At 34.7% G+C, this 144,179-nt stretch overlaps 1 long non-coding RNA gene and 1 pseudogene across 3 annotated transcripts; both read right to left on the reverse strand.

Annotated features, from left to right (window-relative positions):
- Positions 1-5,281: 5,281 nt before the first annotated feature.
- LOC102122946 (ubiquitin-ribosomal protein eS31 fusion protein-like) lies at positions 5,282-5,822 on the reverse strand (annotated as a pseudogene).
- A 40,198-nt stretch (positions 5,823-46,020) lies between these two features.
- On the reverse strand, positions 46,021-105,607 carry LOC102123312 (uncharacterized). 3 transcript variants are annotated; one of them, XR_284734.5, is made up of 4 exons: positions 105,504-105,607; positions 93,589-93,660; positions 64,547-64,663; positions 46,021-46,640 (listed from the first exon to the last, which is right to left on the reverse strand). It is a non-coding gene; the product is annotated as an uncharacterized lncRNA (long non-coding RNA). The 3 variants fall into 3 exon arrangements; XR_284735.4 differs by lacking the exon at positions 46,021-46,640 and adding an exon at positions 56,665-62,307; XR_012423978.1 differs by lacking the exon at positions 93,589-93,660.
- Positions 105,608-144,179: the final 38,572 nt, after the last annotated feature.

Raw genomic sequence — 144,179 nt, forward strand, 5'->3', positions numbered from 1 at the left:
ATTCTTCTGCCTCAGCCTCCCAAGTAGCTGGGATTGCAGACATGTGCCAGCACACCTAGCTAATTTTGTATTTTTAGTAGACACAGGGTTTCTCCATGTTGGTCAGGCTGGTCTGGAACTCCTGACCTCAGGTGATCTGCCCGCCTCGGCCTCCCAAAGTGCTGGGATTACAGGCGTGAGCCACAGTGCCTAGCGAAAAAAAATATTTAATATCTTAATCTTCATTAGTATAATTGTCAGCATTAAAAAAATAGTATATTTTTAGTCTTGCTGTTAAAAAGAATGATTATATACTTTTTATTTACTTGTACCAGTCCTGATTGCCTGAGTAAATTATCTAATGTTTATATATAGTTTAGATTTTTAAACAATATTTTAATATTTTAATAGCGTGCACTTTTTTCTTTAAAATAATTTTTAAAGAATTATTACATTCTTTAAACACGTACAATAATTAAAATAATTTTTTTAATTAGTTAAAAAAATAATTTAATTATTTAATTATTTTAAAAACACCTAAATAATTAAAACACGTACAATAATAATTTTATTATTTTACCAGGCTTGTTGAGAGTCACTATTTGCATTTTATTTTGCTCTTTTTAAGTTCTAATTTATATGTGTACTTATAATAATCAATTTTATCTATCCTTATTAAATAGAGTAAAAAAGTTGATATTCAATGGTGATGAAAGATGACTTAGTTAATGATACACTTTCATAAACGTGACTATTTTTCTGAAAGCTGTGCTTTATTCCTTCATAGAAGTAGTTGTGGCAACATATCTATAGTACTTTATTTTCTTTAACAGGCTCAAAAATATTGCCCACTTTAAAATTAAAATCTCTTTCCATCGTGCATCAGATTTTTGCTCATTCTTCTAGTTAAAGGGATCTGCTTATAGGGTTTGAATTTGTTCTTCTTTATTCTATTGCATCTACAATTTTAAATGCAATTATTTAAAAATTGTACTCACTGTTTTTGCTCAAATATTGAAATGCAATTTACTTTTGATATTGATATCACACCTTCACATTTCTAGAAACAATTAATTCCAATGTCTTATGAAGATCTCATATATATATATCATATATATATATGTCATCTGTAGGTAATAATAATGAAACAAATTAATAAAATAGAACTATAAAATTCTTGTTTTCATTTTTTCTTGTAAGAGGCCTGGAAGTCATCATTCCCATCCTTACAATAAGAAAAGAGATGAACCAACTGAAAATTAACAACTCTTCTTAGATCCATCAGTATGTGAGGTCAACAGCAAATTGCTTCTCCTTATGATGGAAAGATGGGTGACCCAAAGAATCACAACTTGCTGGAGCAGAAGCCTAGGAGCAATATTCTCCTCTGAAACTAGTACCAGAGTAGAAAAGCTTAACATGTAGTTCATGCATTTCTAGAGGCTCCGTATGAACAAGCTTGACAGTTAAGACTCCCGAGAGGCACAGTCTTGGAGAGAGGGCATACTTTCATGAGTTTTATCTCCAGTAGCCCCATAAAGATTTTATGGTGTCATTCAGAGGAAAATCCTCTAGTGCTCCTTACTGAGTTGGGGGGAAATAAACTGACTACCAGGGAAGCAATTTTACCTGAACCTAATTTACCTTGGGTTTTAGCAGAAGTTAATTAACCTGGTGAAAGAGAAATACTCAACCCTAGCCACCTTCAGCGTTCACATGGGGGAAGGGAAGTATCAAATTCCAATATTCTTCTGCTTTTCTATCTGGCTTCGAAGAGGGAGGAGGGAGTAGAAACAGAGAAGCAATTATGAAGGTCAAAACCCAGGGGCACAGACTCACCAAAAGACTGAAGCATAATCACAGAAATATAGAACACTTCCTCTTTCCCAGAATCTTACCACAACATAAATTGGGCTCCTGTATCATAACAGGAATATCATAATAGGAGAATACAACTGTCAGAAATGTATTTCTCAGACCTTACTTAAGAATAAATCTCTAGGGAAACCCAAGGCCAATAGGGGAGACAAAAACAGGAAAAATGAAGCTTCAGACACTTAAAGTTATAGCAAACAATAAACATAGACTAACTCCTTGTTAAATAACCATAAAATGTCATAGTAAAGTTCTATTTACTGTCATTCCTCTTACTCAGTGTATTATGTCCAGCTTTCAACAAAAATTGACAAGACATACAAACAAGCAAATAAATAAAAACCTCAACATAGTTTGAAGAGACTTAAGCATAAGAACCAGACTCAGATATGGGAGAGGTTGTGGAATCACATTAGGAGTTATAATAGCTGTAATTAATATGCTAAATGTGCTAAAATAAAAATTGGACAACTAAAAGAACAGTCAGGTTACATAAACACAGAGACAAAAATTCTAAGAAAGAATCAAAAGGAAATGCTAGAAACCAAAAACACTAGAATGGAAATTTAAAAATTCCTTTGATGTGCTCATCTGTGGACTTGACATGACTGAGGAATGAATCAGTGAACTTAGAGAAATATCAGTAGAAACTTCCAAAAGTAAAATGCGAACAGGAAAAAAAGTGAAAAAGACACATCAGGATATCCAAGAACAGAGGACAGTTACAAAATGTGTAACATACACATAATGGAAATACTAGAATTTGAAGAAAGAAAGGAAGAATCAGAGATATATTTGAAATACTAAAGACTGAGATTTTCCAAAATTAATGACAAAACAAAATCAAGCAAACAAAAACACAGATCCAGAAATCTCAGAGAGTACTAAGCATGATAAATGTCATGTTATTCCAGGCATACGAGGCTGGTTTAACATTGGAAAATCGATTAATATAATCTGTTTCATCAATTTAAAAAATCACATGAACATTTCAATAAATGAAGAAAAATCATTTCATAAAAATAATATTCACTTACGATAAAAGCTCTTAGCAAACCAGAAATAGAGAGGAACTTCCTCAAATTAGAAAAATCTACACAAAAACATAGAGATAACGTATTTATGATGAAAAACTATTTTCCTCTAAGATCAAGAACAGAGCAAGGATATCATGTTCTTGCCACCGATTTTCAAAATCACACTATCTAAAGCAAAAAGACAAGGAAATAAAAAGTATACAAATTGGGAAAGAATAAATAGTTGTTGTACATAGGTGACAGGATTGTTTATGTATAAAATCCAAAAGAATCTTCAACAACAACAGAAACCTCTTGGGACTGATAAACAATTATAGCAAGTTTTCAAAATATAAATATTATTAAAAAATCAATTCTTTTTCCATATAGCAGCAATAGACAATTGGAATTTGAAATTAAAAAGCAGAATACCATTTACATTAGGACCCTCACAATGAAATACTTAGGTATAAATCTACTAAAATATGTTATCATATCTATATGAGGATAACTATAAAACTCTGAAGAAAGAAATCAAATAGGATCTAAATAAAAAATGAGGAGATAACCTGTCTTGAAGGATAGAAGACTGAATATTGTTAAAATGTCTGTTTTTCCTAACTTGACATATATAAATTCCTTGCCATCTCAACCAAAATCCCAGTAAGTTATATGGTAGATATCAGCAAACTGATTTTGAAGTTCACAATAAAAGTCAAAAACTAGTAAAAATGTCTTTGAAGGAGAAAAACAAAATCAGAGGACTCATACTGCTCAATTGTGATACTTACCATAAAGTTACAGTAATTGATACTGTCATATTGATGAAAGGATAGACAAACAGAACAGAAAACTTGTAAAACAACCCCACACAAACATAGTCAGATACTCTAACAAAGAGCAATGGCAATTCAACTGTCAAAGGATAGACTTTTTAACAGAAGGTGCTAAAATAACCAGACATCCACATATTAAAAAAAAAAAAAAATCTAGATAAACATCATATGTTTTTTGCAAAAAGAACATAAAATTAATAATAGAACTAAATGTTAAATTTAAAACTGTAAAACACCTGGAAGATATTAGAGCATAGGAGAAGATCTAGATAACCTTGGTTTTGGTAAAAACCTTTTTAGATGCAAAGCAAAAAGCATGATCCATAATAAATATTGATGTTTGACTTTATTAAAATTAAAAACTTCTGCCCTGCAAAAGACACTGTTAAGAGAATGACAGACAAGCCACTGACCAGGAGAAAATAGAAAATATTGTAAAATGCATATCTGGTAAAAGACCGAAATGAAAAATACATAGAAAACTCTTAAAACTCAACAGTAAAAAACAGAAGCAAACCAATTAAGAAATGGTTAAAAAATGAGATGCTTCATCAAAAACATACAATGGCAAATAAGCATATGAAAATATGTTTATCTGCGTATGTCATTAGTGAATTAAAAATTAAAACAGCAGTAACAGAGCACTACACACCAATTAGAATGGCCAAAATCCAAAACATTGACACCAAACACTGAAGAGGATGGAGCAATAAGAACTCATATTAATTACTGGTGGGAATGCAAAACGGTGCTGCAACTTTGGAAGAAGGTTTGGCAGTTTTTTACAAAACTAAACATACTTGTACCAGCAGACTCATTCCTTCTTATTTATCCAAATGTATTGAAAATATGTCCAAACAAAAACATACACAATTGTATATAGCAGCTTTATTCATAATGACTAAAACTTGGAAGCAACCAAGATATCTCTAATTATGTAAATGGATAAATAAACTGTGGTGTAATCATACAATGGAATATTATTTAGAGCTGGAAAAATATGAGTTAGGATGTGGAAAAATCTTAAAAACCTACTGATAAGTGAAAGAAGCCAATCTGAAAAGGCTCTATATATGGTTTAAAATACGACATTCCAAAAAAGGCAAAACCATGGAGACAGTACCCAGGACTTACAGTGGAGTGGTGATGAGAGGAAAAAAGCGGATGAAAAAAGAGATGAAGAATTATTCTGTGTGATGCTGTAATGGTGAATACATACCATTACATATCTGTCAAAACCCATAGAACGTGCAAAACCAAGAGTGAGCCCTAATGAGCACTATGAACTTTGGTGGATAATGTGTTAATGTTGGTTCACTGGTTATAACAAATGTACCATAATGATATGACATGTTGGTGTCGGGGAAGACTGCATGTTGTGGATGTTTGGTGAGAGTATAGGGGAGGATTTGGGAACTCTATATACTTTCTTTTCTGTTTTGCTGTGAACCTAAAACTGCTCTAAAGAATAAAGTCTATCAGTTAAAAAATACAATTATATCATGTTTTATATTAACCTTCACTCATTAGCAATTGTGTGGAATTGTAGTTTTTCTTTTCTTTTTTTTTTTTGTTTTTGTTAGTTCATGTATTTTATTAACTCATACAGTTACTTGTCTTCTGGCTTGTTGAAGCAATAATTCAGACAAAATTTGCCACAATAATGTCTGTCAAAGTGGCTTGCCATAAACACCCCAGCACCACATTCATCAGACGGGCACTCTCGATGAAGGCGACTAATTTTGCCATTTTCATCCACCTTATAATATTTCAGGACAGCCAGCTTAACCTTCTTTCTCTTGCGCTTATTCTTCTTGGGAGTGGTGTAAGACTTCTTCCTTTTCTTAGCACCACCACGAAGTCTCAACACGAGATGAAGAGTAGACTCCTTTTGAATATTGTAGTCAGACAAAGTACGTCCATCTTCCAGTTGCTTGCCAGCAAAGATCAGTCTTTGCTGATCAGGAGGAATTCCTTCCTTATCCTGGATCTCGGCCTTTACATTTTATATCGTATCTGAGGGTTCAACCTCGAGGGTGATGGTCTTCCCCATAAGGGTTTTCATGAAAATCTGCATTTTGGTGGCGGCTCCACCGCAGATGGCGGATCGAAAAGCGAATTGCAGCTTTTCTTCAAAGAAAATTGGTATTTTAAAATTTTGCAATTGCTTTTTCAATTGACCTCCAGAAAATATATATAAACCAATGTAGAAAACAGTTAATTGGCTTTCTGAAGTCTTAGTCACATTGAATATTATCATTATTGTTTGATTCTTGCAAAGTAGATAGGTGAAAACACTGTTGTTTTATTTTAATATATTGTTTGAGTCTTGCTCTGTTGCCCAGGCTGTAGTGCAGTGGAGCTATCTCGGCTCACTGTAAACTCCGCCTCCCAGGTTTAAGCAATTCTCCTGTCTCAGCCTCCCGAGTAGCTGGGATTATCAGTGCCCACCACCATGCCTGGCTAATTTTTGTATTTTTAGTACAGACGGGATTTCACCATGTTGCCCAGGCTGGTCTCGAACTTCTGACCTCAGGTGTTCCACCTGCCTCGGCCTCCCAAAGTCTTGGGATTACAGGCGTGAGCTATCGGGCCTGGCCTATTTTAATATTTTTATTAAAACTTTATTTTTCTATTTCCTCTTTCATTTGTTTTTTTGAGGAATATTGTTCATTCATTTTCTACTCCACTATTATAAGTTAATTTTTTTCATAAAATTGTTTGAACTCCTTGTGCATGTAGAATGTTAACATTTTTGTTTTTGTGGAGTGGTTTTCATAATGTTTTATTTATTTTGCAAAATTCATAAATATTTTGACTGATGATTTTGTCCACAACTTTTATCCATATGCAATTGATCCATGTGTATGTTCATGTATTCAAAACTGTTTCTTCAGTGACTACTGTATTATAGGTACTGGAAATATGTAAGTAAAAAAGGAAAGGTGCAAAATAATCCACGTCATGGATTTTAGCTTTTAAATTAGGGAGGCAAATATTATGTGACACAAATAAAATATATGGTATTTTGAAATGCTATCTAATAAAGGGTTGGGGGAATCAGCACACATGGTGTAGACTAGAATTCACAGACTAAGGGTTAGCAGTGAAATAAAAAATAGATTTCTAAAGACTCTTGTGCTACAGAAAGGTGTGCAGGGGCCAGGCTTGCAATTATACAGTTTGGATTGTTTCCAAAAGAGTGCTCTTCATTACTGTTCCGCATTTTGTAAGGACTCTAGGAGACAGGTAGAATCCAAACATACGGCTTCTGGATTTTATAATCATTAAGATGCTTTGCCAGAGAGGTCAAACAACTTTTGGCTGAAATAATCAGATGCCCACGGGAGTTGCATATCTGTACTGATAACCTAGAGAACTTCATGGAATTGAGGCTAGAAGTAAAGGAGTGGGAGTGGTATGAGGGGACTATGGTCCCTTTAGTGTCTGCCATATGTTGTTAGGCAACCAGAGAGCACTGCTGCAGCCATTCAGTGGAAAGTAGGAAAAGGAGATAGAAGATATCTGAAGGCTGCAAAAGGTTGCTATTTTGAAAAGGGTGCTCAGGGAAGCTTCATTTAAATGTTAAAGTTTAAGTAAAAATTTAAAGTAGGTGAAGGAATAAGTCATGTGGTTATTTGGTAAAGATAATTCCCAGATGATAGAACAGCACGTATTAATACAAGGGCCTCAGTCTTATAAAATTTAAGGACTTTGGTATTTAATCAGAATATGCAGAAAAGCTGTAGGGGGATATGATATAGAAGTAATATTCTGAATTACATTTTTAAAAGAGAATTCTAGCTGTCTGGTTAATGAGGATTGTCTGTTGGGGAATAAAAGAGCAAGATCACTTGGAATATTACTTTCATAACAATGGTGTGTTATTCTTGATCTTGTGGGAAGCAAGCAGGTTTCAAGACAGGATTCCATGTACAAGAAGGGAATGTCTGTGAGGGAAAATGGAGACGGGACTAGAGGAGGCTGGGAGAGCCAAAAGACCTAGGTTAAGGTCTGACTATCCTGAAAAAGGAAGGAAGGGAGGAAGGAAGGAAGGAAGGAAGGAAGGAAGGAAGGAAGGAAGGAAGGAAGGAAGGAAGGAAGGAAGGGAGGGAGGGAGGGAGGGAGGGAGGGAGGGAGGGAGGGAGGGAGGGAGGGAGGGAGGGAGGGAAAGGAAGGAAGGGAGGGAGGGAGGGATAGTTGGTCTTCGATTTCGGTACATATCTAAGAAAGTTTGGCAAGGCTGACAGGGAATTCTAGAGTCAAGAACATCTTGCTAGGTGGATCCCACATCTCTGAGAAAGGCATGTGACTTAGATCTTTGTCGTGCTGTCATCGGTGGGGAGCAGCCCATGGAAAGTTTGGCTTTAGCACAAAGCAGCTTTGGATTTCAAAGTGCTGAAGATAGATGTATTAATCCAGCAAGCCTCTTGAAGCAGGAATTCTTTCTTTTAATTTTAATGAGTATATAATTGTTGTATATAATTATGGTATATATGTGATATTTTAATACAGTTATAAAATGTGTAATGAAGAACATTATGTTAAGTGAAATAAGCCAGGCACAGAAGGATATATTTAGCATGTTCTCACTCATATATGAAGTAAGAATTTGAAGCGGCATATTTTTCTAACCACAACATCAGATAAGCAATAATAGCTTAGACAAGAGTACTACCAGTAGGGGTGGTAAGGAAGAAGTAGCAATATGTTTGGAAGATAGAGTAAATAATATCTGATGAAGGATGGTTATATGATGGGAGAGAAGAAAAAAGATCTATAAGAATTTGTTTAAAACTAGCTAAATTGGACTGTAGAAAATGATTGCTGTAATTCCGATATTTCCATTGAGATCAATTTATTACCTTTCTTTTTCATGTATTGTTTTTCATAACTCCCTAGAACTTTGTAATTTTTATCCCATGCAAAATGGTTTTGGGAGGCCCTCTCACTCATACAAAACATGCTGTCTTTTTCTCAAATCTCAAGTTTGCTTGTTTGCAATATGCATATCCCAAAGCAAGTAAGATTTTTTTTTCATTTAAAATCTATGAAGTTCTCTAGCTGAAGGTTTTTGTTTGTTTGCTTGTTTTAACCAGTAGCTGCTAAGTTTCTCTAAATTTTTATCTGCTAGAGGCAAAGGTTGTACTCTAATTATCTTTGTACCTTTGGAGCCTAGGAAAGACCTTGAAGAGGCAACTAAATAAATGTTTCAGACTTGTATTAAATTTAGGATATTTTTCAGGGCTTACAAAAGTAGAATAGGAAGTTAAAAAATAAATTTCTGCAAATAATTTGTATAATTAAAAATTATATTTATAAAAATAAATTTAAATATTTGTTATAGAATCCATACATGTCATTATTACATATACTAGACAGACACACCTATGCACACACATCTGAAGTGCAATCTTGCTAACCCATTGGAATGTTGAGGGTATTTTATTTTCTCTGAAAGTTGTAGGTGAAACACTATCAAAATAACTTTTTCTTCTGAGTCTTTTTTCTGGTAAAAATTTAAGTACTTTTTGTTTGTTTGTTTGTTTGTTTTTGAGATGCAAGTGTCACCCTGTCACTCAGACTGGCATGTACTGGTAGAATTTCAGCTCACTGCAACCTCTGCCTCCCAGTTCAAGCAATTCTCGTGTCTCAGCCTCCTGAGTAGATGGGACTACAGGTGCACGCCAACATGCCTTGCTAATTTTTGTATTTTTAGTAAAGATGGGGTTTCACTATATTGATCAGGCTGGTTTCGAACTCCTGACCTCAGGTGATCCACATGCCTCAACCTCCCAAAGTGCTCGATTACAGGTGTGAGCCACCGCACCCAGCCTTAAGTACTTCTAATTTTAGTACTTAAGTACTTATTTCTCCTGGCAGTGCAATTCATTACCTAGTAAGTTTTTGTCATTACCTTAGGCTGTCAGAATTCAGTAGCTTATATATATATACACATATATATATACACACACACACATATACACACACATATATATATATATATATATTTTACCTACAAATAATTTGAGTAACAAAGTAATCTCTATTTTCAACAATCCATTAGTTAATGTATGAAAATTGTCATAGCCCAAATCTATTACTTTGATCTCATGATCTTACTGTTATTATAGACTAAATGTTTGTGTCTCCTCAAAATTCGTATGTTGAAGCCCTAACCCCCAGTATGATGGTATTTTGAAGTGGGGCTTTTGGGAAGTAAGTAGATGAGGTCATGCAGTCGCTAGATGAGGTCATGCAGTGGATGCTTCAGGATGAGATTAATGTTCTTATGAGAAGAGCAGTAGAGACCCAGGTTTCTCATTTCTGTCCACCATGTGAGTCCACAGCAAGGAGATGAACATCTGCAAGCCAGGAAAACATTTCTTATCAGGAACAAAATCTACCAGCACCTTGATCTTGGATTTCTGTCTGTGGAACTGTAAGAAATGAATATGGGTTGTTTAGCCCCCTCAGTCTATGGATTTTTATTATGCAGCCTGAGCTTACTATAACATTGTGATTTAAGGAGAAATGTGCCCTTCTTCCCGGATTCCTCTCCATATTATTTCTTATCAACAGCATCAAATAGTAAGTGTGATTGCTGATAAAGCAATCATTACTTTTAATGACAAAAACACAATTACTTTTGTACCAAACTAATAATAAATTAAAAAGGAATGTACACCTGTGTGTATTTAAATTAGATTCAAATAACATAATAGAGATAAATGCATGCAAGCAACATGTGCTTTAATCACTTTGATTTGTGTGCAGTAATTTACACATAGATTTTCTTTACACCTACTCTTGCCTAAAACTTTCAAAATATTCATATGAAAATCTATTGTGTTTGTTTAAACACTACCATATGACAACTAATGGCAGATCACCTGCTGATTTACTATTTAGTGTAAGCTATTTATATATTCTCTAATTTATGTAAATAAACTATATATATGCATAAACATTCAAAGTTAAAAACTAATAAAAATGTATAACTATGTACCAGTTACTATGCAACAGGGCAGTAGTTCTCACTAGAGAAAATTTTATTCTTGAAAAGACATTTGGCAATATCTAGAGACATTTTTGGTTGTCAAAGCTGGGGGTTGCTACTGGCATGTAATGGGTTGAGGACAGGAATGTTTCTAAGCATCCTACAATGCACAGGACAGCCCTATAGCAAAAAGTTATACCATTCAAAATGTAAATGGTGCCAAGGCTAAGGCACTCTTCTAGAGGTACAACGATAAGCATTATAGAATTGCTATTTGCTCACATGAAGTGTGTAATTTACAAAATAATATTAGTAATATTAACTTATTAACTAGTAAATATTAACTTACACAATATTCATTCACAATATTGAAAAGTAGTCTTATGTTAAAATAATAGTGAAAATTTATATTGTGATGGGTTTGGAATGGCCCAGTAAATAATATCCCATTTCTTCATTTGAATTTAGGAACTATTAAAATATTAATGAGAAAACATCATTAGTTTTTCTACTGGCAAATATTAGATTGGAGGATGTTACCTAAACATGCAACAACAAAATCTATTTAGCTTATCTTCTTGTATTTCTTCTAGTCCACTCTGTGAATATTGCCATTTGTATAAACCCTTTCCCAGTCTCTACAGAAAAAAATTGAAAACAGCAGGATGATTAAAATTATAATTTTTAGAATATTTTCATGCTATTTGTTATCAATATGACTTGAAGAGAGTTAATTTCCCTTTCTGTGAGGTTTAGCTTTTTTAAATGATAAAAATATCACCTATGTCATATAGGTGTGCAAGGATTAAAAGTAATAACATTACAAAGAGTTTAGAATTAAAACTCAAAATATGTCAGGCACCAAATACCTGTTGGTCACCATCATTTATAGTATCACTTGAAACTAAGAAGAATTTCAAAATCAAATAAGAATTAATTTTCTTTTTATTGCTTCCATTCTTGAGAAAGAAAAACAAATTCTTTAAGTAAGGATATATATTTAAGGAAAGAATACTAATAAACACTTGGAAGGCAGTATACCATCTTCTTTATTTCAAACTTTATATTAGAAACGTAACTTATCAGAAAGAAATATAAGATGTGTATTGTATGTCAAGATTAATAATTACAATTTTCCAAATAATTAGTTAGTTATCCTTTTATACTGAGGTTTTATGAAATAAGCAAAGCTAAAATCCAACTGAAGACTAGAAAATTGGGTGGATGGAGAAAATTCAGTGACTTAGCATGTTACCAATATTTTAATTGCAGTAAGGTAAATTATAATTGTATTTGTTCATTTGATCACATAGACAGAGCACATTTAATACAGATAATTTTACTCACTATTCTGTGAAAGTGGAAAAAAAATTATCATGCTATTTTTTTTTACTGGAGAGAGAATAAGATCCTAAAGAGAACAAATTAGTAGAGAAGATGCAATTGATAAGGCAGACATTCCTAACTGCATCATTCATTTCACTCAGAAAAGAAGTAACAAGTGTTTATTTCATTTACTTTCATTGAAACTCACTTGCTTTTTTAAAATAATTATCTGGGGATTCAGGGAAGTATTTTAATTTTCACATGCCTAAAGTATATGTATCCATAGTTCTTTATCTTAGTTGGTGTTATTGTTTTGTAAACTCGAAAGAAGAATCAATACGATTTGACTTTTAGGCAATTTTTTAAAAACACAAAATCTAGTTTCAGCGATATATATTGTTGTACAAAGTTTGAAACGTATGAGAACAAATGTGAACAAAATATTTTCAGGAAATCTTTAGCTACATTATTACAATACCTTCTGCTACATGCATGTAAGTAGGAATGAATCTTCGAAATAGTAAAACATTTTAAAAGATTAAAAATTAAGACTTGAATTTTAAGATAATAGCTTTAATATTTTTAAATATAGCATAGACATTTGTGAACTCAACTTGATGTTTAATTTTATTTTAAATTGCCTGAAATGTACTCATAAACTGAAGTGAGATAAGAACACAAGACAAAAACCACTACTCTTGGAGTCCAACTGTACTTTATTCTGCTCTTTTGACAAGAGAGGTTTATTAAACTTTTTAGTTATTTGGCATCTAATTTTTCTTATTGGCAAAGAGTAACTGTCAATAAATTAATATGTAAATATGCTTTTCAAGTGTTTTTGATATGAAATATAGTAGTCATATATTTATGAATTATAAAGCCACAGCTGAACTCAATTGTGATAAAACAATATTTCAGTGTTCCACAAATCTCCACTTTGTGGAATAGAGAAATCTTACCCAAATGAGAAGGTACCCAGAAAACAATTCTGGTACTTTGACAAAGCATGGTTCTTTAACACCCCCAAAAGATCACACCAGCTCACCAGCAATGGATCCAAATCAAGACAAAATCTCTGAATTGCCAGAAAAAGAATTCAGAAGATCAATTATTGAGCCAATCAAGGAGTCACCAGAGAAAGGTGAAGTCCAACTTAAAGAAACAGAAAATATGATACAGGATATGAAATGAAAAATCTTCAGTGAAGCAGCCTAAATAAATTAAAAAAAAAAAAAAATCATGGCGGGGCGCTATAGCTCAGGCCTGTAATCCCAGCACTTTGGGAGGCCGAGGCAGGTGGATCACCCTGAGGTCAGGAGTTCGAGACCAACCTGGCCAACATGGTGAAATCCCATCTCTACTAAAAATACAAAAATTAGCCAGCCATGATGGTGTGCGCCTGTAATTCCAGCTACTTGGGAGGCTGAGGCAGCAGAATCGCTTGAACCCTGGAGTCGGAGTTTGCAGTGAGCGGAGATCGCACCACTGCACTCCAGCCTAGGCAACAGAGCAAGACTCCTTCTCAAAAAAAAAAAAAAAAAAGAAAGAAAAAAAAAAGAAAAAAAAACCCCACAACTTCTGGAAATAAAGGACACAGAGAAATGCAAAATGCACTAGAATATCTCATCAATAGAATTAAACAAGCAGAAAAAGGAACTTCAGAGCTTGAAGACAAGGGTTTTGAATTAACCCAATGCATCAAAGACAAAAAACAATAAAAAAATGAACAAAGCCTTCAAGAAGTTCAGAACTCTGTTAAACATCCGAACCTAGGATACTTGATGTTCCCGAGGAAGAAGAGAAATCTACATGTTTGGAAAACATATATGAGGTAATAATTGAGTAAAACTCCCCCAGCCTTCCTAGAGATATAGACACCCAAACACAAGAAGCTCAAAGAGCAGTTGGGAAATTCATAGCAAAAAGATAATTGCCTAAGCACATAGTCATCACGTTATCTAAAGTTAAGACAAAGGAAAGAAATCTTAAGCGCTGTGAGAGAAAACCATCAGGTAACCTATAAAGGAAAACCAGATCAACAGCAGATTTCTCAGCAGAAACCCGACAAGCTACAAGGGATTGGAGTCCTATTTTTAGCCTCCTTAAACAGAACAATTATTAGCCAAAAATTTTGTATCCAATGAAACTAAGCTTCATAAATAAAGGAAAGATACAGTCTTCCAGAAAAACAAATGCTGAGAGATTTCACCATTACCAAGCCAGCACTACAAGAAATGCTAAAAGGAGCTCTAAATCTTGAAACAAATCCTTCAAATACATCAAAATAGATCTTCCTTAAAGCATAAATCTCACAGACCTATGTAACAATAACACAATGAAAAAAATCATAAAATCAAGGTATTCAGACAACAAATAGCACAATGAATAGAATAGTATCTCGTATCTCATTACTAATGTTCAATGTAAATAACTTAAATGCTCCACTTAAAAGATACAGAATGACAGAATGGATAAGAATTCAACAACCAAGTCTGTGCTCGCTTCAGAAGACTCACCTAACATATAAGAACTCACATAAACTTAAGATAAAGGGGTGGAAAAAAATATTCCTTGCAAATGGACACCAAAGTGAGAAGGAATAGATAAATCTTAATTTGCACAGGGATATTTAATTACTGTACATTAAGTCACATTTTTCTTTCTACCATTATTTACATATTTTTCTAAATATATTTTTGGATTTTATTTTATTTATTTTTGAGACACGGTCTCATTCTCTCACCTAAGCTGTAGTGCTGTGGCCCAACCATAGCTCACTGCAGCCTCCAACTCTCAGGCTCAAATGATCCTCTCACCACAGCCTCCACAGTAGCTGGGACCACAGGCTCACCACCACAAAAAGATGATGAATCAAGAGCAAATAAAAATGTCTTTGGCTTCCAAAAATCTCCTGAAAAAGGAGAGAGTTTTTATCAAGCTCCAAAAGCCACTCAGGTAAAGCCGGCACTTTTGTCAAGGAAGGAGCAGAGGAAAAGGACTAAGGCTTAAGTGACTGGAATCATTTCTACATGATTCTTGGTGGCAGAAATGAGGCATAGTGCATCCCAGACAACTGTAAGTGAAACCTCATGCCTTGAAATAGCCAAATAAACATTACTTGGCCATCCTTGTATGCATCCATAGGATTAATGGTATGAGTTTACTGGTGCAGAGAATCATCGCAAGACTTTACCTGAATAAGAAAATTTTCACTGGTGTCTTTGTCACCCCTGAGGGTCTAAAAACTGCTGTGAATACTAGAACCTTGTGTGACCTATGGATTTCCAAGTCTGAAGCCTGTCCAGGAACCCATGTTGAAAGATGGACAAGCCATGATCAATAATAAACCACCTCTCTAACAGACAACAGAGTAATTGAGGAGCACCTGGGGAGGTTTGGTGTCATTTGTTTGGAAGACCTCATTCATGAAAGTGCCTTCCTGGAGAACTATTTCCAAAGATCTCATGATTCTCATGCCCTTTCCACATCTCCATGGCTCATCATAGCTACCAAGAATAGAGGGGGGCTTCCTCAAGAGATGGGCTCACCTGGCTATTAGGGCAAATGCATTAATCAGCTCATCCACTAGCTGAACTAGAACCAGTATATTGGAATGCACAGCACATTAGTGCATGTGTTTTTGTTTTTAAGTGTTATCAAGTATTCTCAGAGAAGGTTATTTCCAGCTCTATCTTTAAAAACTGGAAGGGAAGTGTTAAAGAAAATAGAGTTGTCTATGATATTTATGGCATGGACTTCTCATCACAGTCTGGATTCAAGGAAAAATTCCAGTGTTTTCTTTGTGGGCTAGTGTCTCCTCTGAAATCAGCACCTGCCATGGAGGCAGGAGTGCTGATTTGCACATCTTCTATCCTGAGGTTTAATGTTAGTGAATGCATAACTCAAGCATTTGTGTAAGACTCCCTAAGACTCCTGCAACAGTGGACCGAGTGCAGGGGCATAATTGAATATGGGGGTTCCTAAAGCTTTGCTTTGAAAAGACTTGAAATACAATTAGGAAAAATGGCAAAAAAATAAATCAAGTGCTCGTTTGTCTCTGATGTGATTTTTTTTTTTTCTTTTTCTTTTCTTTTCTTTTTTTTTTTTTTTTTTGAGATGGAGTCTCACTTTATTTGCCCAGGCTGAAGTGCACTGGCATGATCTTGGTTCACTGCAACCTTTGCCTCCTGAGTTCAAGCGATTCTCCTGCCTCAGTCTCCCGAGTAGCTGGGATTACAGGCACCTGGCACCACATCCAGCTATTTTTTTGTATTTTTTAGTAGAGACACGATTTTGTCTTGATGGCCAAGCTGGTCTTGAACTCCTGACTTCAGATGAGCCACTTGCCTTGGCCTTCCAAAGTGCTAGGATTCAGGCATGAGCCACCACGTCTGGCCCTCTGCTGTGATTCTGTTTTGTAAATTTTCACTGATGTCTTTGAGAGCTCTCACACTAGGCTGGCTCTAAATGTATCTATCTGATGGCTTTTGTATCCTAGCCTGCATCTGACTTAGTCTTTTTCTGCAAAAGATCAGGATTTGAGAATGAAGGCCTCCTTCACCAGGAAAACATTTATATACTCAAAATTTTGTTTGCAGTTTTCGGGTGTTTAAACCCTTTTTCTCAGGGATCTATGTACCTATGTGAGAAGTCTTGCTATTGAATTAGAATTGGTCACCCAGGCCCTGATCTTGCTAGTCTGGGGTTCCATGTCTTGTGGAAGGTCAAAGCTTACCGAGAGATAGCCTTTTCCTTTTATGAGGACAGATTTTGTTTTCCTGTGAACCACCTATAATCCTGGGAAATGCCAACCATTTCTCCCCCTGGGCTTCAGGATATAATTTCCTAGTTTCTGATTAATTCTCTCCTAAAAAACCAGATCAGGAAGGAACAAACCAGTTTCTTCATTTGGCATGGATGAAATTAGCACTGCTTTGGCTACCTAGGCTGGCAGTTTAATTAACCTTTCCCTTTCATATTCTACTCTCCAGAATGATTGCCCTTTGTCTTACTGATAATTATATAGCAGATAGTAGACCAGGAACTGGGCTTCTCAGGATTTTAATCCTGCTAAAAGTGGGTCTGGTACTGCTAGTGTTTTTCATCAGCGTCTGCTCCTAAGTGAGCCTTTCCACTACTTCCTTTACTTAGTTACCTTTGCTTGCCACCCAAGCAATTGGCAAGGATGTGCCAGGCCGAGGTTAAACATGCTTGACCATTGTATTCTCTGGTCCTTTCCAATCAGTTTTGCTGGAATTGTGGCTAATGGGGCCCTCAAACAGCTGTGAAACGGAATTAGCAGTATAACAGTGCCTTAAAATGTGCCAGCTTCTAAGATAATTAATTAGGTTGGTTGGCTTCAGAGTAAATTTGCCAGGAATAGATGCTATAGATGTTACTATTACACTGTAAAACATTGTGAAATCAGATTACTTTAAAATGATGTATTACAAAATCATGGAAAAAAGCAATCATGAGTATGGAAGCCCAAGGCTTATGATCCAGCTCTGTGTTATACCAAATATGGGTAAAGTGTTTTTATTTTTTGTCTGTAGAATGGAAGCTAATATCTTCTAGCCTGCCTTCCTCACACAGTCCTTAAAAGGATTAAGCAAAACAAGTTTGTAGTTTACAGTTCTATATAAATAGAATATGCAATTATAAGAATAAATAAGTATATTTCCCTGCTAAAGAAAAAGTCATGTAGCTACAAGACATTATAACATAGCACTTAGACCCCAAGGAGATATGTACAATTTTATATATAAAGATAATTTTCAGAAAGCTATTTATTAGATAAGAAAATAGATGATAGAAAAGTAACTTTGGTTTTTATATGGATACACCAAAAATGACCGCTTATTTGACTTACCTTATTATATCAAAAATCCATCTCCACATCAGACTTATTCTCCTACGTACCTGACCCTTTGGTATAATAAAAAGTAGTTGATAATTCAGATTTTGATTTTTGGACTAATGCAGACACTAACAGTTTTGTCAAATAAGGAAATTATTTGAGTTGTATTGAGCAGGTGATATGTCAGCAGAGAGACTGCACCTGAATATATAGATATTTCTGTTCCCAAAGGATTCTTATCTAAAATGCAAATAATACAGTCTCTGTAATTAAAATATTTTCCTGATTTATTATGTAATGCACTAATGTAATAATTACAAAGTAGACAATTTAATTTCTAAATCTTAGTGAAAATATTTTTACATCTCATTTCGATCATATTCACAAAGACATTACCATTTAAAAATAGACGTTTTCCCTTAGGCTACAGGTTTGTACTTTTATCTTCAATCCCAGCTCACTTTTACAGTAAATGAACTTACTCAGATTATTTTATTTAAAGGAGTATTATCTTTTTTGTCAATACTTCTTTAATTCTCAAAAAGTATTAATTCAATTTATAAGCATTGAGTGTTTTGGCTCACACTTTTGCTCAATAAATCAAAATATCAGAGTTAACCTTTTTCTTTCTTGCCTGTTTTTGATATAGAAGCTGGAAAAGCAAAATCCTTTCAGATCACTTTCAAACTAGGGATGTCTAGATGACTGACAACTGGCCAGTATGATATCAACAGAATCTTTAGGGAGGCGTCTTGAGAAAGATATGCTTACATAAAGGACAAATGCTAAAAAAAAAAAACAAAAAACAAAAAACCTTGGTGGCATACTTTCATTCTTGTTTCTGCCTTAAATAAAAATGAGATATTTGACTTTGCAGTGACAATCTTACATTTATTAGGGATAAAGTGTAGGCATAAAAAGCGACTAGAAAAGAGAAACAGAAACAGAATGAGTTTTGGTTCCTTAGGACACTACTAAGTAAGTGGACTGAAATCAGAAAATGCCTCCTTAGACTGTTAGGTGAGAAAAATAACACCTTGATGATTTCAGCCTCTATAGCTCAATTTTCTGTTACGTTCTGCTAAACACATTATTTACTGAAACAGTACCTCCTATATAACATATCCAATAAACTTCAATAAATAATCTCCACTTATTATTTTTATTAAAAATCTCTCACCATTAAAGGCACTAAATCTTCTACAGCATGTTAGGGGCCTTTTTTTGTGTATTTATGGAGCTTCTAGACCATTCTCCCTTCCTTCTACTTAGAACACCCTGGTCTTAAATTCATCTTCAACCATTACACCCACTATTTTTACTTCCTTAGACATTCTTCCAACCTTTACCTGAATATTTTGTCTCCTGTATCACTGTCACACCCTCTAACGTTACTGCTTTGGTTTTCTCTCCCAGGTACAAAATATAAAGTTTTTCTATGGATAATCTAACGAGACAAGCTTAAGTCTTGGGACTATGAGGCACATGAAAAAGAAAGGTTTATGTAAGGATCTCAAAATCGAGAAGTATCTCAAAGTCTGAATATCAAAAAGTCAGAAACATAGTCCCAGATTTACACTTCTTGCAGAATTACAGCAGTCCATTTCAACCGCCTGGAGAGAAATTTATTTTTTTTTTTCCTAGAAAATGAAGTGTTTTCAAGGAAAGGATCTGCATTTTTATAAGTAGGTCCCACAAATAAAAATGTATGTTTGCCATTTCATTCATTCAAAAGTGAAGGCAGCTAAGCTCAGAGGTCCAACTATAGCCATAGACATTCTAATAAACAGCAATATAGTCCCTTTCTCTTAAGTGTAAAATGACAACCAGAGACTACCAGCCCTATGGAGAAAATTTGCAATGTAGATGAAATAGCATAATTTTTAAAAAATGTGCAGAAGGGAAAAAACATGCTCCCTTAGCCCTGGAATAAACAATGATCTCTCCAAGTGAGCTTTGTGGGATACTTCAGGAAAGAGATTCTCTAAGTTATGAATGATTTCAATGTTATATTTCAGAGGACTACATAACTCACATATTCTCTAGGAAGTTCTGATTCATAAACTATTGTGTGTAGCTTACTATAGGTAATTATTTTTACCATGAACATTATACTAAGGACACTTAAGAGGCAAGGTCTACAGCAAATAAGTATCACTTGACTGCTGTTTGGATAGATATCAAAAAGACAAAAGATAACCAGCATTGATGAGGATGTGAAAAGTGCACTCTTTTACACTGCTCATGGAAATGTAAGTTAGCCCAGCCATTATGGAAAAAAAATATGGAGACTTTTCCAAAAAATTAAAAATAGAAATACCATGTGATCCTGCAGTCTCACTTCTGGGTATATATATCCAAAGGGAATGAATACCCAAAGATATCTGCACTCCCATGCTTATTGCAGCATATTCACAGTAGCTAAGCTATGGAATGAAATTGGGTCCATCTATAGATGAATAAATAAAGAAAATGAATAAATATAAATAATATATGTAGATATTATTCACTCTTTCAAAAGAAGAAACTCATTTAGATAAAGATATTAGACCAAGTCATCTGTCCCCTTTCCCATAGAGGTTTCCACCTGGTAAAGTGAACCTATGGATGGTAGAACAGCTTCTTTATATCCTCTCTCACCTTCAAATCAGTAGAATGAATTATATTAAAAAGACTGACACTTACATGTACTGTTAAGTATTTGGAGGAAATTGGAACTCACATACGATTGTTAGTGGGTGGTTATAAAATATCTTTGAAAAGCCATTGATAGTTACTTGTAAAGTCAATTACACATCTACATGATAATAAGGTATTTGCACTCATAGAAATATAAATGAATTTTAAAAGAAGGATAAGTGAACATACACTTTCACAAAACACTTGTGCATAGGTGTGTATAGCAGCTTTACCCAAATAGTCAAATAATAAAAACCACAATATACAACAGAATGAATAAACAAATTATGGCATATTTATGTTACAATACTACACAACAATGAAAAAAGGGAAGTATTGATACATACAACAACATGGACAAATCTCAAAATATGATGTTGAATTAAGAATCCAGAAGCAAAGATAATATGTTTTATAGTTTCCTCTATATTAAATGCTGGTATAGGTAAAATTAATCTTAATCATAGAAATAAGATCAGTCATTGCCTTGGGCAGAGGTAGTTGTAGATATTGACATGGTAGAATTGATCAAAAGAAAGCACTTTGAGATAGTTAAAATAACATAATTTTTGTGTAGTTATGCGTTATATACAGTTTTCAAAACTCATGTATAAACACTTAAGAATTATTTATATTATTTTATGTTTATTTTTATTATTTATTATAGATTTTTATTGATGTATATATTTTACTATACATACACATATTTTATGATTATTGTACATAAATTAAAATATAGATAAGAAAGAAACTCAAAGTTTCTTAAAATATCTACAAAAATGTAGCAAAAATACATTTTTATGGAAGAATAGGTAAAAAGGGGCACAAACAAAAGAAAAAGAATGAGACTGAAATCATATTTCTAACAGCTTTCCTGAATGCTAAAAAAAAGATTTCTTTATAATTCTGAAGAAATTATTTTTAATCTAGAATTATGTATCTAGTTACATTTTCGAGCAAGTATGAGAGCAGTATTAAGACATTCAGACATTAAAGGACTCAAAAAGTTACAGTCCTTTGCACCCTTTTTCCAAAAAGAATTGGAAGTTGGGTTTCCTTGAAGAAGGATTCTGAAAAGAAAAATCACTTTCAAGACACAAGGAATTCAACATTGTCTCCTCATTCACTGAATCCAGACCCACCAGCCTTCTTTTTTTTTTTTTTTTTTTTTTTTTTGAGACGGAGTCTCGCGCTGTCGCCCGGGCTGGAGTGCAGTGGCCGGATCTCAGCTCACTGCAAGCTCCGCCTCCCGGGTTCACGCCATTCTCCTGCCTCAGCCTCCCGAGCAGATGGGGCTACAGGCGCCCGCCACCTCGCCCAGCTAGTTTTTTGTATTTTTTAGTAGAGACGGGGTTTCACGGTGTTAGCCAGGATGGTCTCGATCTCCTGACCTCGCGATCCGCCCGTCTCAGCCTCCCAAAGTGCTGGGATTACAGGCTTGAGCTACCGCGCCCGGCCCCACCAGCCTTCTTATGCTGTCTTGTAAGACATTTGTTAGGCATACTCTACCTCAGAATGCTCACACTTCTTGATTATCCTTCAGGAAATTATTATCTCCTAGATATCTGCATGGCTTGCCTCCACAACTCATCCAGGTTTTAGATAATTATCACCTAATGCTAGAGGCGTTTATTGACCATTTTCTATTATGTAGCCACTCTACCTCTCCTCATTTACTCTCTAACCTCTTACCTTGTAGTTGGTCTTCATAGGATTCGTCTCCATCTGTTTTATGCTGTTCTCATGCTGCTAACAAAAACATACTGAGACTGGGTAATTTATAAAGAATAAAAGGTGTAATGGATTCACAGTTCCACATGGCTGGTGAAGCCTCATAATCATGGCAGAAGATGAAGGAAGAACAAAGGGATGTCTTAAATGGTGACAGGCAATAGAGCTTGTACAGGGGAACTCCCATTTATAAAACCATCAGGTCTCATGAGACATATTCACTACCAGGAAAACAGTATGGGGGAAACCACCCCATGATTCAATTATCTCCACCTAGCTCTGCCCTTGACACATGGGGATTATTATAATTCAAGGTATGATTTGGGTGGGGACACAGCTAAATCAGATCATTTCAGCCCTGGCACCTCCCGAATTTCATGTCCTAACATTTCAAAAGCAATCATGCCTTCCCAACAGTCCTCCAAAGTCTAAACTCATTTCATCATTAACTCAAAAGTCCACAGTCCACTGTCTCATCTGAGACAAAGCAAGTCCCTTCTGCCTATGAGCCTGTAAAATCAAAGCAAGTTAGTTACTTCCTAAATACAATGGAGGTACAGGCAGTGAATAAATATACATGTTTCAAATGGGAGAAACTGGCCAAAATGAAGTGGCTTCAGGCCCCATGAAACTCCGAAATCCAACAGCGCAGTCAAATCTTAAAGCTCTAAAATTATCTTCTTTGACCCTGTGTCTCACATCCAGGTCATGCTGATGCAAGAAGTGATTCCCATAGTCTTGGACAGCTCCACCCCAGTGGCTTTGCAGGGTGTAGCACCCCTCCTGGCTGCTGTCATGGACTGGCACTGAGTGTCTGCAGCCTTTCCAGATGCACGGTGCAAACTGTCCATGTATCTAACATTCTGGGATCTGGAGGACAGTGGCCCTCTTCTCACAGCTCCACTAGGCAGTGTTCCAGTGGGGACTCTGTGTAGGGGCTGCCAACCCATGTTTTCCTTCCTCACTGTCCTAGCAGGGGCTCTCCATGAGGCCTCTGCCCCTGCAGCAAACGTCTGCCCGGACATCCAGGCATTTCCATGCATCCTCTGAAATCTAGGGAGAGGTTCTCGATCATCAGTTCTTGACTTCTGTGCATCTGCAAGCTCAATACCACTTGGTATCCATATCTTTGTGATACATAAAACTGGGTGCTTTTAACAGCACCCAAGTCACATCTTCAATGCTTTGCTCCTTAGAAATTTCTTCCACCAGATTCCCTAAATCATCTCTCTAAGGTTCAAAGTTCCACAAGTCTTTAGGGCAAGGGCAAAATGCCACCAGTCCCTTTGCTAAAATACAAGAGGAGGCACCTTTATTCTAGTTCCCAACAAGTTTTTCATCTCCATTGAGATTATCTCAACCTGGACTTTACTGTCCGTATCACTATCAAAGCATTTTGTTCAAAGCCATCCAACAAATCTCTAAGAAATTCTACACTTTCCCACATCTTCCTGTCTTTTTCTGAGCCCTCCAAACTGTTCCAATCCCTGCCTGTTACCCAGTTCCAAAGTCACTTCCACATTTTTGGGTATCTTTACAACAGTGACTCACTACCTGGTACCAACTTACTGTGTTATTCTGTTCTCACAGTCCTAATAAAGACATACCTAAGACTGGGTAATTTCTAAAGAAAGAAAGGTTTAATGGACTTACAGTTCCACGTGGCTTGGGAGGCCTTGCAATTAAGGCAGAAGACGAAGGAAGGCATAGGAACTTCTTACATACTGGTGGGCAAGAGATCTTGTGCAGGGGAACTCTCATTTATAAAACCATCAGATCTTGTGATACTTATTCACTACCAGGAGAACAGTATGGGGGAAACTGGCCCCCTGATTCAGTTATCTCCACCTGGCCCCACCCTTGACATATGATGATTGTTACAATTCAAGATGAGATTTGAATGGGGGACACAGCTGAACCATACCACCTTCTGATTTAAAATGTAAAATATTAATACATATTTAAATTGTGTTGCATCAAATATGTGTATATTACATATATCATATAAACATGCATTTACAAATAATCGATAAAATTTAATATAAAGATTGTTTGCTTACCATCTACTTATTCACAGGAATGCAAGCTCTATGTTAACAGGAATTTTATCAATTTTTTCAGTTTTCTCAGTAATTAGAACATTACCTGACATATAGAATAATATGTATTTGTTAAGTGAATAGTTAGCTTTTATGTCAATCATATTTTTAAATACCCTACTAGTTATCTACTTTTATTCTCCTTGTCCTTGTGTGAGTAAATCTTATTAATTTTACTATTATTTGTAAAGAATCTTGAGAAGAGGAAGAGAGAGAGACATGTTTAATCTTTAAACTCTTTCAGGAGTCACTTTAAAACACTCTTCTGTGGTCAGACAAAATTTCCCAAAGGAAATGCTAAGCTATGACCTGATTAATACACAGATAGCAACTCGTTAAAAAAAAAAAAAAAAAAAGCAGTGAAAAAGTGTGAGTAATACAACATTGTCCATGCTGCTAGAATTTGATAGTGAGATTATTATTTTTCAAAGTGCTATCCCAATGTATTTAAAATCTGATCTGAGAAATGAAACTAGCCAGACTGCTGGGAAGATGTCCAGTTTTTGGTGTGCTAAGCACTGATGGTCATTTATTCACACTTTCATTTTAGTTGACTAAGAATATTGATTTAATTTAAACTGGATGAACTTGTATGTGTTATACTTCAGTGTACTTCACTGAGCTATAAAGTCAACAGTCCACTACAATGGTATAAATGCTATTTACTTTAAATAAGCCAAAGAAAAATAATTATTTTATGTCTCCAGTTTTTCCCAAGATAAAGTGACCTGAATTATATTACACTCTCATGTCTGATGCTTGCCTTTTGTTTTAAGGCCATTTGTGATTATTGTATTTGTTTTACAGTTCCCAAGTAACTAAAGTTATATGATTACATCAATAAATTATATCAATTTTTGTAGGAATCACAGATAACCATGACATTTTTATGTCACCCACTTTTATATATGATTTTGGAATATATTTTGCTTCACATCTTGAGAAGCAATCGCTCTGATACATATCTTTTACCACTTCAGTTATTAGTTAATAAGCATTTATTATTGCCAAGCCACCTAACCTCTCCACTATTTACTTTCCTCTTTTGTAAATTAAGAGTGATGATCTCATAAAGTGATTTTAAATTGTACTCATGGGCACTCTTCAGGTTCAACATTATCTTCAGGAAAACTATTTTCTTAGGGTGCCAGAGGGATTAAGGGGAGAAAATGATAAGGTAAGATTTTAAAGCCCTTCAGTTTCCCTTTATGTCATTATGGAGTGCCTGAAAAATACGTCTCCAAACACAGTTTCCCATTTGTGTTTATCTATTGGATTTGCACAGAAGAGTTATTTATTTTGATGTTTTACCTGCAAAGATAACTTTAGTTATCTTAACTTTAACTTTAATTTGGAGACCTTCAAACTGGCAAAAATTATTGATCCTTTATTGCTTCTGATGTTCATAAACACAAAATGCCACCTACTCGTTGTTTTATTGTGGTGGAAATATTTAATAGCGTGTCTACACTTTTAACAAAATCTTAAGTGTACAGTACAGTCTTTATAACTACACTTGGCCCTTGAACAACATGGTTTGAACTGCGTAGGTCCACGGATACACAGATTTTTCTTCCACCTCTGAGATAGCAAGGCCAACCCCTATACTTCCTCCTCCTCCTCAGCCTACTCAAAGTGAAGATAATGAAGATGAAATCTTAATGATGATCCACTTTTCCTTAATTAATAGTAAATACATTTTTTTCTTCCTCATGATTTTTTAAATGCAATTTTCTTTTCTCTAGCTTAGTTTATTGTAAGAATGTAGTATGTAATACATACACAAAATATGTATATGTTTACATTATCAGTAAGGCTTCCAGTCAAAGTAGGCTATCAGTAGTTAATCTTTGGGGAAGTCAAAAGTTATTTGTGGATTTTTGGCTGTGAGAAGAGATTAGCAACCCTAACTCCCATTTTATTCAAGAACCAACTGTACAGGAAAGATACTACAAAAAAGATTTCTAAAACATGTCTAATTTGCACAACTAAAATGTTTTACTTATTGAACAACTCCATATTCTCTCTTACGCCTTTTCGCTCTGCTTCTCCAGTCCCTGGTAACCACCATTCTGCTTTTTGCTTCTATGAATTTAGCTAATTTAGATACCTCATGTAAGTGAAATCATACAGCATTTATCTTTCACTTAGGATAAGAACCACATGTTTCATCCATGTTGTTGCATATTGTAGGACTTCTTTTTTTGTTAAAAATGAATAATACTTTATTTTATGTATATACCTTATTTTCTTTATCCATTTATTCATTGATAGACACTTAGGTTGATTCCATATTGTGGCTATTGTGAGTGATGCTGCAAAGAATATTGCGATGCAGGTATCTCTTTGACATACCGATTTCATTTCCTTTGAATGTATACCCAGAAGTGTAAGCTGCCAGATCATCAGTATTTCTATTTTTAACTTTTTGAGAAACATCTATGCTATTTTCAATAATGGCTTCATGAGTTTATATACCCCTATACAGCATACAAGGGTTCCCATTTTTCTGCATCCTCACCAACACATATCTTATGTTCTTTTGATAATGGCTTTTGATAAAAGTCATTCCAACAGGTTTGAGATGCTATCTCATTGTGGATTTAATTTGCATTTCTCTGCTAATTAGTGTCATTGAGCTTTCTTTTTCATATACTTGTTGGCCGTTTGTATGTCTTCTTTTGAGGAATGTACATTTAATTACTATGCCCATTTTTTGATTGGGTTAATTGGCTTTCTTATTATTGAGGTTTTTAACTTCCTGATATATTTTGAATATTAACTTCTTATAATATATATTACTCTGTTCTCACACTCTTATGAAGAAATAGGCATTGAGTGTCTGCATCCTTTCCAGATGCACGGTGCAAACTGTCCGTGAATCTAACATTCTGGGGTCTGGATGAATGAATCTAGGTAATTTATAAAGAAAAGAGGTGTGATTGGTATATGATTCCCCAGGCTATACAAAAAGCATGCTGCTGGCATCTGCTCAGCTTCTTGGGAAATCTCAGGAAACACTATCATGGTGAAAGGTGAATGGGAAGTAGCCACATATTACATGGCTGGAGCAGGAAGAAGAGAGGGGGAAGGAGGTGCCACACATTTTTAAACAACCAGATCTCATGAGAACTCACTACCACAATACAGTACCAAAAGGGAACTCCGCTCCCACCAATCACCTCCCACCCGGACCCACCTCCAACACTGGGGGTTACAACTCAACATGAGATTTGGGTGGGGACAAAGATTCAAATTATATAATTCTGCCCTGATCCCTCCCAAATCTCATGTCCTCCTCACATTGCAAAATACAATCATGGCATCTCAACAGTTCCCCGAAGTCTTAATTCATTTCCACATCAACTCAAAAGTCCAAAGTCTCATCTGAGATAAGGTCAAATCCCTTTTGCCTATGAGTTTCTTAAAAAAAAAAAAAAAAAAAAAAATTAGTTATTTTTCTAAATACAATGGGACTACAGACATTGGGTAGATACTCCTATTCCAAAAGGGAGAAATTGGCCAAAAAAAGGGGGCTACAGGCCCTACGCAAGTCCAAAACCTAGCAGGGCAGTTATTAATTCTTAAAGCTCCAAAATAATCTCCTTTGACTCCATGTTTCACATGCAGGGTACACTGATGCAAGGATTGGACTCCCAAGGTTTTGAGCAACTCTTCCCCTGTGGCTTTGCAGGGTTCAGATCCCACAGCTGCTCTCATGGGCTAGTGTTGAGTGCTTGTGGCTTTTTCAGGTGCAGGGTGAAAGCTGCTGGTAGATCTACCACCCCAGGGTCTGGAGAATGGCAGCCCTCTTCTCACAGCTCCACTAGGCAATGCCCCAGTAGGGATTCTGTGTAGGGGCCCCAACCACACTCTTCCCTTCCACACTGCCCTAGTAGTGGTTCTCCATAAGGGCTCCACCCCTGAAGCAGGTTTCTTCCTGGAAATCCAGGCTTTCCCATACATCCTATGAGATCTAGGCAGAGGCTCCCAAGCCTCAACGCTTGCATTCAGTGCACTTGCAGGCTTAACATCACATGAAAACCACCAAAGCTTATGGATTGGCACTTCTGAAGCAGTGGCCCAAGCTATCCCTGAGCCCTTTTGAGCCACAGCTGGAGCTGGGGTGGCTGAAATGCAAGAAGCAGTGACCTGAGGCTGCTCATGGCAGCAGGGCCCAGGGCCTGGTCCATGAAACCTTTTAATCCTTCTAGACATCTATCTGGACCTATGATGGGAGGAGCTGCGACAAAGGTCTCTGAAATGCCTTCAAGGTCTTTTCTCCATTTTCTGGGCTATAGGCATTTGCCTTTTTGTTTTTTAGTTATGCAAATTTCTGCAGCCTGCTTGAATTCCTCCTGTGAAAATGGGCTTTTCTTTTCTACCACATGACCAGATTTTTGCAAATTTTCCAAACTTCTATGCTCCGATTTTCTTTGAAAAAATACGTTTCAGTTTCAGATCATTTCTTTGTTCATGCATATACACTTAGACTGTCAGAAACAGTCAGGTGACTTCTTGAATACTTTTCTGCTTAGAAATTTATTCTACCAGATATCCTAAATCATATATCTCCAGTTCAAAGTTCCACAGATTCCTAGGGCAGGGGCACCGTCAACCAAGCTATTTGCAAACATGTAACAAAAGTGACCTTTGCTCCAGTTTCCAATAAGTTCCTTATCTCCGTATGAGACCTCATCAGCCTGTTCATCTCTGTTCATATCACTCTCAGTATTTTGGTTACAACCATTCAGTGAGGAAGTTTCAAACTTTCCCTCATTTTCCTGTCTTATTCTTAGTTCTCCACAGCCTTCCAACCTGTTCATTACTCAGTTACAGAGTCACTTTCACATTTTCAGTTATCTTTCTAGAAATGTGCCACTCTTCAGTACCAATTTTATGTATTAGTCCATTGTTACACTGCTATAAAGAAATACCTGAGGCCAGGCATGGTGGCTCACACCTGTAATCCCAGCACTTTGGGAAAATAGGCAGGGAAATAATTTGAGGTCAGGAGTTCAAGAACAGCCTGGCCAACATGGTGAAACCCCATCTTTACTAAAAATACAAAAATCAACTTGGCATGGTAGTGCACACCTGTAATCCCAGCTACTCAGGAGGCTGAGGTGTGAGAATCACTTGAACCTGGGAGACGGAGGTTGCAGTGAGCTGAGATTGTGCTACTGCACTCCAGCCTGGGTGACAAAGCTAGATTCCATCTCAAAAAAAAAAAAAAAAAAAAAAAAACCTGAGACTCAGTAATTTATACAGATAAAAAATGTTTCTTTGGCTCAGGATTCTGAAGACTGTACAGGAAGCATGATGCTGGCATCCGCTCAGCTTCTGGGGAGGTCTCAGGAAGCTTACAATCCTTGTGGAAGGCAAAGGGGAGTCAGACATGTCTTATATGGCATGAGCAGGAGGAAGGAGGGGGAAGGTGCCACACACTTCTAAACAACCAGATCTCATGAGAACTCACCATTGTAGCACAGTACCAAGGGAAAATCTACCCCCATGATCCAATCCCCTCCCACTAGGCCCCACCTCCAACATTGGGAAATACAATTCATTATGAGATTTGGATGGGGACATAGATCCAAAACGTATCATCACATATATGCCTTGCAAATATGTTCTCCTATTCTGAAGGTTATCTTTTCATTCTGTTGATTGTTTTCTTTACTGAGGAGAAAGTTTTTAGTTTTGTGCAATTCTATTTGTCTATTTAGGCTTTTTTGTATGTGCTTTTGCAGTTATAGCAAAAAAAAAAAAAAAAGGTCAAGACCAATGTCAAGAACTTTTTTCCTATGATTTTTTTCTAGTAGTTTTACAATTTCAGGTCTTACATTTAAGTGTTTACTTCATTTTGAGTTTACTTTCTATGGGTTGTGATAAGGGTCTAATTTCATTTGACATGTGAATATACACTTTTTCCAACATCAATTATTGATGAGATTATCCTTTCTCCATTGTGTTCTTGGAAACTTTTTCAAAATCATTTTATCTTGGACATTTAAATTTATTCTTGAGCTCTTAATTTTCTTCCACTAGTCTTTGTGTGTGTGTATTGGTGCCATGCTGTTTTGATTACCATAGCTTTGTGGTAAATTTTGAGGTAAGGTAGTTTAAGGCCTTCAGCTTTGTTCTGTTTTCTTAAAATTGATTTGGGTGTTAGTGTTTTTTTTGTGGCTCTGAACAAATATTTGAATTTTTAATTATTTCTGTGAAAAAATGCTATTACAGTTTTGATCAGAATTTTATTTAACTTGTTGGCCACTTTAAGTAGTATAGATATTTTAACATTATGATTTTTCTCATCCATTAACATAGGATATTTTTTATGTCTTCCATTATTTTTGCCAAAGTTTTACAGTTTTCAGAGTACAAGACTTTCACCATCTTGGTTAAATTTATTCATATTTTATATTTTGACACTATTACAAATGAGATTGCTTTTATAATTTCTTTTACAGTAGTTTATTGTTGATGTATAGAAATGCTACTTATTTGTATATGTTGATTTTATCTCCTGTAACATAAATGAACTTATGTCTTAATTTGAACAGTTATTTGGTGGTGTCTTTTGGTTTCTCTATATGCAAAATCATGCCATCTATAAATACAGAGCATTTTATTTCTTCCTTTCTGATTTAGATGCTTTATTTTCTTGCCTAGTTGCTCTAGCTAGGACTTTCACTAGTAAGCTATACAGAAATGTGGAGAGTAAGCATCCTTTACCTGTTCCTTATCTTAGAAGAAAAGCTTTCAATGCTTTGCAATAGTGTATGATGTTTGCTGTGGGCTACTAGTGTATATTTATTGTGTTGAGGTAAATCCTTCTATACCTACTTTGATGAGAAATTTTTATAATGAAATGATATTGAGTTTCATCAAATGCTTTTCATGCATCTGTGGAGATGATTTTTATCTTTTAGTCTGTTGATGTGATGAATTACATTATTGATTAGTCTAAGTTAAACCATACTTGCATCCCAGAGATACATCCTAGTTGCTCTTAATGAGTGACACTTTCAATGTACTGTTGAATTCAGTTTGCTAATATTTGGTTAAGGATTTTTACATCTATGTTCATCAGGAATAGTGGTTCATAATCTTATTTTTTATAGTGTCTTTTCCTGGATAATACAGGCTTTACAAAATAAGTTTTAAAGTATTTTTAAAGCATTTTATCCCTTTTAAGTTTTGGGAAAGTTTGAAAAAAATTGGTATGAGTTCTTCTTTAAATGTTTGATTGGATCTACCAGTGAAGCCATCAATTTACGCTGTTCTTTGATGGAAGCCTCTTTATTACTGAATTAATTTATTACTCATTATTGGTCTGTTCAGATTTTATATTACTTCATGATCCAGTATTGGTAAGTTTTGTTTCTAGGAATGTTTTTATTTCTTCTATGTTATCACATTTGTTGGCATATAATTGATCATTGTAGTTTTTTGTGATCCCTTGTGATATCAGTTACAATCTCTCCTCCTTTATTTTTTACATTAATTATTTTAAACATTTTTATTTTTTCTTATTTTAGCTTAAGATTTTTCTATTTTTAGCTTTTAAAAAAACAATTCTTCATTTCAATGATCTTTTCAATTTTTTTATAGTCTCTATTTCATTTATTTCTGTCTTGACATTTATTATTTCCTTTCTTCTGCAAGCTTTGGGCTTAGTTTGTTCTTCCTTCTCTAGTTCCTTTTTCAATTTAGTTATTGGATTTTTCAACTCTATGGTTCCTCTGTGTATTCTTTTCGGGAATTTGTATATTATTCATACATTGTTTTCTTGTGCTTGATCTACTGCTAGATCTTATCCATTCTAACTATATTTTTGTACTTACTAACCATGCCCACACCCCTTCACTACCACTCCCAGTCTCTAGTAACCATCATTCTGCTCTCCATCTCAATGAGTTTACTTGTTTTAAGTTTTAGCTTTCTAAATGTGTGAAAAGGTAAACAGTTTGTCTTTCTGTGCCTGGCTTATTTCATAATGCCTTTCAATTCCATCCATGTTGTTGCAAGTGACAGGATTTCATTCTTTTTATGGCTTAATCATACTCCATTTTATATATATGTACCATGATTACTTTATCTATTTGTCTGTTGATGGACACTTAAGTTGCTTCCAAATCTTGGCTATTGTGAATAGTACTACAAAAAAACATGAGAGTGCAGATATCTCTTCAATGTACTGATTTCACATCTTTGGGGAACGTACCTTGGAATGGAATCACTGGATCGTACAGTACCTCTATTTTGAGTATTTTGAAGAACCTCCATACTGTTTTCCATAGTGGTGTACTGAATCACGTTCCTACCAGGAGTGTAGAAGTTCTCCCTTTTCTCCACATCCTCACCAGCATTGTTATGACCATACTTTTAGATATAAGCCATCTTTACTGGAGTAGGATAATGACTTATTGTAGTTTTGATTTTCATTTATCTGATGATCAGTGATGTTGAGCACGTTTTCATATACCTGTTTGTCATTTTTATGCTAAAATAGTTGCAGGGTTGGAGAGAATTGAATCCAAATTTGAAATAATGCTACCATGGATAAAATGCTATCATATAGCATTGCATGCTACAGAGAAACCTTTCATGAAAGAAAGAGTTGATTGATGTGGCAAACTTTATTTTTGTCTTATTTTAAGGAACTTCCACAATCACTCCATTCATCAGCGATCACCACTCTAATCAGTCAGCAGCCATGAACACTGAGGCAAGACCGTTTACCAGCAAAAAGTGTATGACTTGTTGAAGTCTCAAACAGCTATTTGCATTTTTAGCTATAAAGCATTTTTAAATTAAGATATGTGCATTGGTTTTTCAGATATAATGCTACTGCACATTTAATGGATTATAGTATAGTGTAAACATAACTTTTTATGCACTGGGAAACCAAATAATTCATGTGACTGACTGTTATTGCATGATTGCTTTATTGCATTTATCCAGAACTGAACCCACAATACTTCAGAAGTATGCCTGTGTATATAATCGTGCAAAATCTTCTATTGTTTTATTTGTTCCATTTTACAATTTTGTTTTGCCTCTTTTTAAAAACACTGCTAGCACAACTGTGGTTTATGACCATGTGTTTGATTCTAAATTTATTTTATTTACATAAATTTAAACTACAGTATTAGGCAAATTATGCCTCACATTTTCCCTATATAGTATTAATATTCTTATAATTGATGCCATCTTTATTTGTGCATTGCATAATAAATTCTCCCACACTTTTAATTAAGGCAATTTATACTGTTTTATCTATGTTTAGATTAATTAATGTTATTAAATTTGGTTTTTAAATCTTGTATCATTTATATTTAGTCAAAATTATGACAACATAACTGTGCAATTTTTTAGTCTTTATTTGTATATATTACATTCATTTTTTCACTGCTTATCCCCCAACTGCTTCAGTGAGGTTGATTCATGCAGTTTTAATATAGCTAGAATCTCTCGTCATGTTTTGAATTCTTTCCTGTGACCCCCCTAACTCCTAAAGGAGTTTTAAAATGTGCATTCATTAGGGTTAACGCTGTGTCGTAAAGTTCTATAGGTTTTGAAAAATGAATAATGCTATATATCCACATTTTAGTATCATGGAGAATCATTTTCACCACTCTAAAATCCTCTGTGCTCAATCTGTCATTACATACATATCCCTTGTGTTTCACACATTATTCCAAAGCTCTAGCAACTACTGATACGGTAGCTAATTCTATATCCGGAGTGTCAAAAAATTATAATCACACTGCATGTAGCCATCTCAGACTAGCATTTTTCACTGGGCTATATGCATTTAAATTTTCTCCATGTCTTTTCATGATGTGATAGCTCATTTCTTTTTATCACTATGTAATATTCCATCACATGGATTTGCTGCACTGTGTTAATACATTTACATATGTATAAAACTCTTGGTTGTTTGGGAAATTGTGACTTTAGCAGCTATAAACATTTATGTGCAGGTTTTTATGGAGATATAACTTTTTAACTAACTTGATTAAACACCAAGGAACTACTACTGTGCAGTATTATTTTTATTTGCAATTGCCCCATTATAAATGATATTGAGCATTTTTTTCATATTTTCCTTTTTTGGTGAGGTATCTTTACCGATTTTTGTCAATTTTTTTACTTGAGTTTTTTTTTTTTTCTTTTTGCTTTCTTATTGAATTGGAAAAGTTCTTTGTATATTTCCCATATAATTTCTTAATTCGATATATTTTACAAATATTCTCTCCCAGTCTGTGGCTTGTTTTGTAACTCTCTTAACAGTATCTTTCAGAAAGTATATTTTAATTTAGTGACATGAAACTTATCAATGTTTTTATTTCATGGGTTGTACTTTTGTTATTGTAGTAAAAACTCATATGTAAGCTTTCAACTTTCCAAATAGAAATTTACATTATTGTGTTTATTCCTTAATGTCTTGATTTATTAACTCTTATTCAAAAATCTTATTTTTTAAAAGAGCTTAAATGTTTTTGTTTTTCAATCTTATGTAAGTCAATGTTATTGATATAGACTGGAGAAAGGGAAATGCTGGGTAGAAGAAGGTGGTTCCCAGGCAAAGGCCCCACCCTCAAGCCTGGATACCTGCAGCCCTAAATGAAAACAGGCATTCCTGTTTTCATGCCCATAAAGTTGCCTTTTGACCTGCCACGTCCCCTATTCTGTACCCATATAAACCCCAAATCCCAGACTCCGGAGCAGACCAGCAGACAAGGAAACAAGACAAGCAAATGAATGGGCAGAACGACGTGGCAAAGAAAGAGAGAAGAGGAGGAACAGATTGATCACTGAGAGGATTTTGGCTGCAGGACAGCCCAACTTCAGGGGAAGATCATCTTCTCCCTATCTCTCCCTTTCTGGCTCCCCATCCGTCCTGCTAAAAGCCATACCACCACTCAATAAAACCTTGCATTCATTCTTCAACCCCTGTGAGACCTGATTCTTCTGGGACGCAGGGCAATAGCTCAGGATACAGAAAGATGTCACACTGGCCCTCTGCCCTTGGGAAATCACAGAGGGTCCATTGAGCTGATTAACACTCAAAACTGTCTGCGGACAGCAAGGCTTATAGAGCATTGTAACATTGGGGGTTGCAGGCACCCAGACCTACACACTATCAACGACTGGAGTCCAAAGCACTTGCCCCAGCCACTGCAACTGCCCGTCTATGTGCTCCCCCTCCTACAAGGGGTGTGAGCAGCAGCTTTGACCAGATAGGTGACACACCCCTGTTGCACTTCCTGTAAGGGGAATCAGGAAATTCTCCCATTTTATCATTGTTGACTGAATTATGTTCCCCTCAAAATTCATACATTTAAGCTCTAAGCCTTATTACCTTAGAATATAAATTCTAAGGAGACAGGGCCTTTAAAAGATAATTATGTTAAAATGAGGCCATTAGGATGGGCTGTGATCAAATCTGACTGGTGTCCTGACTAGAAGGTTAGAACGTGCAAAGAAAGACACCAGCGATGCTCATGCACAGAGAAGAGACCACGAGTGAGGAAAGAGTAAGACAGTGGTCATCTGCAAGCCAAGGAGAGGTGGCTCACGAGAAACCCAGCTTACCAACACCTTGATCTCTGGATTCTAGGTTCCAAAATTATGACAAAATAAATTTTGGTTGTTTAAGACACCCAATCTGTGGTAAAATACAAAACGATTTTGTTTGAAAATCTTATATGAATATTATTTTAATAAAAATATGCCTGAATTTTTACCTCTTTCTTTTTCACCAGTTTTCTTTTAGATCCACAATTCCAGTTTTTGATACTCCCGTGCTCTAAAATAAGTCTTTACTTTTTTGTTTTTGTTTTCATTAGGAAGAATCCTACATATGTATTTCTTTTTGACTAGATATCTGAGAATGCTTTTTTATTAGTTTTATTCAACAGCTTTATCTCACTGTGGACAGTCATCTCTCAGTATCCATATCCATAAGGGATTGTTTTCAGGAACTCTTGCTGATACCAAAATCTGTAGATGCTGAAATCCCTGATATAAAATGGGGTATAATTTCCATAAAATGTATGCACATCCTTTAAATCATAATTTAAATCTTCTCTAGATTACTTATAATACCTAATACAATGTAAATGCTATGATAATATTTGTTATTCTGTATTTTTTAGAAAATAATGACAAGAGGGAAAGTCTGTACATGTTCAGTACAAGCACAAATGTGTTTCCAAATATTTTTGATCCATAGTTGGTGAAATCCACAGACACGAAACTCAAGGGTACCAATGGTTAACTTCATCATGTTTCATTGTCAAAACATTTCTCAAAAAAAATATAATTATAGAAGAGAATTCCTTTTTTTCTTTTGTAGCTTTGTAGACTCCAACCAAATCAACACCATACCAGGAGACTTAATGTGTGGATTGTCTATTTGTTCATCCTTGTTTGTTTGACAGCAATGAAGCAATATTTTCTTGCTGAGAACACAGACTAAATATATTATAAAAATTGGTATCACCTCTTGATTTAAATCTATTTGCAGAAATATCTTAATGTTCTCTGAATATCAGTTTTTCCCATGATATCCAGGATATGTACATAGGTTTTCTGATTTTATCAGTGTGCTTATTCTTTAAACTAATTAATTGTTTTATTACCATCCATTAGTTAATAGTCCAGGAGGAATTCTTACCCAAAACCTTCGAACAAGAGCTATAGATCTACTTTCCATAGAGAAAAAACTAACTTATTAAGCAGGCTGTCTGGAGGATAAGACAACCACTGAAGCAGGCAATTTGTTTCTTTCTGTCTCTCTAATTCTGAATGGAATGGGAGTCCTATTGAATGAACCCTTCAACTTTACTTGATTTTCAGATTTGTGTCCTACTACATTTCTTGTGCAGATTTTATATAACCATACTTTCAAAAACAAAAGAATTCCAATTCATCTGTTTTCAATTAGTTTCTACCTGCCCTTGCTCTGTGTGTGTGTGTGTGTGTGTGTGCGCGCGTGTGTGTGTGTGTGTGAATTTGATCATGCATTAACATATGCATGTCGGGACCGGTATTTTCAGGAAGAGTAGGAATAGTCTATGGATTCCATTGTATCTAACCTTACACTAGAACATTGTTCAAATTTTCATCTGTTTTTCTCATCACTACATTTTTGAACGCTGCAGATAGAGTACACATATGGTGAAGAGAACCAAGAAGTTGCAAAATAGGTAAAAATAATTATTGAAATCAGATATAGTAAGTGAATGAGAGTCAGGGAAAAAGGAAAAATATATAATTTGATTAGATTGGGTTATCCACTGAACATTCCTTACAGGGTTTTCTAGGCTAAAATTTCTGTAGACTAACAAAAAATGGCTGATACATAACTGGCAACTATAAAAAAAGTATATTGTATAAAAGAACATGAAATAATATGTTCACTAAAGATGTTTTATAAAAATAATAAATTGCTTTTGAAAACAGTTTTATTAATTAATTAATTTATTAATTAATTAATTTATTTATTTATTTGAGATGGAGTCTTGCTCTGTCACCCAGGCTGAGTGCAATGGCCTGATCTCAGCTTACTGCAACCTTGGCCTCCCAAATTCAAGTGATTCTCCTGCATCAGCCTCCCAAGTAGCTGGGACTACAGGCGTGTGCACCACTCCTGGCTCATTTTGGTAGTTTTAGTAGAGACAGGATTTCACCATGATCCTAAACTCCTGACCTCATGATCCACCCAACTCGGCCTCCCAAACGACTGGGATTACAGGCATGAGCCACTGCACCTGGACTGTTTTATGAACTTTTATGCAGTACAAACACAGAGTTTTCTTAAAAGAAGACAAGGTTAGACATTGCTAGTTTCACTTTTTTTTTGTATGTAAATGAATAATTCTTTTACCTTTAATTTCTTATTCTGATTCTGTTTGATTTATGTAGAATCTCCATAACATTTTAATAAACTCTTTTGTTAACTTCATCAATAGTCACTCAAAAACAGTCATTCACCTTCTATCTAAATGTACCCAGTGGAAAGAGGAAAACAATTTTGTTGACACTAGCTTTTGATTTAAAACTCTAAGAATAACAACTTGAATTTAGTAGACCTTCAATTTCAAAGTGACAATGTACAGCCAGCTGTCTCCCAAAAGGTTTAATCCTTCTCCCTCTCTCTTTCTCATCTGCAATAAATAAATAATCGAAATCCTTCAGATACTACATGTGAAAACTTCAGTTTCTGGAAAAATCAAGGTTTTTCCCTGGATGTTTCTAACAAATACATTTGGCTACAATTGGATATAAAGTTTCTTTCTAGAGACAGTCCTTGGGGGTAGACAGTGTGTGTGTGTGTGTTGATAGGATTGAAATTTAAATCAGATTACTCATTCCACTAGCATCCTGAATAAGTAAAAGCAAGTCAAAGGGCTGTGTTTTAATATTTTGAAAGTGTATAAAAGAGTTCAAAAGTGAGTAGGTTGGGGTTTCAAATTTTTTAAATATTTTGCCTATTTTCAAACCTAGCAACAGCAAGAGGAGATAGGAATAAGTTATATAATGGTGTATAGAATTGTCATAAAGAATCCTAAAGAGGAAATGACAACTATGTGATGACACAGACTTTAAATTATTCTTAATATTCTTTCTGGTCACCAGTTCAACCCAGTTTTTCTATCAGTACTGCCCCTGGGGCTAAATAATTTGGAGGATATCCTATAATTCTGCCATTTCTCAGCCACCATCATTAGAGTTGTTTAGAATATACACTAGAACTCTGACTGAATGCGTCATCTCTTTCTCTTTCATAAATATCACTAAAGTTGAACAGATTCCTGACCTAGAGATAAACAAACAAATAAAAACAATATGAACACCAATGAACTCAACCAACAATGAAAACAGTAACAATAACAAAACAAAGCTGCAAGTTGGAGGTCAGGGAAGGAATGATGGAAAAAACTCAGACAACATTTTTTTAATAGTCATTTGCTTGATTTCTGGAAAAATATGAAGAATAAAATATATTAGCAAGTGTTGACATATAATCTCAACTGTGTAGTAACATAAAAGAAGGAAAAATTGCCAGTTCAACCCAACAAATCTCCTGGACTCAACCTCCTTCTGTAACTTTTACAAATCCTATTAAAGGGCAAAAAGGCTTAATGGTAAAAACATTACTATAAATTCAGAAACATCTTTCTGATGAAAGTAACTTAATATTCGTTATAGACAAAATCAGGAAATATAAGATACCAAAGGGTATGAGGTGGGAATGACAATAAAATGTAGTACTACCCTACAGAGATAAGCACTGCTAATATTTAATTTTATATCCTTCCAGTGTCTCTAATTCTATTCAGATTCTATTTACTAATTGAGTGCTGAACATGTGCCATAGACAATTATACATTCTCTGCATGTATAAACTCATTAATTCTGTTCAAGAAACTTTTGAAATAAATACTACAATTTTTCTCATTTTCATAAATAAAGAAACTAAGACAAAATATTTAGAGAATAGCAGAACTTTTTAGACAGCTGTGGTACACATCAAATATTAAAAGGAGAGATAAAGTTTTAAAATAAAACACTAATATAAGAATAAAAAAATAGAAAACAACCTAGTCTAGATTATGTGGCAGTTCTGACTCATGCTCCCGTTTAATCAAACATAGTATATGGCCCCTAAGTTTAATTCAACCACAAATTTTTCTATCATCCTACCACCTACTTCTCCACCATCACCTGTTCCTCCTCCTCCTCCTCCTCCTCCTCCTCCTCCTCCTCCTCCTCCTCCTTCTTCCTCTTCTTCTTCTTCTTCTTCCTCTTCTTTTTCTTTTTTAATTTGTAGAGTTTTCACCATGTAGCACAGGCTGGTCTGAAACTCCTGGGCTCAAGGGATCTGTACACTTTAGCCTCCCAAAGTGCTGGGATTACAGGCGTGAGCCACCATGCCCGGCCAGTATTCTACTTTTCATCAGTACTATTCTCCATGGAATTCCTTAGCACCATGAGTGCTGTGATTTTTCCTTGTATTTGGTCTTTCTTTGTCTCTCTTGCCCTGCCCTCCTCATGCATTCTTCAGCAACTTCTTCCACCAACATGCACATGTGTAACTGCAGAAACATGCATATGCACACATTCATTCCCTTATAAATTTACACCTTCACCTGAGGTCTCTATTCATCATTGCTGGCTATATTTTGCACACCAAAGGAGGTAACTCTTCTCTCACTCTCTCTCTCTCTCTGTGTGTAAAATAAATTATATACATACATGTATCGTATAATTCTTGGTCATTATTTTCATGTAATTGCTTCCAAATCTATTTTGTGATCTTCTTCAGTGCAAAGATATAATTTTGGTGCATCAGTGATACTCCATTTATAATTTATAAATAAACAGCTTTTTTGCTCATTTGCTTTTTTTTCTCAATTGAGTAAATACAGGCCAACAATTACGAATTATCAATAGTTCAGGAATTATATCAATGTTCTCTTCAAAAGAGAAATGTTAAGGAAAACATAACAAATGAAAGTTTCATTAATTAGTAATTATTGGGAGGTTCATACTTTTTGGTCAGATGTCTAGGCTATGAAAAAGCCTTTGTATGTAATTCCTAATCTTTTTCTTTTCTTTTTTTTTTTTTTTTGAGACAGAGTCTCACTCTGTTAACCACACTGGAGTACAGTGGCACAATCTCAGCTCACTGCAACCTCAGCCTCCTGGGTTCAAGTGATTCTCTTACCTCAGTCTCCTGAGTAGCTGGGATTACAGGTGCCCCCCACTATGCCTGAATGATTTTTGTATTTTTGGATTTGGCCATGTTGGCCAGGCTAGTCTCCCACTCCTGACCTCAATTGATCCGCCCGTCTCAGCCTCCCAGTGTGCTCGGATTACAGGTGTGAGCCACTGCACTCAGCTGGCCGTATTCAATTTTTATAATACTGGTCAATTTCCTATTATTTTTATTATAATATTCATACTGCTATTATTAGTCATTTAATGGATTTTTACCGTGTTATTAGTATATACGTGTGTGTAAATGCATATAATCCCTTTCAAACTAGTGTACTCAAACTGATTGTAAAGGCAAATTTTCTCTTTTTTTAAACTTCCAATCTGTTGTGAAGCTAGCGAGAATTTTTCAATCAAATTGTAAGTCCTTTGAAGTCACTCAGATACTTGGATTTATTAATATGTTATTAATATAAAACAAGTAATGCCTACCATAGGCCAATGGATGTCATGTGCAACCAAGAAAATAAAGAATAATACAGTAGATACCACTTCATGTGATTCAGATAAGGCTTAAAGTCTTTTTAAAACCAGACTGGTTTACAGAACTAATAAATTTTGGGTTTAAACTACAGTGACTGTTTCCTTTTTATACAAAATAATAATGAATTTAAATTTACATCATCTCTGTTTATTTTCATTTCCCAAGTTGGCTGGTGTCAGAATGCATTTTCTTTTTAATAACAGCTTAAATTAAGTAAATCTTTATTGTTTTTTACAGAAAAGTCATATTGCTAATAATAATGTTTTGATATTATGGAAAAATATTTGAGGTTGTAAAAAGTTAATATGTCAGTGCTTCAAGTGTAGAAAAATACATTTGCAACTTACATAAGAGGTATAAAAATAATCTTGTAAAGCAAAGATGTTATTTTTGAATTGTTCCTAAGAAACATTTGCTTAGTTCATTTATTAAAATGATCCCTCAAGTTATTAATGATATTTAATATGAATAAATGAGATTTTATGTCATTATATTTGCTTAGAGTATCATGAAGTTGTTTTTTTTTTTAAATCTACAGTAGTGGAAATGTAGTGAGCACTTTGTTATTGTTAGATTTTGTTTTGAATCTGGTAGTAAATCAGTAATTGAATTGTGCAGAGTTTTCTTTAATAGTTTACTTTAACAGTCTTTAAAAGTAAATGAAACATTGGAAAAACATTAAGAGATTCTACTACATTTTAAAATACGAATTATGTATATATATACATATAAAATTTATATACAAATATAATATATATATTTAAATACGAAATATGTATATATAATCCTTTTAGAAAAAAATTATGTTGAGTAGCCTTAAGATGTTTAAGAAATTGAAGGGGCAGTTAACTATAATAGACTTATTTAAATAAACGCAATTTTTAATTTGGTACTATTTTTTAAAATACAGAATTACAAATAAACTGAAATTGATGGTAGTAAAATTGAAAATTTAACCTAAAACTCAAACCTCTTGCCAGTGTCCCTTGAAAAGGGACAATTACAGTGGTGTTTCTTGCAAGATTTTGCTTTGCTTTTTTTTTTTTTTTTTAACTCTAAAAGCTAGAAAACAATCTAAATATCAATGATAGTTTTCAAAGAAAAGAGTATCATGTAGGGATTTAAAAGAATGAAGTAGATCTTTATATATTAATGCGGATAGATATGCAAAACAGAAGTTTGGTGAAGAGAAGATGATGATTAATCCAAACAGATTAATGCAATTTGTAACAAAAATTAAAACACTTTATGCAATCTTATACATTGCTTATGAAAGGCCTATCTAGTCATCCACATATAAGTTGTAGATTGAAGAGGTATGCATATAATTTTTTCATAGTATTTTCCATATGCAAGTCAACTTCTTAAAACATTTCTACCAAATAAAGTTGAGTTTGGGTTTGGATTTGGGTTCTGTTATGGAGTAAAAAGCATTTTGTTGAAATTCATACACGAAATAATTGAAATCTAAAAATAATACCAGGTCACAATGAGTAAATTACCAAAAGGGGAAAAATGACTTTAGGGGTAACTCATCTTCAAGAAAATCTATAGTCAGATTGCTCACTGTGCACCTTTTCACACTTTGGATGCACTTCATAATCCAAAACAAGATGTCACCAGAAATGCTAATATTTGCCTTGGGCAATATGCTTGAGCAAGAGAAAATCTGATCCCCATGCTAAACTTGTGAAACACTGGAAACACAGATATTTTGTATTATAACAAATAAACTAGACACACTATAAAAATTCCAATATTTTTGAAATGGTCCTTCAGGACAGAATCTCATCCTTTATGTTCCTGAGACAAGAAGCTTGGCTCTCATGAAGCATAAGCAATCTGCCTCTCAAACCGTGAGAGGATAGAGCTTATTTAAGATCTGCCAACAGCATATTGCTTGGACTATATTAGTTTTTGCCCTTCAGGGATGAGTGTTTCAACTCAAAGTAATATTTATTCCAAATACTACACTAAATATCTTTGCAGCCTTCAAATTGATTTTGAGAGGAATTCCTGTCTTGAACCCATCAGAATAACTTTTAGGTTAAAGGGAGCCTTGAGAATCAGGACAGACCAAGGTACTCCATGAAACAACATGACTTCAGAGGAAAACGGTTCAAATAACGAATTGACTGCAATAAGGACAGTGAAAGAATTGTCTAAGACTCACAAGAGAAAACTGAGCCTGTGGTAATGAAACTACTTTGTCTGCTGCTATAAAACTGTTCAGTACAATCTTCAGATCTCACTGCCCTTACTGCCCATAACAGGGTCAAAGAATGCCTGCTATAAAGAGTAAGTAATTTCTCAATTATGTTTTTATCAAACTTTGACACATATATGAAAGAACCTAAAGAAAATATGAACACAGATTTTTTCAGTAAAGACACTTTAAGCCTTTACAAAATTTATATGATTGAACTTTTTCAATTAAAATATACTAACTGCATGTTTGGGTCATGCTCTTAATTAGAACCCTGGCTACATAAATCTCAGCCAAGCTGCTTTTGTTTCCAAATTGAGCTTTGAATAAAAAGACGTATTGGACTTCATTAGAGTAATCTCTAGACAGGAACACTACTTCAACTCTTCTAATAAATAAATTAGTAATAACAATAACATTTAAAAAATTATAATGAGTGTCCATCTTGCTATTTTGTAGGTGTACAACTTTGTAAGAAAACAACAAACGTAGGGCTGGGCGTGGTGGCTCACGCCTGTAATCTCAGCACTTTGGGAGGCCGAGGCTGGAGAATCATGAGGTCAGGAGATCGAGACCATCCTGGCTAACACGGTGAAACCCCGTCTCTACTAAAAATACAAAAAATTAGCCGGGCATAGTGGCGGGCGCCTGTAGTCCCAGATACTTGGGAGGCTGAAGCAGGAGAATGGCTTGAACCCGGGAGGCGGAGCTTGCAGTGAGCCGAGATCACGCCACTGCACTTCAGCCTGGGCGACAGAGCGAGACTCCGTCTCAAAAACAAAAAACAAACAAACAAAAAACAAAGAAAAGAACAAACGTATTAATTTTAAAATAAATTTCTATCTTTTTTCCAAAAGGATAGTTTTATTAATGGCTTAATATATGTAAAGTGCTTTCCATACAAAAGGCAGTAAGTTTCAAAATGTCATTGTTGAGAAAGAAGAGAATTGCTAAGTTTCTAAAGATATATTAATGATGGCAGACCATCAGGGTCTCATTTACTTTGCTGAGAAAAGGTTAATTGGAGAAAGATACTCTACTGATCAAAACCAATAATGAATTTAACAATATGTGCACTGATATTCTTCTCAGCCATTGGAACACTCATTATATGGAACCCCAGTAGTTTCTCCAGTTACTTTACCTGACTGGATCTGGATTTCCAAGGCTTTCAGTCTGTTGAACTCACAACTTTATTGAACTTGTATTGCAGTCTTTAAAATTCTGTTAACAGTTTGCCATTTATTTTATCCAAATCAAGAATAGGACACGACTCATCCATCGTCAACTTTTATTTGAAACTCTCTTTTTTAAAAAATAAGACTTCGAATCTCATGCTGTGTTTTACTGCTATAAGTGTAATGCTTGTAGAAAAAAGCTTCCTGTTTTAATGGCATGTTTGTTTAATTTTCCTTTCAGGAATTTATCTCAACAAGCACTTCGCTCAGGAATTTCTAAATTCCCTCCATTTGGCAGCACTTTTATTTTTCCTGAAGCAATGATGAATTATTGGTATTATCGGTTGTAGTTTTAATATACATTTCTCTATCTTTAAGATCTCTCTTCTAAAATATCCAAGGCTTTTAAAAGTTCAATCACATTATTTTTCACCTCTGACTGCCGAGTTCATTTTTTTATTTAAGCATAAAATGTTTCATGTTCATTTTCTTATTTAAATCTATTTGCGTGTGTATGTATATATTTGTATGTATACACATACAGACACACATATACATTATATACATAGACACACTAATGAAGAAATTATTTATATAGCTATAGAAGATCATAAGATTACTCTTTTTTTGAGAATAAGACTCAAAAAGATACTTTCTTGTTCATTTGTCTTAAATACATTCTAGTATCCTGGTTGGAACACATTGACTAAGTATTATGTATTTATTTGCTTTAGTAGAAGTTGTTTGTTTAAAAATAACCTGGATACCACTTTGATTCTCATTTTAATTGTATTGTTCTTCAAATCTCATCCAAATTCTGGATTAGGACAAACTATAATAATCTAAAATTAAGAGAGTACTTGGTAAGCAAAGTAAATAGGCCTGCAATCGCCTCATTTGGAGGAAAAAACTGTTTGTTGTTTTATTTTTGTTAATAAATGATCAAAAGAGTACTTTCTGAAACTAATGTTGTGTATTTTATTCCCTTCATAATGGACTATGTGATTTAGTTGACATACAAAAAGTTAAACATACAATTTAGATTTTCTTACACCACAGTAAAAATCAGTCCTGCTTCTCTCTTATCCCTGCAGAGGCTACTATTCAATATAAATTTAACATGTTTTAAATTTCAATTTGAGTAGGATGTCAGTTAATTGCTATCTTATATGCCATAAAATGAACATTTAATTTACGTGTAAACAAAGATGTTGATATTTCTGAAACATAGTAAATATATGATGTCTTCGTGTGGACTTAAAGTATGAGAGGTGTTCCATTTATATATGATTTTTAATATCATTCATTTTCTTTTGACTGTGTATGCAGTCATAATCAGCATTTAAATTACTGTCCTGGTGATAACATCATGCAAGTCTGTTCATTTTATCTTGTAAACTACAAGTACAACCAATTCTGACATTTGGGTGAGCTTCACTGATTTTCACTTTGATCTTCTGTTTTCAGACGATGTGAAATATTAAGGAAAAGCACCAAGCACAGTGCTAAAATAATTTTGCTTAAAGATTTTGCCTCAGTCCAGTCAGAGTTCTAGAACAGTTCCACACAACCCTCTGTTTGAGGAAGAAAGAAGGAGAGAAAGAATATATGTCATTAGTTATTTGAAAAACATTGTCTTAAATAGATGGAGTATCAAACACATATTTTAAAAGGCCAGGAATGTATCATAACTAATAAAAACTCCATTTTCTACTTATTTTATGTGTAGTTTGCATTCAAATATCAATGAAGCGTTCCTGAAAAATGTACAGGGCAATAACTTTTAGGCAATCATATCAGTGTGGCTTTTATAATGATGAGGAAATCAGAGTAATTCAATCAAAGCATCTTGTTATTTTTTCATGGCAATTAGAGATACATCATATAGTTTGAATTTCTCTGCCTAGCACAATACCTGGGAAATGGATGCATTCTACAGAGGTTAGTTTCAATGAGTCAATAAATTCTCTGCCGTGGAAGAAGATATTAAAAGCAGATTTCTTTTAAATGCACTCTCATTGTGGAAGCGTTGGAGGCCTCTGAGCAAAAATCTCCTCTTTAGAACACACACTGCTCCTTTACTATAAGTGGCTCTGCATTAATGACACACTTATTTTTCTTTTTGGTTAGGATACATAACCACGATTACTAATAAATCTTTCATTAGTTTACCCGCATTCCAGTTTTGGCATATTTGCTGTTGCAGATCCCTGTAGTGACAGTAATAACTCTAATGGTAGTGAACAGTTCTGATATTTGTTTGTCAGTTGTTTTGTCATTTGTTTTTCATATGTTTTGTTCACTTTTTACAAAGCACATTCATGTATAATTTTGAAAATCATTTTTAGGTATGCACAGCAAATGTTAACATTCACATTGTAAAGTAATTCAAACGACATTACAATTCCACTTGACTGCTTCAACAATTCAAGGTACTTCTAAAAGGATAATCCTTTCATCAATTTTTGAGTGAATATTTGTATGCATTTACATACGTAATGAATATCTATAAAGATAGTTTTCATTATATATTGCTTATTTTTTTAAAGTCCTCTTATTGATTATCTAAGCAGTGTTAGCTTGTAGCTGTTTTTTGGATTGTTGGGTTCATGAATGCTCATATATATGTATGCATATATATGTGTATTTACTTATATATTTATAACAATTATTCTGCCTTGGTGATACTGAATTCATATTCTCTTAAACGGATGTATAATACTCTTTAGTACACAGTAACAGTTGTCCTTTTCAACCTCTCAATTGGATAATCTTACCCTTCTTTGGTAGCCATAGGAAGCAAGAGAGTGTCTTGGAGACAAGAAGATTCTGCCATGATCAACCACAACGATGCTAGGCTAATTTGAAAGCTGTGCTAGGTAGTGAATTTCCTGGTCTCCTAGACTAAATAAAATTCCTCACATCAGGAAATAGAATTGGTGAAAAAAAAACCCAATTCTGCTGATACTTTCTTTCTTCTGATTGGCAAATAGATCAGTGGGAGAAACGACAGGACTCCCATGTTTTAATTTTTTGAAATATAGCCTTGGAATTATTTGTTTAAAAGAAACTTCAAATCCTTTATACTTAGTTCCCTCCTTTTAACCTAAGATTTCAGTCAGAAAATACCTTGCAATGATTTGAAAAACCTTCAGTGTGACCTTAGAGTGTTACCTGATTCAAGCACCAATTAGTTTTATAAATTTGTTATTTTGTATTACATAATATGGAAAGCAGTTGTTTCCTGAGCTATGTGTTTGATAGCTGCATACCCTGTCATTGGTGATAAAAATACTACTAATTATTTGCCTTCCATGGGTATGAAAACAATATTCTTCTTCTATCCAAATTACATATAGAGCTGCGTGTTTACATACAAATATATCAGTTGGTAATAAACTGACCCATTTTTTCATTTCTCTTGGATTTTCTGCCACAGTTTTGTTGAGGCATAACTGACATACAATAAACCGTACATATGTAAAGAGTTATAATTTGGTAAGTTTTGATGAAAGAATATACCTGTGAAAACTTTGCCACAATCAAGATAGTGAACATATGAAAAGGGAGCACAAATTCCCGGGGCAAGATATACAATTTGCAGTAACCAGTGCATAGCAAAAATGTGGGATCCCTGTGGGGTGCAGGGAAGTCAATCTCCTCTTCCTACGAGTTCATAGTCCCGTAATCCCATCTTGGTGGTCCGGACACCTCCAAGGAATGCGACGTCTATCCTGCAACATGCTCTATTCCTGGATCTAGATAGCTAAGAGATTCCATATGGTTCGCCTTTCAAATGTGCTGAGGTGCTGCCAACCAAAAGAGGGTGGTCTTCTCTTTACCTTTCCCTAAGACGCCTCTTGGCCACACCGGCCCTCCCTCTCCCCTCTCTGCCCATGCACGCAGGCTCCCACAGGAGCAGAGGGATGTAGCTGCACTGCATACAGCCTCCCTGCCCAAGCAACCTGGTCTCCACTCCTGACTAAAGGTGGCAGTGGTCCTGCGTAGGGTCCCAAGGTGCCAGAGTTCTGTGAGGGGGCAGCCAAGAACCAGTCCTGGTCGCAGTAGACAGTGGTATCAGGGGCTCCCTGTGAGCCAAGGCTCCAAACTCCTACCACATGTTCCGTTGTCACACATGTTCCGTTTTATGATTCCATTTATAAAACAAAAACTCAGAGATAAAATAAGAATTTCAAGAGGGTTACAGCATCACATTAAACTCCAAGCACAGGGCAGATCTGAACATGGGCTCTGTGCATCCATAATGGTTGTAGTTCCATGAAGCCACCTCTGCATTTCCCTTTGGAATCCCTTCTTGTAGCTTGTCGGCCTTTTGGCTAAGATGAAGTGTAATCCCTTCTTTCCCCCTCTTCCCAGCAATTGTCTGTTTCTCTATTGACAGTGAATTGCATTTTCTAGAATTTCATAGGCATTGATTTTATAGGACATATTCTTTTAGGTTTGATTTCTTCCACACAGCATAATTATTTTGAGTTTCATCCATGATGTTGTACTTATCAATAGTTTATTCTTTATTACTGCTGAGCAATGTTCTATTGGATTTATATACCTGACCTGTTGATGGGCATTCATTGTTTGTTTTCCAAGTTATTAGCTATTACTAGAAAAGCTGCAATGACTATGGGTATACAAGTCTTTTTACCAACAGATATATATATATATATTTTTTTTTTTTGAGGATACCTAGAAGAATGATTGGATCATACGTGATAAATTTGCCAAAATTTTTTAAAAATTACCAAACTGATTTTCAATGTGATTGTATCATTTTATATTCCTACCAGGAGTGTATAAGAATTCCAGTTCCTACATTTCCTTCATGGTGATTTAATATGGCCAAACTTTTAAATCTTAGCCATTATAATAAATGGGTTAGCATATATTATCTTATAAATTTGCATTTCCCTAAACACTAATGATGTTCAGCTTATTTACAAATCTGTGCTCTATTTTTGATATATTCATCTTGTGTCTGTTTTATTTTCTCATCCTCATATTTATTAGATAGCTTGTTTAATTATTGCATTTTAAGAATTCATTATGTATTATGGATATAATTCCATTTTCTCCACTCTGTGGTTTGTGTTTTCCTTCTTTGAAGAGTGTATTATGGAGAGCAGACATTTTAAATTTTGCTGAAATTTAATCTTTTTTTCTTCTTTTATGAATTGTGTTTTTGATGTTCAAACTAAGCTACTTTTTTTAACCAATAGCTGTAAATATTTTCTTTTAGCATTTTTACAGGTTTAGGCTTTACATTTAAGTAAATAACTGATTCATTTTTAGTTAATTATTATATAATATTTGAGATAGGAATCAAAAGTACATTGTTTATACATATCTCCAACTTTCCTGGTACCATTTATTAAAAATATCTTTTCTCCTCTGAATTCTCCTTGCATTTTGATGTAAAATCAGTTTACATATACATGATTTGGTCTATTTCTGGCCTATTAGGTTCTATTGATTTACTAGTGCATATTTATGACACTACCACACTATCTTGATTGTTGTAGTCTTGTATCACACAGTGTTACTCTTCCAATGTTGTTCTTCTTTTTCAATGTTTTAACCATTGTATGTCTTGCATTTCCAAATGAATTTTAGAATCAGCTAGCTAATTATATTAGAAAAGCCTGGTAAAAATTATATTAGATTTTGTTGAAGCTATATATCAATTTGAGATATATATCAGTATATCAATGTATCAATTCTACATCTTAACAATATGAAGACTTTAAACACATGAACAAGGTATACATATTTTTTAAATGTTTCATTTCTCTCAGCGCTCTTCCTGGTTTTCAGTGTGTATCTTTGGTTGTATTGGATTCATGGATCTTTTGTTGGACCGATCCCTTTGAAGGTGTGTTTTATACTATTTTAAATTGGTTAGGTGTTTTTGTTTGGATTTCTGATTGTTTGTTAGTATACAGAATTTCAATAGATTGTACTGTATTTATTTTAGAACCTGCAATATCTAAACTTATTTATTTTAGAATCTGCTTTTGTTTATTTGCTTTCATTTGTTTTTTGTAAACTCCATAGAATGTTTTTGAAAAAAGAATAAATTCATATGAGAATTAAATTCTAATTTTTCCTCTCTAACCTGGATGCCTCTTATATTATTATTGACTAATTGCATGACTAGAACTTCCAGTTCAATACTGACTAGAAGTGGTGAGACCTCACATCTCCACTGTTGTCCTGATATGTGGAAGAAAGTATTCAGTGTTTCACTATTAAATATAATGTTTTTTTGTCAGGGTTTCATAGATGCCCTTGATCAGTTTGAGATATTTTCTATTTCTACTTTGCTTAAAGTTTCTATCAGAAATGAAATTTGTATTTTTCCAAATGCTTTCTATGTGTCTATAAGAAATGATCAGTTGTTGTTTCTTCCTTAATCTGTTAATGGAGTGAATTACATTGATTGATGCTTATATATTAAAACAGTCTTAAATTGCTGACTTAACTGTTCGTGGTCATTCTTCATTATCCTTTTAACATATTATTGGATATGATTTGCTAATATTTTGTTAGAATTCTTATATCTGTACTCACAAAGAACATGTATCTGTACTTTTCTTTTTATGATTTTGCTTTATTTTGCTATCTATTTTCCAGCCTCAAAGAATAAGCTGAAAATTAATTCCTCCTCTTCATTTTTGGGAAAAGTTAATGAATAATTAATGTTTTTAACATATTATAAAATTCCCTGTGACTGTATCTAAGTTTAGAGGTTATTTTGTTCAAAAATTTTATATCATCAATTCAGTGTTTTTAATTGTAAGTAGCTATTTAGGTTATCTACTTCTTCTTGAATGAGCTTTGGTAGTATGTGTCTTTCAGGATATTTATCCACTTCTCATAAGTTGCTGAGATTATTGACATGGAGTTGTTCATAATGTTACCTTGTCTGTCTTTAAATATACATACAGAATCTGTGGTGATGTCACCTCTCTTGTTCCTGCTGTTAGTAAGGTGTGATTTTCTATCTTTTTTTCTTAATCTGTTAGATTAGAAATGTGTCATTTTTATTGATCTTTTCAAAGGGATGCCTTTTGTTTCATTGATTTGCTCTACTGTGTTATGCATTCTAATCATTGATTTGTACCCACATTATTATTATTTATTTTATTTATTTTGAACTTTATTTTCTCTATTTTTCTAATTTTATTAGGGCATTTGCTGATTTATTAAATTGAGATCTTTCCTTTTCTAATATAGGTGCTTCATACTTTACATTTCTGTCAATGTTCCTTTTTTAATTTTTGTACTTTTTGTAGAGACAGGATTTCACCATGTTGCCCAGGCTGGTCGCCCAGGCTGGTCGCCCAGGCTGGTCTCCAATTCCCGGGCTCAAGTAATCTGCTTGCCTTGGCCTCCCAAAGGGCTGGGATGACAGGTGTGAGCCACCTCCCTGACCTCAATACTTCTTGAATGGCTTTATGCAAATTTTGAAATGATGTGTCGTTGTTTGCAATCAGGGTAAAATACTCTCCAATTTGATTTTTTTCCTCTATAGAATTTTTTAGAAGTATATTAGTTATGTTTCAAGCATTTGAACATTTTTTTTTCTGGTATTGATTACTACTTTAATTCCATACTGGTCTGAAAACATACTTTGTATGAGCTGAATTATTTTAAATGTATTTAGAGTTGTCTTGTGGTCCAGAGTAAGCAATCTTATTAAATATTTCATGTACACTTAAAAAGAATGTTTATTCTGCTGTTGTTGGATAGAGCGTTCTGTAAATGTCATCTCTGATTATAACTCTGAAATTTCTATTTTTCCTAACTTCTGTAAGTATTTTTTAGGTACTTTTAAATTTTGTTATAAGATGTGTGAATGTTTATGATTGTTATGCTGTCTTGATAAGTAAACTCCTTATCATTATAAAATGCCTTTCCTTATTCCTGGTAATATGCTTTACTCAGAAAACTACCTTATCTGATAGTAATAGACACACTCCAAGTTACCTTTTTTTAGTGCTACTTGACATATCTTTCTGCATAATTTAATTTTAACATCTGTGAGTCTTTATGTTTGAAACATATTTAAGTAGCAGGTAGCTGGTTATTGTTTGTTATTTAATTGACAATCTCTGCTTTTTAATTGTATTATTTGTACCAGTTACATTTACTATGATTATCAATATGCTTAGAATTAATCTATAATCATGATATTTGTTTTCTGTTTTTCTTTACTTCTTTCTCCTTGACCTTCTAACTTTGCATTCCTTTAGATTAATTGAGTAGTTATGATAGAACTTTATCTTCTTTATTGGCATATTAGTGATAACTATTTTTTGTTACAGTAGTGACTAGTCTAAAATTTATAACATTTACTTTGAAATTTTCCGAGTCCCCTCTTAGAAGTGATACCACTTCGTATATAGCACAATAACCATACAAGTATATACTTCCTTTTTCCCCTTTTGCCCTTTATATATAATTGGCATACATTTTATTTTTCATCTGTTATTTCATACATCACATTACATTTTTATCATTTTTGTTTACACAATTATCTTACAGAGAAAAACACTTTCCTGTATTTTGCCTTATAGACACTAATTTCAGCATTTTTTCGTTCCTTCATATTGATTCATATTTCTCTCTGCTATCATTTGCCTTTATGAAGGACTTCCTTAAACATTTCTTGGGTCTTCTGAAGATAAATTACTTTGAGTTTCTGAAACAGTTTAGTTTGTCTCCAATTTGGAAAGATATTTGCTTTGGGCATAAAATTTTGGGTTGATATTTATCTATTTATTTTAAATTTAGGGTATATGTGCAGTTTTGCTATTTAAGTAAATTGTGTGTCATACGGGTTTTGTGTACAGATTATTTTGTCATGCAGGTAATAAGCATAGTACCTGATAGGTAGTTTTTCGATCTTCACTCTCCACTTTCGATCTTCACTCTTCACTTTCAAGGAGGCTCTGGTGTCTGTTGTTCCTTTCTTTGTGTTCATATGTACTCAGTGTTCAGTTCCCACTTACAAGTGAGAACATGCGGCATTTGGTTTGCTTTTCTTGTGTTTGTTTGCTTAGGATAATGGCCTCCAGCTCCAACCATGTTGCAGCAAAGGAGATAATATTTAGTTTTTAAAGATATTTTAGAAATCTTATTCCATTATCTTTTTGCTTGCATTCGTGCTTATAAGAGCAAGCAAACCAGTCCAAGTCCTAAAACTTCAAAAGTAAGGAAGCCAACAGTGTAGCCTTCAGTCTGCACTGGTGTAATTGCAAGACCACTGGTGTAAGACCAAGAGTCAAAAAGCTGAAGAACTTGGAATCTGATATTTGAGGGCGGGAATTCCAGCACAAGAGAAAAATGAAGGCCAGAAGACTCAGCAAGTCTACTCTTTCCACCCTCTTCTGTCTTCTTTATTCTAGCCATGCTGGCAACTGATTAGATGGTGCCCACCCAGATTGAGGGTGGGTCTGCCTCTCCCAGTCCACAGACTCAGATGTTAATCTCCTTCTGCAACACCCTCACAGACACACTCAGGGACAATAGTTTGCATCCTTCAATCCAATAAAATTGACAGTCAATATTAACAATCACAGCATAGTTGTAAAAATTTTTAACAAGATGCTAGCAAACCAAATTCAGCAGTGCATTAAGAGTCATTTACATGATTAAATGGGATTTATCACAGGAATGTAAGGATGCTTACACATACACATGCCGGTAAACATGATGCACCCCATTTACAGAATGGAGGAAAAAAAATCATGATCATCTCAATAAATACACACATGCACAAAGAATTTGATAAAATTCAACATTCTTTCATCATGAAAACTCTCAGCAAATTACTTATAGAATAAACCTACCTCAACATAATAAAGGCCATATAGTACAAGCCTACAAGTAACATCATACTCAATGGTGAAAAAAGTTAAAAGCTTTTCCTCTAAGATCAGGAACAACACAAGGATTCCCACTTCTATTCAACATGGTAATAGAAGTACTTGTCAGAGCGATCAGGTTAAAAAAGAAATAAAGGCATTCAGGCCAGGCATGGTGGCTCACACCTGTAATCCCAGCACTTTGGGAGGCCAAGTCGGTGTATCACCTGAGGTCACGAGTTGGAGACTAGCCTAGCCAATATAGTGAAACCCTGTCTCTACTAAAAATACAGAAAATTAGCCAGGTGTGGTGATGTGCAATCCCATCTATGCGGGAGGGTGAGGCAGGAGAATCACTTCAACCCAGGAGGTGGAGGTTGCAGTGAGCTGAGATCACGCCTCTGCACTCCAACCTGGATGACAGAGTGAGACTCCGTCTCAAAAACAAAAAAACAAAACAAAGCAAAAAACAAAACAAAACAAAAAGAGGGATTAAGGCATTCAAATCAGAAAGGAAGTAAAATGTGTGTGGGTGGGGGCAGGGATAGTGGTATATTTCTGACATTAAAAAAGAAGGAAGTCCATTTGCAACAACATGGATGAAACGGAGGACCTTTTACTAAGTGAAATAAGTCAGACAAAGAAAGAGAAATACTGTATGATCTCACTTATGTTGTATGTGAACTCTAAAAAGAAATTAAACTCATAGATACAGAAAGCAGAATGGTAGTTGCCAACAAATGTCTTTTCTCCATATATGTGTTAAACTCCAGCTTAACTTCAGGCTTGAGAGTCAACCATATTGTATGTGATGTGATTGCAAATAAGAAAATACACTGAATTGTTAAAATGAACCTTCCCCAAATCCACTATTATAGAGTTATTTCAATTTTGTGCCTAACCTAAATGGGTTATTAAACAAATATTCATAAGTCAAAATGGGTGAATATTATCATTAGGAAAGATTCTGGCACCATAACATGTTCAGTATAAATAAGTGCAATGTTGAATCCACATATAACATAAGTGAGATCGTACAGCATTTCTTTTTCTTTGTCTGACTTATTTTACTTAGTAAAATGTCCTCAGTTTCATCCATGTTGTTGCAAATGGACTTCCTTCTTTTTTAATGGCAGAGATATACCACCATCCCTACCCCCACCCACACTCATTTTACTTCTTCCTTTCTGATTTGAATGCCTTTATTGCCTCTTTTTTGTTGTTGTTTCTTTTGTTTTGTTTTGTGTTTGAGATGGAGTTTTAATTAAATGTTTTAATTATGATTAAAGAATATCTATAAATTTGAAATCAGAAATTGTCATGTACACAAAAGGATTTAAACATCATAAACATATTGTATCCAGAAATAATAAACATTTGAAAGATATATTGCACAGCATCCTGACTTGTTAAATTATGATCCCACAGAACAGAACATGATGACCTCCACAGGACAACTGATGCAGTGATGTCTACTTAACATAAATATATTTATAAAGAGTAAATAATGTGATAACCAATAATACCATTTTATTAATTTGTTATTATATGGAGTAGAAATATTATACTGCTTTTTCTCAATTTTTTATCTACCTGTTAACATCTCTGAAAATCAGATATGTCTGAAAATCAATGGCAGGTCATGAATTAATTGGTAGTATTTTCCTTAAAAATATAAAGAATAGAAGCATATCTTAAAATCATGAATTCTGTTACTTTAAAAAATATTTATTTGCAAAATTTATTGAGTTTCCAAAGAATTGTAAAATACACACACAAATTTTCAGAAAATGAAGTTTGTGAAATAGCCACATAGTGATTTGCATCCACTGTTGGAATACATGCTCAGACTCTGGTCTAATCCACCTAAATTTTTATTTGGAAACACACACATTTTATTCAGTAAAGAGTAATTACTTTATGGCAGGCACTCTCTAGTATGTCTGCTGCAGAATATGTATTTTATATTACATTTATACTCATGTAAATACAGTCTGCCATAGATGATAAGATAAGCATATAATTCATTTTCTATATCAGGACTTTAAGAATAAAAATGTCTTTATAAACATTAAGGTGGCTTAATACATGTGATATGAACAAGCTATATCACAGGCAAACTAAGATGTATGGTCATCCTCTAGGGTTTTAATTTAGAAATAGAAAATTATTTATCCAGAGACATAGCATACATCCCCCAAATTAGGCAATTTCATCACTGTGTGAATATTATAGAGTGCTTAAACAAAGCCAGATAGAAAAGCCTACTATGCACCTAGGCTATATGGTATAACCTATTGCTCCTAAGCTGCAAACTTGTTTAGCATGTTACTAAACTGAATATTGTAGGCAATCGTAACACTATGGTAAATGCTTGTACATCTAAACAAGTCTAAACATAAAAAGGTACACTAAAAATACGATGTACAAGATTAAAAATGCTACACTTCTGTAGAGTGCTTAGCATGAATGAAGCTTATGGGACTAAAATTTGCTCTGAGTGAGTGGCGAGTGAATGTGAGGACCTAGGATATTACTGTACTTTACTGTAGGCTTTACAAACACTGTAAGCTTAGACTTCACTAAAGTTATTTCATAATTTTCTTTAATAATAAATTAACCTTAGCTTACTGTAACTTTTTTAGTTTATAAATTTTAAAGTTGTAAAACTTTTGACTCTTTTACAATAACACCTTAAAAAGCAGACAATTCTACGGCTATAGAAAAATATTTTCTTTTTTGTATTCTTTTTCTATATACTTTTCATCAAGTCGTCATTAGGCAACAGATATTTTTCAGCTCCATTGTAATTTTATGGAACCACCGTAGTATATGTGGTCCATCCTTGACCAGATTATGGTTGTATGTTACATGATTGTATCTGAAAAAGCAACAGACAAGTTATACAGACGTGGTATTTGTTAGATATTTTTTTGCAAAAGAACAAAATTAGCCTACCACTTCAGTAAATCAACTTGTAGCACTTATTTCTAAAGATTTCTAAATTTTTATATGCTTACGCTTTGTCATTCTCAGACCAAGTACATGTTTTCACACAGCCATCTTTCTTTTCCTGGAATCTTTCAGAATTACAGTTATGATGTCATTTTATATTCCCCAAGCTGATTTAATGTTGTGAAATATTGTCAGAGATAAATTATGCATGCTGGGAGGGAAAAGATTAACATAAAATGTGGCAAACATAGAAAATATAAACTAATATAAACACATATATTCATAACAGTATCAAATGAATCTTCATAATTAAGAAAAGTATAGACAGGTACAAAACATATGACTTAACTTGTTTCTCTACCAAGTACAATCTATATGTTTTTTTCTATGACCCAAGATACCAAATTTTTCATTTAAATTTCACATTTTAATTTACAACTTTTATTCTGGTTATCACAATGGAATACTGTTATTGTTGACATGAATGTTCTTTACAGTAAACTGTGAGCTTCTGTAGAGGAGCTATGTCTTATTCATGCCTAGCCCAGCAGAATGATAGAATTTTAGCCAAAAGAAGTCAATCAGATAAGTTCAGTGATTCAAACTTATATTGCAGGCACAGACAGAAGTGTCTATATTAATAGTAAATGAAGAAAAAAATATTTTAAATGTTATCTTTAAAAATGTAAACATTTATGAAAATTATTTTTGTGTGTTGAGAAAAATTCTGATTCAAAATTACATATATGATCTAAAATTTAGGACAAATTAAATGTTAATAAATGATTATTAATCAAATTTTGTTTCTAAAAGTATTATGTGGTGGTGTGATATAGTATCTCTTGCTTCATCTTTGGCTTCCATAATGTGTTCTCAAAATTGGCATTTAGGAAAAATATTCAGGAGTGTTACCATTCTTCAATGATCCTAGGTCTTTTGATCTTCAAGACATCCTCTTTTGAAGTATTAAACATTGTTTGAAAACAAACTTGACTGTTATCCATTTTAATTATCAAAAAGACTCCTTTGTCAAGTTATTGTAGATTATTTGAGCAGTTCTCCAACAATTTCATCAACTTCATAAAATCTTGCATCTTTTCAAGATCTGTAATTTTCATTGGCTCTTATTTTCTGTTATATTTGCACTATAATGTTAGATATTCTATATACCTGAGATTCGGTATAAGACTGACTTATTCATGTGCAATAAATTCTTTGTCTTTCTTTTTTGGGGACAGGGGAGTAGCTAGGTCTATAGCCTGAACTAGGGATATGTATCACCAACCCTGGACAATTTTTTTTTTATTTTGTTTTGTTTTTGTTTTTGTTTTTTCAGCTTTTGTAGAGACTGGATCTTGCTGTGTTTCCCAAACTGTTCTTGATCTCCTGGCTTCAAGTGACCCTTCCGCCTCGCCCTCCCAAAGTGCTGGGATGATAGACATGAGTCACTGTGCCTGACCCAAGTGGAATAAACTCTAACATTAAGTGGTGAGTATTTAGTTGGTGGCTGATCTTAAGCAGTTAATTTACTAGTAAATATTTACCTAATAAAATAATTTTTCTTCTTAAAATACCTTGCAGTTCTAGAAACTTGGTTAATGCATGGTTAGATAATGGGAATGACTGTATTTGGAAGTTCTTGCTTTTATTTAATAGCAGCAAAATTGATGTATTTTTGTGTATGGCTCAGAATATTTTCCTAAGCAATGTAGGACACTTTGGTGTTGTGTGTTTATGGATGCATATATATTTAGTAATATCATGTGTATATACTTAGGTCCTGTCCAATTGCCAAAATCTGTTAAATAGCTAACCAGACTCTTAAATGTCACCTTTATAAAATGGTAATGTATATATCCTGTGAAATATGATCCTTAGGTAGAATTCTAGCTTTAATGAATTCCAACATTAATCCCATATGACTCATCTGTCAGAAAGTGTAAAAATCAAAACTGCTCCTTTTGTTGCCTTTCACTCACTGTGAAAACAGAGCAAAGAACAGTCCCTTTGGCACATTCATCAAAACTGTGATCAGGCTGATTATAATGCAGATATACTGGAGCTTGTCTTTTATCTGTAGTCCAACAGTGATATCTGATTTATTTGAATCTCATTAACACTCTGTTTCCATGCCTTCTTTACTATTGTTTGCTGCTGTTACCAGCATCTAATTAAACAAGCACAACTGGGAATTTTGCACGCACATTTACTCTATATGTTTCTCTGATATTATCTGAAACCTGTCTTCCTACCAGTAATGTACTCCTCAGGCGTGGGATGAGGGCAGAATGGTAATTTGGTGTTGTTCTGCACCATATTACATTTGAGTGAGGAATCATAGGATCTTATAAATTTTTAAATTGAAAAATACCCTCTATCTGGAATTTGCTTTCATTTCGTATAAAGAACTTGCCACTTGGTTTAAAGGCTTTTGATATCTTAATGGCAAAGCCTGCGTTTCACAGAATATTTATTTATTATTGGTCTGATTTCTATGGTGATAAAATGGTGTGTTTCATTTTTATTGCACACATTTTCACTATTTTGTTTTCTGTATAGTTTTTCCTATTCTAGTAGTTCAGACTCTGGGAAAATCCGGTTTTCTAGGTGTCATCTTTTAAAGCCCCATTCGCTTTACATCGCTTGAGGCTTCTCAATTACTCTACTACATCATGTTTTACAGACATTTCTCTTTTACTTTTTCTGAAAATAATCAATTAGTCCCTCACACTTGCATACAAAAAGATGAAAAGTAGCAAAGAAAAATAGAAGTAAATCAAAGAATATGAGATTATTTTAAATCACAATCAACTTCATTCCATGTTAATTTTTATCCTAAAGAATTTCAAATGCAAATCTTTGAGAATTCACGTAATGTCCTCTGTAGTAGCTTCATGCTGCATAGTAGTTGACACAGTGCCATGAACAGCAAGAAATATATTGTTTATTTTTGTGATTGTATCCCACTACCCACCTTATTAAAAATAATTAAATTCAAGCCTCATAATTGTGAAAGCAATTCGAATATATTCATATTTCAATTACTGTGATGGTGTAAATCCAAATTACACCATCTGATGCCTCTAGAGGGAACAACATGAACAAAAAGAGAACATTAACATTACATATATTTTGAAAGGTTAAAAAGGGGCAATGTAATTACCGTGCTTCCTAACTGAAAGTTAACTATATATAACACACACCAAGTGTTAGTAACCATTACCCTACTTTATGTTATCTGAGTGAACTTGCATATTTAAATAATTCTCCTCACACTTTTTACTTAGAGATGTCATGTGTATCTGTATCTGATATTGGCCACTTGCAAGAACTTTAATCATATTCTGAAGATGAAAACCTAGCATCTAGTGGTGAGAGTGTAGAGAATGGACATTCTAATATATTATTTGTGGGGCCAACATTTCGGGGGGGAAGATTTTAGTATGAATTATGCTTGCCGTATTCAGAATAACAATACTATGAATCTAGCTACAGAAATAGTAGCTTGAGTACATAAATACGTATTAATCTATATACACACCTGTGTACAACTTATTGAAACATATATTGTAACAGAAAAATACCAATAACAATCTAAATAACCATGATAAATGGCTATTCCACTATTTGTAGAGGAATAGAATAAAATACTAAGCAACATTTCCACAAAAAATAGAGGTAGAACTATATGTACTGAACATGGAATCTGTCCATAATATTTTTGTGAATAAAAAAAGTTATTTAAATATTATGACTTACATGATTTTATTATGGAAAATTGCATGTGCAAGTATGTATATTTATAAAATAAAATGTACTTCTGTGAGCCGGGCAAGGCTACCTGTGGGATGAGTGTATAATGAGAATCTTGAGCAACAAGGATAGGAATTTTCATTTCCAAATTTGTGTAAATTAGGAAAAATTGTATAATTAAGAAGAAAAATGGAAGATTTTAGATTATTTGCAGCCCTTTCCAAAAAGATTATTTTGTTCTAACTTACAATTAATAATACTTTCCAATCAGGCTTTCTTGGAGACAGTTAATGGTGCAAAACTTTCAGCCTTGCATGTGAATGTCATTGTTATTGGTGATCATCGACAAGGCAAACACATCTCAGTCTCTTTCCTTGGAATTCTGATTCAACTAAGAATAAAGCTTGTTTCAATACAATATATTATTATTATTATTTCTTTAATACAATATATTATTATTATTTCTTTCCTTTCTATAACAGTTAGTAAAGTCTAGGCTACAAAGAAAACATTTTTTCCTGAGGACATTCAAGGAATATTTTTTCCATACTGTTGGGTTGCTCTTTCCAAGGTAATTGTGTCTTCTATATAGTCAGAACTGGGTGACTGCATATCCACATGAAGGAGAGAAAGCCCAAAGAGACATTTCCTATAGATAGAAGAGGCCCTTTAGTGAGTGCGTATTTTATTTCTACTCTCATTTACTGAGTGATAACTAGGTCACATGGCCACACCGAGACAAAAGAAGTGTGTATGTCTGTATGTGTCTGTGTGTGTGTGTTTGTATCCTGGCCCATACACTGCCTATAGACAATCATTTAATGTGTTTTGTGTGTATGCTTATATTTGAAGGTGTTAAAAAATGTGCATTATTTGTGTCAAAATGTCTATCAATGTGTTAGAGTGAAGGACAGTGTGTTTGAATTAAGTGCCAGCTGCCCCAGCATCAAAAAGTACATGTCTTCTGTCCCTTAGAAAAATAATATTATAAATATTAATAAATAATGAATTTTCTTCCACCTTTGTGGTACATATCAATTGAAATTTTGCAAAATACACCAATGTTCTATCTCATACTCTAATATGTTTAGTTTCTTCAAAGTTGGGATAATGTTGTCAAATTAATTGGAACCTTCAACCAAAATATCAGTTTTACAAATCTACTCACAAGTGCCCTAATAGTGGCTCTCAGCCAGACACGCTTTGAATGATGTTAGTATGATATATCACACTATTATAAAATTACTCATATATTGGAAGAAGAAAAATAAAGTTAAGGCTCTGGTCATTTTCTTTTAATTTTGAAAGGCACCATCCCAGGCTTCTTTATATGAATATGTATATATTTTCAGATTTTTATAACTTATATATCTGTGCCAGGAAGTGATAGAGTCTAAAGTTTATGGATACTAATATTTCTTAAACACAACAAGCAGTATTTTCTCCAAGATTAATGTAATTCATTTTTATTTCTGCCTAGTATTTTAGCATTTCACTTTCTTTAATGTCATGTATGTAATTACTTTTAACAAGGGCTATCTAATTTAGGTCATTTCCCAGTGATGCATCAGTGAGCATAAATTGCTATTCAATTGTGTCAGCTTTCATCTCTGAGTCGATGACCCACAGAACTACCATATTACAAATGTAAAATGATTCTGTTAACACACAGTGATTTTCTAGTTTCCTTAATCATTAAAAAGAGAGAGAAAGAGCATTTAATATATTTCCTTCGTTCTACTCGGCTAACCCATCAAACTGTCTATTTCAGGGCCAAATTTCTTGTCACTCTCTACAATGTCTACTGTGCATTCACATCTCAATTATTTGTCACTAAGCTTCTATCCTGATAGATATCCCCAAACTACTCTTTCAAAGATCACTGTTTAGTTAACAAACACTTTGACCCTTTTTCATTCTCAATCTTAGCATAAAGTCAATTTTTGAGATAATGTAGGTAAGTGGTTACATCGCATTCATACAGCCTAAGATTCAAACTCCAACTTTGTTAATTTCTGAATAGTTGCCCTTAGGAAACTCTGAGACTTACTACTTTGTGCAACTAATGCTTCTATTTTAAAGAGATGTTCTGAACTTTAAATGAGATAAGGTACTTACTTAGTAAAGGGTCTAGTGCATATTAATGACAGCTGTTAATACTAGACATGACATCTCTTTTTAATATTTCTGAACTCTCATTTTCTGTGAAATATGTGACACTAGTTCTCACTCCACCTCCCAGATTACTCCTTTTTAATCTCTTTGGTCATCATTCCTTTCTCCCATTTCTTATGTTTGCATATTTCTCTTTTTTTTTTTTTTTTTTTTTTTTTTTTTTTTTTTTTTTTTGTTCACTGGCACTCCTGGTTCATCTTATCCTCTTTTTGGGAACAAAAACTTACTTCTCAATTCTACTAATTTAAATCCTGAAATATAATTCTCTAGACATATGTATTCTCTTAATGTCACCTCTAAAATGTCACATTATCTTCAAGATATTTCTAAATATATTTCTGATAACTCAACCTCAGTATATTCCATTTGAATTCATTGTTTTCTAAACCTCTTCTAACTATCCTTAGATTTCAGTGTTTCTTTTATACTCACAGTCATTCAAACTTTTGGATCTGTTACACAGTTCTTCCACAGGTAATCATATGCCTAATGGCATGAATATCTCATTTAGTCCAACCCCATGTATATCCTTCTGTTTCCACTCTGCCTTGCTAACACTGAGGCCCTTAATAACTTTCAGCCTCTTATACATCTTTTTGCATCGATGCCAGATGAAACCTCTCAACTCGAAGCACAAAGATTCAGGGGTTTCCCACTCATTAATTTTCCCACTCATTAATTAATGTATAAGTTCAGCCAGAGTTCAGTCTTACCTATGTTATCATCAGTAACTGGCTTTCAATATTGATAATTCTGGGAGGCTGAGGCAGGAGGATTGTTTGAGCCCAGAAGTTCAAAGCCAGCTGGGGCACCATGGCAAGACTCCATTCCTACAAAAGACATAAATAAATAAACAAATAAAATTAGCTGGGCCTCGTGAAATGCACCCATAGTGCCAGCTACTCAGGAGGCTGAGGTGGGAGGATTGCTTGAGCCCAGGAGTTTGAAACTGCAGTAAGCTATGGTTGTGCCACTGCACTCTAGCTTATGCAATAAAGCTAAACCTCATCTCAAAAAATGTGTGTATTGATAACTGGAAATAGGTTAAATGAAAAAACATAAAATCATTTCAGATGAAAAGGAGAAGGATGACTTGATTAGAAATTATCTTATATGAAGATCTTGGCAATGCTTTACCTAGATAGGAAAGGTCATAAGTGGTATACCAACAACTGTATAAAATACAGAATATAAGAAAGCATACAGTTAGTGAAAGTGTACTATCCAGATGTAACACTGAGAAAACCATAAAAATTACAGAAGAATAGTTTGTGAAATGAAGTAAAACTTTTAAAATGATCAAAGATATTGTCACCCTCCAAAGTTATGATATTTTCTTCCCTGAAAGTAATCAATTAGAATAAATATGAACAAGGTCAGTAAAATACTTGTCTGGCAAGTTTGTGCCATTTTTCTTTGGATAAGAAATCACACCAATTTTATTCATATTAGTAGGAGCTAAGAATCCTATGCTGGCCATGCTTCAATTTTAAATATCAATTAAGGTTACTGATAGTCATTTTGACTTTTGAAAGAATTGACTGAAGGAAATAAAGGCAATTATAAGTAGCTCTGCATGATGTGGTCCATATATCTATTTTTTGGCCACTGTTTTGTTTTGAATGTTGTTCATAAATAGTGCAGGTGGAAAGAGGATCCGATTATGGGAACTGATAGATCTAGTTATAAATATGTTTATTTCACCCTAATTACATGAGTTGAATATTCTTCATGAATATTCATAATAAATAATATTAAAGATGGAGCATTGAAAATGGAAAGAACAAAATTAGTATTTCACCTTTCAAAGTCCCTGATTAAAGTGTAAATTCACCAGGAGGCTTAAATCTTAAACTGTGTCAGCTAACACCTTAGGCTTCAGCTATCATCTTAATTATCAGCTAACACTTTCACAGGGACTGGTAGACATGTGCAGCCTGCCCTTGGGAGCCCAGGAAAGAAAAGGTGAGATGTTAGGAGAGACAAACAAGGCTGAGTCTGGAGACATGCCAAAGACTGAGAAACCTACTGCACCATTTTCTTGGAGCCAGCTTGAGATCTGTAATACATTGCTCTCTTAAGAATTATTCCTCAGATATCAGAAGTAAGTACAGCAGGAAAGCATTTTGTTTTGTCACCCCAACCTACTTTTGTCACTTTCTTTACTTCTGTTCATCTGTAGAGGGAAGTGGTCTTTGGTAAGACAGTGACAGATAATTATTCATAGTTTGCTGTGAGGGAAGGGCCCTATTAGGAGAAAAGCCTGGTTGATGCTCCATTGTAAAGACTTTTAAATACTTTGCAATGGTGTTTATGATAGTGGCAGGACATAGACAAATCCTAGGCAGACAGGGGTGAGTGACCATTGAAACAACACTTTCAAGCCAAAGAGAGTTTAAAGCCTAGCTGCAAGTCCCAGGTAAATCCAAGGACTGGATTGAGAACCTCTCTTCCCATTTGGTGCACTTTCCTCTGATTGATTCCCACCCTTCACCTATTTTATATATACCTACCCTTCTCTAATTGATTTTTTACAATGTTGTGCCCACTTTTGAGTGGTGCCTTTGTTTTAACTATTTTTTGCATAGTCACAAGCAAATCATCATGCACTCCCCTATTCTGAGCCCATAAAAGCCCCAGACCCAGCCACACTGGAAGAGAAACCACCTGACTTTGGATCCCTTCTCCACGAAGAGCTGTTCCATTACTCAGTAAAATTCTTCTCCACCTCCCTCACTCTTTGGTTGTCAGCATATCCTCATTCTTCTTGGATGGGGGACAAGAATTCAGGACCCAACAAATGTGGGTACTCAGACAGCTATAACATTGTGGTCATCTATTCTCCTCCAGAGGAGGGCAGCCACTCTACACCATGGGAAGCAATGGCAGGGCTGAGCCAGCCTTGGAGCTGTGGGCCAGAGCAGGGCAAGAGGCTGACTGTGCTAACATGCCACTGTCTATCAGGCTGTGGATGGTAAAACTAAAAGAGTTAATTAGCATGTTGTAACACCCCTCCAGTCTCTTTGGGGTCATGTGCACCCCTGCCTGGGTGCCATCACATTCCTTTTGGGGAAACATGCCTGGTCCAGCAGCAAGTCCTGCATGGAGTTCATCACTGTGCTGGCATTTCGAACAGCTGACTGGACCCTGCACTTGCTCTTTCACACACCACCACCTGCCAGGGGCTGAGCACACAGTTGCAGTAGCTGTAAGAGCCATGGGCTGGAGCACAAGCTGGACGCGGCCCGGTGGGTGGGGTAGACAGGGCACCTCCTGCTGCGAGCTTGGCAAAGGGGCTGGGAAAAATCCTGCATCATTTGTTTTACCATAAAGAAATCTCTGAATACTCTTCAGGCTCAAAAAACACCACCACGAATGTAAAAACATTATAGCCAACTACCAGAATACAGTAAGAACTGGTAGGAGAGGAAGTCAGAACACAGGACAAAAGAGATTTCTATTTAAATGACAATAGAACCAAAAGGAGCAAGATGAGGAAGAAGAGACTGTCTGATATTCATCCCAATGGAGCTACACGTGGATTTAATGTGGGGAAATTTTTCAAATATACCTACTTCTGTCTTCCCAAAACTGCCTTTGTACCTGTCTAAAAGTAAAGTAACTATTTTTGGTAAAAAATATGTGACCTGTCAACCTGAAGGAAGAAAGCATGGCAACACTGTTATAGAGCATTTATTTGGTCCAAGGTTGGCAGCTGCAGCCTGTGAAATGTTTCCATGTTGCCTTGGGAGTGCTCCATCAGGCCTTCCTTACAAGCATGTTTTTAAAGGAAAAAAGGGGACAATGAGTGGGCTGATGCAAAGTTGTTTGACAGGAATTCTAACTGGGCACAGAAATAACAATGGTGTGATTGGATACACATTGTTGAACCATGGAGTACAAGCTTATGGTGTCCAGTATATGGCATTTTATGGCTACTTAGTGTCAGTCTAGAACCCAAGAAGCAAGTGGCTTCAAGAGGTAACTATTTAGCTCAAGAGGGAAGTGTGATGTGGACTGCTTCTGCATTTCAATGTCTCTCTGAGCCTGACAACTAAAGGGTGCTGACTTTCCTCACATAAAAGTTTTTTCTCTCAATCCCATTATGCAGATGCTGTGGCTGTGGGGTATAACTGTAGTGTCGTATATACAAGCTTTCATCTGACTTATTTTAGTTTGTCATATTTATTTTTGGCATCATCTTTATATTAAGGTATAATTTAGTTAAAGTTAAATATGTAGATCTGGGTTTTGAGAAATATATGCATTCATGAAACTCACCTCCAGAACATTCTGTAATCATTCTTCTCATTTAATCCCAAGAAGCAATCACTGTGTCAGAGGTGTTTGAACCAGGGTGACTCCATCTTGATTAAGAGCTGGGTAAAATAAGGCTGAGACCTGCTAGGCTGCATTCCCAGGAGGTTAAGGCATCCTGAGTCACAGGATGATATAGGGGGTAAGCACAAGATTCAGGTCACAAAGACCTTGCTAATAAAACAGCATGTGGTAAAGAAGCTGGCCAGATCCCACCCAAGCCAAGATGGTGATGAAAGTGACCTCTGGTCACCCTCACTGCTCATTTTACACTAATGCATTAGCATGCTAAGAGACACTCCCACCAGCACCATGACAGCTTACAAATGCCATGGCAATGTCAGGAAGTTACCATATATGGTCTAAAAAGGGGAGCAACCCTCAGTTCCAGGAATTACCCACCCCTTTCCCAGAAAACTCATGAATAATTCATACATTGTTTCCCATATAATCAACAAGTAATAAATTTAAGCAACTGAGCATTCCATGCTGCTGCTCTGTCTAAGGAGTAGCCATATTTTTTTGTTTTAAATTCTCGAATAAACTTGCTTTCACTTTACACTGTGGATCCACCTCAAATTCTTTCTTGCATCAGATCTGAGAGCTCTGTCATGGGGTCTGGATCAGGACTCCTTTCCAGTAACAACTGTTCTCATTTTCTTCAACATCTGTTGGTTTTGCTGGTTTCACAAATTTATATAAATAGAATTATACTGTCTATATACATTTGTGCCTGACTTCTTTCTCTCAGGAGAGTTAAAAAATCGTTAGAATTTCATAGCTTTGTTCTATCAGCAATGGTTTTTTTGTTTGTTTCGTTGGTTGATTGGTTGGTTGTTTTTGTTTTCAGCTGCCGAGCAGTATTCTATTCTATGGATAAACCACAATTTGTTTATCTGTTATCTTTTTCACGGGCATTTGGGTTATTTTCAGTTTTATTCTATTATCAATAAAACTTTTGAGAACATTTACATGCAAGTTGTTTTCTCGGACATTTTTTGTCATTTCTTTTGGCTATAAATACAAAAAGTGTAGAATTTCTGAGTCACAGTGGAAGAATTTATTTGATTTTATGAAAACAAAATGTGTACTGGTTTCCAAAGTGTTTATGTTATTTTACACATTCACTAGCAAAGTATGAGAGTTTCAGTTGTCCCAGATTCCCACTGACAATTGACATTATCAGTCTTCTTAAATTTAGCACTCCATTGGGTACGATTGCCTCCCACTGGAACTACATTTGTTTGAAATAATTACTTTTTTTCAATGTGTAGCATAAGTCTTGGTTTGTACTCTTATGAACACTTAGTGTTCATGCAATGTCATAAGTGATTCAGTTTTGAATTATTAATGATTTTAGAAGTTACAAACATATTAGGCACATTCTTGTTACTGGTACATAGAAGCTAAACATTTAAAAATTTTTAAAAATTGATGAGGGGTGATTAGAATGGAAGGTGACAGGCAAAAAAAAAAAAAAAAAAAAAAAAAAAAAACACTGCAAGGGTAAGATCTGGAAAGGTAAAGATCACAAATCCAATTTGTAACATGATTGTTTTTAAGAACATTTGGGAAAACTTAGGAATATATAAAGTAGAAAATTGCCAATATGAGTGTGGCGATTATATAAATAAGTTTGTAATTCCCCTTGTTTATGTTCTTAAGTAGTTGGCATCAATTATATAAAATGATATTTCATACTATATATTATAGAATTAGGTTGAGAATATTTATCTATTACTTTGAAAATATATACTTTTGTAAGAAAATAATATGTTAATGATGTTGAAGTTAGAAAATTTCACAACAATATTTGGGATTTTTCCCTTCATACTTGCTATTTATTGAAAATACCATATTATTTGAAATAGCAAATGCCTAAGTTAATGCAGAATTTCTGAACTCCACCTATGACTTCTAATTATTAAGGTACACCTAATGCCTTTAGGATTTCGATCATTTATAATACTCAAAATTAAGAAGTAGATAGCTTTTAATTCAGAATTTTGGATTCCTGAGAGAGAAAGCCTGGAATTAAATCTTGTCTTTTTCGCTAGGAATGTAAACATAGATAATATTATTATATAATGTTTCTCTATTTCCCTGCTTCAAAGAATTGCTATGACAACTAAATGAGTTAATAATTTTAACGTGCGGCCAGGCGCCATTGCTAACACCTGTAATTCCAGCACTTTGAGAGGCCAAGGCAGGTGGATCAGCTGAGGTCAGGAGTTCGAGACCTCAGGAGGTCAGGAGTTTGAGCCTGGCCAACATGGTGAAACCCCGTCTCTACTAAAAATACAAAAATTAGCAGGGTATTGTGGTGCATGCCTGTAATCCCAGTTACTCTGGAGGCTGAGGCAGGAGAATCGCTTGTACCTGGGAGGCAGGAGGTTGCAGTGAGACAAGATTGTGCCATTGCACTCCAGCCTGGATGACACAGCGAGACTCCATCTCAAAAATAAATAAATAAATAAATAAAATTTTAAAGTGCTTAAAACAGTGTTTCACAGAAGCCAATAAATGTGTCTAGTAAATGTGATAACAATAATTTTGAACTCCACCATTTACTGTACTTTTGGTAAAAAGCAAGAGTTGTTCAAAGATATTGCAGTCATTTTTATGATTTCCAAAAAATATTATTATCATGTCAGAAACTACTATAATTTACAATATTCTTTTTGATTCTCACCCCTTATTAGACTAAAAAAAAGTACATAAAATAATAATAAAGCTAGCATTTAGTGACCACTTTCTGTGTGCTTAGGACATTTTAAATCTCTTAACTATCCTATGAGATGACATCCATTAGCCCCAGCTGAAACATAGAAAGACAAATTACTTTGCCAAAGTCATATAGTGATAATGTCAAAAGCAAATCTAAGTTGTATGACTCTGAATCTTAAACCATGTACACTGACCCTCCAACTGCCATTTTCAAACAACTGATATTCAAATTCTAACAGTGACTGGTAAATAATATTGGTAAAGTAAGAAAAAAAAAAGTAGAGCTTAGAAGTTTTCTTTTACTTACAAGTCTTTATGTACTCCCAAGTTCAAAGAAGCAGTACTTTACAGACAAAAATCCCAAATAAAAGACAGGGAGAGTTGGAAATGATTCTCCCAATTATTTGACCCATTTTATTAACATAAATCATGGTAGGTAGTAGATGTTCAATAAATTATTAAATGTATGAGTAAATAAAAAGTAAAACCCTCAAGGAACTTTTCCCCAGACTTTTATAGAACCTGGTCTCAATTAAGACATACTACAAATGTATAACAAATGTTGTTGAGTCAAAAAATTTTTACCACTATGTATAGATTCAACAATAAAATAAAGTTGAGATTATTAGGAAATTGTTCATCCAGTCTGGGTTTGATTTCCATCTTTACAGTAATAGCTCTAGTGAAAATTTACATTTCGCTTTTTCTACTTTACCTTTTGTAAAATAGGATTATTATCCTGTGTGAACTCCTTCTCCCACCTCCAAAAAGAATGATGAAAGTACTGACCAAGCACTTAGAAAATGCTATTAGTTACATTTAGTTTACAGTAACAATGAGAAAATATTTCTCATATTATGGAAATTATAATTATTGAGAAATCTGTAAAATTTTTAAGATACTTTATAATTAATGTTGATTTAAAGAAAAGAATAATGAATATTCATAGTACATTGGAATTTTATAGTATTTGTTTCATTCTTTACAAGCAATATATTATTAACTAAAAACATAAAAGATGAAACTATATATGATATGACCAATGTGCTTTTAATATCATTTGAAAAGATTAATTACATTATGATAAATTAAAAGATAAATAATTTATTTTTTACTCCTGGGTTTTCTTTTAAATGAATATGTAAGGATGTCCAAAATGAATGATTTGATTATTTCCCATAATCATTCTTAATTTGAAAGAACATTTCATTTTTTGCTACTGATCTACAATTCTCTATTCCTAGTACAAAGTTTCAAGGTAAGCCAACATTAGTGTAGACCTGTAGGGTGTAATGCTTAATGTTGTCTTTAAAATATATTTTCTTGAAATTATATTTTATATAGACAGATAGATAGATAAATAGATATATTTATCTTTCTATATAAATAGATATATCTATCCATATATATATCTATAGATAAATAAAGATATATCTATCTATAGATAGATAATTAGATCTATCTACCTATATTTACCTTATGGTGCCCATTAAAAGATACAGATGAATATCTATGCAAATAAAATCTTGTAGACTTTTTCTTTTCTTTTCTTTTTTTTAACCAATAGCAACACCAAGATCTAGCTAGGTGGTCAATCATAATCACCTAATTCAAATACAGTCTATCCACTTTATCCACAGTTCCTCTTTCCATGGTTTCAGTTACCCATGGTCAACTGTGGTCTGAAAATAGGTAAGTACAGTACAATAAGATATTCTGAGAGAAAGAAACCACATTTACATAACTTTTATTATAGCATATTATTATAATTGTTCTGTTTTATTGTTACTTTGTTAATCTCTTACTGTGTTTAATTTAAAACTAAATTTTAACATAGGTATGTATGTATTTAAAAAATAATATATTTAGGCTTTGGTACTATCCACAGTTTGGCATCCACTGGGGTTCTTGGGACAAATCCCTCTTAGATAAGGAGAGACTACTGTATATGACTGTGGTAAAATCCTAAAATGTCTCCTCTAGATTTCTCACTAGAATCCAGAGAACTGGGAGTATGATGAGAGATCATCCTCTGATTATGCCAGGTGACATGGCAAAATGAACTTTCTGCAGATGATTTGAAAGTCACTAATCAGTTAACTTTGATTCAATCAAAAGAAAGATTATTTGGATAAACCTAATCTATTCACATAAACCTTTTAACAGCAGTGATACTGCTGCAGTGGAGGTCAAAGAGATTAGAAACAAAGGAAAAACTCAACCTGTCCTCCTTAGTTTGAATATGGAGGTCAGTGGCCTGTAGAGGCAGAGAGAGCTCCTGACCGACCTCCAGCAAGGAAATGGGGTTTTAGTCCTCCAAATGCCAACAAACAAACTCTACAAAAACCCAGTGAAATTGGAAACAGATTTGTTTTCTGAGCCTCTATAAAAAAGCCCAGCAGATGATGCTGACTATGGTGTTGTGAGAACCTAAGCATAGAACAGACTGTAAATTTGTGTCGTTATGTAGCTAAGCTTGTGTTAATTTGTTACTCAGTAATAGATAGATGTTTATCAAAAATATATTTACAAAGTAATACCTGCTTTCTACCTTTTGTCCTAATTAATCCTATTAAGGATAAAGTACTAATGACTTTGAAAATTATTATGTAAATTAACATTGTAATCTCTCGATCTTGCTTTTTAAGGTCAGTAAGAGCACATACTGCATCTACCATTATTACTTCTCATATGCCTGATGTATATCCTGATATATCTCCTAATTGCTCAATAATTGGATAAACTTACACAAGTACTTTAAATCAATTTTTATAATCTAATCATTTAATACCACAAGAAAGTTTCTCAAGTGCCCACATCAAATTCCTACAGGAAGTCAACAATGCATAAGAATCTGATATTATCCTCAAGTAACCTACAACCCCAAAATGCGATTCATTATTTACTAAGTAGATCTTCACAGATGAACCTATAGGATGTTTCTAATCTTTATACTTTCAGAAAGTACAAGATTGATCCTTCCACACCGTACAAATACACCTGTTGCAATTGCCCACCCCTAGAATTATAGAGCCCCAGTGTTCATGCATTTTAATTTTGATGGATCTTGCCAAATTACACTCCAAAATAATTGCCAGGTATATAAAAATGGTTTCTGATCCTGTCATTATTTATTACTTCACGGTGAGATTGAATATTTCATGTTGATTTTCCTTTACAGTTTCCATTTTCTCTTGTCTCTTTAAAAATGATTTTTAAAAACACGTGGAAAGTCAAAGAAATTCTTTGCCTACTTATATGTTGTTTATATTTCTTAACTTTGTTGAATGTTTGCTATATATATATTTTCAAATTTTGTGTAAATACATTTGCCCTTTTTAACAAAGGCTTTAGTTTTGTATTTTATACACTCCTGAGTTTTTTCTTAACTCAAGGATTCAAATTGAACATGAAAACTGCTGAGGATGGACAGAGAAACTCCCTATGTATTGGAAAATCACTACCCAGAGCTATATTAATGTTGAATATACATAAAATCTGGAAAACCTTGAGGCAATTATCAAATGCAAAATACATCTCCAAATTTTCTTGACCATATTTTTTATGTCTTAGTTTTTAAATTTTAGTTTTTCAGAAACAAATTTTAATTTCAATTATAACTAGTAGTGATTCCATGAATGATCACTTTGTACACAGGAAAAGTAGTTGTAATATTCAATAATCAGCAATCTGTACTGTATCAATACAAATTGTGAAAAACTCAGTCATCTGTCTACCATTGAAATGATAAGGTGAAGGAAATACTAGTAACTCAATCCTGCTATATGTATGTCACTGAGGGAGTGCAAGAAGGCAGGTATGTTTTAGCCAAAGTATAAAGAATGAGTACACAAGGAAGAGGAGGAGGGGAGGGTCACAGGTGTTACAGTTTCCATTTTCCAGGATAACCTTGGTAGTTTGCTTGGAGAAATTTAGGGATTGAAAGTATTGTGAAACTCCATTGTTTTCTCTTTTATTTCTAACTACAGATAGCGTTTGATATGTTTAAGATGGGGATTTATTACTAGTGAGCTCTAATAAATGGGAGTTTTTGTTTCTGTTTTGTTTTTTAACTGCTCACTAACCATAATACTTATTTCTAGTGGAAATGAATATCTTGAAGAATATATGATATATTTGCGAGTAAAGCTAAAGAGAAAAATGAGGGGAGTTTTTAAAAGGGGAAACACCAAAATCCTTTCAATAAAGGATTTTTTTTTTTCATATAGAGTATGATTTTCCTGAAAGCAATCTGTTCCCAAGGTTTTCTTTCTTTACTAAATCTAGGAGCAGCACAAATAGGTCCTTCTGTGCTACTGGATGATGAAATCAGAGCTCTCAAAGTCACCAATGTTTCAGGACTAATGGGAGTTATTGAAACTAGAAATCTTGAGGAGTATGAGGTCAGTACTTGTCCTGAGCTATCCTGGCCTGTGTAAAAGGGATTCAAGGATAAAACGAGTAATTCTAGTGGTGTTTGTGAGATCAGAAAGATAATAGTAGCCTATCTAACTACAGCCTGACTGGAAGTCTAAGCTGTTTTTAGAAAAAGTGGCCAAAGTCAGTCAATATTATACAAAGCAGATGCAGGGTAAATTGGCAAGAATGTCACATATAGGAAACTAAACTCAGCATAAAATAACATGCTATAATTGCCAGGATGAAGCAAAGTGTACAATAGTAATACCAGCCTCAGTATGAGGCATAAAAATGTTCTAAGGTTACTAGACAGTTACATTACAATTATCAATAATAGCTTAATATTTGGAAATGTTAAGCAATTATCCCCTGATTTCTTATTTACCTGTTGACTTTTCTCCCAAATACATCAGTTATTCTCCAAGATATTCATTGCCACTAGAAAGAGGTATCATGGTAAGCGAGCAGTTAAAACAATAATAACAACAGCAAAAAAATACCCTCGAATTTCCAAGGTTTAGTTCACAGTAATACTAAGTACAAAAGAAAAAAATACCTGAAACCTCTAAAACAGACCAACCACTCTTACAACAAGATAGAATCACCGTGGGATAATTAGACAAGAAGGATGCAAGGCATTATTAGGTATTGGCTCTGAGAGAAATTAGATTATACCTGGCTTTACTGAACTCCTCTAAAGGTAGCATAGCAAAGAAGCAGTTGAGTATTGCTTGTGCTATGTAGATTGCTCTAGAAGTTGTAGTGTGAAATGAGATTAAAAGCAGCCTTTGAGGAAGGAAAGAGATGCTACAATAATGTCCATAGGGACCAAAACTAGAATGTCAGAGGTGACCAGTGGAAGCCAACATGGACTGATGATCACATGTAAGTGTATTTACACATGCATTTATAAGAACCTCTCCCCTTGCCCTGACTCCACACACCAACAACTTGCATCCAGTTCGGAGCAACAGAGATGTGCTGAACTGCCATGTTGGCTAAGTCAATGTTTCTGCCACCTAAAATAATAGGGTTCAAAACATAACTGTAGGTAAATTATATAAAACATTAAATTTTTAAAAATATTGTATTTTCTGCATCCCTAATACACATTTTTTTGAGACAGAGTCTCACTCTTTTGCCCAGGCTGCGGTGTAGTGCCACTATCTCAGCTCACTGTAATCTCTGGCTCCCAGGTTCACTTGATTCTCCTGCCTCAGCCTCCTAGTATCTGGAATTACAGGTACACATCTCCATGCTCAGCTAATCTTTTATTTTCTTATTTTTTTCATATTTTTTGTAGAGATAGGGTTTTGTCATGTTGCCCAGGCTGGTCTCAAACTCCTGGGATCAAGCAATGCCCCTGCCTCCGCCTCTCAAAGTGCTGGGATTGTAGGCATGAGTCACCATACCTGGGCCCTAATATGCAATCTTAATAAAAAATTTTTTAAACTGTGTAAATGTAAAGTGACTCAGAGAATCCCTTGAGTCAAATAGAACAAAACAGTTGTGAGACAATAAAATATGTAATGCAGGATAAAAAAAAAAAAGGAAGAGACAGGAGAAACAGGACTCAGACCTTCATTCACCTGCTAGTGGCTGGAAATTGTGTTGGCCACATTATGACGATGGATTAATGATCAAAGAAAGATGTGCATTATCTTCACAGTAATTAGTTATACATGAAATGAATTAGTTATATCTACACCTGTTATTTGCCTGACAATTCCTCAAGTAGTTCACAAATGGTCTTGCTAGGTCTTCCAAAAGAATTTTGTTCAGTTTATTCATTTTTTATTCAAAAAACATTTACTGAGAATCAAATACTATGTGAGGTACTGAATAAGATAAAAAAGAGAATTGGCTTCTTCTCTCATGAGGCTTACAGTCCATATTGGAGATACACGGTAAGCAAGTATTTGCTTGAGTCAGTTTTACCTGTCAACCATGATAAGTGCTAATAAATAATACAAAGTAAACAAGCAGGCATGTAAGAGGAGGATCTGCCAGTCCTGGAGGTGGGACAGAAATTAGTGGTGATGGTGAGTGAAGTATCCCTTAGGATAATGATGTTTAAACTGAAACCTTAAAAGATAGAGTCATTAACCAGATGGGTGAGATAGAAAAAGAGAGAAAATATTTAAGACAGAGAGATCGGTGTATATTTAATTTCTGATTTTAAATGTTCATTATTAATATTAAAACCACTATACAGTAATCCCCTCAAACTGGCAGGAGATATTTTCCAAGACACCCAGTGGATGCCTGAGATTGAGGGTAGTGTGTGGAACACTATACACACTATGTTTTTTTCTATATATACCTACCTATGATAAAGTTTAATGTATAAATGAGTCACAGTAAGATATTAACAATAACTAATAATATAATAATTGTACCATAATAAAGGTTATGTAAATGTGGTCTTTTTTTCTCTCTCTCTGTTAAAATACCTTATACCATACTCGCATATTTTCAGATTGTGGTTAACCACAGGAACTGAAACCGTGAAAAGCAAAACCACTGTACCTACTAAATTAAGAGGACTATAATCAGTGTAACTCTAGGGAGATCCTGATATCCTTACTTAAAAGATTTACCTAAAACCAAATAATCAATAGTTATAAATAGTAGTGTACTTTAAACTAGGTTTTTGGACCTATAAAGGGTCCTTATTACAATATATATAATCCCTTAAATATATTTACATATCTGCAAAAATATTTAAGGCCAATAAAAATGAGAGAAAACCTGAATGTGAGATTAATTAGATACAGAAGGCTAGATTTTGCCTAACAACAGGAAAATCTGGAGACATCTAAACTTAATAAGGTTAATTTTTTTAAATCATGCAATTTAAACTCACATCATGTAGTGTTAACTCACATGTTTACAGCATATGCCCTCTTGTAACTATAGAGAAGCAATGAGTTTAGAACTTAGGTTGCAAAGGCATATACTAAAACTGAAAGCTGCAGGATGGCCTACATTGTTAATAGCACTCACATAATGAATTGTAAAGCTGATCTCCAAATGTTTTGGGGCTGAATACTTTGCAGCAATATTTCTAGTTGAGAAGCTAATAGGAAAAATTCAATTAAAAAAAAAAAAAAAGCTTGTGACTTGAAGTACTGGGATATATTACATCAGCTTTCATTTCTCACATTTGTTTTCTGCCTGGGAAATTTTCATTTTTCCATCAACGATTACCTTTGGTGCTACCTTATAAAAAGCAACTAATCCAATGGTTCCCAACAGATCTAATACTTCTCCTTGGTTCTATTGCTCTGTATAAATGTTTAAATTGAAGTCCTTAACTTCCAGAATCAAAAATTTTTAATATATTTTAATTGCCTCATTTTTTGCAAACATCTCAAGAACAGGAAAGTGCAGTTTTATTTGTTTCCATACATACCCAAAACTAAGTAATATATGCATAATTTATATTTTGTGAATAATTGGCTAACTACTCAAATACTTTTTTGATTATAAAATTAGCCTACAATGTTAGATGTAGTTTAAAAAACAAGTGTGGCTTAGGCATTCTCTGACCTTTGAAGGAATCCTCATTTGTATGTATGGATATTTTTGAGGGGAAGATACATGTCCTTAGTACCATAGCTGAAATGTAGAAGATATCACAATTCAGACCTGATCAATTAGATCCATCAATTTGTGAGATTGACCTTTCAAAAAATAACTCAGACTCGTGAGAGCATCTAGGGGATGAGGCTATTTTTGTGGTGTGGCTTCTTTGTGTCTATAAAACATTCTACTGGGATTTTGAGTGAAATTGTATTACATTTATGTAATTTAGGAAAAACTCCCAGCAATAATAAATTACATTTTGCATCCATAAATGTAACATATATGTAATTATTTTATGTATTATTAAGCATTGCCCAAATTTTTATATTGTTTTTCAATAAAAATCTTGTACATCATCTGTTAAATTATTAAAAATATAATTTGTTGGCCAAGCACAGTGTCTCATACCTGTAATCTCAGCACTGTGCACTGACAGGCCAAGATGGGAGGATTGCTTGAGCCCGGGAGTTTGAGACCAACCCAGACAACATAGTGAGACCCCCATCTCTACAACAATAAAACAATTAGCTGGGCATGGTGGCCCAAGACTGTGGTTCCAACTGCTCAGGAGGCTGAGGTGGGAGGATCACTTGAACCTGGGAAGTTGAGGCTGCAGTGAGCTGTGATTGCACCACTACACTCCAACCCAGGCAACAGAGCAAGACCCTGTCTTAAAAAATATATGCATACATATAATTTGTTAATACGTTTATCTTTTTAATTTTTCATTTTTTACAGTCAAGTACAAGTGTTAAGTTTTGTGTTTTCATCTTATAACCATCAAAATTCATAATTTTCTTCTGAGAATCACTTGAAGAGATTCCCTTACAAGGTATCTATCAAAACTACAAAATTAGCATTGAACAAAACTATTATCTAATTTGTAAACTGTACTTACGTTTTGCCAGTTGTTCAAATAATTTCTTTTAGAGTAATAGAAAATCTGTGATCATGAATTGCATTCAGTTTTTTGACATGTTTCTTTAGACACATTTAGTACAGAAATGTTCCTAAATTTTTCCTATAAATTTCATGAATTTGCCATTTCTGAACAGGACAAACTATACATTTTATAAGAGTTCCTTCAATTTGGTTTGTCTAATATTTCCTCATGTGTAAATACCAGTTGTACATTTTTTGGCAGGAATACCAAAGAAGGGATGCTGGGCTTGCCTCAGTGCATCATATCAGGAGCTACACTCTGTTGATTATTCCCATTATTGACAATGTTTAACCTTAATGATTTGGTCTAGGTAATGAGGGCCAGGTTTCCTCACTGTGGTTACATCACTATTTCACACTTTGTAAATAGCAAATGTCTTGTGGGCAGACACTTTTAAGACATATGTAAGTATTTTGTTACTCGGCAAATATTTATTGAATCAATTATTGTTGTTGCCAATGATTTCCTCTCTCCATCATTTTTTCTCCTTGATTAGTTGACAATGTACTGGAAGAAATCACTTTCTCCTCCTTCCTTTGTTTGTTTCACTCATTCATTTACTTTTTTGCATTATTATGGATTTATTGATTCTTATTTTATTCAACTGGTTATTTTTTTTTTAGTTTTACATGTTTTTTCATGCTCAGATTTTCCCAGATTTGTCCAATAGGTCAAAATTTCCCAGACTTGACATCTTCAGGTTAACTTGTTTCTTTTTTATATGTGTTGTCATTCTTTCAGCAGTTCACCTCTTTGGAAAAAGAAAATGCCCCAGACTAATTTTATGCATTTTTCTGCCTTAGCTGGGCAATAAGCCATTTATCTAAGGAACTCTGGCTCCTCTGGGGAGAACAGTATTCAATAAGCAAAATGTCAGTCCTAATTGGGTTCACTCTTACTAAGGTATCATTGCATCCAGACCCTCTCAATGAACAGAATTAGGAAGTAAAATATAAATGTATACTCACATTCATGTGTCCATAAATATGTGCATGCACAGACATATAGGCACACTCAGGGCCAACAAGTTTACATTGTTTAGGGATTTGTAAATTGACAGCTTATACCTAATCAAACTTGTAGACAGCCTATTCTGCCTAAATAATAAATGGAGCATTAAAAAAAATATACTAAAGCTATCTACCTGAGCTCTACTGAAGTAAAGATTATGCAATAGTTGGTGGTTCATAATCTGGAAATAAAGCTTATTTTATGAAACTAATAAAGCTCAGTAACTCTGAGTGGAAGTCTTTATGTACCCCAAATCTTGCCTGTGACTGATTTTCTTTCCTTGCTAAACCATAGCCTTTACCTCTGTGAAAGTCCTGCATATTTATGCTCTCTGGAGCCTGGTGATTCGTTTCAGCCATCCAATATATGTAATCTTTGCAACATATATTCACCTAAATAAATCTATATTCAGTTCTATATTATACTATCTAAAAATACACAGACAAATCATCAGGTTATACTGATAACTTCAATCCCAATCTAGCAGCACCCCAAACGTGTTGCTATCCTTTGTCCTTTCCCTACTCTAAGAGTAAGAAACCATGATCCAAAAAAAATTTACTTTTTTGCTCAAATTTTGAATGTACAAAAAGTGTTTTCAGAAAAATGTACTAATTAGAGTTTCTTATCTATTTCAGTTCTTTGTTGCCTTTTTCATAAAGATGTGTAATTCTAATACTGTATTCAAAAGTTACTTGAGTTAATGCTGTTTTTAATCCTACAAAAATGTGGTTTTGTTACTCATTTGATATCTAGGTTTGTTCATTTGAGTCTATATTAAATTTTGGGGATTTTCATTCCATCCTTGCTGATAGTATTTCTTTATTTATCTATATATCTCTGTATTCATTTATTTGTGAGAATGTGAAAACTTAAAAAGGTTTGAAAATGCAGGACTGTGTAAAAAGAGATATTCAAAGAAGTATTATCTTCTTTGATTCCCCAGATCCTTTCCATCCCATTTCTACCTGCACTCTAAAGGTAATCAACTTCATTAATCTCTATGTTACCTATTCTGAGAGTTTTTTTGGTTCAAAATTGCAGATATATATGCATGTTCTTATTTCTCCTTTTTTTCTCACACAAAAAGTAGGAAGCAATATATTAGGCGTAAGCAAACATTTTCTGTAAAGGTCCAGATAAGAAGCAGTTTAGGCTCATTAGGCTAAGAAGCAAATCAATGATATGTAGATGCTGATGTAATAAGAGAGAAAGAAATGCAAAAATTGTAATTGATAAAATTATAAATACATATAAAATTTTATTGTATATATTAAACTTGCATACAATTTGTTTGCAATACATGTCTACTAAGTAGAAGAATGGTATTGTTTGGACAGATGTTTTTCAATTAAGGTTCAAAGTTAGCATTTCTATTAAATAAATTTCAAAACAACTTCATCTGTTACTTCTGATCTGTAATCGCATTTAACATAGGTCATCTTTGAACATGTCTTTGCTCATAGATAAATTCTGCTATCAATCTATGGGCATATGGTTTTAATTGAGAATATTTACCATTTAGAGGACATTTATAGACATATTAAGCTCTTCTATTGTTGTGTATATCATTTAGCATACCATCACATTGCAGATCCATCACTTCCAAATGAATATTAGGTAGAGGCTCCTCAATTACACAGTTAAGTGGATTGAGAAATATGGAAATTGTATTTGCACTTGCATTGATGTCTGAAAAATGTTGCTGGAATGTAATTTAAACTTTGAAAATATATTTGCTGCATTTATTGTGGGAGTGGAAATTTTGCATCTTGTTTTAACTTTGACAGCATGGAAAGTGTATTAAGGACTTAGACATCATTTGTAATTCAAACAGCAGTAATCTCTGTCAAAATGACACTGTCACAGTGTAAGTTTCACACATGAACACTGTTTTACCTTATGATTTTAGATTAAATTCACTAAGAAATATTATCAATATGTGGCAAAGCTAATTTCCAAAATATTCAGTGTTCAATAATAGTAGTTGAGAATGAATCTTCATAGTCAGAAGAATTTCAATCTTAGCCTTAAGTTCAAAAGCTTAAAACAAAAATTTAGATGGTAAGACATGAAACTGCTATGATGTAAGGCTATTCAGTACGTTAAGTCTATTATGGCAAAAACTTACAGAATTAATCATGGTTGAGTTCACAATTCTTAATGACACTGTTCCTTGACACTACTAATTTAACAACATATGCTATGTTAAATATTTTCCTCTTCCAAATACCTACTGATACATAATACAATGAACACCGTAGGCTTTAAACACATTAAAATTTCACAATCTTTGTAAATTTGTCCAATTGAGCCTTTCTTCTGCCCCACATATATTTTTACTATCATGAATTTTAACACTTCTTAGCAGATTCCTCTTCAGGTTATACTAAATTAGTATTTTCTCAACTTTTTCTAAAACATTTTGGCCTGTAATTGTTCCACATACACTATTAACAGAGGCTGACTCTCTAATTGTTTAGTCACTTCATTCTTTAATCATTTATTGACTCTGAATAAAATGGGCAGTATCACTTTCTATTCTTTAAAACTCAATGCAAACAACTAGAAAAGCAATTGCTTTGTTTTTTGATTGACTATTGGCATTGCTCCAAATGTTATAAACCCTTTAAAGAACTATTTTTTACCAAGAATCTTATATTCTTACACAAATTTATTTTCTTTGGACATATTTCTTAGGCTGCTGTAATTGTAAAGTAGTTCATTAACTTCCTATTAATAAATGCTTTTTATAGTATGGCTAACAAATGAGCCACTTGAAACCTTATTTTCACTGTGGCTTCTCTTTTAATTTTAATTTTCAAAAAATTCTGTTCTAATAAAATATTCTATTATAAATGCCTTATTTTATCTTACCTTTGCTTTCCTGCAAATTGAAAACATTATGATGAGTGCTAACACCTCAAAAACAAACAATTCAATTGGCAAATGGGCAAGTTGAATAGATATTCTCCAAAAAAGCTATAAGCTTATTTAATGACCAATAAGCATAGTTAATTATTTGACATCATTAACCATTAATGAAATCAAAACTACAATGAGATACTACTTCACACTGTCTAGAATGGCTTTTTTTTTTTTTTTTTTTTTAGATGGAGTCTCTCTCTGTCGCCCAGGCTGGAGTGCAGTGGCGCGATCTCGGCTCACTGCAAGCTCCGCCTCCCGGGTTCACGCCATTCTCCTGCCTCAGCCTCCCGAGTAGATGGGACTACAGGTGCCCGCCACCGTGCCTGGCTAATTTTTTGTTTTTTTAGTAGAGACGGGGTTTCACCAAGGTCTCAATCTCCTGACCTTGTGATCCGCCCGCCTCGGCCTCCCAAAGTGCTGGGATTACAGGCGTGAGCCACTGCGCACGGCCGGCTTTTTTTTTTAAATAAAATGAAACATAAATAATGGCAAGGATGTGGAGAAATTGGAATATTTGTAATGTTTGTGGCGAGAATATAAAATAATGTATCACTTTGTAAACAATTTGGCAGTTTCTTAAAATGTTTAACATAATTTTACTGTATGATGCAACAATTATACTATTAGGTATTTATTTGAGAGAAATGAAAACTTATATTTACACAAAGACTTGCACATGGATATTCTTAGAAGCATATTCACAATAACAAAAATTGGCTTAGGTTTGACACTAATTCCTTGAAATCAAAATGTCACAGTGTTTTATTAGTCATAATGAGGCTTACACATCTCAATCTATATCAGAAGCCTTGCACCAGTCTGCCTCACAATGAATCAAATGTGATTATAGACTCATCCTGTGGTTACTTATCTCGTCCTCTCAATGTGTTGTGGGAATAGTTAGTTATATATAGAAGATGAGAAGATTCCTAATTGGTTTCTTAATTTATGGAACCAGGGCTATTATAATACATAGGGCAAGTGAAAACCCTTCAAACTACTGACTTTTGCCAGGAAAGTAAGACAAGAGCAATATCACATCTCTAGGAGAATTGCAGAGATTAAAGAGGAATACAGGAGATGATTCCTAACATATCCCTATGAGAATTATATTTTGCCTAGTGCAAATAGCACACAGATAATAATGATTAGGTTTTGGAAATGTAGATACATTCATATGCCAATCACAGCTGTGGTTCCAGATGAAGTATTCTTATTCTAACAAATTAATGCAATATCTGATACTTAATACACAGATATATGCAGTTATTGACCTAAATTATGCTTTAATTCCTATTTATATCAGAAAAATAATCAGAAGCAGTTGGTTTAAAAGTGGCAGAAGGCAGTCAAATGCCTAGGCAGATAGGGGCAGGTCCCCAGTGAAACCCCATCTTCAAGCCAAAGACAGTTTAAAGCCCGAAAGCCAAGCTACAAGTCAAATCCACTGACCAAACTGAGAACCTCTCTTCCTATTTGGCACGCTCTACTGTGATTGATCCTCATCCTTCACCTATTTTACATATACCTACTCTTCCCTAAATGTTTTTTTTTTTTTTTTTTTTTACTGTCCTGCCCGCCTTTGCGTGATGTCTTTGTTTTAGCTTTTTTGCATACTCACAAACCAATCAGCACACACTCCCCCAATAGGAGCCCATAAAAGCCCAGACCCAGCCACACTGGGAGAGAAATCACCCAATGTGGCTGGCGAGGGTGGAGGAGACCACCCTCATGTCCCCTCTCTGCTGAGAGCTGTTTCACTGCTCAATAAAATTATTCTCCACTCTCCTCACCATTCAATTGTTAGAGTAATCTCATTCTTCTTGGACATAGGACAAGAACCTGGGACCTGCCAAAGAGCTGGGGTGAAAGGAGCTGTATGTAGCCCTCTCCGTTGCTGGCACCAGGCAGGGGTGGAGCTGGGCCAGTCCTGGAGCCATGGGTCAGAGCAGTGTGACGGGAACAAATAAGCAGAGGCCTGGCCAGCCACAGAAGTGGAATTCTGGCTAGCAAAGCAGGGCCAAGAAAAATCCCATTTCATTTCTACATGGCAAGAGCAGCATAATACCTTCATTATCTTAATTAAGGTTTAAGGTAACTCTTCTCTTTGTCATAATGTTATGTGGGATATCTTTGATCATCTTAATATCTCAAAAAATAAAAAATTGAATATTACAATAATTATATTTCACTAATTTTCCTGGTGAACTGAAAGTAGCAAGCAATCTAGATACCTTGGTAATAATGTAGATATAGCTTGGTAAATGATTGCATGTCAGAGAGAGGAAGATATATCCTGAAAAGTTCCTGGCTTCCCATGTTAGCAAAAGTTCTAGGAATCCAGTAGTTGTGGGGATATTGGAGTATTTTTCTAAACAGAGTATATTCTGAACTTTATACCACATGATGCAAAAAAGGCAAATGTTTGTGGTTATGCCTCTGATATTTGGAGGCAATATATGCTATATTCAGGTATATTGTTCAGATTCACTTATTATATATCCTAGAAGTCTGGCTATTTTCAGTAATATCTGAGGCAAAACAAAAGCAAACAAAAAGCTCTATAGTAGGTAGAATAGCTCTTTTCCCACTTGGGCAACATGGCAAAGTAGTTGTTCTTTTCCCACTTTGGCAACATGGTAAAGCAGACCCAGTGCTTTCGGTAGCATTGTTGTCAAGTGTAAATGCCAGAGAAAGCCTTTGCCACACTCCAATAGAGAAGTTCAAAATTTTGTAACTATAGTTTTTTGAGAAAGATCATGCTAATGTATTATAACTTTCTAATCTAGAAAATCTACCTATTGGGTACTATACTCACTATCAGGGTGACAAGATTCACATTTCAGACCTCAGTATCACACAATATTCCCATGTAACAAATCTACACATATACCCCCATAACTAAAATAAAAATAGTTTTTTTTTTAAGTAGTTTCTGCCCAATACTGGGCACTAGCATACACTAAATATCACAGGATATCACTGTACCTACCAGGGGCTGTATGTTATCTGATCAAATAAATCACAAAATTAGACATTGATAGCAGATTTTTTTTCATGTAACAGAATGGAATAAGTGAGACCAGGCCTAATCAGGTCCAGAAGGTGAAGCAAAGCACATAAGCAATTGGCTGAAGCTTCCTAGGTCTTTTCTCCTATTTCATTCCCTTTCTTTCAAGCTACATTTATGGCTTCATGAGGAATTTAATCTTAACAAGAAAATGGAGAAGATAGAAAGGCAAATTCAAAATGAGAAAGCAGTGATTAAGAAATTAATATCTGACAAAATTGAATTAAAAGTGAAATATATTAATTAAAAAAAAAGACACATAAGAGTGACAAAAATAAAATCCATAGCAAAGTTCTAAGTATCATGAATCATTTAGATAGCCGCAAAAATTCACTAAGCATAGCAAAAGAAGTCTAAGGGAAAAATAGTGTGAGCTTAATTGTAATATGAAAGTTAAAATCACCTCTTAGTATATGGAATATCATGTAAGAAAGAGTAGACTAAATTACTGAACTTAATGAAATTAGTATATCTTTGGTTCTGAAAATAATAAATATATCTACTTTCAAGTTCCAAACATGCAAATAACAAGGCATACGTTTACCAAACCAGAAAAAAACTGGAATAGTTAAATTTATAGTTTAAATTTAAAGTAAAATATTCTGAACAAACACTTAATGTAAAGTTATAGCTAACAGAAAAAAAGGAAAAGGACTAAACCCAAAGGTATCAAAATATTTTTAAAAGCTTTATTAAAACACTTTTGATTTAAAATTGGACTTTCTAATTTAAGTTCCAAAATACATATAGTAGAGCTATATCAACCTAAGAGGGAAAGCCACACCTTAACATACTTAATTACTACTTAATTAGTAAATATATAATATAAAATGATGATTTTATTGACACAAGTTGCAAATACATATCTGAGTGTTTTCATTTTGTGTTGCTTCTGTAACAAATTACCATAAAGTTAGTGGTTAAAACAATAGACATTTATCATCTCAGAAGTCTGCAGATCAGAAGCATAGATGGACTTAGCTAGGTTCACAAGGCCTAAATCAAAGTGTCAGCTGGCCTGGGCTTTTATCTCGAGTATTTGAGAAATAATCTGTTTCCATGCTCTTTACATTCATTGGCTGAATTCAGTTCCGCAAGATTGTAGGACTTGCTGTCAGCTGGGATTCCTTCTCATTTTCTAAAGGCTGACTGCATTGCTTCCTTGGCTTGTGGCACTCCCCATTTTGAAAACCAGCTGTAATACATCAAATTCTTCTTGTACTTCAAATGTCTCTGACTTCCCCTTCTGTCACATCTCTCTGACTTTTATTCGGTTCTCATCTGGGAGATAACTTTTATTTTACGGGCTCATCTGATTACATCGGTCTCATAAAGATCACTTGGGGTAATTGTCTAATTTTAATATAAACTGACAAGCAACCTTAATTCTATCTGAAAATTCCCTTTTGCCATGTGATTGAACATATTCATGAGTGTGATACTGGTTATGAGAGGTGGCAGAGGTCAGGGGCCAAAATTCTGCCTACCACATTGGACAAGACAGAATTTATTTTCATTGTTTCTGCTCTGAAAACTAGGCAAAACTAAATAAATTATGAAGAGAAAAAACAAAGAATACCTTAGCTAGCTCAGAAAGCATGATGTGATTTCTCCATGGATGAGAAATTGAAAATACATGCAAATCAATGAGCACGTCTGAAAGTATAAAGCATTCTGGGCTACAGTTCTGCCCTATTATGAAGCTGCCGTCATTCAAGCATTCAGCTGTCATAAAATAAAGGGGATATAAACTGTTTCCCTTGAGAGGGGAACTGTAGTCAAGTTCACTTTACTATAGCAAATGATTGTGTTCATGTTTTTTTTTTTTTGAAAACTTGCTGATAAAATTATAGAAAGATTGCTGTCTGGCATGTGGCTTATAGCAACTTTTGTTCTAGAGGCTTAAGAAGACACAGATACCACTTCCTAATGAATCTAGCTATCTCTTAAAATCCAGTTTGTCACTATGACTTCTAGTTCTGAAAAGGGTCTTAGAGGCTAGGAGAAGATAACTTGGTTAATTTTTTTTTTATATTTTTCAAATAAAAGAGTAGATTTGTAATTTTCCCAACACAAATAAATAATAAATTTTTGAGATGATGGATATCCCAATTACTCTGATTTGATCATCACACCTTGTTTGATTGTATCAAAATATCACATGTTCCTCATATATGTACAACTATTATGTATCCATAAAATTAAAAGAAAAAAACAATATCTCATTAATGAGAGTTAATTTCAGGTCAAATATAATGAAAAATGAAAAGTGGATTACCTGAGATCAGGAGTTGGAGACCAGCCTGATCAACATGGAGAAACCCCATCTTTACTAAAAATACAAGATTACCCAGGTGTGGTGGTGCATGCCTGTAATCCCAGCTACTTGGGAGGCTAAGGCAGGAGAATTGCTTGAACCCGGGAGGCTGAGTTTGCAGTGAGCCAAGATCATGCCATTGTACTCCAGCCTGGGCAATAAGAGCGAAACTCCCTCAAAAAAAAAAAAAAAAAAAAAAAAAAAAAGACACACAGAAACTCTATGCCCTAAATGATGAAACAAATGCAAAATTCCAAAATGAATGAAAAAAAAAACATAAAGCCAAGATAATTCAGTGGAATGGTTTTATTAAAAATGTATCAAACAATGTAAAATAAGTATAATCCATATTTTTGAAATTAGTGATGACACAACTCCCTTATAAATGAAAGGACTTGTACAATAAAAACAGGCAAAACTAAATAAAGAACTTATAAATTTGTCTAAAAGTCTAAAATGTGATAAATAGTAAAAATTTAATAGAGGGGACAAACTTTAGTTTAAGCACAGGGAGAGAGAGAATTTATGAATTAGAAGATAATTTTGAGAAATTCATTTAAAATTCAATAGCAAAGTTTAAATAAAATATGAAAACATCTGGCAAGAAGGAGAAACTGATGGACTACAGTACGTTTTACAGGATTTCGAGAATAAAACATCAGAAAGAATAAACTACAGGCAATATATAAAAAGGTAATTGGCACAACATCTCTAGTATTTAAGACCTTTGTGTTCTCAAATCAAAAGTTTGCCCCAATAACTTAGAAGAATAAACTTATAAACCCACCCCAAGAAACTTTATACTGAAGATACAAAAAAGCAGGAAAACCAGAGACAATTATAGCGATCAGAGAAAAGCAAATTTCCTGTAAATTAAAGGTAATTTAGTTGACAACATATAGCTTATGAATACCAAGACAAGAATTTTAAAATATTTTCGAAATAGTAATGGACAAATAATAACCTTCAAATTGTATACTTTATATAAAGTGTAAAATTTTATTTTTATTCATGAGAAAATGAATACAAAATAATATCTATAATAGTAAGAGACAAGAGTTCTTTAGCCACAGACTCTGACACAATAGGCTATTAAAAATATTTTTTGCAGGTATGAAAATGAACCACAAAACAGAAGAAATAAAATAGAATCAAAACTTCAGAAGCTGACATACTATTTCAAAATATTGTCACCTATTGAATGTAAAAATAATCACTAATTTGTTTTGTCTTCAGGAAGATAGCATAATTAAAACTCTAACGATAATATGAGAAATTGGAGATATTTACTGAGTAATTAAAGCACGCTATGTTTGGAAGATGTGACATAAAAACAACCTAAGTGTCAATTCATAGACAAATGAATGAATAAATAAAGAAACTGTGGAATATATATTTACACATATACATAATGATATATTATCCAGCCTTATAAAAGAAGATCCTGCCATTTACCACAATATGTATAAACCTGGAGGACATGATGTTAAGTGAAATTACCCAGACATGAAAAGAAAAATATTGCATAATCTCTGTATTTTAAAAAAGTATAATATGCAGAGATAGAGAATAAAACAATGGTTAGTAGATTAGGTTCCTGATTAGATTAGATTCTCATGAGGAGTGTAGAATGTAGATCCCTCACATGCACAGTTCACAATAAGGTTCATGCTCCTATGAGAGTGTATTGCCTTCACTGATCTGACAGGAGGTGGAGCTCAGGCAGTAATTTGAGTGATAGGGAGCAGTTGTAAATACAGGTGAAGCTTCCTGGCTCCCTCACTGCTCACCTCCTGCTGTGCAGCCCAGTTCGTAACAGGCCTTAGACTGGTACTGGTCCAGGTTTTGGACTCCTGCCGTAACATAATAAAGTTGAAAGATGAAATATTTTTGAACAAAAAATTAAATCTATGCAAATATATGAATGTATGTGTGGTACCCAGTGTGTGTGGTAAGTAGGTAATGCCTCCCTTTCCTCCCCTAACTTTGCAGGTTTTAACTGTAGGAACCTTTGAATATGTTCCTGCAATTAAGGCAAAAGGGACTTTGCAGATGTAATTAAATTAAGGATCTTGAAAGTGAGAGATATTTCTGAATTATCTGGTTGACCTAATGAAATTCCAAGGGTCTTTATAAGAGAAAGAAGGAATCAGAAAGGTAAGAGAAGGAGATGTGACACTGGAAACCAGGGGTCAGAAAGACAGATATGTAAAGATACCATGCTGTGGCTTTGAAGATGGAAAATGGGTTTGAATAGAGATTCTTCCCTATAGCCTCCAGAAGAAATTCAACTCTGTGAAAACCTTAGACACATTCAAGCTTCTGACCTTCAGACCTATAAGATAATAAATTCATGTTGTTTTAGACCACTAAAGTTTTGGTGATTTGTTATAGCTGCAATAAGAAACTGAGGCATTTTAACTCACCACCCATTAAATATGGGCTAGGCATTATGATTTACTTCCAAAGAGTACAATAAGGAATTAGTAGTGGGGGGGAGGGTGTGGGAATAACTTCACAGTGAAGACATCAAACAAACATTCCCTCTGCTTGTGACCAAGCTTAACAAAACCAATAACAATAAGTCATGTTGATAGCATGTACCCTTAGTATGATATAATAATAACAGCATGTAACCTCTGTGGTTACTTCTCCAGAGCCTGTATCTCCAATCTAATTATGAAAACTATTATGAGACAAGTCCAAATTTTAGGAAATTCTACAAAATATTAACCAAAAATCTTAAGGTCATCAAAAGCCAGAGAAAAATCTTAAGGTCCCTCAAAAATCTTAAGGTCATCAAAAGCCAGGGAAGTCAGAGAAACTGTCCCAGCAAAGAGGAGACTAAAGATAATTGACAAAACAATGTAGTATTGTATCCTAAATTTGATCCTGTAACAAGAAAATAACATTAGATAAAAACTTAGAAAAAAATCCTCATAAAGTACCGGCTTTACTTAATAATTTATCAGTATTGGTTCATTAGTTATGACAAATATGTTATATTAATGTTAGATGATAACTATAGTGAAAACTCGGGTGTATATAAACTCTGTGTCGTGTTATCTTTGCAACTTTTATAAAAATCTAAACTATTTCAAAATGAAATGTTTATATACATACATGGCATATGAGATAAATACCCAAAATAAAACAAGGAAGAAATTTTGTCAATCATGTGTCATGCAAAAACTAGCTAAATACCATTAATGCAAAAATAATTATGTCAGATTTGGAAAATATAAAGAGTAAGTAATTAATAGGTATGAAGTAGAATAGCATATACACACACACATAATCACCTGAATGTTTATATAATTGTAGGCAGTATGAACTATAAAAATGAGTATAATGCTGACAAATTAAAATGAGAAAATAACGAAACCTCTAAATCAGTTAGATACTTCCATAGTAATACTTCATAAAATCCAACAATGGAACTACAGTGGTACATAATAAGAACTTGTTTCTCTCACAGATGTGGGTTGGCTGGAGATCAGCTAATTCAGGGTGAATTTGTAACCAGACCAAAGTTTGGTTGCAGAAGCCAGAGACAAAGTTTGTTGAGAGGAAAAGCAGTTTTAATCAGAGAGCCAGCAAACCGAGAAGACGGCCAACTAGTGTTCTAAAGTGCCATTTAAAATTTTGAAATGTATCATAGTGTTTATAAAGAGAAACTTGGTATGGGAGACATGCTGGAGATGTGTGGAGTACAGGGGTTATGTGTCTTGTTCCTGTGGCTCTCGGGTAATCACACATCCAGAGATCTGGTTGATGTTATCCAGGATGGTGAACTAATTGCTTACAGCAGCCCCTAAGCAGAAGGATTCTGCACTGGGGACTCAGTTCTTGGTTTGTTTCATGATTATCCTCTTGGATTTCTTAAGCAAGATCATAATTAGATAAGCACGCATTGCCATAAAGAAATGTCTAGAGAAGGAAGTAATGAAGAGGTGAGAGTGGAAGGAAGAAAAAGTAAGTGGATGATTAAAGTATGTATTTAAAAACTATGGTAACTCATTACAGGTTCAGTGTGGCAGCTCTGTTTGAAGCTGCAATTACAGCTGAGCTTGCATTATACAGATAATCAAGTCTAGTGTTCTCCACAAGTGATCATTCTAGTAACAGCAGTTACCTGGGAGAAGCACTGTTCTTGGAAAGGTGAATAATTAAGGGGCAAGCCCCATTGTACAAGCCTATTACAAGCTCCTACTTATACAATATCTGCTAACATCACATGGTTTAAAGCAAGTCAAGTAGATAAAGTATCACAAAAAAATTTACTTCCCTCTACAGGAAGACCTACAAAGTTACAAACTCATGGAAATGAAAAGGGCAAATTATGGTTAGGCAATCACTCAATTTTCCATAACTTCCAATATAGCCATAGATGAGCTTACCTCTCTCTGAAATGCATAGTGATAGATTAACTCACCTCTCTCTGATGAAAACATACCAAAGACAAGGAAGTATTGAATACTGCAGTTATCAAACGACTTAATGGAACCTATAAAACATAACATCAAACAAATTTTGAACTTTGAGGTGGTATTTTTATAGTTCGGCCATTTATGGAGACATATAGAAATCAGCAAGTGTTAAACAATCAGAGTTCACAGGCCATTTTTACAAAGCAGTTAAACTATACAGCAACAATAAACAGAAAATTTGAAACCCCCAAGAAAACAGCTTCAGGAAACTAAAAGCGGATTTTCAGAAAGTGTTGTCACTAGCAAACCATATAATGTAAAAAGAGAAAAGTACAAAAACATTAAGGAGAAAAAGCAATAGTTTTAGAGAATATTGATATTTTAAATATGATTAAAATAAATTATATTATTTTAATTTCAAAAACAAAACAAAACATTTTTCTAGACAAAATTGAAAATTTATTCAAGAGGATATAGACAATATGAATAAGTAAAAAAAAAAACACTAATAAAAACAAATCAATGTCCTCATATTTAATTGAGGACAATGCAGATACAAATTTATATGATAACATGAGGATGAAAGAAGATAATTCATAAAAGCTCTTAACTAAACTATTGGCACAAAGTATGTGCTTTACCAAAATATATCATTATTGTTTATTGTCACATGGGAGTAGGCCTGGACATTTGCACTCATAAATTCTTATTTTTTTTCCACACAGTTTCCTTCTTTCTTGGTCAAAGACGGTGGGCAGAAGTCCTTTAAGTCTCAGCCCTCTTGGTCTTAGGTTCCATGGAATCTAACAGTGTCCACAGGCTTCACCATTCTGTTTTTGTTTTGTTTGTTTGTTTGTTTTAGTAACTAAATCAAAATGAAGTATCTTGTTCCTTTTTGCATTTGTCCCTATACATATTTAATCTCCCCCTAAAAATAAGTGGCAAATATGATTCTTGTGTACAATTCAGGGATTCATCAGTTCTGGTACCATAACTGCCAATACTGTCAAAGTTACACACTGGTTTCTCACAGCAGAAGCACATTGCTATCGGCAAACACATAGCCAGAGCCACTGGGCCGGAGTAAAACAAAGTGCTTATCGTGGTGTTAGGAGGTAAAGGGAGTGTTTCTCTCTGAAGGCTTCCTACAGTACATTTTTTTTTTCAGGGGGGGAGAAAAAAACATTATGCAGTTGTTTGGTAAAAAGAACTACCATCACGTTACACTGTCTGGAGAAAGTTAAAACATAATGCTATTTAAGAAACAGTCCAGAAAGCAAGAAATAATGATAGTCATATGTACAACATTCTCCTTAATGTTTATAAAATATAATTAGATTTAAAAATAATTATTTTATCTTCAATATAATTATATTCATATTACATGTTATATACTGTATATAACTATAAATATTTTTGTATTATATAAGTATAATTCAGACTATTTGAGTCTCTTAAATATATGGTTACTATATGTTTGTTCTCCTGACCCCAAGCCTTAACAGTGATTTAATGTAGACTAGAAACAAGGACTGTCTTCCAAAAAGGACATTAACAATGATAAGCTGGGAAGGTGATGAATCACACAAATTTGGTTTTACTGCTTCAAAAATATGCTTAATAAAAGGAATCAAACACTATCTTCTTGAAAAATTACTCTCCATTGGGTAATTAACTATGAGTTGACAGTTCTAGCATCCAGGGTTATTTGTAATTTACTGATTTATTATCAATTTTTCTTGCTGGTACAATCACTTCAAAAAGCAAAACCTCAATTTGATCATATTTAAAGTCCCAAAGGTACCGTAGTCATATTATAGTTTATCTTAGCATGCCCGATTTTCACACCAATTATTCAGAGCTACATTTTCAATCCAACATGAAAAATGTCCATAGGCCATATCAGTTTTTAGTTGTCTTTACCTTATCTAGAGATAAGACCCACCCATGTGATTTTAGAATTACATTATGTAAGTGACCATGTTAATGAAGCAAGAAGTCAATTCTATCCATTTTAAAGCTTTAACTGGTAGAGTTTGTTCAAGGCATTTAAAATGTTCTTTGCTGTTTGAGCAAAGTTAAGCTATGGAGCACATTACAAATAAAACATATTAAGTAGAAATAAACTTTTTAAGAAAGAAGTTTAAATGCAGCTAAACTATAGTGAAGGAAAAAACTTTTAAAGCTACCCTCAAGATTTCTGTAAAAGATTTTAAATTTGTGAATACAAATACAGTGGCAGGCATGTCTGTTTCATGTTATTATATGATCATTATTATTATTGTATTCTTGCTAAGTATATCTAAGAGTTGCTCATAGCATGTCTTTTTTTTTAGTATAATATAAAGGTGTCATTTTGATCCTGGGAAATGTGATACAAAAGCTTTGCCAACATTTGAGTCAAATGGTACAAAATTTGTAATTCATGTGATCACACTTTCACACGGAAAAGAAAGGCAGTTCAAAATCTTGACACCAAGATGAAACATGAAAAATCAACTCAGGATATGTTGATGTATAGTAAAAATTTATTGCATTATCATTTGCAATTGGAAGACAGATATCCTGAGAGTAGTATATATACTAGACAGTTCTGACAATATTTCTGATCAGTTTCTTTAGAAATGTAATGTGTTATTTTAATTAGATCACGAGTTTGTTCTATGATGAACCAACACACAGATTGGTATTATCTTCTATATTTCTCTACATTGGAACATCTGCAAAATATGGAAGTATGAAAGACAATTTATGAAATTCTCGTGGAATAGGAACATAGAAGTGATTGTGTCCAAGCACATGAGTGTATGAGATTTCATGACAAAGCTTTCTACAAAGAAAGATGTTTTATGAAACCAACAATGCCTGAATAATAGCAAGGCTGTTTATTGATCTTTGGGAAATACAGGTTACAAAGAATGTTTTTTTTTAACATTTGTAAAATGAAGAAAGAAAGTCTTAACTTACACTGTTGATAATAATGCACCTAGCATCCCTATGTTAGTAACAACATCTGAAATTCTAAAAGCAATGTTTTTCTATTAGAAATCCTTTATAATATTGGGTGATAAATGTGTAATTTTCTTTCACATTTAACAAAGCCAAATGTCTAATCTTTCAGTGACTTAGTAGATATTGTACTTCAGAAAAGAGATATATTTATTATTGTAAAGATATTTTGCAGAGAGATAGGCAAGAAAAAATATATGAAAACAACTGTTTGTCTACAAAAAACAGATGTGAGACACTTCTAACTTATTACCTGAATCAGTAATATCCAGGCTTAAGAATGGTATTTAAACCATACTTTGCATTTGCTTATACAAATAAACTATTTCAGTGGAGCATAGTTAGCTATCTGATCATAATTAGAGTCAGAATTTTTTGTATCCACAGACTCAGGAGCTACAGGTGTATATCTATTATACCCTGTTTCTCCACAGCATATGTTTGTGGTTGAAATGGACAATGAGAACACATGGACACAGGGAGGGGAATATTACACACCGGGGCCTGTCAGGGGTTGGAGGGGTAGGGGAGGGATAACATGAGGAGAAATACCTAATGTAGGTGACGGGTTGATGGGTGCAGCAAACCACCATGGCACATGTATACCTGTGTAACAAAACTGCACGTTCTGCACATGTAACCCAGAACTTAAAGTATAATAATTAAAAAAAAAGAAAGAAATGGAAATGTGGAGTTACTGGATCTCAACATAGCAAGCTAGCAGATAGATATCTGTCAAGAAAATATTTAAATATTCCATCGCAGTTCTGCTGCTTTGGACAATGCACCAGTGAATGCTGTAATAGCATGAGATGTTAGATGTAATGGTGCAGCATATTACAGTGGGGCTAAGTTATTCCAATAAAATTTTAGAGAATGAGACAGAGGATATTACAGGCACTGGAGATGGTTTTCTTTGAGAACCCTATAACTGGTTCTTATTGGTTATCCAGGTAAATTCATAACAAAATTAGTCCATACCAACTTGACATTTTTCATGCTCTTTGACTAAGGACTAACTTAAATGTCTCCTAAAATTGAAATTATGATTCTTTTATTTCCATTTCAATTAATTTATTTTTATGCATTTCAACGTTTTCTTTTCACATGCCAAGAAATATTTTCTCATCATAATTTTGTTGAATGAGTAAAAAACAGTTGAATGATCAAATAATAGGAGTGTGAGTATCATTATTCATTACATCTTCAAGGTTCTAGGCTGTAAAATCCATGAAGAATTTGCCATAAATAGTGAAACACCTAGCTGTTAAGGAACATCAGTGTGAGATATTCTGCAATCTGGTTATGTGACAAAATTGACTATTTTTTTACCTTAATTGACATGATTGCTTCATTGCTATGTAGAAACGGACATATTTTCTCAAGGTATACTGTTCAGGAATTTTCAATTTTCCCTATCTACTTAAATAATATTTGTTTCAAATTCCTTAAAGACTAACTCTCTACTTTTGTAAGGCTCTCAGCATTTTAACTCATGTTTATTTATGTACATAACATCTTCCTCTCAAAATTGAAAGCATTTCACATATAGCATCTATATCTGTTTTATTATTTTAAAGTCAACACTGCCTTACAGCACCTTGAAGAAGGAAAGGGAAGAGGGAGCAATATTTTGCTATGCATTTGTCAGTCCATGAAATTGTCTCTACATTTAGTCTCATTGTAATAAGGATCAAATACCTGACATCAGGAGATACACAATACTATTGCCATTATACACAGAGTAATTCGTTAGTTACACAAAGAACAGAGTCATTATTTTCCAATAAAAGTATACTTTACTTTGTCTTTTATATTTGGCCTACCCTTGTTATCTTTAAAAGATATTTTTTGGAAAAAAATAATGCCAATTCATTTGAAAAGTAATAGTAATCATGGCTAGTTTAGTATAGACAACTTTGTCAAAAAATGTGTGTATTTTCTTTTAAATAAATGGTATTTTTCTAAGAACAGATACTGAGGTGAAGTGAAGTTTAGTTCTTTTATTCATTTTCCTATATGTTTTAAATTAATTTTTAATAGAGAATCTGTACCGTTGTGCTAAATTTTATTTTAAAGAGAAAAGAAAGTAATTATGCTTCTACATGTTTTAACAAATGAAGCAATTTTATCCTTGTGTCTTAAGCTGTAATCGTTGAGCCACTATAGTATAATGAATACTTTTCTTCCAGGCTATTTAAAAGATCTTCTCAGTATATAGAAAAGGAATTACAAATGCAGACAAGTTCCTGGGAGATTCTATTTAGGGAGACGATAGCACCTGTTTCTTTCCCCCTTTCCTCTGTAGTCACAATAACAAAAGCATGGTTAAAAGAAATGAAGACTGCATTATGAGAAATGTATCTAACAGGACAAAACATGAAAAAGTTGGTTTTACATGTGATGTGAATGAGGTCTAGAAGAATAGATGCAAACCAGTCTGAACTTTATAAAAAATAATGAATGTTTCCGCAAAAAAATGCAAAAGAAATTGGATTCCGAAGCTACAAGTTTTTATTGCCAGGAGGACCGCTTTTCAGAAGAAGCTTGCATCTGTTGTAAACAGACCAGACGGATATAACCAGAAATAGAAAGCTTCAAAGAGAGAGTGTGATTCACATGTTTTGCTCTAATAGAAGTATCAAGCTTTCTTTTGAAGTAGATCGGTCTTCGAAGCGGGTGTCCTAAAGGTGCCATCAGACTACTGAAAGTCAGCCATTGTTTGAAAGCTTGCCAGTTTGAAGGCCATTAATTGACAAGCTGTGAAAGTCCAGCATCACAGGAAACGGAATTACACAAAGGGTTGAGCCTTGATTCCTCGCACCTCACCCAGAGAAACAGTAGAGGGAGCTGCCAATCTTTCAAGACTGCAGTGTACGCAGTGTGCAGTTTTAACGATCATCCTCTAACTGATAATTTCACTAGGCAAAAATCACTATAATGTCTTTAAATTGCCTTATGGCTTTTAATTTATATTATTTTCTCAAACTATCAACGCAGAATTGTTTTTGAGAAGAAAAAAAGAAACAAAATAGTTTCTTCTCACAGACAATTCCTGGTTTCTGAATTTGTGTGGTGGCCAAAATATGACCCTGTGCCTTTCTGGTAAGGGCAGAAGGCAGAGTTAGGTTCATCTGAACCATAGGTATTGCAGGGCTATTCCAATTCCTTCTTGTCTGTAAGGATTATATTTTAGGTGTAAATATAGTTAAATTTCTCCTCCATTTTTGAGAATGAGCCTCAGAAGTGCAGCAGTATTTGAAATAGGGCCCATTGAACGATTGTGAAGATTTTGTTACAGATATTGTTAAACACAGCAATATGATTATTACACAGTACCAGAAATATTTATTCAGTGTCAACTGCAACTTGAGATGAGGTGCATATCATCCCTGTCTTCACTTGACTGCTAATTGCCCCAGGCAATCCTTCTGGAAATACAACAGAATTGTAAACTACAAAACGGCAGAAAACTTGGCAATGCTAAATGGTGAGAAAGCCTCCTAAGAATGCAAAATTGGTTATTAGAAAATTCGTCTGTCTCCCATGGAGCAATTTAATGTGGTGCCTTGACATCAAGCATGTTCTCATTGTATTTGCTGATTGAGAAACTATCTTGGTAGATTATGACCTTATTGCTCTGACTTCTATGCTATAAATAGTTTTAAAATTAACAGGAAAATGGTCATTCCTCATTCCCACTACTAGCATTTTATTTTATTTTATTTTTTTCAAAACTATGACCCATTTCTCTTCTCTGCTGCATCAAAGTAGGACCAGGAATAGTAAAGATATGGGATTATTTATATTTATATTCATATTTGTATAAAAGAAAATATTGAATAATCCCTTTTAAAATGTCAGAACCTGAAAAGTTCTGTGTGGAATGTTTTAAAAAACAGGTACACCTGCAAGCCTTGCACACAAAGTGTACACTTCTGCAATATTTGGGGTAATGGTGCCATATCGTTTGAAGACCTATTTCTAACTTGAAAATATCAAGATAATCTATTTGAACTGCTATTTTATTTTTAGAATGAATATAAGCAACCACAAACTGAAATATTTTCAAATCACAATTTAAGATTGTTTTTTCAAGCAAACATTATCTGTAATATCTTTTGGATCACAGAGCATTCTCAAGTCATAGTTATTCTGGTTTTAAATACACTTGAATGATTTCTTTGCAAATGGTATCTATTTAACTTTATATTTTGAAACGAATTTGAATTTCTTTGAAGAAGAGTTGCAAAGATAGTACAGGAGCAATTCACGTACCCTTCACCCAATTTTTCCTAATTTTAACAGTTACATAATTATGGCATATTTATCAAACCTAAGATATTAACATTGGTGCAATACTATTTGCTAAACTACAGACTTTATTCATAATTCCCTAGTGTTTCCACTAATGTCCTTTTTTCCTTCCAATATAAAATGTAGGACATCATTTTCCTATAGTGGTCATATCACCTGTCTCCTCAACCTCTCACAGTTTCAAAGTCTTTCTTTTTCTTTCATGACTGACATTTTGAAGAGTACTGCTAAGTTACTTTGCTGAATATGAGTATGTCTGTTTTTTTATGAATAGAATAAGGTTATGAATTTTAGGGAGGTATACTTCAGAGATTATGTGCCTTTCTCATCATATCATATCAGAGAGTGCTGGGAAAATGATTCATCAATGATAATGTTTACCTTAATCATGGAGTAAGGTAATAACTACTAGGTTTCTCTACTGTAAACTTACTATTTGTTTCTATTTTCATTATCTGTTAGAAGTGAGTCTCTAAAGCCAGCTACACTCAACGGGCTGATTAGATTACAGTATTTCTTCGTGCAGTTTCTTCATGAGTTTTGTGCTTTGGATTCTTTGAGTTTCTTGGATCCAGAAAAATTCAGTTATCATTTCTTTAAGTATTTCTCCCCACTCTTTCACCCCAATTTGGAGACTTCAATTACAAGGATGCATAAAGTTGTTCCATGGTTCACTAATGTTTTGTATACATATAGTTTTTATTACATATTATAGGAGTTATATAATATACTGAAATATATATTTATATATAAAGATGTATATTTTTAACTTTATTTTATTTTAGATAGCTGATATTTCTACAATTTTGCATTTACTAATGTTTTATTTTGTAATGTCTAATCTGTTATTAACTCATCTAGTTTTTTTCATCAGTCATTGTAATTTTCATCCTTAGATTTTCATCCTTAGATGTTTGAATATATGTATTCTCAAGTTATAATAACTGTTTCTAAATATCCTTGTTGGCTAAGTCTAGTGACTGTGTCAGTGGTGAATCTGTGTCACCTGATTGATTTTTCTTGCAACAATTGGTCATACATTCTTCCTTGTCTGCAAACCTAGCACGTTTTTATTGGATGCCCAACATTGTATATTTTACCTTGTTGAGTGTGGGATGATTTTGTATTTCTGGACTTATCTTTGAACACTTTTGTTCTAGAACACTTTTATCCACTAAGGTTTTGCTGAACATATTTTTCAGACAGGACAATATTGTTTAGTCTTGAGCTAACTGTTCTCTTTTAAATATTCTTCCCAATAGCCTGTGAATTATAGGTGTTCCAGAATGTTTGGTAGAAATAAGCAAACAGGAATAAAAATGCTAAAATAATAATAAATATATTTTTAGAAATTCTGTGTGAGTAATCAGGTACCATTTCCTCTTATCATTTTGCGTGATTTTCTTCTTGGCCATAGATACTTTCCTCATCACGTGCATGTGCTTATCAATATTTTTATGAATAATCTAGGGACATCCTTTGTTTACCTCCTGAGTTCTGTCTCTGCAGCCCTCCTTTCTTCTACTCTGATCTATAGACTCTTTCTAGCTACTTTCTCTTTCTTAGATGTCTAACCCTTTTTCAGTTCATCTGCTTCATTTGCCCAAGCTCCCTTTCATTGCATTGTGGTTTGAAAAAACTCTCAGGGAATGAAACTGTTGCAATTATAGGTTTCAGCTCATATATGTTCCATCTCTCAGGGTCATTATGTTTTGTTTAATAATTCCCAGCTTTTAAAAAATATTTATATTTGTATTATTCTCTAGTTGTTTCAAGTAGATAGATAAATCCAGTTATCTTATTCCAATATGGTCAAACGTAGGATTTCTTAAACTTTTCTTGATTCCACATTAGATTGTCCTCTGAATGTATTTTAAACCTGTTATTAACTCTTTCTTTTTGTCCCAAAGTTGAACATGTCTCTATAACCTCACTCGAGTTCCAAGTTCATTTTATCAGCTGCTGATCTATGCTGCCTTGTGAATATCAAAAGCAGTTTGTCATAATATATATACATATCTGAAAAATCCTATAAATCCAGCTTAAAATATTGAAATCAAATAAAGTCTATTGTCTGAGCATAACTGAATTAAACCAGAAATCAATAAATAATGAAATCTAGAAAATCACAAATATTTGAAAAAAGCCACAACAGATTTTTAAATAATTCATTGCTAAAATAATGCATTGGTCAAAATTTCTAACTTAATTTAGAAGTTAGAAAATATTTTGAACTGAGCACAATGAAAGCACATCGTATAAAAATTTGTGATATGTTACCAAAGCGGTGCTAAGAAGAAACTCTAGCATTTGTGTAAGTCAGTAGTGGATGCTACAGTAAAAATACCATAGTTTGGGTTACTTAAACAACCAAAATTTATTTGTCATGATACTAGAGGCTGGGAAGTCAGAGATCAGGGTAGCAGCATGGTTGAGTTTGGGTGAGAATAATCTTTCTGCTTGTCAAATAGCCATCTTCTTGTTGTATCTTTATATAGCAAACAGTAGAGAGAGAAAACTCCAGCTCTAGTGTTTATTTATAAAAGCATATTAATCTTATCATGAGGGCCCAACCTTCATGACCTAATTATTTCCCAGGGGCTCCATCTCCAAATACCATTGCATTGGGGTTTACAGTTTCAATAAATGAATTTTGGGGGAGACACACTCAACCCATAGCAGCATTACATTATTATATTAGAAAAAAAAAAAGTCTTAAATCAAGAATCTAACCTTCTATCTTGACAATAAAAAATATGGAAAAATAAAACAAAATTAATAAGGAAAAAAGTATCAAGATAATAAAAATAAATGAAATTGAACAAAAGAAAAACAATAGAGAAAACCATCTAAAGAAAAATCTGGTTTACAGTAAAATAATCAATAAAATTGACAAGCTTTTTCCCAAATGACCAAGAAAAGATATAGAGAGAGAGAGAGAGAAAAGAACAGAAAGTACCATGGTAATGAAAGAAAAATATCACTGCTGGCCCAATATAAATAAAAAATAAAATAATGGCATCTCTCAAGTAAATCTCTGTCCATAAATATGACAATTTATGACTGACACATTGTTTGAAAGATGCTATTTATCAAAATTTATAAATAAACACATCAATAATTTATCCAGAAAAGAAAGTAAATTTGTAATTAAAATGTTGCAATAACAATAAAACATGTTCAGGCCTAAGTAGATTCACAGAAAAATTGTGGCAAGTATGTACGGAAGGAATAATATTCATTTACATAATCTCTTTCACAAAATAGATGAGGAAGGGTGCTTTCTGAAACTTTTTATGAGACCAATACAATCCACACAATAAAACTAGAGAACATATTATAAGAAAACAATATTAGACCAATATTTCCAATTAATATAGAAACAATTTTTAAGGAAAATATTACCAAGCCCAAAAAAGGAACATATGAAAATATTGCTGTGTCATTACCAAATGGTATTTATCCTGGGTGAGCAAGGATAAATGCAATAGAAATGATTTAACATTCAAAAATCAGTATAGTTTACCATATGTAAAGACTCTAAGAATAAAAATTGCATGTGCATCTGAACAGATGCAGAAACAGTATTCAACAAAATTTAACATCCATTCCTGATGAAAAACTTAACATGCTAATACTTGAAAGATGATTCCTAAACCTTTTAAAAAGTTATCTACACAAAACTTAGAGAAAATACCATGTATAATGGTAAACACTGAACGTTTTCCCCCTAAGATCAGAAATAAGGAAGGGATTTTTCTGATTATAGCTCCTATTCAGAATTATACTAGAACTCATGGCTAGTCCAATTTGAAATAGAGCAGAAATAAAAGACATTCTGCTTTGGAAGGAAGATATAAAATTTTCAATATACATAGACTAAGCAATTGTACACATAGTACATCCGAAGGAATCAAAAAATGTCTTAAAACAAATAAGTCAGTTTATAATGTGTAAATTTTCAATATACATATACTAAGCAATTGTACACATAGTAAATCCAAAGAAATAAAAAAAAAATCTTAAAACAAATAAGTCAGTTTATAAATGTAGGAGAATAAAAGGTTGGTATAATAAAATAAATAGTGTTTATATATACTGGCAATGACTAATTGGACTTTTTGTCAATTTATAAACAGTACTACTTAAAATAGTACACAAAAAAACTTGAAATATGTAGATTTTAAACTAAGAAAATACATGTAAGATAGTGCTCAAAACTAACAAATACTAATGAAGAAAATCAAAATGTTCCTAAATAAATGAAGTTATGTCATATGTTGGAATTAGAAGATATATTATATTTAAAACATCAATTCTCTGAATATTTATTATATAGATTCAGTATAATCCAATCAAAATACACTAGGGTTTTATTTTGGTAGATACTGACAAGTTCATTTAAAAATTGTATTAAAAAAGCAATAGAAATATAATAGCTATAACAATTTCAGATAGAGAGGGGGTGGAGCAAGATACCCAAATAGAACCCTTTAGGAATTACCCCTCCTGCCCCAGAACACCAAATTTAACGACTATACACATAAGAAAGCACTTTCATAAGAACCAAATATCAGGTGAGCAATCATAGTACCTGGTTTTAACATCATATCAAGGAAGGAGGCACTGAAGAGAGTAAGGAAACACAGTCTTGAATTGCTGACACCTCTTCTCTCTCTGGCAGCCACCACATGGCATGAAGAGAGAATCTGAATACTTGGGGAATGAAAAGGAAAATGACTGTGGGACTTTGTATTGGAACTCAGTGTTGCACTGTCACAGTAAAAAGCAACACAGAGCAGAATTCATCCAGTGCCCAAGGAGGGAACATTTACACCAGGCTTACACAGAGGGGAATCGTCCTTCCCAGTGGGCACAACTTGAGTTCCAGCTAGCTTCACCACTATGAGTTAAAGTGCTCTGTGATTCTAAATAAACTTAAAAGGCAGTCTAGGCCACAAGGACTGCAATTCCTGGACAAGTCCTGGTGCTGTCCTTGGCTTACAGCCAGTGCACTTGGGGTGCACATGACCTAGTAAGAGAACAGCTGAGATGGCCAAGGGAGTGCTGTCACCCCTCCCCCAGTTCTGGACAGTGAAACTCACAGCTCCAGAGAGACACTCTCCCTCTACTAGAAGAAAGGAGAGGGAATTGTAAAAAGGACTTTGTCTTAGAGTGTGGATAAAAGCTCATCCACAGTAAAATGAAGCACCAAGAAGAGCCTTAAAGCCTCTATTCTAGACCCTAGCTCCTGAATAGTGTTTCTAGACTCATACTGGGTCAGAAAGGATCCTGATGCCATGAAGGGAAAGATTCAGTTCTGGCAAGATTCATCACTTGCTGATAGAAGAGCTATTGGGCCCTGAATAAACATCAGTTACCAGCCAGGTAGTAGTTGCCGTGGGTCTCGTGTGAGACCCAGTACTGTGCGGGCTTTGGGTTTGACCCAGCACATTCTCAGCTGTGGTGGCCACAGGGCCAAACTCTTTCGTTTTGAAGAAAGAAGAGAGAAGAATAAAAAGGACTTTGTCTTGCAACTTGGGTTCCAACTTAAACAAAGGAAAATAAAACACTGAACAGACTCCTAAAGTCCCTAATTCCAGGCCTTAACTTCTGAATAGAATTTCCAGACATAGCTTAGGCCAGAAGGGAACCCATTGCCATGAACACAGAGACCAGGCCTCGGAGGATTCACCACCTGCTGATTCGAGAGTCCTTGGGCCCTGAATAAACATCAGTGGTAGCCAGGTAGTAGTTGCCACTAGCAGACCTGGGAGTTTCTAAACTACTACTACTACCTGGCTACCACTGGGAGTTAGCAACTACTACAACTACTCCCTGGCTACCACTGAGAGTTGACAACTACTACCTGGATACCTCTGGAGTTCTCCACTGGGAGAAACTCCTGCTGGAGGAAAAGAAAGAGAAAAGTTAAAAAAAAAAAAAAAAAGTATTTGTCTTAAAATTTGGGTACCAGCTCAGCCACAGTAAAGCAAAGCACCAAGTATATTCCTAAAGTTCCCAATTCAGGACACAGTGCCCAGACAGCATTTCTAAACACACACTGGACCAAAAGAGAACCTGCCTGCCCTGAATAGAGAGATACAGCTTTGGCAGGATGCATCACCTGCTGATCGAAGAGCTCTTGAACCTGCACATTGGTGGCACCCAGGTATTAGCTGCTATGGTCCTTGTGAGAGACTCAATACCATGTTGGCTTCAGTTGTGATCCAGCACTGTCCCAGTGGTGGTGACAACGGGAATGCCTGCATCACCTTTCCCCCAACAGCAGGCAGTTCAGCATGGAGAGACAGACTCCATTTGTTTGGGGGAAAATAAGGGAAAAGAAAAAGAGACTGTGCCTGGTAATCCAGGGAATTCTCCTCAGTCTTACTTAGGAGCACCAAAGTGCTGTTTCTGTGAGTCTACAAGAGTCACAGCATTACTGGGCTTGGGGTACACTTCATGCAGATATGGCTGTAGTGACCAAAGACTTAGATCACAACACTCAATTCCTTTTGAATACTTGGAAAGTTTTCTCAAGGAAGATAAATGCAAATAAGTACAAACTGCAAGGATTAGAATAAATGCTTAATTTTTTTTAATGCCCAGATATTGAAAGACATCCAAAAGCATGAAGACCATTCAGGAAATTATGGCCTCACAAAACGAACTAAATAAGACACCAGTTCCCAATCCTGGAGTGACAGAGATATGTGACCTTTCAGAGGGATAATAAAAAATAGCTGTTTTTGAGAACGCTAAATGAAATTTGAGGTTAAACAGGGAAAAAATTTAATAATCCTATCAAATAAATTTAACAAACAGATTTTTAAATTTTTTTTAAGAAATAGAGCAGAAATTCTGGAGCTAAAACACAATTCATGTACTGAATAATGCATCAGAGTCTCTCAGCAGCATAATGATACTTTCAAGCGAAGAAAAAAAAATAAGCCTGAAAAGAGGCTATTTGAAAATACATGGGCAGAAGAATCTAAAGAATAAATAATAATAAAAAATAACACCTACAGGATCTAGAAAATAGCTTCAAAAAAGCAAATTTAAGAGTTAGGGGGTACGTATGCAGATTTAGCTGAGTATATTGCATAATGCCGAGGTTTGGAGCACAACTGATCCTGTCAACCAGATACTGAGCATAATAGCCAGTAGTTTTTCGACATTTGCCCCACTCTATTCCTCCCAGCTCTACTAATCCCCACTGTCTCTATTTGCCATTTTTATGCCCATAAGTACCCAGTGTTTAGCTCACTTTTATTTATTTTGTTTCTTATTTTTATTAACTTATTTATTTTTGAGATGCAGTCTTGCTCTGTCACCCAGGCTGGAGTTCAATGGTGCAATCTCAGCTCACTACAGCCTCCGCCTCCCAGGAGGCGGAGCTACTCAGGAGACTGCCTCAGCCTCCTGAGTAGCTGGGATTACAAACACCTGCCACCACACCAGGCTAATAATGTGTTTTTAGTAGAGAAAGGGTTTCACCATGTTGGCCAGGCTGGTCTTGACCTCCTGACCTAAGGTGATCCGCTTGCCTCAGTCTTCCAAAGTGCGGGGATTACAGGTGTGAGCCACTGTGCCTGGCATATTTCTCATTTATAAATGAGAATGTGCAGTTTTGGTTTTCTGTTCCTGCATTAATTTTCTTAGAATGTCCTTCAGCTGCATCCATGTTGCTGCAAAGGACATGATATGATAATTTTTACATGGCTGTGTAGTATTCCATGGTATATTTCATGGTATATATGTACCATTTATTTTATGCAGCCACCACTGATGGGCACCGAGGTTGATTCCATGTCTTTGCTCTTGTGAATAGTACTGTAATGAACAAACAAGTGCATGTGTCTTTTTGGTAGAATGATTTATTTTCATTTGGATATATACCCAGTTATGAGATTGCTGGGTCAAATGGTGGCTCTGCTAAAAATTCTTTGAAAAATCTTTAAACTCCTTTTCACAGTGGTTGAACTAATTTACATGCTCATCGACAGGGCCTAAGCCTTCTGTTTTCTCCACAGCCATGCCAGGATCTGTTGTCTTTTGACTTTCTGCAAATAGCCATGCTGATTAGTCTAAGATGATATCTCATTGTAGTTTTGACTTACATTTCTCTGAAAATTAATGATGCCAAGTATTTAAAAAGATACACAGAATCAACAGACTTACAACCAGAGTAAAAATAAAAGAGAAAATAAATAGAATCTGAAGTAAAAAAATATTACAGCAGACACCGAAGAAATTCAGAGGATCATTAGAGAGTACAGCAAACACCTATACGCCAATAAATTGGAAATACTAGAAGAAACAGGTGAGTTTCTAGGCATGTAAAGCCTACCAGTATTGAATCATGAAGAAATCCAAAACATGGACAGGCCAATAACAAATAATAAGATTGAAGCAGTACTAAAGAGTCTGCCAGGAAAGAAAAGCCTATGACCCAATGGCTTCACTGCTGAATCTTACCAGACATCTAAAGAACTAATACCAATTCTACTCAAATTATTCCAAAAAATACAGAAGGAGGGAATATTTCACTCATTCTCTGAGGCCAGTTCTACCCTAATACAAAAACCAGACATATCAAAAACAGGAATCTGCAAGTCAAAATGTCTGATGAACATTGATGCAAAAATTCTCAACAAAATGCTAGCAAACCAAATTCAACAAAAACATTACAAAGATAATTCATCTTGACCAAGTGTGATTTATCTCAGGGATGTAAGGATGGCTCAACATATGCAAATCAGTGAATGTGATACATTTTATCAACAGAATGAAGGAGAAAACTCATATGTCATTTCAATTGATGTTATAATAGCATTGTGAGTTGGCTAAAGTTCTCTCTTCTTGAGATCCAAAGACCATAAAGTTCCTGGGCCTGTTTGAAAGTGACATTATTTACACACTACAAGTTAGGAACCCTGTACAGGGACTGTGCACACAAGGTATGAGGCCAGTTTCCCCAAGGGGACTTTATTGGCTCTGTAAGTCAAGCTTGTGTTCTTAAAGGGAAGCATAACCTTCTAATCAAAACCTTAGTAAAATAATCTGTTTCTCCAATTGCATCCTGTTGCAAAAGAAAATGAATTCTTATTGCACTGATGCAAACATAAGTTAATAATACTCACAACTAGTTTCCGAATTCCAGAGAAGCCCAGCAGAGAGAGACAGCAATGTTCCAAATGTTGTTCATAGGAGCATACTCACTCAAATATTAAAGGCCATAAATAGCTCAAAATAAGTTTCCTTGACTCTGGAAAACAAAACAAGGATCAGCAATGATCTAAGCAAAAGTGAAAAGATTGTCTCAGTTTCCTATTAGTTCAGTCCATTCCATTAACTCTTATTTATTTATTTATTTATTTTTTTATTTTATTTTATTTTATTTTGAGACACAGTTTTGCTCTTGTTGTCCAAGCTGGAGTGCAATGGTGCGATCTCGGCTCACCACAACCTCCTCATCCTGCCTCAGCCTCCCAAGTAGCTGGGATTACAAGCATGGGCCACCACACCGGGCTAATTTTTTTTGTATTTTTAGTAGAGATGGAGTTTCTCCATGTTGGTCAGGCTGGTCTTGAACTCCCGATCTCAGGTGATCCTCCCACCTTGGCCTCCCAAAGTGCTGGGATTACAGGCGTGAGCCACCGCGCCCAGCCCAACTCTTGTTTTGCTTGATGTTCATAAACATTTCAGCTCTTCATGAGAACTGTACATTTTTCCTTTATTCCAATGTTACGATCTCCAAAGTTATCAGAAACCTGCATTTGAGAGCACCTGTCAAAGTTCTATATCTGATTATAAAACATCTTTTGAAGAAGATCAAAACAAGACAACAATTGTATGTGAATGACAAAATATTCAGGGTAGTTACAGTCAAAAACATGATTGACAAAGATATTTGGTTATCTCTGTGGTTTGTAACAACTTAATATAATAACCTTAATTATGATTAGAAACATAAACTCAGGCATTAGAATTACAGAAATTCCATACAATTATGGAACGTATATTAATATTATTTCCTAAAATATAACCTGAAGAAAATTAAACATCACTTTGGCAATATCATGTACCTAAATAAGTAAAATAATCCTGTTTACATTTTTTTTGGATGCTCCAGGGTCCCTCTGTACCATCCAAAAGCCAGGCATAAAGAAAAACATTTTTGAAACTGAAGCTTGATTTTGGGAAGCCTGTTAAATGTCTGAGATTTAAAACACTTTATATTATAAAATAGAATTCCAGATCACTGTAAGTTATTTATTTTGCCAAAATGATGACTCAGAAATTTTTAAAAAGCATAAATCTTTTAACCTTCACACATTTTGCTAAAGAGAAAATTACTGTCTTAAGAGTACCTTGTTGTGTTTTTATTTCAGTGCTCACTTTGCAGAAAAACCATATTATACCTTTTTGAATTTAGTCAGAATGTTAACACATGGAATTTCCTTTGCTAGATTAATTTTTATAATCCTTCTACAACTTGTTTGAACTTTTACCTTTATCCTATTTCAAAATGATTTTTAATCCTATGCAACAATTTACATTTCTATGCCTACTTATAATATTTAATTAAAAACACATTTTAATGTTCTTACATACCTCACATGTAAATCTATTTTTAGTAGTCTCAATTACATGTTATGTGGTAACTCCTAGCAATTTTTAACTTTAATGTAAAGTTTGGTAAGTTGTTTAAATTATGTGCACATCACAGCCAAGGTTTGACTCTTTCCAGCGTAATTAAGGGTGCGGTTAATTCCATATGTCCCAGGCCTTACCAATTGAAGCAGGCAAGTCAAACACTTCTCAAAAACCAAAAAAAGAAAAAACCAATTTATAACCTTATAACGTTTTGCAAACCTATTATCTGACATGCATAATTTAGTTCACCTGTTTACATTTTGACAACATCCGCATTTCACCAATAATCTTTAAGGCTGTGTTTATTTCTCAAATATTAAAGTCACAGGAGCTAAAAGGTACCACAGCTTTTGTCTCTGTTTTAAAAAATATTTGATCCAATCACTTATCTTCCTTTCGGCTAGTTAATTAGAGCTCTTTTTTTTTTTTTTTTATAGACATCACCACACAGCACATATATAACTACACAGACAGGCAGGAGAAAACCCAGTAGCTATATGATTTTTCATGTGCCAATCTCCCAATTGGATTATTGGCCTCCATGAGGAACCCTGTAAGAGATGGGCCTAGGAAAACATGTAGTTTCTAGGGCCTACTAAACAGGCATACCTGGGAGACAAAAACAGATTTTGAAATGGATCTATCCAATTTTAATTGCTGGGGTTCCATGAGGAAGACAGATTTCTTCCCAAAACGGGACCAGTGGCACCTTCTCTGTTTATTCCAAGGAGTCCCGTGACCACAGAAGTTATCTTAGAGCCTCTCATGTGTGCATTAAGAGTGGTCAAGACAAAATGGATAAAAATAATTAAGTCAACTGACAAAAAAACCTTTTCCAGCAAAACAAGATCCAAGAAGAGAAAAAACGTAAAGGCCTTTTGAATATACCTATAACTTGGATATTCACTTTTGATTAAGATGTGTGCTCTTTAAGGAAATTCTTTTAAATTCCTGTTATCCAACTTTAACTGCAATATTTCTGGTTTTCAAACATTACTAAAGGCTCAGAGATAGGAAAAACCAAGACAGTTTTTGGAGGAGAAGATAAACAGCAAGTGGCAAAAGGTCATGCAGATCTCAAACCAGAAAGGACTAATTTCCTAAGCCAGAAGTGAACCCTAGCTGCCATTGTAAAATGATAAAGGCTAAAACAAAGCATTACCAGGTGGTTACAGGTCTTATTCTTATGTAAATGGTTGTTTCAACTGAGTGATAAACTTAATTGCTGCCTGACTGAGCTGGACCCTTCAGCTGAGGGAGAGGAAGACTCTGTGGACTGCATGGCTTGAAATGCTGGCCAGCCTGCCATGCAGCACCCTTGGGCCATGTGTCCCAGCTTTGCCTAAAAGGGGTTGGGGTTGAGGAGCCATTTGCTTGTCTGTCCCAGAAAGAAAAGAAAAATGCTGACATTCTTGACCCCTGGGAGTGACAGGAAGGGGGGCAAGGAGGCACAATTTCCTTTACCCTCAGAAGTAGTCAGAGGACAAAAAGTCTTAGAAGTGAAAGGGAAAAAGCTTTTTTGGTTTGCATCTTACTCACTCTTTCTCATATTCCTGCATAACCCGCCAAAATATTGCAGAATACTTGCTCCTCAGTTCAGCTAAAACTCGGTTCTTGTCACACAACCAAGAAGGATTAGGAATGGGAACACACTGAAGGGTGAGTAGAGTGGAATTTCTTGGGGGAAAAAAAAAAAAGAATAAAAAACTCTCAGGAAAGTGAATGGGGTTATTGCCAAAGGGCTCCCACCTCACAGATTGAATTCCAGGCCACCACACATGAGCTGAAGAGGCCAGGCCCCTCCCCACTGCACAAGGCACAAAATTCTTCTGGCTCCACCCAATTTTTCCAGTGTGAAGGTGAGTTGAAGATTCTCTGGGGACTCTCCCTCTTATCTGCCTTCTGCATCTATCAATAAAATCATATTGGAAAAACCTGAAGACTCCACCAAAAAAAAACTATAACTTGGAATTAATAAACAAATTCAGTCAGTTGTAGGAGACAAAATCAACATAGAAAAATCGGTAACATTTTTATGTGTCAGCAGTGAACAATGTGAAAACAGAATAAAAAAAGTAATCACATTTACAATAACTGTAAGTGAAATAAAATACTTAGGAATAAACTTAACCAAAGAAGTGAGAGATATCTATAATGACAACTAAAAAACATTGATGTAAGAGATTGAAGAGGACATTAAAAAATGAAAAGATATTCCTTGTTCATAAACTAAAAGAATCAATATTTTTTAAGTGTGTCTACTACTCAAAGCAATCTACAGATTTAATGCAATCTCTATCAAAATACCAATGACTTTCTTCACACAAATAGAAACAAATTCTAAAATTTATATGTAACCATAAAATAACAAGAATAGCCAAACCATCCTGAGAAAAAAACAGTAAAAGTAGAGGAATCACATTACCTGAATTCAATTTACACTAGAGTGCTATCATGAAAAAACACTATGGTACTGATATGGTTTGAGTGTGTCTCCACCCAAACTTGAATTGTATCTCCCAGAATTCCTACGTGTTGTGGAGGGACCCAGGGAGGTAATGGAATCATGGGGGCCAGTCTTTCCCATGCTATTCTTGTTATAGTGAATAAGTATCATGAGATCTGATGGGTTTATCAAGGGTTTCCACTTTTGCTGCCTTCTCATTTTCTCTTGCCACCACCATGTAAGAAGTGCCTTTGCCTCCCACCATGGTTCTGAGGTCTACCCCACCACATGGAACTGTAAGTCCAACTAAACCTATTTTTCTTCCCAATCTTGGATATGTCTTTATCAGCAATGTGGAAACAGAGTAATAAAGTAAATTGGTACCAGTAGAGTGGGGCGTTGCTGAAAAGATACCCGAAAATGTGGAAGCAACTTTGAAACTGGGTAACAGGCAGAGGTTGGAACAGTTGAGGGGGTTCTGAAGAGGACAAGAAAATGTGGGAAAGTTTGGAACCTCCTAGAGACTTGTTGAATGGCTTTGACAAAGATGCTGATAGCGATATGAACAATAAGGTCCAGGCTGAGGTGATCTCAGATGGAGGTAAGAACTTGTTGGGAACTGGAGCAAATGTTACTCTCGTTATGTTTTAGCAAAGAGACTAGTGGCATTTTGCCCCTGCCCTAGAGATTGGTGAAACTTTGAACTTGAAAGAAATGATTTAGGATATCTGGCAGAAGAAATTTCTAAGCAGCAAAGCATTCAAAAGGTGGTTTGGGTACTATTAAAGGCATTCAGTTTTAAAAGGGAAACAGAGCATAAAAGTTCAGAAAATTTGCAGCCTGACTATGAGATAGTAAAGAAAAACCCATTTTCTGGGGAGAAATTCAAGCCAGCTACAGAAATTGGCATAAATAGCAAGGAGCCTAATATTAATTCCCAGGACCATGGGGAAAATGTCCCCAGGTCATGTCAGACACCTTCATGGCAGCCCCTCAAATCACAGGCCCAAAGGCCCTAGAGGAAAAAAAATGGTTTTGTAGGCAGGGCACTCGGTCCCTATGCTGAGCACAGCCTAGGGACTTGGTGCTTTGTGTCCCAGCTGCTCCAGCTGTGGCTGAAAGGGGTCAACATAGAGTTCAGGCTGTGGCTTCAGAGGGTGGAAGTCCCAAGCTTTGGGAGCTTCCATTTGGTGTTAAGCTTGCAGGTGCATAGAAGTCAAGAACTGAGGTTTGGGAACCTCCACCTAGATTTCAGATGTATGGAAAAGCCTGGGTGCCTTGGCAAATGTTTGCTGCAGGGGCGGGGCCCTCATGGAGAATCTCTGCTAGGGTGAAGAAAGGAAATGTGGGATCAGAGTCCCTACACAGAGTCCCTACTGGGGCACTGCCTAGTCGAGCTGTGAGAACAGGGCCACCATCCTCCAAACCCCAGAACGGTAGACCCATCAACAGCTGGGACCGTGCACTTGGAAAAGCCACAGACACTCAACACCAGCCTGTGAAAGCAGCAAGGAGGGAGGCTTTACCCTGCTAAGCCAAAGAGGTAGAGCTGCCCAAGACCATGGGAAACCACCTCTTGCAACAGCATAACCAGGATATGAGACCTAGAGTCAAAGGAGATAACTTTGAAGCTTTAAAATTTGACTGCCCCACTGGATTTCAGACTTGCATGGGCCCTGTAACCCCTTTGTCTTGGCCAATTTCTCTGATTTGGAATGGCTGTATTTACCCAATACCTGTACCCCTTTTGTATCTAGGAAGTAAGTACCTTGCTTTTGATTTTACAGGCTCATAGGTGGAAGGTACTTGCCTTGTCTCAGATAAGACTTTGGAATGTGGACTTTTGGGTTAATACTGCATGAGTTAAGACTTTGGGGGGCTGTTGAGAAGGCATGATTGGTTTTGAAATGTGAGGACATGAGATTCAGAGGGGCCAGGGGCACAATGATGTTGTTTACCTGTCTCCCCACCCAAATTTCAACTTGAATTGTATCTCTCAGAATTCCCATGTGCTGTGAAAGGGACCCTACCTTAGGGCAGGTCCTAATCCAACCTGACTGGTAATCGTATAAGAGGAGATTGAGATGCATAGAGAGACACCAAAGGCACAGCCACAAAGCGTAAACACCGTGGGAGGACACAATAAGCAAGCGACTATTTGAAAGCCAAGGAGAGAGGTCTCAGAAGCCAAACCTGACGACACCTTGATCTTGGACTTATAGCCTCCAGAACTGTGAGAAAATAAATTTCTGTTGTTGATGCCATCCAAGCTTTTTTTTTTTGTTTTTTGTTTTTTGTTTTTTGTAGTTGTTATTGTTGTTGTTGTTGTTTTTGACACTGCGTTGGATTCAGTGGTCTCAAGTATCTTAGTTAACTAGTCCTGGTCATGAGACAAGAACCCATACCCAGCTTAAATAAGGAGCAAAAATCCTGCATCACATTCTTCTTTCTTTTACTGTACACCAGGCTTATCTAACCAAGGGCCCACAGGCTGCATGTTGCCCAGGACAACTTTGAATGTGGCCCAACCCAAATTCATAAGCTTTCTTAAACCATTATGAGATGTTCTGTGATTTCCCTTTTTTGCTCATCAGCTATTAGTGTTAGTATATTTTGCATGTGTCCCAAGACAATTTTTCTTCTTCCAATGTGGCCCAGGGAAGCAAAAAAAAAAAAAAAAAAAAATGTATTTTAAAATATATTTTTATTTATTCATTTTTTTTTAAACAGAGTTTCAGTCTGTCACTCAGGCTGGAGTGCAGTGGCACGATCTCGGCTCATCACCACCTCTGCCCCCTTTGTTGAAGCGATTCTCCTACCTCAGCCTCCTGAGTAGCTGGGATTACAAGCAACTGCCACTTTAACTGGCTAATTTTTGTATTTTTCATAGAGATGGGGTTTCACCACGTTGGCCAGGCTGGTATTGAACTCCTGACCTCATGATCCACCTGCCTTGGCCTCCCACAGTGCTGGGATTACAGGCATGAGCCACCATGCCCGGCCTAAAATTTATTTTCTTATTGGCTATCTTGACAAGCACAATCAACATGTTAAACATATAAATAAAATCACATTTGAATAACACAAATTTCATTTTAATAGCATACAAGTACTCTTTTCCTTCACATCTCTGTCCTTCCACTTTTATATTGTTATTGTCACAGGGTATATATTTTTACAGTGAGTGGACATCACCATAGACTTATAATGATTGTTTAGTATATTTTCCTTTTAAATTATATAAAAAAGAAGATTCACAAGTCAAAATACAATAATATTGGCTTTATATTTACTTATACAATTAACTTTACCTGTGTTCTTTGTTTCTTCACATGTCTTTTGTTTACTGTCTAACATGTTTCATTTTATACCGAACACCTTCCTTTAGAATTTCTTTAAGAGACTCCTTTAGCTTGTTTATCTGGAATGTCTTAATTTCCCTTTAATTCTTGAAGAATCCTTTGGCCAGATATTGAATTATTGGTTGACAGTTTTTTTGCTTTTTTCCAGTGCTGAAATAGTCCATCCCACAGTCTTTTATTCTCAGAGTTTGTGATAAAATATCAGTTGTTAACTTTATGGAGCATACTTTGTACCCATTGAGTCCTTTCTTTTTGCCATGTGGTCTCTTGCTCTTTGTCTTAAGGTTTTGGTAATTTGACTGTAATGTAAATCTCTGAATTTATCCTGTTTGGCATTTACTGAGCTTCTTATAAGGATATTCATGGTTTTTATCAGATTTGGAAAAATTTTGGTTATTACTTCCTAAAATATTTTTTCCCTTTCTCTCTGTCTTCTCTGGGACTCTTCTAATACATATATTGGTATGCTTGATGGTGTCCCACAGTTCCCTTAGACACTGTTTATTTTTCTACATTTTTTCATTTCTGCCACAATGCTCTCACTCCTTAGAGATTGCCGTTGTTATTTTCTGAGGACTTTACTCATACATTTATATAGTGACTTTTTCAAAATATCTTTGCAAAGTTTGAATTTCTTGTATGTGGTCACCGAAATTTTTGTTCTATTATCTCAGTAGTCAGCCTGTGACATGAAATAGATTTTCTTAAATATCTGGATTTTGAAACAAGGTATGTTTGTAATTTTAAATCTTAGGATAGATGCCTCTTGGGAATTCAGTGCAGCGTTAAGGTGTTTCAAACAAAGACAAGTAGGCAAGTGTCTCCATTGTTTCCCCTAAGGGACACCAGACTGACTAAAACTTACAATGCTAAATTTTTGGAAGAAAAGAAGGTTACTTGTCCATCCTGACACCAGATGACATAGTAGGACACCTATCCCATGTTTGCTAGGAGGATAAAGAATAGGGGAAAATACCTGATTCAAGCGAGTTGCTTCCTTTTGAAAGTTTAACAGCCTCTGCTTTCTTTCATGAGGGACTCCCCACTTGCTGTGTCTAATTAGATTCCAGAGTTCTGAAGTAGTTTATTATGACAGTCTTCTTCTTCTTCTTCTTTTTTTTTTTTTTTCTTTTTTTCTTGTTAAATGGTTATTTTGGTGGCAGGACCAACTCCTGGAAATTCCTACTCTGTCATTTTCTGTGACACTCAGAAATAACCTAACTGAGGTTATTTCTAAATAGTCACTTTGCATGGTCACACTTTTAGATGATATATAAATTAGCAGAGAGGAGTAGAATTTGAAGCCTAAAGACTTGTGCTTGAGTCTCATCAGTATCAGGAAAAACTGTATTTCCCTGGAAAACTTTCTGAATTATTAGAAAACTTTTCTTATTCAAAATATAGGGGGAAGTCAAGATGGCTAACCAGGCACAGCCAGGTGGATCATTTCTTACTGAAAGACGAAGACGTCAGGAAGACTGGCACACTCTGAGTAGATCTTTGTGGGGAAGGCATTGAGAGTGGACAGAGGGAAGACACAGTCACTGTATGGAAAGGGGAGGAAGCTGGGAATCCTGCCTGGGATTGAGGCAGGATATGTTGAGCACCATAACCCACTCTTGGACCGCTGCAACTCCTGGGGAAGGGATGAGTTGAACAGATGAGGAGTGGCCTGCTCTCAGCATGGACCCCCAGAATCCTAGCTGCAGGGGAATCCACAATCCCCTGGACACTTGAGCCAGCACAGAGAGATGCTTAGAGACTTGGCATAGGCAGGACTCCAGCATGTGTGAAGCCCGGAGTTTGGGGTAGGAATTGCTGAAGTGGAGCATGGCCAAGAATGCCTATATCCCCAGGCTTATCAAACTCATCTAGGTGGCTTTAGCCTTTGAATGACTGCCGGACATCAACACAACAGGGTGGTGTTGCCCATGGGACAAAGTCAGTTTGATCTGATCTCTGCTGGGGCTCCAGCCTAGCCATATCTGCTTGCAGCACAGCCTCAGATGCCCAACCACCATTTTTTTTTTGACCGAGTTTTGTTCTGTTGCCAGGCTGGAGTGCAGTAGCATAATCTTGGCTCACTGCAACCTCCACCTCCTGGGTTCAAGCGATTCTCCTGTCTCAGCCTCTGAATAGCTGGGACTACAGGCATGCGCCACCATGCCCAGCTAATGTTTGTATTTTTAGTAGGGACGGGGTTTCACCATGTTGGCCAGGATGGTCTCGATCTTTCGACCTTGTGATCTGCCCGCCTTGGCCTTCCAAAGTGCTGAGAATTACAGGTGTGAGCCAGCGCGCCCGGCTCCCAACCACCATTCTTTCCGGGATTCTCATCATACACTTTTGCTGGCTGACTTTACCTCAGCATTGGAAAGCTCAAGCAGACTGGTGCCTTCCAACATGACCAGTCCACCCACAGCCTCGCCTCACCACAGCTTTCCCCTGCTGTTTTGCTGGTTTGCCCTTGCTCATGGCCCTCACTCACACTTTGCTGTGTCAGGGCGTTGGCAGATATTGCATCTCCTCTAATGATATGCATGTATGCATATAACCCACCACTGCCAGCACAATTGCACCTGACTTCCCTGCCCACACCCACCAGCATTCCACTCCTGCTCAGGTACAGTCAGCCCACCATGCTGCTGTTGCTGCTGCCAGTGTGAGTGCATGCACAAACACTGGAACCCCTGCCCTGCTGCACTGCAGCTACTGCCAGTGTAAGCACATGCAAGGATGCCACCACCCTGCCATTGCCCTGCCCCTGACAATGCACAGGCACTCTGCTGTGCTGCTGCCACCAGCACAAATGCATTCCTGGATGCCACTGCCCCACTTTCACTGTTGTCCTGCCCCAACCAATGTGTGTGTACCCTGCCAAACCTCTATAACTGCTGACACATGTGAGTGATCATGGTTCCCACTGCTGCCACCTCCATGAAGTGCTTTTAACAGCACCTCCCACCCCGCCCCCCAGTCCCATGAGAGTGTTGGAGCTAGTGGACAGGTCACACCTTGGCCCCTCTAGCACAAAATATTTCTAACCTCTAGGAGCAGAGAACATGCTCAGCCTAGGAGTGCTACAGTGAGCCTTGGCCCCTTGAAATCTTCCAGAATTGAAACCAGTCAACTGAACCTACTTTATACCACACTAAAATTCCCCAGGGGCATCAAAGAAGATAAAAGCAAAAACTCCATCTACAGGACAGCAACTGCAAAGATTAAAGGAACATCAGCCCATACAGATGAGAAAGAACCAGAGCAAGAACTCTGGCAACTTGAGAAGCCAGAGTATCTCTTATTTCTAGTCAAAGACATTAATTCTCCCGCAATGTTTCTTAAGCAGGCTGAAATGGCTGAAATGACAGATATGCAATTCAGCATATAGATAAAAATGAAAATCATCAAGATTCAGTAGAAAGTCAAATCCCAATCCTTAGAAAGGAATTTAAAGAATACAATAAAAAATACAGGAGCTGAAAACAAAATAGTCATTTTAAGACAGAATAAAACTGATCTGATAGAGCTGAAAAGTACACTGCAAGAACTTCAGAATATAAGTGCAAGTATTAATAGTAGAATAGAACAACTAGGAAAAGAACTTCAGAGCTCAATGATTTTTTCTTCAAATTAACTCAGTCAGATAAAAATAAATAGAAAAGAATGCAAGAGAATTAATGAAACCTCTGAGAAATATTGAATGATGTAAAGAGACCAAATTTGCAACTCATTCATGTTCCATGTTCCTGAAAGAGAGGGAGAGAAAGCAAGCAACTTGTAAAAATGTATTTGAGGACATTATATACAAGTATTTTCCAACCTTTCTAGAGAGGCCAACATTCAAATTCAGGAAATGCAGAGAACCTCTTCAAGATACTGTACAAGATGACCATCCCCAAGACACATAGTCATTCAATGTCAGCACGAAAGAAAAAACGTTAAATGAAGCTACAGAGAAGGGATGGGTCATCTGCCGAAAGAACCCAATCAGGCTAACAGCAGAACATTCAACCAAAACCGTGCAAGTCAGAAGAGACTGGGGGCCTATATTCAGCGTGCTTAAAGTAAAGAAACTCTAACCAAGAATTTCACATCCAGCCAAACTAAGTTTTGTAAGCAAGAGAGAAATAAGATCTATTGAGATGATTGTATGGATTTTGCTTTTAGTTATGTTTATGCAATGAAACACATTTGTTGAGTTGTGTATGTTGAACCAATCTTGCCTACCAGGCAGAAAAAGCCCAGGGATCAGATGGATTTACAGTTGAATTCTACCAGACATATAAAGAAAAACTGGTACTATTCCTATTGAAACTATTCCAAAAAATTGAGGAGGAGAGACTCCTCCCTAACTCCTTACATGAGGCCGGCATTATTCTGGTACTGAAACGTGGCAGAGACCAAACAAAAAAAGAACTTCAGGCCAATACACTTGATGAACATAGATGCAAAAATCCTCAATAAAATACTAGAACATCGAATCTGGCAACCATCAAAAACCTAATCCCCCATGATCAAGTAGGTTTTGTCATTGTGATGCCAGATTGGTTCAACATACACAACTCAACAAATGTGTTTCATTGCATCATATAACTAAAAACAAAATCCACACAATCATCTCAATAGATGCAGAAAAGACTTTTGATAAAATTCAATATCTCTTCATGTTAAAAAACACAACAAATTAGGTATTGAAGGAACATACCTCAAAATAATAAGAGCCATCTATAACAGACCCATAGCCAACATCCTACCGAACAGGCAAAAGTTGGCTGCATTCCCCTTGAGAATCAGAACAAGAAGAGGATGTCCACTCTCACCATTCCTATCCAACACAGTACTGCAAGTCCTAGCCAGAGCAGTCAGGCAAGAGAAAGAAATAAAAGGTATCCAAATATTAATAAAAAGAAAGGAGAAGAAGCTCTCTCTGTTTGCAGATGATCTGATTCTATACATAGAAAACCCTGTAGTCTCTGCCCCAAAGCTTCTTGACCTAAAACACAACTTCAGCAAAGTTTCAGGATAAAAATGAATGTACAAAATTCAGTAGCATTTTTATCCAACAACAATTTTCAAGCTGAGTGCCAAATCAAGAATGCAATCCCATTCACAATAGCCACACACAAAAAGTAAAATTCCTAGGAAGACAGCTAACTAGGGAGGTGAAAGATCTCTGCAATGAGAATTACAAAATACTTTTCAAAGAAATCAGAGATGATGACACAAACAAATGAAAAAACTCATTCTATACTCATGAATGGAAATAGTCAATATTGTTAACACTGTCATACTGCCCAAAGCAATGTACAGATATAATGCTCTTTCTATTAAACTATCAATAACATTCTTCACAGAATGAGAAAAAAAAATACTCTAAAGTTATATGGAACCAACAAAGAGCCTGAATAGCCAAAGCGATCATAAGCAAAAATAACAAAGCTGGAGGCATCACAATACCTGACTTCAAATTATGCTACAAAGCTACAGTAACTAAAACAGCATGGTAACAGTACAAAGACAAACACATAGACCAATGGAACAGGTTAGAGAACCCAGAAGTAAAGCCGTACCACCCACAGCTATCTGATTTTCAACAAAGTTGACAAAAGCAAGCACTGGGGAAAGAACTTCCTATTCAATATATAGTGCCAAGATAACTGGCTAGCCATATGCAGAAAACTGAAACTATACCCCTTCCTTACACTATATACAAACATCAACTCAAGATGGATTAAAACTTAAATTTAAAACCTATAACTATAAAATCCCTTGAAGAAAACTTAGAAAGTACCATTCTGGATGTAGGACCTGGCAAAGATTTCATGATGAAGATACCAAAAGCAACTGCAACATAAATACAAAAAAAAAAAAAAAAAAAAAAAAATGACACATGGGACCTAATTAAATTAAGGAGGTTCTGCACAGCAAAATAAACTATTAACAGAGTAAACAGACAAGACACAGAATGGGGAAAATTATTTGCAAATTATGCATCTGTTAATTTATTTAAGTTTATAGATTCTGGATTCAGGGAAAAAACAATCCTGTTAAAAAGTGGGGATAAACAAGACGCTTTTCAAAAGAAGACATACATGCAGCCAACAGGCACATGAAAAGCATTCCCAACATTACTAACATTTAGAGAAATGCAAGTCAAAATCACAATGAGATACCATCTCACACCAATCAGAATGGCTATCATTAAAACATTAAAAAATAAGATGCTGGCAAGGTTGTGGAGAAAAAGAATGCTTATACACTACTGATGGGAATGTAAATTAGTTCAGCCACTGTAGAAAACACTTCAGAGATTTCTCAAAGAATGTAATAAATAACTACTAATTCACCCAGCAATTCCATTATTGGGTATATGCCAAAGGAATATAAATCATTCTACTGTAAAGACACAGCATGCGTATGTTCTTCACAGTACTATTTGCAATAGCAACCTAAATGCCCATCAACAACAGACTGGATAAAGAAAGTATGGTACATATACTCCACGTAATACTATGCAGCCATAAAAAAGAGTGAGATAGTGTTCTCTGCAGCTACATGGATGGAGCTGGAGGTCATTACCCTAAGCAAACTAATGCGGAAACAGAAAACCAAATATCACACATTCTCATTTATAAGTAGGAGCTAAACAATGAATACACATGGAGAAAGAGAAGGGAATAGGCACCAGAGCCTGCTTGATGTTCGAGGGTGGGAGGAAGATAAGGATTGGAAAACTACCTATTGGGTACTATGCTTTCGGAATGTCTGTATCTTTGTTCCTGATCTTACATAAAAAACTCAAGATAAATTTAAAATAGACATTAAATATTAAAAGTATAAACCAAAAATAGTTTCTTTTTCTCCCTGGATCTTTTTAAGGGGCAGAATCTTTCTCATAGCAGTGTTTGTATAATTCATCATTTATTTTCACTGAAACTACTATCATACACGGATATTTTAGTGCATTCCCCCTCTATCTGTCTACCTTTTAATCTGTCATTCTCTACTTTAATCTTCCTCTTTCTGCTTCTCACAATGATTACAGCAATACCCTTTTTCAGAAAATGGCTTTCAAAAGGATTAAGGTTTTTCTTTTGTCCTACAAATTGTGGATGAGATAATTAAAAATATAAAGTATTATGTATTAAATACTAACATTATGGTAATATTCTTGAGAATATGGAGATTATGTAACTGCCTCAAGAGATAATTATATCAACTCATAACACTTCTTTTCATTTATTATAGGGGTCAAATATCTGTGAAGCAGAAAAAGTAAATTAAAAAGAAAGGTAATGGGAGGAAAGCATAAAGTATTCAGGGTAAACACTCTTTTGAGCCTAATGCTAAGCACCATCTGGCAACAATTTTAAAATGACCCTAAGGTTTTAAAAATCAGATGTCTCATCTTTTGACAATGAGGCAGCTAACACATTACTTTTTCTTGTTTTATTCGGTTTTTGACTCCGAAAGGGTTGTAGTTATGGCACATATTTTATGAAATAAAACATTCTGTGTTACCTTTTGGCAGAAATATAATAACGTCCTTATTATTTATATATGATTTCACCTATATTACGTATTATGCTTGAATTATTCAGACCACCACTAAAGTGTGGTCTTAACTAATTTTGTCCACTGAATGAATTGCTTAAGAAAATGAATCAATGGGTACCATATTGAGGAAAACTACTGCTAGCAGCCTAGAAATACTCAATCAAGTATTTAAAGTTTGCATTTAGTTTCTCATGTTGCATATGCTTTAAAAAATTTTATTGTATTAACAAATATTTAGGGACAATGTTTGTAGACACGAACACATTCCCTTTTTCTTTCTTTCTTTCTTTTTCTTTCTTTCTCTTTTTCTTTCTCTTTCTTTCCTTTCTTTCTTTTCTTTCTTTCTTTCTTTCCCTTCCTTCCTTCCTCCCTTCCTTCTTTCCTTCCTTCCTTCCTCTCTGCCTCATATATATAGCTCCTCTCATACAATAAGTACAAAATAAACATTTAATAATTGCAAATAAATTATATAATTAAATATTAAGTTATGCAATTTACTCCTCTTCGCAGCATAGTAATATGGTAACTACAGCAGATAAAAAATAAATAATTGAATATATTTAGAGTTGTGTCACATAAAAAAATCTATATTTTTCTTTGTCTCTTTGTCTTTTTTTTTTATAGTCTATGTCCCATCCAAGGCTCCTCTGTCAAGGAAGAATACATATTCTCCAAATATTGGGCATCTGTTCACTTGTAAATAGCCAGGCAGAGGAAGAAGGACAATTATTATGCATTTAATGACTTAGAAACATGATACCCTTAAATGCTGATCAGGGATTCTCCATTGTTTCATACTAAGATGTTATAATAAGGGTCTTGCAAAGAAAATCATCAAGTTGAATTCTGAGTGTCGTAAGCAGAAGTCCTCGAGTGCTTTTTATTTCTTAAATACAAAATCTCTCAAGTCTACTGGGTAGATTTGGTGCCATATCACCAGAACTATGTTGCCAGATTTCAAATAATACCTTGACTTATGTATAATTTACTCCTATGTACTATATCGTGCATTTTTATCAAAAGTTATGACTCAATAAGAGTCAGAATTTATTTGTTATTACTATAATATCTCATACTTATATTCTTATCTTCCTATTTTTTTCCATATTTCTTTCTTCTTTTTTAGATGTTTTTATGGGCTTAATGTTGGGTAGCTATAAGTCATAATAATAAGAAAAATGGGCTTTTTGGTCTTATAGATAGGAATTAGAGTCCTGACTCAACCTGGCATTACTCTGAGTTTTCTACATTGAGAAAATAGGTGGATCAGGATACCTATTTTTTTTAGATTAAGTTAATTATTAATATACAAGTTTTGGGAGTATAAAGATAAGTTTAATCTTCTGTTTGCTGGGTATATAGTAACTCCTGTGAAAAATCAGAGTGGAAAAGTTGAAAAGGCAGTTGGATATATAGGTTTTTTAGAAGTGAAATATGGGCTGTAATTATAAATTTGGAAGTTATTTATAAGTCAAGATCATGTTAGGAAAGAACATGAAGCAAGAAATTACAGCCCAGGAAGAGTAACAGTTGACTTATTCAGAGAAGTATCTACATAAAGAAAGTGTTTCCAGAAGAAAGATTGGCATAGTGGGTAGTCGCATAGTCATATAAAGCTAGAAGTCAAAATTTCCTTTGTATTTATTGGCATTACAGTATATGTCAGAAACTGTTTTCTACCCAATAATATTTTACAATTCCTCATTATGATGATGTAGAAAATAAAAATACGCAATTTAAAAACTGTATTCTTAATGCTATCTTACAGATAGGGCTGGATAATTACATGTAAGCCAAAGTCCTTGGGTGGGGTTCACTCAGCAGGCAATTGCCATGGTGCCCTTCTTTCCTCCTTCCTGCCTGTAATATAAATGTAATAACTGAAGCAGATTCTCGTATAGTAATGACATAACCTTGAGCATGGAAATTACTCAATAAGAAGTACAGAGCAGAAAATAGGAGTCTGAAATTCTAGTAATGTCTTTGAACTTCCATGACAAACCTGGTCTGCCTTTCTAATACATTTCGCATATGACAGAAAAATAAAACAACTGAAAAATAGTAGGGCTACCATGAATCTGGGTCTCTGTTACCAGAAACTGAACACAGGTCATATCTCATTCAAGGTAATTAGTACGGTTCGTAAGAAACCGGTCTTACGAACCGTACTAATTACCCTAACCCACCCAGTGACTTCTCTTCAGGAAAAAGACTGAAGAGAAGTCACCAGGAAGGTTACAAACATTAATTTATTCAACCACTGCTAAATGCATAATATGGAATTATATTAGTCATTGACAATTTAGTGGCAGAAGGGCACACTTGGTCTTGTCACTGTTGGGGTTATGGCCTAGCCACTGGCCATAATTCATTATTCTTTCAGCTAAAAAGACTGTTACCAGAATCCTAAACTAGGATCATTTCATAAATTAAGAGCACATAAGTCTGCTATGTATTTTAGAATTTGCATTATTCTTCCTTGAAGGTTTCTGTTTTTCTGTTTTTTGTTGTTGTTTGTTTGCTTGAATTCCAGTTGTCTCTCTTCTCTCTATATTCACTGATTGGTAAATATATATTACAAGAATAGATTTTGCTCCATATCCACTTACTTGTCAAGCTAGAATAACTTGTGTATAACTGAAGTCACAATTGACTTCTACATGTTATTTTAACACTATTTTTTATGGTCATGATGTCTAATCTTTCTCCAGCATATGACACTGTTGACTACTCCCTCTTTGAAGCACTGTTCTTTTTTGGCATTTGCAATGCTGTTCTACTTGGGGATTATTTCACCCACTTGGAGTGCTCAATATTTATAGATTAACCTTCCTTACGTTAGTGTCCCTCAATTTCCAACCCAAGATCTTTGCTGTCTTCACTGCATTTATTCTTCCTGATACATGGTATCAGTGTATATGGCTTCAGCTACTACCTTTTTCTTAATTAATTTAAAAATCAGTACCTCCAAATCAAACCATGATTTTAAGATTCTTTTATTACTTCATATGGCTTATCGTTACTGTTATCTCAAGCTAGTTGTCCTATGAATACCTCAAACATATTTTTAAAATTCCTATCTACATCTGCACATCAAGCTATCTCATATTTTTCTATAGCTTTTTCTTATTTTGCCTTTCCTTTTGTAAGTATGTACATTTCACTTTTTCTGATCAATTTCTAATCAAAGTAATTGACACTACCAACTGCAACTTTTTCAGGATAGACATATCAAAATTACCTACGAGTCAGTCTTCTCTACATAAATCCTTAGCATCCAGTATGTTACCAATATATTACAGTTCTGCTTACAAATCTGTTCTCTATTCTCCAAAATAATTTCCATTATCTTTACCCCTCAACTCTCAAATATTTAAAGTAGAATTTAATGAGTGTCTCTGCTTCTATCTCTCTATCTATAGATTTCCATAAAGATATATCAAGTCTTTTTTTCTCCAAATGGATTGTGTGAAATCACATGTTTTAAAGATATTTTCTGCATCAAAATGATTTTTAATGTATCTCTCCCTCTTATTAGACGAATCTTATCTGCTTTTTTCTGAACTTTAAACTCTGTACTCATCTAGATAGCCTTGAACTGAGAGAGTAATTCCTCCTAATTTCCAAAACAGTCAAACTAAGAAAAGTTCTAGAAAAATACAGCATCTGCTTTTCTGAAATCAGGGGCAGCTTTCTTCATGTGGCTTAAGGCTAATTAAAGTGCGTTAGGGGAGGTGAACAGTTTCCACCACCAGTGCTGTTTTATGAGGGCAGGGACAATGTATTTAACTCTTTAATTTCTTGTATTTAGCAATGTATGCACAAAAATGCTCCATGATTGTTAAACAAATACATTGTAATGACACCCCATGTTTTTATCTCACTCCCAGGAGAAGGTGTATTTGGAGAAATCATAGGGGCAGATGTGTGACATTGCCATGCTTTCAACTGACTCTTAATAAGGGTCCATTCATATTTATTAGATGAGCATTATCAGAATAGAAATAAACATAATTTTTACCATTAAGAGGAATTATCTTCTGCCATTTTGTTCAAAATAAAGCAAATTTTAAAACTATTTTTTACTAAAGTAAATGTTTATTATCTGTTGTGCTGATATTAACTAAAGATATTTGTGAAATATATAGAATAGAACTGAAGTTTAGTCTTTGAGATATTTTTGTCAACTGAGTTTTAACCAAAAAAAAAGCTAGAGTGTATTTGTCCCATCATTCTTAGTTTATTGAACATCAATTTAAATTGCGTATTCATTCGGTGACCTATAGAAACACACTCTTTGGAATTATTAGTAAAATGGAACTATGAGTACATAAATATGAAAGAGAAAGGAAAGGAAGAATAGACTATTATTTACCAATTTCTACACTGCATTGAAAACTAGCTTCCCTGATAAACCTGTAAAGCAACAACAATCAGGATAAAGAAGATGATTTATGCAGCTGTTACAGCAGTGCTTCAATCACTTTTATTCCTCATTTTACAACAACTCACATGTGGATAACATTGAAATTTACATGCTGAACTGTCAGTTTTTACATAGGTTTTCACATAATGAATAATATGAAGACCTTTCTCAAAATGTAACTTTTTTCTGACAAACCATATAGGAGAAAATATAATTTCAGAAACTTTACATGGTAGTTAAAATAGTAATATAAAACTGCCTTAATTCATTTACTCTGCTTCTTAATTTAACAATTTATCACACATTTTCATCTTAAAAATTAAATATAATTAAGAAAATTTTCTAATTATTAGAGTAAACAGCATTGCATTTTACACACTGAATTTAATGTGTACTATTGGATATTTCTGAATTTTATTTATTTTTTAAATTTTTTATTTATTTGTCTTATTTTTTGAGACAGGGTCTCTCTTTGTCACCCAGGCTGGAGTGCAGTGGTGCAATCTTGGCTTACTGCAATCTTGACTTCCCAGGCTCTAGTGATCCTCCCACTTCAGCCTCTCCAGTAGCTAGGACGACAGACACATGCCACCACGTCTGGCTACTGTTTTTATTTTTGGTAGAAATTGGGTCTCTCTGTATTGCTCAAACGGGTCTCAAACTCCTGAGCTCAAGCGATCTGCTTGCCTCAGCCTCCCAAACGGCTGGGATTATAGGTGTGAGCCACTGTGCCCAGTCTCTGAATGTTAAATGTACTATTTTGTGGTTAAAATTTTAACACACATCAGACATATTAAAGTAGCTATCTTTTGAAAAATAACATTTCCTGTTGTAAGATGAATATTAGTAAATTACATTTTTACTAGAGTTACATTTGATAGGAAAGCTTAAAGTGAGTTTAGATCAATGTTCAAGCTAATAGTTGTCTAGAGTTTTGTAATGCCTTTTAGAAGCTATCTTGCCTCTTTATTTCAGAAGCTGCTGTAAGCTTGGCAAAAAATTAATATTGTGTAATTAGTGCTATTGAACTGATCATTTATATAACATGTTTTGAAACTTGTGCTTAAATGCCCTCTCTCAAACTCTATTTAACCATAGACCTTGCAGGGTTAATATCCATCCCTTTCCCCTGACACGTAATCTAGTCTCTATTGGCTCTGATGCTAGGCAAGCACTTTTACTTTGCACAGATGGTAATTACTAGGATTCATTGTAGAGGTTTTGTGAATTGAAAAATCTAGACAGGAAAGAAAATAGTCGCAATTGCCTGAAGGTCAGGCTTGTGGGAAAGGAGGAATGTAAAATCTAAAACAGCTCTAGTGATATACTTTATTTGCCAGTCCAGCAGTAAACACACTTTGTTTCCCATTCTAATGTGAAATGCTGATAATTTAGCTATTCTGAGATTTTCTATGATGTCTGCCATCAACTTCAAATTTCTGCTCACACAGGAGTTCTGGATTCTGTCCTGTCTATGGGTGACATTTATCCTCTGCTCCCACTACCAATTACTGACTCGCTCTCATTTCTTGTCCAAGCTACTCCTAAAGAATGTTTCGTTCATTTAGTTTTTCATTAACCAATTTCAAGAGATTTAAATAGGTAGTACTTCCATTCCAGGTTACGTTAAAATCCTCTGGGCATGTTACAGAGAACTGCTAATGACTAAAGAATCAAATCTTATTCCAGTCATCTGTGACCAAATAAGATAAAGTATTCAACATTTATCAGAAGAGGTTGTGGGGTAGCAGCTTCCATTCAGTGTGCACATTCATTCAGTCTCCTTAGTTGTACCTATTTCTTTGGAGCACCTGGAGAAAAATGACTCTGAAAATACTCCAAACCCAAAGACAGCCATTATAGTAGGTTGCTCCCGGGGGCAGTTTCTACCCTGTCTGACCTGACCTCTGAAGTGAGACACAGCTATCTCTCACCATCTCACACTGTTTATAGCATTTACGTTACAAAGAAAAAAGCATATTTATCTAGTAATAAGTGGGCATTAGAAAACAATTACATACTTATATGAGTCATATTTAAAAATGTAAATCCTCTTATATAAACACTGCATCATTCTGCAATGCAACTAGTAAAATAAGATTTTAATTCTTTAAAATTAAGAAGAATTTCAAGGCCAAACATCTTCTGAAAGATACCTATATACTACATTAAAGGGAAGATACTAAGCTTATAAAAAGGAAATCTTGAAATTTACAATGAAATGTGAAATTTATGTTGCCAAACCAAAAGTGGGAATCAAATTCTAGTCATAATCTAAATTATAGCCATAGATTTATATTTATTTATATGTCAGGGAGAATATTGGTCAGCATTATGAGAGCTAAAGTGTATGATAAACATTTCAGAAAATAAAACTAAATGAGTAAAAAATTTAATAGTGAGCCTTTAAGTGCTAGAGCAGATATTCCTAAATCAGTCCTACTGTAAACAGGGTATCTGTTGGGGAGGGGAGGATAAATTTTCAGTTTTGTGATGGCTGAATCTTAAACTACCTTTTATGGCTTCTTTTTCTCTCTTTTGGAAAATCAAGCAAAGTGGCCCATCAGGCAGTATAGTCTAGAAGTTAAGGGCTTGAATTTTGGCATTGGAAAAATTTGTATTTTCATTCCAAAGCTGTCTTATGTTAACTTTGTTAGGTAACTTCATTGAATCTAACTTTTCTTATCTGTATAATCAGAATAGTGTTGTTTAACCATAGGGTGCAATTATATAGTAAAATAAAATGCTAAATATAAGACATCAGCTGTAATCCCAACACTTTGGGAGGCCAAGGCAAGCACATTGCTTCAGCCCAGGGGTTTAAGACCAGCCTAGGCAACATGGCAAAACCCTGTCTCTAGAAAAAATACAAAAATTAGCTGGATGTGGAGATGCATTCCTGTAGTCCCAGCTACTTAGGAGACTGAGGCAGGAGGGTGGCTGGAGGCTGGGAGGCTGAGGTGTAGGAGCCATGTGAGCCATGTTCACACTACTGCACTCCAGCCTGGGTGATGGAACTAGACCCTGTCTCAAACAAAACAAAACAAAGCAAAAAAATAAGGCCGAGTATATGACACATTGTATATGAACAAGAGTGGATAGTTATTCCCATGGTATCTTAAATGTAATACTACACTGGGAAACAGAATTGCCATTTGTAATGTTACTAGACTACAAGAGATAGAGTCCATTTCCCCTTCCCATTGAATTTAGGTTGGTCTTGTGGTTGGATTGCTTTGACGAATATAGCAGATGTGACACTGTGCAATGTCTAAGAGGTATTGCAGCTTCTGCTTACCTATCTTGATATTCTGAAATTGAAATATAAAGAAACTCAGACTAGCTTCTATGAAGATGAGAGACCTTATGGCAAGAGAATTCCAGCCTACAGGTAGCACAATCAATAAGTTTGAAAATGAGGTCATCTTGGATCACCCAGAATTGGGAGTGAGCACAAATGAGATCAGCAGAATAACTGAACTGAGCCCAGTCCAAATGATTAACCAATGGAATCATGAGCAAATAAAACGTCATCGTTTTAAGGCTCTGTGTTTTAGGTTGGTTTGTTATGCAGCAAACAGTGACTAAAAACTTTTGTCTGTGTGTGTGTGTGTGTGTGTGTGTGTGTAATGCAAACCCATAAGCATGTACATAAGTGGCTTTTTCCTACACATCTGCACATCAGTTGAATTTTTTGGGAAAAATCAAGAAATTACTAATTTACCACTCAAATTCAAAATATTTTTAATATGATTATCTTGACTGAGACATGTTTTTCTAGTAGTGAGTCTTAACTGTATATTTACAATCGTGTACACTTACAGCCTAATAAAATGAGGTGAGTCTTAGCATCACATGCTGTTGCTATATTTAAAATAAATTCATTTGAACTTCATACATAAAGAATATATTGAAAAATCCCATAATACAGGCATCCATACTGAATGCCTGCCTTTTTTTCTTTTTCAACATATGAAAGTTGAAACCATTGAGCAAAGTGATGTATTATTTCTGGAGACATTTACCAAATGAATGAATAAATAAATTATTCAAAATAAAAGCATAAAAAGTATATTTAATGTGATTGTCATGTAAGTAAATATTTTCTTTTTCCAGAGGTAATTTTAAGATATTCTGTATAGCCAAATAGATGTATTAAAGAAAATCAACAAAAATAAAATTATCTTTATCAAACATATTTTAGTTGGAGGTCACTACTATAACAAAACTCAGAATACAAGTCAATGCCAATGGCAGAATGAGGTTGAATGTATGAAGCCAAAACAAAACAGAAGAGATTAGATAGGGAGATATATATATATATATATATATATATATATATATATATAGTTCCAGAGCTTGATTATTTTTTCTCTTTTTGTAGTTCTGATCTTAATAAGATCTGTGTTGCCTTCAGCTGAGGGTAAAAACAGAGACATTGCAATGTAAGTTATCACAATTCACCTTGGAAAAGTCAGAAACTCTATTAGGGTGCTGTTAATTTAGCAGATATATGGGGAGCTCAGTCACTAATAGAAAAGTGAGAAATTTACCTGAGATCTGTCAAAGAGTTTACTGGAAAAACCCATTCTTCAGATAAACACATATGTTATCCAATATTATCTGCTGCTATTGTCATCATATATTAATTTTTTGAGTCAACTAGGTATAAAATAGAGACTGGTATCAAGAATTAAATACTTAAGAGAATGAATCCTTCATTATCTAATAACTATTGGGCCTAATTATAAGAAGTATTCTTCCTACACTACAAGCCTCTACATTCATTCTCCTATGATAGGAAGGTGACATAACTATTTTATGGGATTTCATAATATTAAATATTAAATTATATTAATATTTTTAAACATGATAATTATGACAATGATAAGAATAAAACTGTTGTCATCACTTCTAATACTAACTACTAGCAAGAGTCTTCATTACTGATCATAATCTTGAAAGTTAACCTAAAAAGCAGTTCTTAGTCTTGTCCACATTATATAGAAGGAACTGAATCTTAGCAAGCTTAAATGGCTTCCTACTTCACTATCTTGGTGCTAGCTCTGATTTTGGAACCTGATATTTTGATTTTAAATCACTGATGTTTAAATGTTTTATTAAACTAAATGCTCAATATTTTCTGAATTATGTGGCTCTTCAAGACCATTACTGAAACATGCCTACAAAAGAAATGCAACTCTGCTATACAAACAAAGTAATTGGAAAGAAGGAATCTCACCATACAATGAGTGAGGTTCAGTAGAACATAGAATTCAAATTATTTACATGCAATTGAAATAACAAACATTTCCAAAGTAAAAGGGCAAAAGTAGTCATTGAAAAATGATACAATGAGGCATTGTGAAATTGTTCCCCATGTCAGGTAACCAAAAGCAAACATTCTATGACAAAATTCTGATGTAAAATTTCTGATTATCACAAAGTACTCTATATGGTGAATCCAAAGGAATAACTGTGGGGAAGGGGTCAATCCCACTGTTTTCATAGTAATCCATTTTAACTATGCTTTAGATCAAAGAAGATGGAGAGATGAGAGATGATGATAAGGGCTTAACAAATTTTCTGCTTGGATCATCACATGTCTTTTTAAAGCCAGATACTAGGCATGCTTAATTTAATTAGCCTCATGCAAGTTAGTGTTAACTTGGGAATTAAAAACATATCATTCATTAATGTTTTATTCCCTTATTTAACATATTTATTGAACATCTACATATGACAGACACTGTTCTATAACAAATGATACAAACTGGATTGACAGAAGAGAAGGTGGAGAGCTAAAAAAAATTTACAAAGTAGAATTAAACTGGGTTCATTCCAAAAGAGTGCTGCAGAATATAATAGAAGTAATACATTAAAGACAGGACTCTGTGCATTTTGAAGAAGCTTTGGAAGTTGAGGTTTGAACTTTGCCTTTAAGAACAAGTACAGTTTGGGCAAGTAGAAGGAAAAAGTAAGCTACTTTATACTAGAGGATTCATGCTCAAGGCAGCATGAGTTAGGGATGAGAATTTTTGTTGTTTGTTTTTATTTGTTTTCTTTTCTTTTTTTTTTTTTTTTAATTTTTGAGATGGAGTCTTACTCTGTGCCCAGACTGGAGTGTAGTGGTGTGATATCAGCTCACTGTAACCTCCACCTCCTGGGTTCAAGCAATTCTTCTGCCTCAGCCTCGTGAGTCAATGGGATTACAGGTGCACACCATCACACCCAATTATTTATTTATTTATTTATTTATTTATTTATTTATTTATTTTTCGTAGAGATGGGGTTTCACCATGTTGGCCAGGCTGATCTTGAACTCCTGGCCTCAAGTGGTCTGCCCGCCTCAGCTTCCCAAAATTCTGGGATTACAGGCATAAGCCATCACACCTGGCCTGTTTTATTTTATTATCTTTTTGATACTGAAGCCATCTAGGGTCAATGAAGTAGTCTCATTGTCTGAGGTGTTATTTGAGCTCTTCGTCTCATGAGCAAGAAAATTAAGGAGGATAAACACCAAGGGTGAGTTTGGAGTGAAAATTTACTGAGCAAAAGAACAAAGCTCTCTGCAGTGGAGAGGGGGTCCAAGAGGGTTCCCGTTTTTACAGTTGAATGCAAAGGTTTTTATAAGAAATTTTACCTATCTGTGTAATTGCCCTTATCTGTGCAGCTTCAGGCACGTCTCAGACAAGCCTCCCTCTCATGAAAGTTCCCAGGAAGTCCACCACGTACGTGTCTGTACATGTCTGTAGAAGGGAAGGAAACTTTTTTTTACCGGGAGCCCACTGGTTACACAAAGAACAAAGGTGTTTCTATGTTTGGTTTTGCTCCCTTATCGGTGCAACTGCAACTTGATTTTTCAGGCTGTTTTTATGTTTAAAAGAATTCTACCAAGAACCTGTCTTCACTGTCTGTCAACTTTTTTTTTCCCCCATCTCATTCCCCATTTCCCAGGAATGAAAACCGTAAGTGAAGTTAGGGATGTGAAGCATTGATCATTCTGGCTACTTCATGCTGGAGAGGACATTATATGGGGGACAGCAGCTGGGATTTCTCCTGGGGTCAATCTAAGGGTCTTCATAAGAAGAGCACATCCATGCGTGGTTCTATTTGTGTCACTATTTGGAGGGTGATAGGCTCTAGGCAAAAAGAAACAATTTGGGTTGTAAGAGAACAGGTGTTAAAACAAAACAAGGCTGGGGTTACCGACGCTTTAAAAATTCCAAGGCTGCTGACACAGTTGGATAACTTGTGACTGTAGTTATGTCTGTTAAGATTTGGGTGCATGGACTTGACTTTGGTTATTTCCATTGCTTTTATTTTCCCCCCCAAAAACTTCTGGGTTGTGGGTATCATATTTACTCCTATTACCTGGCAGGATTTGCAAGATAATTAACCAGTACTAGAATATTGATCCAGTTTTGTTGTTGTTGTTGTTGTTTTCATTACACATGCTTTTTTGTTTCTTCTGAGCAGCAGGAGGAAATCACTAGTTGATTCAAAGGAATAAGCAGGAATAGTCTAAAATGAAGGAAAAAAACCTTAAAAATAACTAATGAGAATAGAATTTAATAACAAACATATGATAGGTTTTGAAGTATAATTTTTCAAATATTTGAAAACTACTCATCTTAAAAAGGATTAATAACCAGAATATATATAGGGAGCTCAAACAACTCAATACAAAAATAACTAACAATCTAACCCAAGAAATGAGCATTTCTCTATAGACATGTCTCAAAAGAAGATATACAGAGGGTAAACAGGCATATGAAAGTATACTCAACATTATTGATTATCAAAGAAATGCAAATCAAAACTACAATGAGGTATCACTATAACTGCCCCATGGGTTCACCTTGCCTGCTGCCTAGACCAAACTAGCTTATCAGGACAGGGGAATTGCAATGGAGAAAAAGTAATTCGCAGAGCCAGCTGTGCAGGAGACTGTAGTTTTATTATTACTCAAATCAGTCTTCTGGAGCATTTGGGGAAGTTTTTTAAAGATAATTTGGTGGGTAGGGGCTTGGGAAGTGAGGAATGCTGATTGGTCAGGTTGGAGATGGAATCACAGCACGGTCAAAGGTTGTCTTGCTGTCTTCTGTTCCTAGGTGGAATTGCAGAACTGGTTTGAGCCAGATTATGGATCTAGGTGGAGTCAGGTGATGCACCGAGTGCAGTGTTTGCAAAATATCTTAAGCACTGATTTTAGGTTTTCCAATAGTGATATTATCCCCAGGAGCAGTTTGGGGAGGTTCAGACTCTTGCATCCAGAAGCTACATAACCCCCTTACCATGATTTCTACTCTTGTAGCTAATTTGTTAGTCTACAAAGGCAGACTGGTCCCAAGGCAGAAGGTCTTTTCAGGAAAGGGTTATTAATCAATATTGTTTCAGAGTCAAACCATAAACTAAATTTCTTCCCAAGGTTAATTTGGCCTATACCCAGGAATAAACAAGGACACCTTAAAGATTAGAAGCAAGATGGAGTCAGTTAAGTCTGATTTTGTTCACTGTCATAATTTCCTCCATTATAATTTTTGCAAAGGCAGTTTCAGAACCTCATTCCAGTTAAAATGGCTTTTATTCAAAGACAAGTAACAACAAATGCAGATGAGGATGTGGAGAAAAGGGAACCCTCATACCCTGTTGGTGGGAATGTGAATCAGTACAATCACCATGGAGAATAGCACGGATGCTCACTGAAAAATGAAAAATAGAACTACCATACATTTCAGCAATCCTATTGCCAGGTATATACTCAAAAGATGAAAAATTGGTTTATCAATGGGATATTTGCACTCTCATGCTTTTTGGTAGCACTATTCAAAATATTCAAGATTTGAAAACAACCTAAGTGTCCATCAACAGATTAATAGATAAAGATAATGTGATATGTATACACAATGCTGTACTATTCAGCCATGAAAACAAGCTGAATGCTGTCATCCACAGCAATGTTGATGGAACTAGAGGACATTGTTTTAAGTAAAATAAACCAAGATACATTTCATGTGTTCTTACTCATTTGTGGGAGCTAAAAATTAAAACAATTTAACTCATGGAGATGTAGAGCGACAGTTACTAAAGGCTAGGAAGAGTCGTGGGTGTTGGAAGATGGGGTAGGTATAAAAATATATAGATATAAAATAGGTATAAATAGGCATAAAAATATAGGTATAAAATAGGTATAAAATATAGTTAGATAAAGTGAATGAGATCTAGTATTTTATAGCATAAAAGGGTTGACATAGTCAACAATAATTTATATTATAATTTTTTAAAAAATAACAGTATAATTGGAATGTTCATTACATAAATAAATGATAAAAGTTTGAGGTAATGGATACCCCATTTAACATGATATGGCCATTACACATTGTATGCCTGCATAAAAATATCTCATGTATTGCATAGTTATATAAACCTATTATGTACCCCAAAAATTAAAAATTAGGAAAACAAAAAATATTAGGAAATACAAGTGTATTAGGAAATACAAGGACTTGCACTATCTGATTTCAAGACTCAGTATCAATCTAGGGCAATCAACAGAGTTTGATATTAGAGAAAGGACTGATACTGTGATAAGTAGAACAGAACAGAGCCTATAGAATTATGCTAATACTTAAATGTTTAATTAAATTTTGGCTATTCTATAAAGTAATTATAGTCTTAAAAAGAAATTTTCGTGGAACAATTGAACACACACGTAAATAAATTAACCTTAAGTCATATCTTTTACATAAAAGTTAACATGAAATGAATAATCTAAATAAAGAAGTTAAAACTATATAACTTATAGAAAAAAATGCTAAAGAAATATTTTTATTATATTATACTATGAAATATTTATTATATACTACACCAAAAGCATAATATAGTATCTTAGAAAATAATATTTTTATAAAATAATATATTAATAATATATTAATAAATTTGACTTCATGAAATTTAAATTCTCCTGCTCTGTGAAAGGTACTATAAAGATCATGTAAGCAAATATTAGAGAAAATATTTCCAAATTATTATTATGACCAAGGACTTAGATCCAGAAAAAGAAGAAAAAGAATAAATATGTACATATTCTTTTTGTTTAATGTGTGTGTGTGTGTAAAAATTCTAAAACTCAGTAATAGCAAAATAGCAAGTTCATTAGAAAAGATATTTGAACAGATACTTTATTAAAGCAAATATATATGGCTACTAAGCACATGTAAACATGCCTAACATAATTAGTCATCAGAACAATGTTACTTATAACTACAATGAAAAATTCAAATGCTGGTAAGGATTCAAAGTGACTGGTATTCTCATATTATGCTACAACCACTTTGGAAAACATATTAAGAATTTCTTAGATATTCAAACATTCACTTATGTTATGACCAAATAATCCACTCTTGGGTTTTTAAATAAATGAAAACTTATGCAACCACAAACATCTATATGTAAATATTTATACTGGCTTTATTTTTAATAACCAATAATGAGAAACAATGTAAATGCTCTTTAGCTGGTAAATGAGTGTGCAATCAATGATACATTCATTATACAATGAATGCTGCTTAGCAGTAAAAAAAAATACTAGTAATAGATGTAACACATGGATTAATCTCAAATGTATTATGTGAAGTAATGAAAGCAGGATTCAAAAGGCAACATTCCATTTATATAACATTTTGTAAAAGGCAAATTTTTATGAACAGAAATAGATAAGTCATTCCCAAAGTTGGTTGTGTATGTGGAAAAGTGGGAAGAGCTGACTGTATAAAGTATTTTCAAGATTAAATTTCTTTGATGTGGTGTAGTTTTTTTTTTTTTTTTTTTTCATCTTGAGTGTGTTGTGATTAAACAATTGTAGGTGTTTATAAAAACTCATGGAAATATTCACTGATATAAGTGAGTTTTACTTTCTCTAAATAAAAATTAAATTTAAAAAGTGCATTGAAGAACATGATAGAAAATGTATTTCAGACTTACGTTTTGAGCTTAAATAGTTTACAATGGGATTTGCAGCTTCTCATATATATAGTCTTGTTACTAGCTCTACTCAAGAAAAAATATATAAAATAGGTTTGATGATGTAAATTTATGCTCTATTGAGACAAGAGAAAAAAAATGGACAGTTAAGACAGGTCCTTCATGTGGGGTTAGGAGGTCCTGGGGAAACCGAAGGCATCTGGCTAATGCCACACCTCAGTGTTACCTGAAGGCCCCTGGACTGATTCAGGTCTCCAACAGTCATCAGGTGTCAGCACCAGGATTTCCAGACTTTCCTATCACATTCTCTGTTCTTCTTTTTTGTGGCTATCATGTCTCTTATCCCTTCTTTATGCTATATTGGGGGAGGTTTTGCAGCCTGTGGAGGTAATCTTTTAGGGATCATTTAGAAAGTTTCTTAGTAATCAGGAATGTAACTCAAATAATTGCGGCTTCTATGATTTTCTTGAGATGGGGGTATTTCAACATTTTAGCCCAAACTTTCACCTAGTAAGGGCTTTTATTTTAATCTCCCAGTGATAGTCATTCATGGCACTGTATAGAGGAGTATTTGATCCCAAATGAATATCCTACTCTCCATTTGGATTGTGTTTTCCTCCATGTAAGAGTGCAGCACTGCCAAATGAATTAAAACCGTTCCTCTATGAGGCAAATCATTTTTTTTCTACTAAGAGGCATATTGTGGGAACAGCCCACCAAGCCCCACACCTCTTTCTTTAACCTTTGCCTGAAAATAATTTGGAGTCAGAGTTTTTAACTAACATTTAGTTCCTCCTATACCTTCTAGTGAAATGGGATTTTCTCTGTGGGCGGTCCTATTGGTCCTTAGCCCAAAACCTCTATTTCCTCAACTCCATTCCCTCTGGTCAGACCCCATGTCCTATTTGTAAACAGAAAAACTCCACTTTGAACAGTCAGAGGAAGCTTCCCTTGAGAGAAAAATTCTAGCCCAGTAATGTCCCCATTGAAGGGAGGATAGCCATTAAATCCTTATGTACTTTTGAGACACCTCCTCTGCATCCAGCTACATTGGCATTTAAACAAAAAGTGGATTTTATGCTTAGAAGTCAATTCATCTCATTCTCTGGGAATTCAGTGCTTCACTGGGGTCACAGTAAGAGAAGCCAGAGATAGAGTCAGGACACTTCTTCATTAAATTGGATTTTCTTCACCAAATCCAATTACTGCACAATGTCTCTTGGGCCCCTTGGGTAACTTGGAAGCCTTTTGGGTCAAGTAAGTCTGAGAGACCCAGAGACAGGTGGAGCGCTAGGGCATGACTACTACTGCTAACTAGCTCTTCTGGATCCATGGGTGAAGGTGATGCTTGCATCCATGGACAGCACCTATGACAGTTGCTGGAACTCAGAGGAGACCAGAGGAAAAAGGAGAAAGTGGAAACCCTTTCTATCTTTTTCTCCACCCTGGGTAACTCTGAAAGGATAAAAGAGACTAAGGGGTGCTTTCTCTTTACTCTTTTCCAGATGGGTAACAACATATTTTCAAATTTGCATTATCTTCAACTGCAGCCTGGATCTCCATTAATCCTCAGACCCTGAAGCTTTCTTTGGGCAAACCCCATCTTCGCTCACATATGGTGGCCTTCCAGGATTTAACACAAGTATTCAAACTCCCCTGGAAGGATATTATGTTACTCTTAAATCAAATCCTAACTGCTACTGAGAAACAGTCAGCCCTGCAAACAATGGAGAAAACTAGTGACGAACTTTGTGTCTCATACAGAGTGCCAGGGAAGGGAAAGAGCTTTGAACTTTGTGTCTCATACAAAGTGCCAGGGAAGGGAAAGAGCCTTATCCAACTGGGAGAGTAGCTGTGCCCTTGGAGGACCCTAAATGTGACCATGATGATAGCATTGGAGAATGGAGAAAACTCTTTTAAATGTATACATTGGAAGGCTTGCAAAAGACTGGAGCCAAGCCTATTAACTACTCCAAGATTTCCATGATAGATCAAAAACTAGATAAAAATCCTTCAGGCTTTTCAGAAAGGCTGAGAGAAGCTTTAGCGAAACACACTGCCTTGTCTCCCAATTCAACTGAAGGACATCTAATCTTAAACAACAAGTTTATTACTCAGGCAGCCCCTGAGATCAGAAGAAAGTTGCAAAGACAGGCCCTGTTCTTTTGGACATGCTTATTCCTCCTCTCTGATTTTTCTCACCCTCATGTTGAAGCTTTGCAGTATGTAGGTAACATTCTCCTCTCTATCCCAACTGAGGAAGTCTCAGGAAGGCACTGAGGCTTTCCTCAATTTCTTAGCTGAAAGGAGATGTAGGGTTTCAAAATTTAAGGCTCAGCTTTCCCAGACTTCAGTAAAGTATCTAGGTCTAGCCTTATCAGAAGGGACCAGATCACTAGGTGAGAAAAATATTAGGCCTATTTCCTCCTTTTCCCTTACCAAAAACCTTAAACATCTGAAGGGATTCTTAGGCATTACTAGATTTTGCAGACTATGGATACCTGGGCAGTGTGAGATAGATTGCTCTTTATATTAACTCATAAAATAAACTCAAGCAGCTAAACTCACTATTTGACTTGGGAACCTGAGGCTTAAAAGACCTTTAACCAGTTAAAATAAGCCTTGCTGAAGTCACCAGGCCTTATTCTTCCCATAGAGAAGGCATTCAGTCTCTATCTATCAAGAAGGAAGGAAATGGCTCTGGGAATTTTGACTCAGGCACTAGGTCAAGCTCAATAGCCAGTAGGTTACTCAAGCATGGAGCTTGATTTGGTCGTTAAAGGATCACCAGGCTGCTTCCAAGGAGTTGCAGCCGTGGCTTTGCTGGTGCCAGTGGCCACCAAGTTCACCATGGGAAATAATTTAACTTCATATACCCCACAAAATGTGGAAGGACTGTTGTCCTCTAAGTGAAGTCTCTGGCTAACAGATAATCACCTTCCCAAATACCAGTCTCTGGCATTAGAGGGATCTGAAGTCCAGTTAAAAACCTGCCATTGCCTGAACCCAACCACTCTCCTCCCAAGGAAAGTGAAGTCTCAAGTTATAAAAATCAGAAATTAAAAATGACACTACTGACTTTACAGATGTAAAAAATTATAGAAGAATACTATGAACAACTGTATACCAACAGATTGGATAACCTAGATAGAATACATTTCTAGAAACACATAAATTACTAAACTAACTCAAGAAAAAGTGGAAAATCTCAAAAGAACTATAACAAGTAAGGGAGTTGAATCAGTAGTTAAAAAAAGTCAAACTCATGTAAGTAGAGAGTAGAATGATGTTACCAGAGAGTAGAGGATGAACAGATAGGGGTATGTTGGTTGAAGGGTACAAAGTTTCAGTTAGACAGGAGGAATAAGCATTTGAGATCTATTGCATGACATGGTTAATATGGTCAATAATAATGTTTAGCTAATAATAATAAATTTCAAAATCGCTAAGAGAGTATATTTTAAATGTTCATACGACAAAAAGTAAGTATTTGAGGTGATGAACATGTTAGTTTGATTTAATCATTCCATAATATATGTATATTAAAATATCACATAGTACTTTATAAATATTTACCGTTATTGTCAATGGAAAAAAACACAAATATTAGGTCACAAAGTTTTGAACCTGGGCTTGTCGGACTCCAAAGCCAGTGGTAGTCTTTATACCGTTTTGCTTCCCAACTAGTTCTGTAATTGTAGCCCTCAAGAGAAGAGGAGGAAGAGAGAAGTATTTGGCGCTCTAAAACAAAACAAAACAAAACAACTCCCAATATAGACAAACTCAGGAATAGACAGCTTCACCAGTAAGTCATATCAAACATTTAAATAA

The sequence above is a fragment of the Macaca fascicularis genome, chromosome 15 (genome assembly GCF_037993035.2).
Source record: "Macaca fascicularis isolate 582-1 chromosome 15, T2T-MFA8v1.1".
In the NCBI taxonomy this organism is placed as follows: domain Eukaryota; kingdom Metazoa; phylum Chordata; class Mammalia; order Primates; family Cercopithecidae; genus Macaca; species Macaca fascicularis.